At 39.4% G+C, this 141457-nt stretch overlaps 4 protein-coding genes across 7 annotated transcripts; 2 read left to right on the top strand and 2 right to left on the bottom strand.

Moving 5' to 3' along the window:
* Positions 1–3745: 3745 nt before the first annotated feature.
* marveld3 (MARVEL domain containing 3) lies at positions 3746–5871 on the bottom strand. The gene is made up of 4 exons (XM_068575982.1): positions 5801–5871; positions 5089–5331; positions 4834–4931; positions 3746–4482 (listed from the first exon to the last, which is right to left on the bottom strand). The coding sequence occupies exons 2-4, from the start codon at positions 5319–5321 to the stop codon at positions 3872–3874; spliced, it is 942 nt and encodes a 313-aa protein (XP_068432083.1). The 5' UTR covers positions 5322–5331; positions 5801–5871; the 3' UTR covers positions 3746–3871.
* Positions 5872–7534: 1663 nt separating this feature from the next.
* Positions 7535–31571, top strand: usp10 (ubiquitin specific peptidase 10). 4 transcript variants are annotated; one of them, XM_068571724.1, is made up of 15 exons: positions 7535–7791; positions 14691–14759; positions 15078–15123; positions 15538–15597; positions 18073–19305; positions 21212–21303; positions 21612–21721; positions 21806–21864; positions 21952–22055; positions 23019–23118; positions 23609–23789; positions 26471–26636; positions 27415–27559; positions 28681–28746; positions 29593–31571. In XM_068571724.1, exons 1-15 carry the CDS (start codon positions 7771–7773, stop codon positions 29778–29780), a joined length of 2640 nt encoding a protein of 879 aa, XP_068427825.1. In that variant the 5' UTR covers positions 7535–7770; the 3' UTR covers positions 29781–31571. The 4 variants fall into 4 exon arrangements, with proteins under 4 accessions (XP_068427825.1, XP_068427756.1, XP_068427979.1 ...); XM_068571655.1 differs by having other exon boundaries at positions 18070–19305; XM_068571878.1 differs by lacking the exon at positions 15538–15597.
* Positions 31572–37562: 5991 nt separating this feature from the next.
* crispld2 (cysteine-rich secretory protein LCCL domain containing 2) lies at positions 37563–51913 on the top strand. Its single transcript, XM_068572942.1, has 15 exons — positions 37563–37661; positions 39640–39987; positions 41223–41341; positions 42550–42682; positions 44478–44593; positions 45033–45133; positions 45221–45415; positions 45497–45557; positions 45652–45718; positions 45806–45936; positions 46090–46133; positions 46254–46326; positions 46552–46627; positions 47492–47622; positions 50451–51913. Exons 2-15 carry the CDS (start codon positions 39718–39720, stop codon positions 50500–50502), a joined length of 1569 nt encoding a protein of 522 aa, XP_068429043.1. The 5' UTR covers positions 37563–37661; positions 39640–39717; the 3' UTR covers positions 50503–51913.
* Positions 51914–66871: 14958 nt separating this feature from the next.
* On the bottom strand, positions 66872–125229 carry LOC137784692 (uncharacterized). Its single transcript, XM_068575555.1, is given in 6 exon segments — positions 66872–67008; positions 67511–67666; positions 68962–69056; positions 69058–69083; positions 71833–71981; positions 125115–125229. Coding segments are annotated over 6 exon segments (678 nt in total).
* Between the last annotated feature and the right edge of the window lie 16228 nt (positions 125230–141457).

The following is a 141457-nucleotide window of genomic DNA, read 5'->3' as shown; positions in this document are numbered from 1 at the left end:
CATAGCTGGACATTTCAGTGTTCCCTTTTAGCCTTAAAGTAAACACTTCTGAGTATTTTTTAAAGGAGAAGCCCTTTGTTTCATCCCACTCATGTTCTTGTTGTTACTGAGGTCTTCAGCTCCGGGTGTTGTTCATTAAAGCAGCTCCTCTGTCCTTTCTTTGCTCCACAGAATGAGTGATAATCAGTGATGAAGCCTTAATTGATGTGTGAGTCTGAATCCTTTCTTACATTTTGCAAGTTTTTGTCTCGTGGTTAAAAGCACTTGTACATATAAAGTAGTTATATTCAGAGTTATGTATATTTGAGTTTAATATATGAGATATTTTTCAACATAATGTGCTTTGATTATTGTGGCTTCCCTCAGTCCAACATATCACCTCTTGTCTTTGAATACATAGCCAACAGAAATTGTGCTTACTTAGAGTGACAAAATGACAATTCACATTCACTTAGTGGTTTGTTTTTAATCTGACAAACAATTCCTATTTTATGAAGAGAAAAAAAATGTTTGCTGAATGGTATTTACCTTTTTGACATCAGCACCACAAACAGCACTATACATGTTTTCAACTACTCTAACACTATCTGCCAACTCTACTCTTACTATCTATAAATATGAATTTGCACCCCCTCCTGGCAGAAAACAAGGCAATACAGTTATTATTGTTTTTTTTATTTATACCAAGTATCAATTTTTTTTGTTGAAATGCTGTACTAATTGAAACCTCTCAATAATAATTACATGTTGTGAAAACATTGGTCTAAGTCTTAGATAATAATTACCATAATCCACATCAAGAAGCCAATATTGTCCTTATTATGCTTATTTAGAGTTCAGACAACGATTCCAACGAAAGATTTTCAATTTTTCTTTTTCTAAAATGAAGAATGGGAAACCAAATTTTATTATGCGGCAAAGCATTTGTTTCCAGTCACTTTACTGATCAGACTGTGCAGCGTGTGAGATGCCAAACAGCCGACTGACTGACAGATGGCTCTGAAACACGGATGGACTCTACAGGTGCAGCAAGAAAAGCTGAAAGACAGAATATGATTGTGAAAAAAATTGGCACACATCTGAAACAAGTTGGAAGACTGAACTGTTAAGCATGTTCGGAGAGGAGAAATTTAACTTTCCATAAGGTTTGAAACTAAATGATGGGAATTGCTTATACAAATATGCAAAGTGTCAACTGTAAATATATATTCATGTATAGCAGAGCTTCATTTTCATCACCTAATACAACAAGAATCATTTTTCTCAAAATGTCTAAAAATGAATAATGACTGGTGTATATGTATGTATGATGTGTTTGGATTGTGTGTGCAAGTTCCATTGCTCTTTTTTATTTTCAGAGTATGTCCTTTGCTTTGGCTCATGTAACTGCATTGCACTAATACATTTAGTTTTTTAATATAGTTGTACATGAATTATGTTTGTCTTCTGGTTCACAACACATGTTCACCCATTGCCCTGTCCAATATATGTTTCCAACTTGAAGTATATAAGGATATTGCTCCATCAGTGTGCATGTACATATGCGGATTGTGTGCGACGGTACAGGAAGAGGGAGCACAGGGTACAGTGCATTGTCTCAAAAATATTCCCTTTAATTCTTTAGTGGACGGGGTCCGGTGATGAAATGCTCTTCATACCCGTTGTGCACCAAAATGGAGAGTATGTACATTCGAGTAAGCAACAGCATCAGTGTTTTTCAACTGCTGCTTCATTTCTCAACTGGAAGGGATCATTTTCTCTCTGCACAACTTGACAAGCTCCCTGTACAACTCCATTGCAAAATGTCTGTTTGTTTGTAAAATGAAACTTATGTGCACACGTTCAGTAAGTGAATGCATGCCTGTGTGAATAATCTGGATTGACTGTAATTCTGCGTGGGTGTGTTGAATGAAACAGATCTGAGATGTTGTTTAACATGTGACCAAAGTAGCCATTGTTTGATTTCACAGTTCCTTTCTGTACTGTACATTTTTTTCTAGAAATGCTTGAATATTTTTTCTTGATGCCAAGAATCTGGTGTTTATTTTTGTACTTCATTATTTCATGCAAATTTATATTTCCCTCTCCACTACAGAATTGGAAGTGATTGGGATTCTACGGAAAACTGTTTCTCATTATGGTATTTTTTTTAAGGTACTAATTAAAACTGAATTAAATGTTGAAAGCATGCCCTAAATATACACCCTAACATTAAAGCATAGAGTACATACAAAATCTGATTTATTTGTACAACATGAAGAATATCTAATATTTTGAGATTTGTATTCTATCATGCAGGTTACCGATTCATTTTATGTTTATTAATCAAAAGATGTATTATTAAGGAACAGGTCTAACAATGAGCACTTTTGCTGTGTATCAGACTAATTGTACTCCCCTTAAACTTTGAGGATGGAGGATGTTTTGTTTTTTTATTAATTAAAATGCTGCTATCATTAGTTTTAAGCAGACACACTGTTTTTAAATTAACTTCAAGCCAAGTAGCAATAAAACTTTTTACTGTGAATTTTTTTGTCCAGTGTCCATTTTGCTCACCGATTTTATGATGATTTCATGCTAATAAACATCATCAAAATGACTTTTCTTGGTTAGCATCAAATATATGTCTATAGTTTTATTGTATCATAATGTAATTGGATATGTTCACCATGGTTTCCATTGATTATTCTTTCTTCTACAATCCCATCCCATCTGTTGCTTCCAATATCCACACTACCACACTGTTGGGTATGCTAGAAATAATGTAGTATGGGGCCAATACATAGACTTCCAGAGGCAGTGTGCATAAAATACCAGCATGTCCTGCTGTATCCAGCCACATTGTTGCAGAGTGCAAGCCAGCATGCTTTCCTGGCTATACTGACCCACAATCCTCTACCCAGCAAATATGTGAGCAAGAGGGTTAAAGTTCAAGATGCAATGTTATGAAGGAGTAGTATTTCCCAATTGAATGCATACTGAATGCAACAGTATGTATTTTTGAAGGCAGCTGCAGTATGTAAATGTGTGTATAAGTAAAAGTATGCAATTTACAGCTTATATGTTGAAGTCATGGGTACATTCCTGATCACAGTAGATCTGCCATCGAGTGGTGAAGCTCAGAATGACACCGTAACGGTCGTAAAAGACAACGTCTTTACATCAGCAAAGAAAGCTTTGCTGCACTTTTCTCCTTTGATGCAGAAAAGACATTTGAAACTGTAATCTGGATATCCTCCCTTCAAGAGCTTTAGACATTTGGTTTTGAGAAATAGTTAATTCAGTTTATTACAACTTTCTGTATCAAGATCCAACTGTCAGGATTAATCATCAGCTGACTGAGCTTCACTCTGACGACCCTGAGATCTAAGGAATGCACAATGAGTTCCATCTGGAACATAAATTATTTTACCTAAAAAGAAAAGGGTCGAACTTATGTCTGATATTCTTTGTTGCAAATTCTGTTTGTTTGTTGCTACACAACTGAGTCATCGAAAATAAAATCAATGAATATTATCTGGGAGTATTTCTGGCAATCAAATTGTTTCTCTATCTGCCTATTGAATCTTAGGTGTGTTTATTATTATTTATGAAAAATAATTATTAACAAATACTTGATATTGGAGTAGTTTATTATAGCTACACATTTATAGAAGATGTAACAGACAGTACACAGGTATGTAAACTGGAAAAGTAGTAAAAATCAGATTCTTCTTCAAAGTCTGAAAATAAAAATTCATCACATTCTATCAAAGTAATTACAGAATAAAAAAAACATAACACTGTATATGATTAAAAACTTGTATTGTCTTGTCGCAGGGATTTGTCATTAATCCCCCATTTGTTCAAATGTGCCAGGAAAAAAAAAATCTTACAAATTGTTGTCCTCATTTGTCCTTTGCTTCTTCAACTCCCGCACTGACCTGAAAGCTTTGACAGCCAAAACTGCCCCAAAGCTGAAAAGAAACACCCCCAGCACCCCAAAGAGACCAACTGCAATATCTGCACCGTGAAACTGGCAATCAAAGCCCTTGTGCCCTTTGCTTTTGTACATCTGAGCTCTCTCCGTACAGATGGGACCATTGTAGGTTTCCTGCAGTTTAATAAAGTAGAAGGCCAGAGCAGGGATGTAGCCCAGGCCGATCAAGAGGTTCAGCAGAGCCTCCCCAAGCAGCACAGGGGGCCAGCGGTAAGGGACCCTGAAAATCCCCAGGGCCAGCATGGCACAAGCATAGATCATTAAAACCCCGCCGCAGGCCATGGTGAAGACATACGGAGGTCGCTTGAGCTGGTGGAACAGTTGGTCCAGCTCCTTCACCCTGGCTGCAGCGGCTCCAGTGAAGGCATTGGCTCCACCAAAGTGATAATAGTAGATTCCACCGAGGCTGGCCAGGTCACGGTAGCCCCCGTTGTTGCTGTATGGCACTCCGGCACAGATGACCACGAGCAGATTCAGAAACAGCTCCATCAGCTGGCAGAGACCTGCGAACCACGGGAGAAACCCAACACTGACATTAATGGATGGCAACACGGTGAGGTAGAGCTGAAACGATGAGTCAATGTGTTGATTGACAAAAATATGATCTTTTTTTATAGCAAAAATATGAAATGGCTGCTGGTCTCAATCAACATCCACTTTTTTAAATTTGCGCTTAAGGAAGCATGTTTAATGAGTAATCAAAAAATAGAATTTTATAAATAACCCAACCAAACATAACATTTAATATTGTCAAATGTATTTTGGGCCCATCCTAACAAATTCAAGAAATTGCTACTGAGCACTTTGATTGTCACCGACATCTCACAGAAGAACTCTAAAATACAGATACTTGCCTCTGCTGGTTAAGATGTATCTGAGATTGTAAAGAGCGTGTCTGTGTTGTGGCTCATAATACTCCTCTTCAGAGGGATGGACCGGAGTCTCTCTGGACCTACAAGGACAATACCAAAGAATTAATTACATCACGACAAAACACTTCATTTTACATACAAATGCAAATAATTAACGCTGCAACAGATGGTGAAAGTGTGTGTTGAAGACATGACTGAGTGTGGGGACTTGTGAATAGAAAGTATGCAGCGACTCACAGTCTTGAGAGTCCTTCATGGTGGTGGTCTCTGTAATCAGGCTCCTCATGAGAGGTAGTTGTCATGTCCCTCTGTCGGTTTTGTTTGACCCTCCTGTCATCAGCAGAGCCTCGTGCGTCCATGTCTTTTGGCTTTTGGTTGCGATCTCTGCCATCATATTGTTGGTGGTGTCCATTGTTTGAGTTCTCCTCATACACATCACTCCTCTGGTGGGGTCTTCCCCTCTCTGGCATTTTCCTCTGCCTGCAAAAGCAGATTATGGACATGCATCCTATTACAGACCCTCATAAACAAAGTGGATAGTTGGCTTGTATCTCTGTAACCGCCACTGTGGACATTTTAGCAGCACGAATGAGTATTGAATGAAGATTAATGCCTGAGCGAGGTGAGGGGCCGAAGACATAGAAAGGCTTCTTCATTCTACTTCGTAAAGTAGTCGGGAAAAGGTCGCGATGATTTTGTGGCCTTGTGAATTTAATCATATCTATGGAGTGCATTATATCAGCAAAGTAGATCAGACTAGTTTGTGATTACATCGGCCAATTTCTTAATTTTAACGTGGGAGGCCAAAGCACATTATGACATGCCAGCAATTTATAGAAGCGCTCAGGATGTCTTCCCTGTTGCGCAGTTCATCCGTGTTTCGAGTCCACGAAAGTAATTGAGGGTTTGCTCATGAATAAAACAAAGATAAAATATTTTTATTTCCTACCGTTGGGACTCCGTTCACAATGTGATTGAGTTTTCGTTTATGCCGAGAAAAACAACCGCCTAACTTTTTTTTTTAGCTTCCTGTGTTTGAGATTTCCTCCTCCGGCCTCTCACCTGTGCTGTGCCACGCCCACAACTCCAGGGCTGATTTGTGGTCAAAATAGTGAATTTCTTGCTCCTTATCTAATGTTTTATGCTTCTTTCCCACAAGTTATATATATATATATATATATATATATATATATATATATATATATATATATATATATATATATATATATATATATATATATATATATAATATTGTACTATATTGTAATAAAAACAATTATATTTAATTTCCTTGTCAGTTTGACCCAAATATTACAAAACACAAGCAGCTTCACTAGTGCTTAGTTAAAACCGGAAAGTGTGTCAAAATACTTCGATTTCAGTCGCTTAACTCACAAAAACTAAAATTGTGCGATTCATGCCCCAACCCGGACGTAAAGGCACACCGCGCATGCGGTCACACTCCAACCATGAAGCTCGTGGCAACGTTTCACGATGTAACTTTTAGCATGTCCGCTGAAGCACAGACACATTTCAAAATAAATGTAAATTGAGCAAGCGACATGTTCGTGTATATTCATACAGTTCTCTGATATTGACCATGAGAAGATTATGGATTTTATAGTTCAAGCAAAGAGGTAAATTCTAAGTCTAAGGACTTCAGAGGCCCAAACATACTTGGTCCAATTATAACATGTTGTTTCAGAATATAAACAATTTTGAATTTGGACTAACAAGATACAGAGTCAGGTGCTCTTTCTTACCTAATCTTGAAGCCATGTCTGTAGTGAAATTACCACATATAAGAAATGTGATCTTAAGATGTTATACACAAATCTTTGGGACTACATCTCTGAATTTCCTATTCCTATTATATCTATTAATGTGTTTACACACTCCTTGAATGAAGAACTGTGAGCACAGGAACCCTGTGCACATCGGAACGCACACCAGCGAGGGCCTCATCTGGTTTCATAACACACTGAAGAACATTAAAACGCATAGCAGCGACTGGATTTCCTAAGAAGGCTGAAGGAATTTGACATGCCGAGAGCATCCTTACCAGCTTAATCACAGTGTGGTATGGAAACTGCACTGCCCAGGACAGGAAGGCACTCCAGCATGTGATAAAAAATACTGCACAGTACATCTGAGAAGCAGCCTTTTCCTCTTTCCAAGACATGCACTTCACAAACAGTTTCTCTACCAGTTTCTCTAAGTTTACTGTAATTCTGTGTGTTAGGACGACCCAGTAAAATATGCTTTTCATTGTACAGAATAACTGCCTGTTATCTGTGCATATGACAACAAAAATATCTTGAATTCCTTGGACAGTCTTGCATATTTCTGCTGAAAACCATAACTTCTGAAAACTGTACAGCTCTTTTAATTTCTCGTATGTTCATGTTATCCTCCGAAGCAAACTATTGGTAATAAACCATATTCTGACTCAATGATTATTTTTAATTGTGTTCAGAAGACGATAGCTGTGTGGACGTTCTGATATCTATTGCTCCATAATTATATACCACATAGGTCATAGGCTCACAGTAAATCACTGGAGGATTACTGTATCTACCGTTTAAGACGATGACCTTTATTGTGAAATCCAGTGGCAAGCCATCACCGGAAGTGTTTGTTGCTACTCCTTACACTCATGCTGCCTCTACAACCGACCGCGCGCTGTGTTGGCTAGCAAGCGAGGAAGAGGCGAGACAGAAATGGCGGTGACGGCAAGGCGAGCAGCATGAAGTGCTGATGCATTACATGGATCAAAGCCTACGACTGCCAGGACACCGTTGGGAAAATGACAATGACGTCGAAGTAGGACACCTCGTGTAACGGTCATTACAAACCTGCAACACCTTCCCGGGAGAGTTTTCATCTTGTCAGCGGAGGAGAGAAAATCTCACCGGGAGCATGGCTTCTTACAGCAACCAGGTAGTTAAGCTAGCTGGCTAACGTTAGCCCGCTAAACAACTCCTGCTGCACGCCGTGCAGCGTTATTTATAGACTCGCGAACGCCCCTCAGTTGAACAACCGTCTGACCTAAATTAGTGTTGTACTGCAGCAGCGATTTAGTCAGATGCCAGTTGTAATTGGAAAAAAATCTGTCTTGTCGTGCGTGTCATTGAAAATGCAGGAGCCGAAAAGTGCTTGCTAATGCCCCCCTAAGCCTCATTGAAACACCACCAGCATGGCAACGGTGGCTAACAGGCCTCGGTCCCTCCATTCAAATGAGACAGCGCCGCCGTCTGCAGCCGTTTTTAAGGATATGACAGCCACGTTTCGCTAAATGACGCGGACACGTGCTTACTCTAATGTTGGTGACTCTTTAGTGTGGTATCGCATGAGTGACAAGTGTTGCTTTTCCAGGGGAAAAGCGACACAGAATAACTGCTGCGTGTATGCATGGCCCACCTGCTCAGTGCTGCGACAGGCCTTCACCGAGCGCACATTTTCACAATTGGTCGTTTTGCTTGAGGCAGTTAGAGAGCAAAATCACGTTTTTTCTTTGACCGTTCTGCGCATTTCTGAACAACTGTAACCCAGAAGACCAATGTCTTGCTGATACCGTGGCGCGTTTAGCAAGCTAACAGCTTTGCACAGATGGTGTGGTTACACTCTGCAGTCAGTCCGCTAGCGAGTTAGCTACATTCAAATGCGACAGTGTGGGCCCTCGCTGATAGCGAAGATTCATTTGATATGTAAACAATAAAAAGATTGAATGAAGCTCATTCACTGCGTAACTAACGGGCTGTTACATTGCGAGTCTCCGTATACTTTGGATTGCTAATAACTAGGCAAGTTTTGGTGACATTTCTGAGTAAGTGAACGTTAGCTATCACAGGGGAAGGCCCGTTTTGTAGTAGAGCTAAGCATGCAGACACGCCAGGTCTGAAGTTTCTAATAATGTACAATTAAACTTTAACTTGAGACGACATTTACACAATGAGATTAAAACCTAGACAAGTGATGCACGTTTCACTGGCTTTAAACGTTGACTGGCAAGAACCAGAACACAACTAACGAGCATAGAAAGATACACTTTCCCATGCTTTCACGCGTCTTCCTGCTCCTAACCGTGAAGTGTTTCTATTGGCTCACCAATCAGCAAAGCGAAAGCTTAAGGAGTAAACTTGTTTCAGCTTCTTTCAAGCACAGCTGCCAGCTCTTCCATGTTTCTTCCAGTGAAGTGAATCATCCTACATGTACCCATTGATATTGAGTCACGATGGTGAATGTATTATCATATGTAAAAACAAAATAAAGGCACAGAATGAATATCGTGCTATTATAATAAAGTAATTAGACTTGATTAAGTGTCAACCGTCAAGACTTCGCTTCAACAGTTGACATTTTCTTTGGGCAACCAGATTTGGACTTCTGTCAACTATTTTGTTTGGTCTCGTTGCCCTATTTGGAAACCATTTTCCAGTTTTATAAATACAATCTGTTGACCTCACCTCTGTGTAAAAAATTCTACGAAACAATTGCTGTCACATTCATTTCCTCTGAGAAACTAAAACCGACAAAAGTGAAAAATAAAAAATCCACTGCATTTGAATGAATATCAAGAAAAAACAAATTCAAGTGAAAGAAAAGTTGCTAAACGGATGGTGCAGCTGAATAATCACAGGCAGTTCAAGACACACCAGTAGGAAAAAGGGCATCGCTCTCATGAGTGTCAAAACAGGTAATTTTGGAAATACTTCTAAAAATTGGTTTGCATCTGGGGAAAAAAAACAGTAGTTGGCAACATTTTGCTTATGGTACTTGTATATTATATATTTTGTTTAATTTATAAAGCTTATCCACTAAGAGTTTACACTGAATTAATTAGTTTAGTGTTTTCTTTTCAGGCAATAGGTTGTAACACAAAATCAGTGTGATTAGTTTTAATAAGGTCTTGCAGAGTTGCAGTAATTTGTTTAGTCAACATATTTCCTGATGTTGAAGGCCATTGCAGGATTTAAAGAATACGATAAATATCAAAGCTATCCTTTAATACCGGAACGCTAATATTGCATTTAATTTTTTTTTGCTTTGGTTGTTTAGTTGTGACTGAGGTTTCAAAGGGGCGTAAAGTTTCCGGTAAATTTCCGGAAACTTTTCATGGGAATTTTGAGGGGAAAAAATGTGCCTACTTTTTTTTTTTTTTTTTTTTTGCAAAAGCAACAGGGAACTTAAATGTAGTTGAGAACAAGACTATGCACGTTTAGCTCAGCTGGACCCTGAATGCAGCTGGTTGGGAACATCGTCTGCCAGAAACATAAACGTAAACATAAAACATTCTGTTGTTTTTCAACGTCTTTGTCATCAGTGTTGCGTCTGAATGTTTTAGCCCGATGCCTGGCAAGTGTGAGAGCATTGAGTTGCCTGGAGGCCAAGAGCGGTATTGCAGACAGATAGAGATTTCAATTAGAGCTCGCAACATGTTGAAAAAAGTAACTGAACGAGTTCATTTTTTGGAGCTGTAAACTTAGTTCAAATTTTTTAATTATAAACTATGAACTGAAATAGTTCATGTAAGTCCTGGAAGACAGCATTTAGACCTGAAAGGATTTGGGGAAAAACACTAAAGAAAGACATTTATGTTGGGGGGGATCAAACGGAATACATCTTTTAATATTCAACTTTTATGTTTTTGTTGTTCGATTAAAGAATAAAGTTCTACTCACAAAATGTCAAAGGTCAAAAATGTAATTTTTAAAAGTTGTATTATCAATGTTTGCATGCATGTCTGCTTATAACAAGGTAAATACAGTTAAATTACACCAAAATTTCCAGTTTATTCCCGTTAATTCCCATGAAAAGTTTCCAACTTTGAATATTTCCGGAATTTTGCAACCCTAGTTGTGAAAATGAATTATGAAACATTTGTTTGTAATTTGTGAACAACCGTAAATGGTTTGGTTGTTAAGCCTTCCTAAAGTTGTCTTCACCAATAAAGGAGAAACTTACTGAAATGTCCTCTAACATTTAGACTTATTTGTTTATCTCTGGCATCTAGATGCTGTGGCAACCTGTTGTAGCTTATGTCTCAGAAATGGGTTGTCTTCCAAAAATAGTTTAAAATGCATAAAGGACCAATACATTGCATTCATGTAACATTTCTTTACAGCAACTGTAGTGAATTTATCTCAACCCAATGTTCCGCCAAAGCGTAACTCTGTGAGTGGGATAGTAGTCCTCACCAGTTTCTTTGGGGAAAACTACATGCTATTTACAAATAAATCAGACTACCATACAAGTTGCCAAACGTGTTTAGCTTCAGCAGATTTTGCACAGAATGGAAAGGATTAAATAATAAATCTAGTGACTAATTTAAAAGCAATATTCTTGTCATGCTACTTTTAGTCCGCATTGATCGATCTCAACAACTATGGATTGTATTGTCATTAAGTTATATCCATATCCTCATAGTATGAAACCTACTGGTCACATTTCCAACTTACTGGTCACATTTCCAACTTTCCCAACACACATTATCAACAAGATTCTTTTTAAATCCCTAATTCCCAGGAGCTTCAGCTGTAAATAGTAAATTAAGTGTATTTATATAGCACCATTCTACCTTTCTGAACAAAGTGCTTCACAATTTGACTTTCATTCGCCCATTCATACACCAATTATGGCTGTACTTTGAGATTAGCATGTACCAATAGATCACACTAACATGCTTAATGTTAACATTTTTTTTTCCACCAGTAGCACGCTAAAATGATAAATGCTAGCATGTTGTATATACAAAATCTTGCAGTACACAAAATAAGGTACACAACTATTGTTTAGAGATTAGTCTACTGATTAATTTATCAATGACTTGATCGGTCTACATAATATAAAAACATCTACAGTCCAAGGTCTGTTTTTAAAATGTATTGTTTTGTCTGATCAACTGTCCAAAACTCAAAAGTATTCAGTTGAGTAAAAAAATGGTTTACTCAGTCAGTTTAACTTGTATGATATAGTGCTAATAGTTCTCAGGATAATTAACAGCAAGGGGTGGCGGGTGGAAATTGTCATTCCAATATCATCACTCAAACATAGCTGGTATCGAATTTTCAAAATAACTTAATCAATACAGATGATTTAAATAGTGGCTTTATGCCTTATTGCTGCAATACATCAACACATGATGGTGTGACCACACTGTTGAACTGCTGAGCAGTTGCTTTTGTCTGATAGCACGTGTCATCAGATTAAATGACGAGGATTCCTTTCTTCCACTGTCACACTCGTCTCTATTTCATGCTTTGCAATCATGTCACCCTATTACTACATCACACTAATATGCAGCCGCAGGCCTGCTCGATAGATTCATTGAAAACTAGTCTGACCTTATTTGTAGTGGCTCTGCAGCATTTTCAAGCTAAGCCAAGTTGTCCATTAATAACTCTCCTTTTGATTCAAGAGAACAATTATGGTAGTGCTGGTTGTATCCCCCTGTTGTCACGGGGTATTATGGCGGGGTTATACTAATAACGAAGTGGTGTTATTACTGATTAATCGGTTTAATTTGATGGTATTAAAAATAATAATAAACGGGTGTCCTGTGACGGGTGTGATTGGGACGCAGATAAGAAGTTAAGTGCTTTTTGCATTAGGTGTTATGTAGGAGATTGATGAATTGGAATAATTGTCAAGATTTATGGTTTCATATTTAGCAATTTAACTTTTTAGTGTTCTTTGAGATAGTTTTGGTGGATTCTGTTTGACTGACTGATTTTGAGTGACTCGGCTCTCTAAATATTTGGTTAATATTTCGTTAATTTAAGTCTCTGGTCACCTGCTGTGCGTCGCTCTTAGGAAACTTGTCAGATATAGTATCACTAAAATTCATCAAGTGGTAGAAAAGCTTATTATCAATCGAGTGTGCGTGTGTGTCTAAACTGTTGAAATCATACAGATGGCTAATTTGTTGTAATCCTCAGTCCAAACGATCAGCAGGGGAAGCTTAGTATGGTACGTGTGGCACGCCTGCAGAAAGAAGCAAAGGGACATTCTTTCTGTTGTGATTGTATTAGCCATCCTGAGGCCGTTGGATTATGGCTGGCTGTTTGTCGCTTATAGTGCCATTTCAGCAATGTGGGCCCTCGCATTGAGCCTCGTTGGCTAACAGTTACATATGCTTGAGCTGCACTTTCTTTTCTATGTGCCTTTCACATCCCACTGTTGATTGCACTGAGAGGATTAACAACATGGCGAGTGAGTTCATTTAACCATTTCGTTGTTGCTTTCTGTTTTGAACATTTGGACACTTAGGATGCCACTGTGCAGTGTTTCCCCTGAAGGCGTAATGCCCAGGAAACATTGAACAAGGAAAGTACGGTGACTTTGCAGAGCTGCTGATATTTTACACACTTCTATCATAACTAATTACATTGACTGCATCAGAGCAGCCGGTAAATTGTGCTTTTGCACCACGGCTATTCGGATATAAAAATGTAATTAGGACAGTCTTATGTTATTTTTTAATGGGAGGTGTGTAAGCTTTCTGCACAAATTGATCATGATGTCTTTGTATTTTTTTAAATGAAATGACCAATTACAGGAAAAGATTTAAATTACTGACAATCTAATTTGCAGTTGGGTTTTGAGAGTTTCTGTTGGCATTCATTTTCCAGTTCCAGCTGGCTGATGCTTGGTAACTTTATCCATTAGCCTACTGTGGATGTTAAAAGAACACCAGCGTTTCTTTACAGGCGAGAGTCCCGCCCCTTTAGTTCAGACAACGTTGGGATGTGCTGGAAGCAATATTAAACTTTTACCATCATCATCTTAAACTTTTTTTTGCCGAGGCTTTTTTTCTGAATGGCCTGCGTGCATTCTGAATGTAACCTCTTCTTATTAGCTATTAGCTCTGTTATTTAGCCAAGTAAGACTGTGTTGCACACCGGTTAACAAAGTTCCTATGATAACCTTACGTGCATATAGGTCACCCCTCTCTTCTTACCAATCCATTGTTTTTTCTATGATACATACATGTAGTTAAAAGTGCTCCTAGAACTCAATGATTAAGCTTAAGTTAAACTTTAAAAGTAATTTTAAGATTTCTGTACTGCTGTGTATCTAGGTGGAAGTTAATTGTAGCCAGAAAGCATGTTAGCCTTACATAAATGTAATGTGGTTTACACAATATAGGACTAATAATAGTTAAGTAACATTTTGTGTAAATAAACAAATATCTGTTTGACAAATGCAGCAGTGTTCAAACAATCAGTCACCAATACTGTTAACTTAAGTGATTAATTGACAATTAAGTGACAGTTCAATGCTCCATATTTCCAGCTGACAAAATGACTAGTTAACAGGGACTTTTGTCTTTCTGGATTCATTTAGCCTAGTTTTTAAAGTCAAGGTTGAGGCATTGTTTATTTTATAATTACAAGAATAAGTACAAGAATTTACAAGCATACATACATTCTTTTGACAGCTCAAAAACCTACTTCACTAAATGCAAATTTTTGCTTTTTGTGTACATGTTTTATGCATAACAGTGCATGACTCGGCACTTCATGTTGTGCTTTACCTTTGCGCAAGCTAGCATTGCATTATTGACTGGGTGATGACTGACTAGTAACCGCCGTGTAGCCACATATCAAGTGAAGATGACCTTTGAATCCGTTCCAGTTAGTAAGTGAAAGACCTTGTCCTTCACCATGTATGCTATTTGACTTTCCCGCGTTCCTTTATATTGATGCATGCGCTCAAGTTTTTAACTTGTTGTATTGACTTTTCAGACAATTCAAGATCACAGCAGTAAAGATATATTTTTTTTAAAAGTGGATTTTCCTTTCTTTTAAACTAATGGTTATATTGATTCCTTCCCACAGTACATCTTCGGGGAATTCAGCCCTGATGAGATCAATCAGTTTTTTGTGACTCCACGATGTTATGTTGAGGTAAGGCGCTGGATTAGATTTGGTTTTACTTAATAAATACACATTCCGTGGGTGTCTTTAACCTTTTATAAGAATATGTAGTAGCCTGTAATGGTTAGTGGGATCCCCTTTGATAGAAAGCAACAAGGTTCATGGAAACTATAATTAATAATTTGACATACTAATCCTAACTATAGAACTGAGATTCTAGATAAGCCAAAACATATAATTTTAAAAGTACCACCATTATTTGTTTTGTAATACTGCATGTGATTTTTAGATATTTTTTAGGCTTATTTTTTGTTAACTTTTCTAATTATTTTTTTTGCCTCCACACAGCTTCCTCCGTTCAATGACAAAGTCCCGTGCGTGAGTCAGTCTTCTGGTATGTAAATTTCATATACACTTGATTGCTAGATCATTATTTATTTTTTCTTTTGAAAGTTTTTTTTAGCATCAAATGACTATTCTAATGCTCTTAGTTGACAGCACTGTTTTTCAAAGCAGGTCTAAAAATGTTTAAAATAAGATAAAAGCTTAAGCTGAAAAGACCTGACTAGTCTGGCAGGGAGATGCTTTTAATACATATTTCACCATATACTTTGACTATATTTATGAAACATCATATATTGATTAGAATGGATTACATATCCCATTAGATCTTTTATCATTTTAAGAGTCAGCCATTTTCATTCATTAAATTTCGAGCCCCCAATTGAAAATGTAAGAGCAGCCACCTGTCTTTGATACCCGTTTGCACATGACATTTGCCTTACCTTGATTTGTATTGATTATTTAGGAACATACTGCACTCCTGCTGTACCTTATATTATGGAGTCAATGGGACTGCAGGTTTGCGGTGAGTTGAGGAGTCTGACACCCCGTGGCTTGACTAGCTGTTGTACGTTTGCTGTAAAACTCAAAATCCAGGTTTCAAAAACTGGTGGCTTTCTAAACTTTGCGCCTGTATTCTTTCTCTTGCCTGTTGGTATAATCTGTAGAGCTTTGCATGCTCAAGATACTATTAAGTATCTTATCTTCTCTTGCATATTATGCATTTTCACCACTGCAGAGCTCCAAGTTGAATTATTATTGGTTTGAACGTTCATGAGTTAACAATCACAATTGATTTACTAAGGTTGATGGTTTATGTGATCTTTAACATGTGTGTACATATTGATCCTTGCATTATTCAGTTTTTTTTAATTGCTGAAAGCATTTTACAGTCTTGACGTGTGATTTCAGTAACACTAACAGAAGATCGTCTAATCCCAGTAGAGGAAGTAGCTGCTGTTTTCAAACCCTGTTAACTAGTGGTGCAACGGATCATAAAACTCGCAGTTCGAAAAGGAAATGAGAAAAAAGGAACACATTTAATTTATAGAGATCTTTGATTTAAAAAATAAAATAATTCCTGACGATACTAATTGCATGATTATTGCTAATGTTTGTTGTTTGATTATAGCAGCTGCCCTACAGGGCTGCAGACTATTTTATCAGTTCATAAACTTATTTCAACACTCTTAAGTCATTAAACCATCAAATTCTAAATGTACTTTTATATTTAGTTAGTCATCTATAGTGTTATCGATTCTTCAAAAACACACAATTCAAAGAAAAAAATCTTTTCATTGGTTGTTTTTATTATGTATCGTAAAATGCTATGAGCTTAGAATGCATCTCTAATGTTTAAAATGTGAAAACGTAACTTTACTTTTTAAAAAAATTATTCAAGTTTCTCATCAGTGTCTCAGAGCAGAGCCTGAACGCATCATAATTTAACTAAATGGAACCATTGTTGGCCGTTAGCGCCGCTGCCACGGTTGATTTAAACACAGATTGGTTTACAACGTAAGATTATCAGAGACTAGCAACTGGAAAAGCATGAACGCCGATATAACTTTATTGAATATAACAATATTCAGTCAAACTTTTTATTTCACACTGATGGTTCCCGTTAAACTGTAATTAATCCGCCGTTCTCGCGCATGTCGAACCATGAGGGGTGATCCGTACGAAACCACAATGGTCCGTTACACCACTACCGTTAACCCCTGCAAACCATCAGGGTTTACAGTTTGGGTCACAGCTGTGACATTACGAAAGCCATTTGGATGATTTTTCTGATTTGCACTAACAAATGTTTCCTGTGTGTTCACCTTTTTCCACTTTGCGCCTCTGCATAATAATTAACTATTTAAGCTGCCATGCAACACATTTTAACTTAACAAATAAGTTTTGTGATGATGATCTATATTTGTTTGTTTACATTGTCATCATACATTTCTTTGACGTTTGACACATAAAAAACAATATGGTAAAAAGTGCTATATTTAAGAAATTAAGCATATTGATATACATTTTTTGTGATGTAACTTAGTCGGGTTAATTGTCATTTCATCATAAAATATGTAATTGTCACTATCATGTTTGTATACCGTTAATACTATAATAATCCTCCAGAACTAGAAATGGCCATCTACTTTAAAAAAGATAAATTAGAATTTTGTTAATTGCTGCAAAATTTCATGGGAATTAATAATCTATAACAGAATATTGTATACACTTTAATTCATGTTTGAAGGTGGGTATTGCCATGTATAAATGCAAGATTAGCCAGTTAAATTCTAGTATTTTATACATTGTCCCACTTTAATCTATATTAATTACTTAATTTAATCTCTATAAACCTACCCTTTGTAGAGTTAAGTGGTATAATTTTGCCGTTATTGGGCAATATTCCATAATAACGGCTCGGCCTATTGTATTCCAAGTAATCTTTGAGAAAACTACACACCTGCTCCTTCACGTGGTAGTTTTCATATATTAAACTTGATATACTTTAACAGTATGGAGTTTACTGATCAGCGTATGATTTAATATAATATGACACAAAATATGCAAATATCCTTTACAAATGGGTTATAAAAATCACATTTTATGAATGTTATTCTTGTGTACTTTTTGTTAAACTATGAATGCTAATATATTTCCCCTCTTTTTTAAATGTACCTGTTTAACCACCCCGCTTCTGGACATGTTAGCAATGTTCCTGAGATCCACATAAGCCCAGAAGGAATGTGGTGTGTTTGAGAATAGACAACAATAGTTGTTGCAGCTGAAAATAGGCCCAGCAGGATTTGTTTATTTTTTATTGGTACGTCCGATCCTGTCGGAAAGCTCCCACGACCCCTTTTGGGTGATGGTGTAGTTATTTATAGATCAAGATTTATAACACTCTTTAGCAGATTAAAATACAACAGTGTGTTTTATATTTAGGCTGTAATTGATGACACTTTATGTTTCTAATTGACTTAAATGTTATCTGCAGCAGAAGACTATCAGCGCATTGAGTTTGGTGTTGACGAGGTGATGGATTCCAAGCCTGTCGGGTTGAACGATCCATTATTCAAGGTGTCAAGCACCCTCAACCCCCAGGCTCCAGAGTTCATCCTGGGCTGCCAGTCAGTCCAGAAGGCCCAACAGACTGCTCCTCCTGAAGATGATGTTCCTGAGGAAGCCCACTTCGACTCGCTGGATGGCCCTGACTCGGAGGCCTCAGCCCTGGACAATCAGGCCTGCCAGGACAGCCAAGACATGGATGGACTCCCTGGCAGCCTGGGACAGCGAGAAAGGAAAAAAAAGAAAAAGCGACCGCCAGGATATTACAACTACCTGGAACCGTCAACTGGCAACTACAGCAGCAGTGCAGCAGATGGGTCGCCAATGACTGCACTAGTGAACGGACATGCAACCGGTGGCCCACACCACAGTGCTGAAGATGTGGACGGTAAGGCATTGTCGGGGGCAGAACTTTCCGCCCCCGGACCTGTCTCCACGACAGCATCAGCTGCTGTTAAAGCAGCAAAGTTTGTCCCTACATCCACTGCCAATCAGAGGACTTGTGATAGCCCTGATGACTCTTCTTTGGACTTTAAAAGTGGAGCTGCCTCTTTATCAGATGGAAACAATGCAACTTCCTCCTCTTCATCCTCCTCTCAAAGCAGAGGGATGACAGAGGGACCAAGGACTGCAGATCAGCAGCCAGATATTTTGGCTCCACAGAGCCCCGAACTTTCAGATACTCCGCACAGCCCCCGCTCCAAATCCCCTCTTCCTCCTTCAGCTGCTGTGGCCAAGCCCTCTGTCGCCACATCCATTACTACTACTGAACTGGAGGCAAGGGAGTTAGCAGACAGTGGGGTGGCCAATGGGTTAGCAGAGCCTGATACTGCTGTCAATGCAGATGAACACAAAGAAGACTGTGAGAATGAGGTGCAGGCTCAGTCGGTCTCCCCAGACTCTGCTGCCCAGTCGATAGTGACAGAGCAGGCCCTTTTGCCCATTATTCCAACTGCACCTGCCGCCAACCCCCCCAAATCTTGGGCTAGTCTCTTCCACAACTCCAAGCCTCTGCCTGGGGGCCCTCAGGCCTTTGTTGAGGTAAAGAATGTTGTGGAAGTTGTGTCTCCATCCCTCGCTACGCCAGAGCAACCTGAGAAAGTTGGGGAATTCAAAGACGGCCCTGTCCACGTTTCAGAGGATCCTATGGCCCCTAAACTTGCAGGTATTATATGAAGATGTATTGTATTTCTTTAAAAAAAAAAAAAATAGACCCACGTACTGGTTTGATGTTTGGGTGCATTGCTGCTAAATTCTCTCCCCCTCCACTTGTTGAGACAATTGTACTGTTCCTTCACCTTGTGTTACAATGTGAGTTTATGGTTTTAAACATGTTATGTTTTAGGAGAGTGGACATGGTAAGTAATCACACTTATGCTGCTGATTGTCTTATATCTATATTTTAATGGTATGTTGCTCAATAACTCCTTAAAACAGGGATGTGTATGTAATATGTTGCTTGTGTTAAACAAGTTCAGGAAGTGAACACTAGATGGTAGCACTACATCGAGAATAGCTGTCATATATTAGGTCATAAGTCACATTTGTGTAACCAACACTATTACGATGCCCTGTAAAACTCAAAGCTTATGAACATAGGAATATTCTCCGCACAACTATAGAGCAGGAGGATTTTTTTTTAGAAGCATCTTTCTTTAGATACAACACCTTTTGTCTCCTTTAATGTTTTATTCAAAGGGGGGGGGATACACAGTATGTTTTCAAAGTAAATTTCAAGTTCTAGTAAAGTGATTGTTGAAGAATTTACATTTAGCTGCAATTTAAATATAATTTGGCCTTTCAGATGTTCAAGTCGAACTGAGTGAGACATCATACTCTGCTTCTATATTTTAGGAAGATATTAGCCTGACACAAACAACACATGCTGTTAAAAGAGAGTGAGTCTGCAGCTTTAACATTAAAGTGAAAACACAATTTAATTGATAATTAATAGTGGTTTAGCTTCATGTGGAGAAAGATCAGTTGAAGTGAACATACAAACAAGCACAGTTTAGTGTGATATTTCTTTCAGATGAAAGTTCATTTATTTAGGAACTTTAGAAATGGAAACAATATAATAAGTATTTTGCTGTGCTACTTAATTCTGACGTGTTTTATTTTTCTTCAATGCTCTGTGCAATATCTGAGATTTGCCTGTTTAGATTAACCCGGTTATACTGCATGCATTTACACATTTGTAGTTTTGTGTACAGTTCTTTCAGACGGACACAAATTAGATTTTCATAGCCTTCTATCTAAATTCCCCTTTCAGCACACTGTCTTTCTTCTGAGGTGGCCAGACCTTATGGCGTGTAATTTGATATACAACGTATTGTTTTCACTTTTAACGATTCCCTTTTAAGATCTACACTTTATTTCTGCATGCTTATGAACCAGAAAACAGTATAGCTGCTTTTTTTCTGCAGAATATGATTTTCTAATCTTGACGGCCATTGGTGTCAATTCCTTTTTTTTTTTTTTTATAAAGACTGCTGGAATTGAATATATTCAACTGAAACACTGGGTGACATTGACCATTTACACTCAACTTTTTTTTTTTCTGTGGGAGAGTGGTTCAACATAGTGAGGCTAAAGGAAACTGGTTCCTACTGTTTTGAATGTGCTGAATGACCTTTTAAGCACTTTTTATTTGAATGTGTTCATTTCATAAAGTTAAGTCTGCTCCAGTGTCGAGCATGAGGCTCGACACATGTTCTAAAACAAATGATTGGGATGGATGCACAAGTTTGAACACACTTATGATCATTGTCATAAATGTATATGTCGTTAGATGCATTATTTATGTATCAGTTCCGTTAAACTATGTCCACGTTTTCATGGGAGCTGTGTAACTGAATGACAGTCTCCCTTCCTAGGCGTGGTACAGCATGTTCTTGCTCTCATTCAGACTCTTGTACTGTTGTGTCAAGAGGCAAGAATAGAAGAAGAGACATTTATGTGAAAATGTTATGCACTACTTGTTTTCTCCGGAATGGTCAGCAATAATAACCATCATATTACTGTTTTCAGGGCTACCTGTTTAAGAACATTGTGTCTGTTTGAATCCCCAGAACTTATTGAGAATGTGAAGTTGATACATAAACCAGTGTCTTTGCAGCCGAGAGGACTGATCAACAAAGGAAACTGGTGCTATATCAACGCTGTATCCTTTCACTCTGCTTTCTGCTGCACTTGCAACTTTTATTTTTTTTAACCCCTCAACACTGATTACACATGTATACGTTTAGCTGGTGGTAACCTTCTGGTGGCAATCTTGTGTGCACCATTGTGAAATTAGGCGTCTTTGGGGGACACTTGCAGAGCAGTGCGTTTCAGCTGTTAAACTACAAAACGTCTATAGTTTCGTCAAATTAGAATTTAGTCAGCCAGTGGTATCAAAATAAAGATATTACAGCAGCCGTTTGTAATTTTTCAAACACACTGTTTTCTACCTTGACTCTGAACACTCAGACCCTACAGGCCCTGATAGCGTGCCCACCCATGTATCACCTGTTGAAGTCCATTCCTCTGCATAATGAAACACAGAGACAGTGTACCTCCACACCCATGATAGACAACTTGTAAGTAGCCTTTCTGCAAGCTGATATCAAATTGCTAAAATTAATTTTGCTCAGAATCCTCACTATTGTTTCCGTGTCTGACAGTGTTCGGCTGGTGAACGAGTTCAACAACATGCCTGTGCCATCAAAAGCCAAACAGCAAGGTAAGACTTTTTAAAGCACTTTCAGAGACATTTGGTATCATTTTCTGTCTGCATCACTCGTGTATGATTTTGTAATTGTGTCCACAGCTGTTGGTGATAAGACCACGAAAGACATTAGGCCTGGTGTTCCCTTTGAACCAAACTACATTTACAGACTCCTCACTCTCATCAAGTCAAGTCTTTCTGAGAAGGTAAACTGAGCTGCCTCTGGATCAAAGGCATATTTACTGCACTGTAATGCGTCATGGTGTCTTTTTTTTTAATGATCAGTCTTTGAATGAGCTTCCTCTGGAACATGCCGTGCTTGAAGGATATGTCCTTATTTTGTCTTTTTTAAAAAAAATATGTTTTCAGTCCAGAATTTGACAAGTTTCCTAAATGAAGGCAGTTCATGCGTTAAACATGCTGAGTCAATAATGATTCAGTTTTAATGAATGAAATTACATAAATACACTTAATGAGATGCTTATCTTTTGATATTTAATGAGGCTTACACTCATCCTGCCTCTTGTAAAACATGCTTATTTGTCTGTTTACTTCAATGAATGTTGATGTTTGCACATTCATGCTTGCACACCAGTGTTTTATTTTGACCGTAAGCATTCTTGGAGAGCGTTTTAATTCCTTCTGTTTTACTGGCGCTCTACTCGTACATGAGGATACAGAGGAGTATCTCGGCTTCTTAAGAAGTTGCATATGTTATTTTTTAGATTGGTTGTGCCAAACTATGTCCACGTTACCATGGGAGATGTGTTAATAAATCACAGTCTCCCTTCCTAGGCGTGGTACAGTAACTTCTCGCTTTTATTCAGACCGCCTCTTGTGCTGTTATCACAAGAGGGAAGAATAGAAGTAGAAACATGTGTGAAAATGAGAAATTTACTTCTCGCATTTATGAAGTTATTTTCTATAATATGAATTACTATACACAGTTTAAAATTTGACTTCATCAACATTTATATTGGCTTTTTAATATTTCCCGATTATGCAGTTCCTGAGGCTTACACTCATCCTGTCTCTCTTGTAAAACATGCTTATTTGTCTGTTTACCTCAGTGTTTACACGTTCATACTTGCGCACCTTTGTTTTATTTGATTGTAAGCATTCTTAGTCGTGTTTTAGTTGCTGCTGATTTCCTGCCGCTCCACTCGTAGGGTCGACAAGAAGATGCGGAGGAGTATCTTGGCTTCACTCTCAACGGACTGCATGAGGAGATGCTGGCTTTGAGAAAACTAATCTCACCTCCGGAAAAGAGTAAGCATCTTTTACCACTTTCGGATCACGCAAAAAAGATTATTAAAGATTTTATTTAATTGAATTCAATTTTGTACATCATTCTTCTTGTTTTAGTTAAAATATAAATATCATTACTTTATGCATGAATCAAAATATAACAAAGCAGATCAAACATTTAAGTTTTGCGAGCTACTAAAATAAAAATATCACGACCAGCTTGGTACTATGACTGCCAATGTGATATTCATTAAAATGATATAGATACTGGTGTAACCTGACCAATCCAACATTAAATTTGCACACCACCACATTTAAAATTCAACTTTAAGGTTTAAATTAAGCTTATATTTTCCCACGAGTCATATCAGTGAAAGTTTTATTGGATTTCCCGCAACTTGTGAACTGATAATTCATGGGAATTGTTTCTTCAACTTACTAAAAGGTTGTTTGACAAATTTTGCTTGTTTGACCTCTAAAGTGTAATTTTGTTTTTTATTTTTTCAACCAGAGGCTCCCACGCCCAACGGGCCAGAGTCTCAGTCAGGTGTGGTGGAAGATGTTGCAGATAAAGAGGAAGAAGGTAGTGAGGATGAGTGGGAGCAAGTTGGCCCCAGAAATAAGACTTCCATCACTCGCCAAGCTGACTTTGTCCGCACACCCATCACTGACATATTTGGTGGGCACATCAGGTACGTTTGCAAATCACCGTGAAGATGTTTCAGAAAGACATTTTCATGTGAAATGTAATTACTGAGCCCTGTGTAAATAAATGCATTCTGATGGCTGAGGAATTAGAGTATTAGAGTGAAGGGATGACGAAATCTTAAGACTCGTATGTCTATGGCCCAATCCCAATCTCCACCCTTACGGACTCACGGACTTTGAGGCGCGCTCCCGCGAAGTCCTTGAGGGTTTAGGGGTGTCCCAGTGTCAAATTGTGGAGTGCCTGAGGGCTCTGTGGCGGACATTTTGAGCCCTTTATGACCCTTTCCGTAAGTCAACATTAGATGCTGACTTTGCCTCAGGGAATTACCACTTGGGCATTTAGCCCGATAAACGGGTGGATTTATCAAAAACAACCTTTGAAACTGTCGTATTTGACAGAAAAGCATGACTCCATTGCGAAAATAACAAATTCATGAGAACCACAAGACCTAAATGTTTATGATGTTTAGAAATGAGTGTAATAGCGGTTCAGAAAGTGCCCACGTTTGCTGCATGGGAGAAAATTGCGGTCAGATTTACGTGGAGCTTAATGGAGGAGAGAGGTGGACGTCCTCTCACAATCAAGGGGATTAAAACAAATGTGTGAATCTGTGGATTCAATCGACACAAGTTTATGAAAAAAGACAAGATTTTCTACGTTTATATGTATAAATTATGCCTGAAGAGTAAAAATGGTAGAGTGAATGACAAAATGCAAATATTTTTCCGCAAGAGTTTGAAGCTCCTCCGTGCTCTCGTGATGACATCAGCACTCTAAACTTCGCCATACACACCCCCTATTGTAAACTCTGAAATGATACGGAAATTTTCCTAAACTCGAACAATAATTACATGAAAACGGTGCTAGCTAATAAAAAAAATGTACAAATTGGGCAAATAAACTCCAGACTTTTAACTTTTTAATCTTTAAATAATTTCTCTACATTAAAGTATGGTGAGTCCCTATGGGCACAAAGATGAGTGGAAGATGTGTAAGAGACACATTTTTTGTTTACGATAATATTCATGTGTTTTATCTCAAGACAAGATTAAATTTATGACTGTGCCAATGTGGCAACAATTTTGATCTGAAGCGGACAAAAGAGGTGAGCCAAACATAGACGAGGCAACGTGTAGACAGTCTTTCTATGTTCCACCTGTGAGTGGCTGCTGAGTCTGGTGAGACACCGAGTGGTAAGACTCCATGTACCAGTCCTGTCCTCTGATTTAATATCCAAACAGTTTGAACATTTTTACACTGACACAACCCTAAACTGTTTCACACACACATAGAGCACAGGCATAATACATAGCTAATGATTGATGGAGCTGCATACATTTTCAAAGGAGAAGTGGTTCCATTAATATCTTGGGTTGTTTCAGTGTTACGTGAGCTCAGTAATCCACCTGCCAGTGATCGGCTTTTATTTATTATTTTCAACTCAGTGCTTCGTAAATACACTGGGAAAGAACAAACTAATTTCTTAATTTGTATTGTCTTAAGTCTGTTGTGTCAAACTATGTCCACATTATCATGGGAGCTGTGTTAATAAATCAGTCTCTCTTTCTTGGTGTGGTACAGCAAGTTCTCGCTTTTATTCAGACCGCTTCGTGCGCTGTTGTCACAAGAGGCAAGAATAGAAGTAGAAACATTTGTTTTGTGGAAATTAGAATATTTCCTGTTGCAGTATTGATTAAAACGGTACATGTTAAGAAGTAAAGGGTGACCAAAGCCAGAGCAACTAATTGGCAAAGTCCATCACAATCTTAATGACTGAAAAGTGAAATACATATATGGGTTTTCATCATTTGTTCATATTTTCTTGGAAATGTCCAAAAAGCTTCATTGTGTTACTGTTTCTGGCTTCTGTTCCTAGTTAATACACAAACCTCAGGAATTTATCGTCCTCTTCATCTGTTCACCCTTTGCTTGTTACGCAGCTACTGACAAAAGGGTTTTTGACCCGTTCACGGTTGCATCACTAATCGTTGTGCTACCAGCCAGCTTTTGTCTCGGCTGCACCACACAGTCCTTCAGAATAACAGCCACTGTGGTCAGAAGTCTCGACAGCGAGACATGGGGCACACATTCAGAAACAAAGGTCTTAACTTTCAGACAAACTGGAAAGAACCCGTGCGTGTGTAGCCCGCCTAAATATGTTCTATGAGGTTCTGGTCTGGCATAGTCCTGGTCTACACTGGTTGTGCGGTGCCTTAAAGGATTATTTTCTCAGAAATGATTTCAACCAGGGAAACATGAAATACAGGAGTGTATGTTTACAGAGTGTGGTGTGTACTGAGCTTGGTCATTACAACCCTTGTATTTGGTTTCTGAATCACCGCTACAGTTTAAAAAAGTATGTTGTATAAGATTTAGAGTTTTATTTTTATTTTTCCTTTTTGAACCTTCAGGGTCAAATGTTGCAAATGGATATGCTTAAAGTAATGTATATAGATTCGTCATTTGAGGAGCTACCGATGCAATTATATTAATTTGTTAAAAGTGTTTATTCAAAAATGAAGGCTTGTAAAATTCAACATTTGTATCACACTTGTTCGCACTGAGCAATGCAAGTTATGGAAATAAGTGATTATTTTGGTATTTAATTCATTATTTTCTGTCCTTGAATATTCTAACCTGGTGTTTTATTTTCTCTTTCGTCAGATCGGTGGTGTATCAACAAAACTCTAAGGAGTCGGCCACTCTGCAGCCTTTCTTCACCCTTCAGCTGGACATCCAGTCAGAGAAGATCCGCACGGTCCAGGAGGCTTTAGAAACCTTGGTGGCACGAGAGACAGTCCAGGGCTACACCTCTAAAACCAAGCAGGAGGTATGACTAAAGATGTTTGTTAATTAGTATTGGATGCTATTAAAATGTAAGCAATACAATGCTATTTGTATACTAGTATTTTATATTATGTGTATTTCTGAGTTAGATTTTGGTGTGCAGAAATGTTTATATTGTTATACAACAGATTTTTTATTTACTGCCATACAAATCTTTCTGTTCTTGGCATGTGCACATATGTTATAACGTATAGATGAATAGTATTGTTGTACACATGGTAAAAAGCTTAATCAGAAATCAGAAACGTTTTATTGCTACGTAAGATAGTACAAACAAGGAATTTGTCCCGGCAGAAGGTGCATCATAACACAACAACGACAGCAGCAACAACAAAGAACATTTAACTATACAAGTAAATTGAAATTATGAATTTATTTCACAAATGTTAAATTATTTCCTTGAATCAGACTATACTACACATTCCATCTATTGAAGGAAACATTGTTCACTGAGTGAACATTAGTCACAGAGCTTCTGCTCTACAGCGGTATGATGGGCATCTTTGGTTTTTTGTTTTGCTTTTATAGTAGATAAACCTGTTTTGTCTACAGCCCAGCTTTTGTCTATTGTACTTTTAAAAGCCCCAAAATAAAATGATTCATGAGTCAATACTTTTAAGGGCCCAGCAATCTGTTGTGGTTCCAACAAAATGTTTCCACTTGTTCTGTACTTGTACTGTTTTGTTCTCCTAAATCTACACTTAGAAATGCACACGAGTGACTTTTTTAATAACCTCTGACTTTCTGTCTTTGTTTTTAAGATCGAGATCAGTCGCAGAGTGACTCTGGAAGAGCTGCCCCCTGTACTGGTGCTCCATCTCAAGAGATTTGTTTTTGAAAAGACAGGAGGCTGCCAGAAATTGACCAAGAACATTGATTATCCTGTTGACCTGGAAATCAGCAAAGGTATGTTCCCATACTCCTCTGAGCACACCATTTACCTTGACCTCTGGACTCTTGGTGCACACATTACACCGTTAAACACAAAGTTCATGAACAGTGTGGAGTGTTTTACATAGAAGTTGATGGTCCAATTTACCTGCTGACCAAAGACATAGAACCTGTTGGATCGCTATACTGTTTTGTCGTGTACATATTTTTGTAGTTGTCACCTAATCATGAAGCCCATTGCATGTACAATTTGAACTTCCAGTCATAAGAACATTGTGGGAGTGACCAATGAAAAGTTGTAAAAGACTATAATGGCTTTACGTTCTTCGAAGAATCCTATTCAGAATTAATCTAAAGTGATTTTTTTTTTTACAAAACGGTATTTTAAAAGAAATTGTTTTATTCTTTTAGCCCCATTATATAATTATGTTGTACATCGCACTTGCCTAGCACCAGAACATAGTGCAACAACATCTGTATCGCATAACTTAACCCTCTCAAATCGACCGCCGCGAAAACATAGTAAATAGTTAGTTTTTGCTTTAGTACATATTTTGACTAAATTATATAGTACATATTAAGTTTGAAAACAAACTGTTGTAATATTATTATTTTCATTTAAATACACCCAATGAAGCTCGGTCTGTAGTATGAAGTCATTCCTCAGTCCCATTGTATCTTAGTCCCTCTCTCATTTTGTTGAAAGTAGTGACAGACCACATTACTTCTCAAAAAACAATGTAACATTTGTTTTGTATCTACCGTTTTATTAATGTATTTCACTGCTTTTGTGAACCTAAGACCTTTAGTAAACCAATTTCAAGCACCAAAACCATTCGGCCACCTGAGTAAAGTTACGTTTTCACAAGAGATATATGAAGAATTTCAAAAATTGAGATTCCATTTTCCAGCTTTAGGGTCATATTTTCTCTTTACACTGCCTAATTATATAGAGAGCTGAGATTGTTGTGCAATTTTAGATGTAACTCAAGGGTATTTATCACATATGCAAGTGCCTTTTTTAAAAGGTGAATTTAAGAAATTATGTAAAATTGAGAAAATTACCTTTCGGGTCCAGAAGGGTAAGGAAGGCTTTCCAGATCTAATAAGTGGATTTCCCTCTTCTTTTTCCCCAGATCTTTTGTCTTCTGGAGTGCGGAGCAAAGTTGTGAAAGGCCAAAGAACTTACAGGCTCTTTGCAGGTGTGTTTGAGTTCTGTTGTTCATGTACTTTCAGTCACATTGTTACATTTACTCTAAGGGATGTTGTAATTTTTTTTAAACATCACTGGGAATTGTAAGCCCAACATGGTGTCCCAAAACAACGACACTGCCAAGGAGACTTAAAGGTCTCCTTTTAAATATTAATGTTCTTGTATAGCAAGTCTAAGTGCTATGTAAACGGTGTGTGAAAAGTAAAGTGTTTTTTTATTTTACATTAAATAATGTAAACATGTTCGAGTACATGCCAAAATCCCCTATAAAGTATGAACCTAAAAATGATCAGCCCCTTTCATTAAAGAATGGCCTTTTGACTTTAACCTGAATACATCTGTTCAACAGCCCCTTTATTTGACATCAGGACATACTTTGGGATCATAATCAATGATTCAATGTTTTGGGAAATGTCTTTGTTCTGTCCAACAAATGGTTCATCCATTTAGGGGAGTTATAATCCATCTGGAGTAAAATCCATTTATAATATATTCATTAATTGAATTAGTTCCCTCCTTTTTTAGTCTGATGATTGTCATGAAGTTTTAAAAACCTCCCTGATCTCAAAGTAAAAGCATGACAAACAAGTAAATGAGTGAAATCCCAGTTGGCACTTAAGTATGAAGAGGTTCATGGAAAGATTAAAATGTGTAGTGAGTGATAGTATACATTACTTAAGCTACATCCAGGGTAAACCTTCAAGATAAACCGCTCATAGTATAAAACTGCAGAGCCCAGCTTTGATTCACTGAATGAGTAATGATGCTTGAATAAAATGTTCCACATTTCTCATGTGTTTTTATATTACATTTTTTCCCCTTGTCTCTTAACCAGTTGTCTATCACCATGGAAACAGTGCGACAGGCGGTCATTACACCACGGATGTCTTCCACATTGGTCTTAACGGCTGGCTGCGCATTGACGACCAGACAGTGAAGGTCATCAACCAGTACCAGGTGATGAAGCAGACTGCAGAGCGCACTGCCTACCTGCTGTACTACCGCCGCGTCGACATGCTGTAGACGCACAGCTCACACACATCCCAACATACACGCAAGAAAACCCAAATATATTCACAAACGCACACGAAACATACATGCTCTAAATGCACTCGTTGACGGGACAGAACATCGACACATGACAAACACACGCACACACACACACACACACACACACACACACAACTAACGAACAGGAACACTGCCCAACTTGTTCTCTTGCAAGATTTTCCTCTTCCCTCCTGTCCCCGCTTTCCGGAGAACCAGCTTTTCCAACACCTTTTTCCCTTGTCAATTTTTTTCTTTTTGGAGGAAGAGAAACAAGCTGCATTCACAAAGATTTCCCTGTGACTGCGCTCTCTTCTCTGTGCACCACTGCTTTTTTTGTTTTTTGTCCGTTTTTGTTTTGTTTTAAAGCAGCGAGGAAAGGACTGTTTAATAGACATAGGTGGGTTGGGTATACAGGCTTGGACCTGAGACGCATCTCTGACTGAGCTCACGGCTCTACTCAGATGGCAAACAGTGGACTCACACGCAGGAAGGACTATCTACCACAGGCTGCAAGTGGACCGCCGGGTTATTTCTATTGTTGGAATTACCTTTTTTTAAGGATATGACCTAGAAATATCAGTGTTTTGCCTTTTTAGTGGAGGACTGTTGGCCTAATGAATTCACAGCAGTTTAAAAGCCTATTTGAATTTGCCCTTGTGCATTGAAAAGGCCCAGCACCAGCATTATCACAAGTCTGTCCTCCCAAGGCCAGAGCTTCTTCTTCGCCACCGACACAAACTCCTCCTCATCCATTTCCTCACTTTTACGATGCTTTTAAATCTAGGTACAACTTGAGCCATCAACAGGAAAAAAAGATAAGTGGTACATTGAGAAATGAACAGCTTCCTTGTTTGAGAGATCCGTGTTATGGTATGTGGGTTTAGATTTAGAAAGACTAAATATTATTGCGCTTTAGAATTTAATAACAAATAAGCTTCTGTGCACAGAGTATAAACTGATTGATTACAATATGACAGGCAAATTAATATTTTGCAAATATTTAGATTAAAATGTTTAAAAATAAAAAAATCTAACTGACGGAAAACTTGTTTAGGTTCACAAGGACCACGCTAGTTTTTAGACTCGGTTATTGCACTGTAGAGTTGACAACCAATCAAGACAGTTCATTGCAAAACCTGCCCTTGTTTACTTTGTACATTTCCTTCTATCAATTCTTTTTTGTCTTTTCTTGTCTAAAGGTTCCACCTGTGTATAGGTGGCTTATCACTGTAGTTTGAGCCACACCCCACCCCTCTTACCCCCAATCTCAGCAGAAAGCGGGGGCTGCCTTAGGTTCAATGTGGTGTTTTTCCACTCAGTGTACGAGTCTACCCCTCATCAGGCACCAACAGCAAGTCTAATGTCTGTGAAGAGTTAGGGGAATGTACCTGACATCTCTGTATTTACTCTTTTGTGGCCCAGCCTTTCCTCCTTGAGGGAATGTGAGTGTTGAGGGGAAGTGTGACTACATCTGTGCTAAGCTCTGAATAAAACCCCCAGACATGTGCACAAAGAGTTTGCTTTTGTTGAAGATTTTGATTTTTTTGGGGGGGGGAGGGGATCATTCATTGATTGTGATGATTTTTGTTTGAGTTACTAAACTGTTGTTTTTTTCTTTTTGTCATGCATCATTTATTGGATATCCCCATGCTCTTGCTCCTTTAAGAAAAATATGCTTGCATTTGAATTGGTGTTTGAAAAGAAATTACACAGGCTAAAACACAACAATTAATAAAATTGAACTAGTTCTTTGCTTGATATTTATTTCCTTTTTTGTCATTTTCTCTTTCCACAATTTTATGTATTTTTTCTGTTCAAGACCCATTTCATTCCAACCACCAGTGTCAGTATCTCAGTATGAACACTTTTCAAAAATATTATCAGCGCAAGTATTTCTAAAGGATTTAGGCCGGTGTACTTATCTGTAGAAGTCCTAATTTCTTTCTCAGTTTATAAAACTAGGCACACCAGTAAGAAGGTGCATGTCCCACATTTCTCGGCCTCAGATTGACGCGATGTGCAAAATATAAATCCTCTCCTTTTAAAATTAAGTTAATACTTGCCCTTTTTATTAGAGTTTTTTTTTTTTACAGTACTTGGTTGTAAGAACAAAGACTTAGGTTCAGTCTTTCAATATGAAATTATGTTTATGGCTGACATTTTCCAAATTTACTTAATTTAGCATAAAAGTTTTCTAGACTCTTATGTAATAGACAGTAACATTATGTAATGCATAGGCTCAATTTACTTTTTCTTGTTGGGTTTAAAGTCAGAAACCTTCCCCAAGTGAACCAAAGGACAGCATTAATATAGGCCCTAGTGCCTTTCCTTGAATATGTATTTAAACTTTATTTTGCCTTCTCCATCCGAGGTTTTGTTGCCATGTCCCTGACTCAGTCCACACAGGAAACGGAGGCATGTCGTTCAGGCGGTCAATGCATCGTCTCATTTTAATGATATTTCACTTGTGCTGCTGGCTTTGTAGTCATATCTGCACAAATTGTGACATTGTTGATTTGCATATTTTATTTCCCCTTTTGATGAATGTTTGGGAGTTGGGACTTTGAACGAACACCTTGAGCTTTCTGTTGTACAGTTTTATCTCAGTCTCTCGTGGCTGGTCAGGAAATGTGCTGGTGAAATGCTTCAATAATGTTTCTCTTTTCAGTATGTGCTCGTCTGCTGGGAATTGTTCGGATATTGACCTGAAAAAAAGTATCTATACCGTCTTTTCATTTTAAGCCTCCAGCATTCTATTTTGTTAATTGTTCAAATAAAGGATTGTGCAAAAAGCAATTTGCTAATGAAGTGCAGTCAGAAAACTACTTGGCTTTCTTATAATACAGTAAATACTGAAAACAGCTGCATTCTCTCCACTCTGGATTGGCCTACAGAACAATGTGCACAATAAACCAAAACAACAAAACGATCCACTGTGTCTTGGTCTACCACACACTGCTAATTGGTCTCTTGTTTCTGCATGTCAACGTATCCTATATGTAGTATTTGTAGTATGTTGTATCACTTGTGGTCTAGCTGGCTGCCTCCGTGTCCACTGCTCTCTGTAGGGCCGCGGCTGAGCTCGCCTCTTTGCTTTATTGGGAAGCAGAACCCATCATTGAAAAATGTGCTCTGTAAGGTTTTTCTGGTCTTTAGTATTTCTTACTATTTATTCCTTTTTATATAGCTCGGCCATCCACTGAAATGTGGCTTTTCCCTCAAACTTAGAATCAAATGTAGTATTTTCCTTGTTAATGTCAGAAGACAAGAGCTGTTTGTTTAGTTTTTTAAACAAGCCCACAGTCTGAAGGACAAAGTACATGTTTGGACACCCACAGATGGACCACCTATACACACAAGTGTCTCCTTCAGCCAAACTATAGGGATGACTGTGTGTGTGTGTGTGTTTTTACCTTCTCCCCACAGGCCTTTTTAAGACTTAGTGGTTTCTGAAAATCCATAGCACATATTTCTTTAACACGAGCCAGTAAATTGAATGCGAACAGTATTGCAGCATCCACAAGGGTATAGAACAAAGAGCCACATGAATATATGTTTTTGTAATGCTAGCATGTTTATGTGCCATTCGGTCATTAAAGTGATGGATCCAAACGATTACTAAGTGGAGACGACCAACCCAACAAAGTCAAAGCCTGTGCAGCAACAGACGAGGACAATGCGTCTTTGCCACTTCTCTTGTGTCTTTCTGCTCAACGACGAATGTATGACTGGTGTGTTTTAATTAACAACACCTGTAATTAACCAAGCAGCAACCACCATAGCGCCATGGAGACTGCTGAGCGCTGGTGCCTTGAGATCGAGTTAATGGCTCGTGCTGATTCATTTATTTTTGGTCGAATCAGTCTTACTTAATTGGAAGTTTTAGTGACAACCTTTCTTGATTTATGAAGGAAGATGCATCTGATTGGGCACAAGATGAATACTTAAGGTTGTTTGTTTTTTTTTATGAGGAAAAACTTGAAATATGAGTTAACATTTTCAGGTGTGTACATGTATTTAAAAGATATTGGAAGAAAAAGGCCTTCCTTTGTGGAACTGGATTGCTTTAGTTTCAGAGCTTGAAAGCGAAACAAGTCAGGAACCACTGTGTTAAGGGCATAAAAAGGCTAACAGTGTAACACGTTTCTCTAGATTTCCATCTGCATACTGTAAATAGCAGTTACTTTAGCCATGAATGTTGGCTCTGAAACTTCTGACCTTAAAGCTGGAATGCCAGGCATTTACTCAGTTGGGGCCAGTCCTCCATATAACATGTTACCAACCACTAAAGATACACTAAGTTTTCTTATCCAGCCTTCTCGCTTTGAGCAAACTGGTCTGACGTCCCGGCACCTCTTTATCCTCGTAGGACTGATCTTTGTGCATTTCCTCTGTTTTGTTTTTATTATCTTGTTCACCATAAAGTCTCTTCATTCAGACTCCCCCAGTTTTTCCTCTCTGAGTCTTATTTTCGTTTCTTGTTGAGAGGTCCATCAGCACTCCACAGTTTAAGGAAAGTAAACATGGCAAGGAGAGTTTCAAGGACCTCCATGAGCCCCCTGTCCAAATATCCCGGCTCTCGGTTTTGTAAACGGTTGGTTGATGGTTCTCTTTAAGCCTGACAAAAAGAAAAACTGGCTCAAGATTATATATTATCGAAAGGTAAACGGGTACCAATGTTTGAGTTGTGTAATCCTTCTGTTTTCTTCAACTGAGAAATATGCAGAGTTGTGAGTTTCCATTTAGCCTGGGATGAATAATGTATCTGTTTACGCAGCTGAGAAATGAATAACACTTCTGAGAAGAAAGCCATATCTCTTGGATAATTGATTGCAGTCAAGTGTGAGTAACACAATCACAAACATTTGTCACAAAGGGCTGCTCGGGATCAGGAAATGCAGATTGAGATTGTTAAAATAAATAAATCCACGTTATGTGCCATTGCCTGGTAATTGTATTAAAAGTTAAGTTTAATCAGAAATGTCATAGCACGCTGTAGACTAACTTATACCCTACAATAAAATCAAATATGTCTGTTAGGTAAAACAAACTTATAATATAATTAATGATGTTAAGATGATCAACACACTGAAATAAAGGCGCAGGGCATGAGTTGCATCGCCACAATTGTTTTCAATCATCAGTGATCAGGTGGAAAGTTTCTAGGTGAATGCAGTTCACAGAGCCATGAACCAAACTCAGCACAGAAGTAATTGCCTGAGATATTCAATAATCAAAGCCCAGATGCTCAGAAACCTGGATTCTGTCATGATAATGTAAACCGGGACTGAAATACCAGATTTTCATATTCCATGTGAACATCGTATCCCGGATATTATCAAAACTAAGTGTTGACGCACAAAAGGAAGAACTTTGTGTGAGTAGTGCAATTTTCACATCTGGATGGGTTCATGTTTGGATAATCGATCTTTAAAAGGAGCTGCAGCCAATTCAAATGTGTAATGACTGAGGGCAACGGAGAAAAGACACGTGCCTTATTGTTTTCAGATTGTTGGATGAAAATGCCCCAGGTTGGCCTCTGGAAGGATCTGTATATAATTGTCCACATCAAAATATCACCATTTATAGAATTTCTGGATTGGTAGGTCACAATCCCAACGATCCCATGAATACATTTATTTGACTGAAGTGAAGAATTGTCCATAGCCACTGTCGCGAGCATCTCTGCAGGACTTTTAAGAAAGAGAGCAGATGCGTGATGGGCCAGACTTCCTGTTCAACATGTATTTTGACTGAGGGCAGGGCCCAAACCAGCATTCCTTCTGAGTGGATGTGCTCTTGGTAATATCTGAGATATTTTTAAACAGAAATCAAGCTCATGATGGAATAAAATGTGAACGAGTTGGGTCATGACAGCCTTGAGACACGTGATTGTCCTTGTTTTCAAAGCATGAGCTCCTCATTTGCCTCTTTATCCTCTAACATACAGAATAAAGTCTTTTAATACTCTTTACCGACAACACTTTCATGCTGGTGATCTTTAGTTATCCACAGCAGGGCCTTTCAAATGGTGTATGCCATGTTCCCTCATCAAACTTTAATTCAACTATAGGATGATTGTACACATTTGTTTTAATTGCGGGATGTAAAATGTGTGAGACAAGCAAAAGCTGATATTACTTGATTACCATGCTTACAATCAGTGACATGTCTACAGGAGTTATTATAAGGTGTAAAATGATATCTTTCTCTCATTTACTACATTTTGATGTGTTTTTGTTTGGTAGCTGCAGCCAATTAAAAAACCCATCAGGATCTGATTGCGTATTGACTTACTGAATTGCTTGTAATGAAAACCTGGATATGACATACACATGTTGTAATGTCACACCAAAACATTTAGTCACACCCTTTGAACCAAATGGCTGCAGATGATCTGGAACAAAAACAGTTAACTCCCAATCGCACAACCGACTGATGACTACAGCTCTTATTAAGATGTTATCTGTGCGATATTCACAACATTAATGAAGCATCAAACGACTATTTGCCATGTAAAGATATAGTGAACAGAATATGAAGCTGCTCTCCCTCTGTGTTCACATGTGAGCGTGCCCGGCTGTCTGCAGCTGTGCTCTTGTGCGACATCAAGTGGTTCAAACATCACATTGCACCTTTAAGCCTGCTTGCTTTAACTACAGACCCAGCCGCTTTCTCACTCCCAACTCATCAAAATCCAATGTTTGGTCAGTACCCTTTGTCATCGGAAATCAGCGCATTGATGCCCTTTTTGGCTGCCGATGTACAATGATACCACAGAGGTGCAGCTATTTATAAACAAACGCAGATTTTTTTTTGTCAAACAAAAAAAGGTTACAATTAACGTTCATGAACTGACAACACGATGTGAGAGGGTCACACAGTCCTAAGATGACAACGCAGAACAACTCCCAGACCGGACCTGGCAGCGACCTGTCAATCACAAGGTGGCCACTCTCTCGCTAACACACAGCTGCTTTAGCTCTATTGTACTCCTGATGTGACCACCGTCTACTAAATAAACGTCCTGCTGTATTGAAGAATATTTTACTCGTAAGTGAGACCATAAACTTGTGTTTACAGTGTTTACTGAGGTAATACATCAAATGAGAAGAACGGTTATGTTCTCATAGACTTCTATTGAGTCACCCCTGATGGTTATTAGAAATAATTTAAGTCCAAGGCACTTCTACACGAGCTTCACTTTTCAGAGATCACTCACCTTTTTACCAAATGAAATGATGACGTCCAACCCTAAATAGTTTGTCCTTTAACTTTTAGTTAAAAACCAACATTTGTTCCAACTTATTTAGACCTTTATTTTTGTGTACATTAAAAAGTAGTGCCCATATTTTAGGAACACAATCTATTATGTTGTTTTGTTCTGCCTGCTGTCCTGTTTAGTCTGCTGTGATGTTTGAAGCCTGTCTGCAGCTGGTGTAGAAGATACATTTCTGGGAAATAACTGTCACCCAAACGTGATTCAGAGGTGATGATCTAACTGCCTGCCGCGGACTTGTCTGACAGCTCGCTGATTTAAGATATGTGTAGTTTTCTTCCTGACATTCTGGTGCTTGTCGGCGTGCGCGCACACTGCACTCCCTTTGCCAAGAACATAGCCGACTTCAGGGAGGCTGGCGCGTGGGGGAGTGAGGAGGGACAGCAATTTTTTCCTCTGGTCCTGAGGGGTCTCCTTCTCTATATAAGGCACTGTGAGCGGCCCAGGAGCTACACAGCCCCTCTGTGCGTCAGGATCACAGCCAACAAGCAGCAGCCCGGCGCTCTCACAAGGGAATAATACAGCTCTCCAGGAAACTGCGCCGGAATATCCAACTGGACACTTGAGAAAGATCGGTGAGCATTATGAGACTGTACTTGCAATGTGTTGCGGTCTCGATTTCAACAACGCTGAGGTATAGCAGGGGTTTTACTGGCGATAGGCACTGATTATTCTCATTTGACTTTTATCTGTATCGCAAAAAGAATATGACATGTGCAGATATCGCTCATTTGTGAATTAAGATAAACATGCTTCAATCAACAAATGCCAACGGGAGAGCAGGTAAATGAAACGCACGATGTCAAGTTATCAAGACAATAACAATCCAACTGTTCTAGGCCAGTTGTTATTTTAAAAAAACATTAACATATTCCCTTTAAAAGGGAATGAAAAAGTGAGGAAGCATCTCTGAAAATATATAAATCAGACCATTATATTGTGACATGGGTTGTGTTTACATTCAACCTTGTGGTAAGGCTGAGACGAGGTCAGTCCCTCTGCAGATCAGGCACTAGACAGCCAATGGCAGAGAGGGCTCAGTTCCCACAGACAAGATGTGGATGTGGACGTGTGTTCAAGTCCTCTGCTCTGTCTGTCACTCTGGTATAACATTCATGAGAGCCATGAGAAGGGCCCAGAGAGAGAAGCTGCTCGAGGTTCAGTGTGAAAAGGGGGGCACAAGGAGAGCAGAAGGGTGTGGTGCCTGATCTGCCCACTGGCTCACAGTGTTCAAAGCTGGCACAGTATGTTGACACAGAGCCGGTGCCAGACCTCAAGCCGCTTTTCAGCCAGATGGAAAGAGGTGAAGTGAATCAAGGATGAGAGCAACCAGTGCGAGCTAGAGCTTGGTTTATTTCTTGTTTCTTCTCTGATCCCACTGACTGACTGCTCTTCTCTCTTTATAAAACTTTGGGACTTTGTAGATAAGAGCTAAACCAAATATCACAATGTCATGCTTGCCTTCCAGAGGGAGGTCAGATGCACGGTCAGTTACAAAATAACACCCATAGATGGGTCAGGAATTCAGTGTTTTGCTCAGCCGCAGGTCTCCCTCATCAGTGTCTGGACCTACTGCTCAGTTTGATTAGAAAATAGTCTGAGTCAGGAGACGAGGAGAAGTTGGATTTCTCTCAGTGTAATTAAGATGCATCAAGTCCAAAGTCAGTCAGATTTACTGATCAAGCTTAAAAAGCTACTACCAAAGCCATACTATTACTATTATTCCGAAAGGCTCTTTAAAAATGACTTAAACATCGCAAATCAAACAGTAAAGGTTCAGAGTCCTGAATGATCACATTAATTTATCTTTTGTATACAGAAGCTAACAGGTTGCTTAATTGTGGTCCAGTTTATGCTATTTTTGTTCATGGTGAAATAATTTACGCTGTTAAAAATAAATTAGATTCATATTAAATGTTGTAACTAAACATTCAAATCTTGGGGTCAGGTCATTTTCAGAATGATAATGTAACAATATGATATAATGTCACAATATATTAACAGTAACCTTATGTAGTCAGTTCTGGGAGGTCCAATATCTTGCTGGACAATCATCTGTGGTGCACCACAGTATCTTGTAGAGGGAGCAAAACATAGCTCTTGAATTGCGATAGTAACTTATAATAACATCATTTTCAAATACAACATCACTCAGTCAACCTCAAAACGACCAGACACATGTACGTACATATACACTTATTGCATGGCTGTTGCATTGGATGGAATAATGTTCCTGATCAGAATTTATATGCCACAACCACACACACTGGCAAAAGGCTGAACTGACAGAAAGCAGAACATCTGAGAATACAAAGTTCAGGGAGGACTTTGAGTTCTCTTTGCCTCATCATCATGAGAGACTGTGTGCCAATAATCAAGATGCAACATGAAAGAATTAAGAATTAAACATTTCCACATCAATATTTTATCCCAGCCCCAATACTGCTACAACTTGTTTATAGAAAAAGACTCCCGCGTTAGTTTAGTAATGTTTAATCTGCTTTATGGACTCTCTCAGTAGGGAATGACTCATTAAATATTTCCTCTCTGCAGGTTGTGTCTGGGACTTTAAACACAATCTGCCTGTCTGCCGCAGTCTGAAAGTTCAACCCAGACAGCTGAAGTGTCAGAATGACCCGCGCTGCCGTGACCTGGATCCCTGTCCTCTCCCTCCTGCTGTTGTGCGTCAGTGACTCAGCTTCCCTCTTCCTGCCCGACTCCAATGAGCTCAGGCAGCTGCTGAGCCGCTACGAGGAGGCAGCGAACCAGAACAGCCCCAGCACCACATCTGGCAATCGGACCCGACGCGCCATCCGCTGGTCGGACCGTGAGGAGCTCCTCCAGCTACACAACAAGCTGAGAGGCTCTGTTTACCCCACTGCTTCAAACATGGAGTACATGGTGAGACAAGTCCCACTACCCTGATTACCTATTTCGCTATTATTCTGAACGATGATTCAAATTGATCAACTGTAATCTTTAGCTTTACTGTACAAAGGAATTCAATGTAATGTGTCAGCAACCTCTGAAATGAGACTGTGATTAGAGTTTAATGTGGAATCCGGCCTTGAAAAGCACTGTTGGTGTAATAAAAACAACCTTTTCTCCCTGCTGGAAACATGCAGTCATGATGGCAAGCTGTTGCCAGCCTGCTGTGCTGCTCTTTTACAAGGAGGATAATAAGCCTGACTCTGTCCGACCTGCAAGCAGCTCAGCGCTGTCAAAGGAAAACAGCGAGACTTTGGCTAGAAAGGGAAAATCCTGAGACAACGTGGCACATCAATGAGTGAAGTAGAAGAGGGATTATTGTTGAGACACACAGGAGGTTACAGAAAGCCAAGAGGTCCATGAAGTTGAGAGAAGCAGTGTCTCTGGAGTGTGGTTACAGCAGGAAAGGAAAGTGTCTGAAGATTTACTCTGCCCAACGCACTCTCAAATACCAGTGAACAGGCTGTGTGTGTTTGTGTTAGTGAACGGGTGTTTGGGGTTACAGTGGTGTCTGCGTGTGCATGTTTTAGCGACCACCAAAAGGCTGGAAATTTACTGAAGTTATGTGCTTTGAGGGGCGTGCTGTATGCACTACTCCCTTCACAGCACCCCATCCACTGAGAGAGTCAGGTGTCTTCTCCGCTTTCCACCCTGCTCTCTCCACCGCTGTAAAGAAACCCAATGTGGAAATGTGGATAATTCCGGTGTGATTGCTGGAGATTTGTAGTGGACCAGGGCCAGGCGTCAGCTGCCCCACTCAAATGTCACCGTCAAAGGTTAATGTTGTACTTGTATCCAGCTCAGTTTCAACTCACTGGGAAGGAAGGAAGTGCAGAAGTAGAAGCCTTTAACAATTTGTGGTTAGACATCTACAAGAGTGTCGCAAAGTATTCTTAAAAATTCAGTAAACAAGAGACTGGACCGGATGCTGTGTTTGCTGCAGCCGGCGATTTCAAAACAAGATTTCAACAATTTCAACCATCGCCACCTCAAGAGTGTCAGAGCAAAATAAGCTTTTCATTGTATAGATTAACTGTCGGTTATCTGTGCATATGACAGTAAAAACATATTGAATCTTAAATTGTTATTGCCGTCTTAAAGAAGTGAATTCCTTCTGACAAACTGTATGTTTTCCTTTTCGTGTCTAGGTTTGGGATGACGAATTGGAGCGGTCTGCCACTCATTGGGCAGAGCAGTGCCAGTGGGACCATGGCCCACAGGACCTGCTCATGTCTATTGGACAAAACCTGGCTGTTCACTGGGGAAGGTGAGACGCAGTGACACACAGTCAGCTGGGGTCTGTACCACTTTCTCATAAGACACCAACATAGGGTTTACAAATTCTATCTACAAGCTTTATTATTGGTTAATCATGTATTAATGTTTTGTACATAAGTTACACATTTATAAGACCCAAGTCCCCGTGACTGCTGTCTTTTCTTTTTTAGTTTGTTACTGCAGGAAAAAATATTGCAAAGTCATTAAAATATGTGTAATAAATTGCTAACTAATAGATTATTATCCAAGTCCTCTGTAGCCCTTTTGCAGAAGGGGATATTGGAACGGGGATCACACATTTTAGGGTTTTCAATAAATCTATGTTGACTTAACATTTAGCTCAAAGCACTGTTTTCCCTATGTACAGCTTTACGGAGGCGATGGCCTGACTGTGGATTCTTGTGGACTTTCTGTACTTTTAAGTTTTCTATTTAGTTAATTTACAGTTGTTACGTCACATAATCAACAGGTCAGATTTTCAACGTACTCCTTTTTTAAATTACCATCAGTATTGTCTGAGATTAATGAGTGCTGATCCGTGATGTTTGTGTGAGTGTGTGTCCGTTCGAGCAGACGCCAGGCACAGGGCACCTCTGTGCAGGCAGAGTATATCGCAGCAGGTGCCCTTGCAGGAATCTGCTCCCATTCTCATAGCCCTTTTTCTCCCTCGCTCTTCCCTTCTTTTCTTCCTGTGCAAGCAAACCCTGATGTGGAGTCTTTTTTTATCCTCTCCCCCTCCACTCTTTCATTTAGAAGCTCAACACTTTTCAATACCGTAAAAAGAGATGTTTATAACAAGAGCATGAACAGATTTGTTGGGCTGTGGAGCCGTGTTTACACTTTGCTTTGATTCTTTCTTTTTTTTTAAGCCGATTTGATTTCCCCTGTTAAGGAGGGGAAACAGACGTTGTTCTGTGTGCCAGGTCAAATTCAGATTCATCATTTTAGGCCTGAAGGGAGGAGGAGGAGGAGGAAGGGCAGCGAGGTTCATGCAGTGATTCTCAAGTCTAGCCAAAGCACCTGGCAGCTCCCTCAGATATTTCCCTTTTGCTGCTGGTACCTGGCCTGCTTGTGACTGAGCCTACTGTTTCTGTGTGTGTGTGTGTGTGTGTGTGTGTGTGTGTGTGTGTGTGTGTGTGTGTGTGTGTGTGTGTGTGTGTGTGTATGTGTGTGTGTGTGTGTACTTGGGTCCTACAGATACCGCTCTCCTGCCTACCATGTCCAGGCCTGGTACGATGAAGTGAAAGACTATACCTATCCCTACCCCCAGGAGTGCAATCCTTGGTGTCCAGAACGCTGCTCAGGGCCTATGTGCACTCATTACACCCAGGTGAGATGAATAAGAAAACAGAGCAGGGCTTCGATCAAAATCAACTCCTATAACTACGCACTTGGCAGTAGGGATGTCGTGAGAACCTCAAAAATCCTGGTCCGACTCCAACAGTGTTCCGTCATGATAGAAAAATGTCCCTGATATTGCTACATTGTGGACAACAAATTAGCATTGAAATTGGCAGAGGAGCTAACAATATTAGCCGTTAGCAGTCGATGGGCAGCACAGTCCAGTTTAGTTGAATAACAAAGCTCACGGCTAACGTTGACAGAGGTTACATTGAGTTACATGATGCGCTCGAGCTCTATTCAGTGAAAATGATTGTTCATCAAAGGTAAATAACATTATTTAGATTTGTTCAAATGTAATCTTAAAATAAAATTATGGTTTTGGCGAGAAACTTGAGCCAGATCACCAGGGATCTATTGATACATTTTCTAAAACTAGTATGCAAACGGTAAGTAATGAATGTTGAAATACATGCAATTTAGTGTTTAGTTTTTTTCTGGTATGACAATATCCCTACTTCAGTGAGATGTAAGTGTGTTCTGTGCTTTTTTAGGTTGAAATATATTTTTCAACTTCCTTTTGAAGCATACAGTGTAATGTCTCCAATATTTATGATCAAATCTGTTTAGTATCAGGTCATGTGCCTTCTTTTATCTGTAATATGGAGCATATGTCACTTGGCAGGTGTTGCTGGGATACAACATGTGGTGTGCACCCTGTATGATATGTATTGGCCCAGTTGTGGAAGAACAGAGATTACATAATGTGCACAGATAGAGACTTGTACACAGTAAAGGATAAAGTGAAGTGAAGATGCAAGTAATGGACAGAGACAAGAGTGGATGAGAACATGAAGAAATGAATCAAAAGGAAACAGAATTTGGTGAGCTGGCCACCTCTTCCCTTAGACTTTACTTTGTAGCTGCTGGGATGAGTGTACAGAAACATACAGAGTCCTCCCCTCTGCCTATGCCCTGAAACCGGATCACTGACATCTGTTAGTCATTTTCAGACGCACCAGACACCACTCATCACTTGACCTCAATTCTTTGGAAGATGCTGCAGATAGGAGACAATGCCACATCTAAGCATCATCACCTTTTCTATCCTTCATTTGCTGGAAGTGCTGATGTATCTGCAGTCCAGGCAACCATACTCCATAACTACCTCTGTGGGGAAATGCTGGACCCTCTGGAGTTAGGGAGTACAGATTGAGCTTAACTACCAGCACTCAGCACAAATCAGTCTGTGTGCTGACTCACTGCTTCCAGTGGCTTCCAACTGTACCAGGCAAACGATGAACATTCCTGAGCAGGGAGAGTGCATATGTTTCAAAGTTTGGAAAGAAAAGTAAGGAGGAGTTATGGAACAAGCTGTGTTGTATTCCCCATCGTATGGCACGTATTATTCATCTTAAAACACCCCTGCAGCAGCTTTCGATTAATTTGCTTTTCAATTGACCTTGGACTGTTTTGAACCTAGGCTCAACTGACTTCTGTTTCAACAAAGTTAAGATATTAAGAACAGCCGGTTTTATCCACTTTCATCAGTGTGATGAAAAAGATCCTGATTGTGTCACAGAGTTCAAACAGGGTTCATCCACCCAATGTCCATCCCACTGGGGCAGACCGGCAGACCAGGTCCCAGGGAACCCATTAATCGCGACTGTCAATCTGGAATGACTGATGGAACAATGCGCTGCAAGTTCAGTTCACTCTGCGGTGTCTGTTAATTACAACTGTTCATCCTAACTTTGACTATTCTTTCACCCCTCTCTTTACAGTTGGTCTGGGCAGCCACGAGTCGAGTGGGCTGTGCTGTGCACGTGTGTCCAATTATGAACGTGTGGGGAGAAACATGGGAGAACTCGGTTTACCTTGTGTGCAACTATTCCCCAAAGTAAGATCAGTTTTCCTCCACTGTTCATCAACACTTCTGCTCTTTTGTCTCCTGTTTTTACATTCTTCTTCCGAACAGTGTTGACAAATGCTCCGGCGCGTAACCCTAATAAAGCGGCTCTACAGATATGTACATGTTGTCCAATACATGTGTATGACACATTGGAGCCATTCAAATTCCTCCAGAATTCAGAATAGAAAAATAATAACGTAGCATGGGGAAAGGAAAATGAGAGCAGAGCAGATGCTTTTTCCAGACAACTCTCAGGATATAATTGCCTGAGAGACAACGGCTGTTTTCATTAGTTTGTGGGATTAAGACCATTAGCAGCGTTGACAATGAACAAAGAGCACTGAAGTAATTTCAAGGCCATGAGCCCAGTAACACTTGACTGATGATTCAGTTTCACCTTCAAGCTGTCCACTGTACACGTCTACAGAGGTAACTGGATCGGCGAGGCTCCATACCAGCATGGCCACCCTTGTTCCCACTGCCCTCCCAGCTATGGAGGAGGATGTAGGAATAACCAGTGCTACAAAGGTGAGCAAACCCACATGGTTTTCATTCAAAGATGTTAAACTGTTATGTTTTATCAACCTGAGCCCTGATCTCTTTGTACATCTAAAGACTCTCAGCGCTCAGAGACAGAGGACATGAATGAGGTGGAGAAGCCTCAGGTTCCACTGCCACCTCGTACCACTGCCAAACCTGCACCCAAACCTAGACCGTCTGCTCCCAAAAAACCAGCTTCCAAACCCTCCGCTCCAAAGCTCACCACACCAAGGACGCCATCTTCAAAGACTCCTAGCAACAACTTTCTTGGTAGCTGCAGGAATTATAGAAAATAACCATAAACATGTATGTTTTGTACATTTCTTCACTAATTTGACGGTATTCTTGCAGCTCAAAACATCAAGTGTGAGACTAGACTGCGAGATAAGTGTAGAGGTGCTACCTGCAACAGGTAAAGTTATTTCTTAGGATGTGCACAAAATATGTCTTATTTATTCTGATATATTATAAACTCACCGTTTTTTTCTCATTTTCTAACTTTGCAGATATACATGTCCTTCTAATTGCCTGAATAAGAAAGGGAAAGTTTGGGGAACTCTCTTTTATGATGTGGTGAGTATGTCCAACATGAAACAAACATCTTCCATCATTTATACTGCAAATTGATATTTGTTAATTTTTTGGGGGGTATTGTTTTAGCAATCAAGTATTTGCCGTGCAGCTATTCATTTTGGTGTCATTGACAACAACGGAGGAGTGGTCGACATTACAAGGATGGACAAGCTTCCATTCTTTGTCAGAGCCACTAAGAATGGCATTGAGTCCTCCAGGTACAGTAGATGTTGGGCCTGATTTTCCCAAATAGGCACATTTGTTTATATTTGCTCATTCACATTAGTCTGCCTTTATGATTCACATCTTGTGCAAGAGTATAATTTCATGGAAACGGTTTGCTTTCCTAACTTCTGTGATGTGTTTTACAGTAAATATAAACCTGGTAATGCCTTTGTGGTGGCCAAAGTGGAAGGTGAGTGAGTCACAGTTTTTAGGGAGTGCTTTCAGTCATAGTTCTGTTTATTTAGTTTAATTTATTGGGCCAACAGATATTGGGTGTATTAAATGTTTTTCTCTTCTCTCTGTGTGGCAGAAATGACTGCTGACTGTTACACCACAGTGGCTGAAATCTGCCCTTTCAAAAAGCCCTACTCACACTGTCCAAGGTGCCTCTTCATGTCCACCATTGTATCGTTCTCTAAAGCATATGATTAGCCAATCAAAGGTTCTGCTTTACAATTACTCCTCCTGGGGGCCCCATAAGTGAAATCCGTATATCTACAACAGTAATAAACAAAGTAAAAAGTTGTAGGGCTTATAAATGCTAAATAGAAAGTAATGTGATCCTTCTGTTGCTGCAAATTTATACTTATATCCAATTTGTTTCTCAGGATCTTTTGTCCGGCCAACTGCAAGACTCAGCCTTCTTATTGGTCGCCTGTAATTGGAAACAATATCTACACAGATGTAAGTTAAACACTGTTCAGGATCTGCATGTTCTGAAAGACCTTGATCGTAAATCATAAATGCATTTTTATGTATTAAGGTGTTATTAGTTCTGCCAGAATTAAATATAAATCTGGATCTGCAGCAGGGTTAAAGTTTATGGAAATGCACATCACTCTTGTGGACTATTTTGAAGTTGCCAGTTTGCACGGTTGTATTTCAATCAGAAGAGATTTTCTTTGTGATGAGTATTTACTGTTTGTTATGCCAGATGATGCATCATGGGTTACACAGAATTTATTTGGCGCTTGAACTCCACGAGGAGATTGAGATCGCGCCTTGTCTTTCTGTCTGAACTTACGCTGGAGCTTCATTTGGTCAATATAGTCTTACATGGTGAATTATCTTGGAAACCAACCATGGACGGTGGCCGGCTAAACACAAATCACAGCTTCCCTGAGACTGTGAACCTCTTGCAGCGGTCGCAGAATAAGGCAGTAGTTTGGCTCATAGCAGATGTGCCCAGGAAAAGTTACAATCTCACGCACACATGTGTTTCTTCAGTGGTGTAGAAGCTGGATGTTGGTTAGAAATGAGACGTAAACCCTCTGGTGAGAAGTATTGTAGGGGTGTATGGACAATGTGATTTGTGTTTGGACTAGAAATGAATGATTCTGCTTCAGATGGTTGTTGATAAGAGCTTACAGTCTGTTGTGCTGGCTCCGACTGTGAAACAAATGTCTGCTTTTGCATGCTTGCCTGCGTGTGTGAATTGTTGCAATATATTTTGTGCTGCATTTCATAATAAAGAAATTTAAAAGATATTAATGTCTTGTAAAAGGATGTAAAAATGTTTTTCCTCTTTGCTACACGTTATTCCCACAGAGCTCCAGTATCTGTAAATCAGCCATCCATGCAGGGATAATCAAACCAGATGGCGGTTTTGTGGATGTTCTACCACTGGACAAGAGAAAGGACTATGCTGGAGTCCTGAAAAATGGCATCCAGTCTGAGAGGTACTACTGATTTTAACTGTACCCCAGATGAGGTTTGTTGCACAATAACAAAAAAGGCACAAAGAAATGACCATAGTAACATTAGAGAGAGTCTGTGCCATTTGCCTATTCAAGAGGTGCTATTTTTTTTTTAATCTAAAAAACGAGAATAAGCATTAATGTTTGGACATGGCATGCGGCAGCTTTTATCAACAAACAACCATTTGACAGCTGTGACACTGCAAAGCCCCTTTAGCTGTGTCGAAAACTATCGCATAGCTTGGGGAAGTGTGGGAATTTGTTATCGCTAGTAACTCATGTCCAAACATCTTATAGATCTGCCACTGTGGAGGAGGAGTGTAACGTCTGCTAAAGTCTCATAGGTGTCAGTAGTTTGTTTATTTTGGTAATTAGGATTCCGGAATAATGGCATATTTTCCCAAACCGCAAGAAAGGTCTCTCAAACTGAATTATACTTAGATTTATGCTAGGAGAGAGAGAGAGAGAGAGAGAGAGAGAGAGAGAGAGAGAGAGAGAGAGAGAGAGAGAGATACTGCAGTTGTTCTGTTCGTGTCTGTGCGTGCGTGTGTGTTTGTGTGTGTGATACATATCAAAAAGCGGAGTCATGCGGTAATAGCTGAATGTTTTGTCAACATTTTAAACTTGAAATGGTGTCTCTAGCTGAAAGGATGGTGGACTTTTAAGCTTTTGGAGTTGAAGAAGTTTAAGCGGATTTGAATATGTTCTTAAATGGAAACCATTACTTTTCATAAAAAAGCTTAATAATTTGAATATTTGGAAAAATATAAAATTATAAAATAGCTGAACGGTTACTGTAGCTGCATATATGAAGGAGTTATTAAGGTCCAAAATACACACGGAAGAAATGGAATCCGTTTAAGAAAGATTTGAAGAACATTAGTTGGGATGCTGAAGCAGCCTAACTAATTATACAAGGGCCCACCCGCACAGGTGAGTCAAGTCTGCACATGACCACAGAGTCCTAAGAAGATGTCCAATTAGGCAAGATTGAGAGCACTTGTTTGGGTGGCGAGCTGGCATGTAGGGGCTATGATCTGCCTTTGATGGAAACAACACAAACCTATCAAAGTAATAAACAAATTGTAGACGTGGCAAATCTGAACGGTCCAGACCCAGATCTCCAGGTTTGACTGTGGTAACAATAATCATGCATGTGGGGTAAGTGCTAAAGGTGTTTTAAGAATATCTAATTAAATTCAGTTTAAAACTGAATGGTGTGTTTGAGGTTATATAAATATCTGTAGATAATATTTATCTGAGCTCAGATCAGTCTTTAATATTTGACCCACCTGAGTGTGATAAAGAAAACCTTGAGATACAAATGAAATCATGGAGCTTATTGTAAAATTAGACACATAAATTTGACAAAAGTATCTATAGTATGCCTGAGAAGGTGCTTTTATTCGATACACAATACCTTGATTCTCGAGTTCCCTGCTCGCACACCATGTTTCTCACATCACTCTTATGGCTGTAGCCGGCTGCAGCGGACTACACTGAGGCAAGGAAGTCCATGTGGGAAGTCCTGCTGGCATGTGGGGTTGTAAGAGTAATGGTGTGGTTTGGTGTGTGGATGGCCCACACATGGGATCTTTGCTTACTTTACTCAGGCATTTCAATGGAGTGTGCAAAGTGCTTCGTGGCCAAAATAATCCAAGACTGACTACTATGAAATCCAATGCATAACTGCAAAGGCCCGGGATAAGAGGTCAATAAACGGCTGAGAGAGTCCGTGCCATGTGCCAACATCATGGCAGGGTGGCCAGCTTGGATGGGAATCTGTTGCTGGGGAAGTAATCACAGCCTATCTGATTACTCGAGGATGGAAATGCTGTCAGCCACTTAGTCCGTGATTTCCTATACAGACAATTATCCGTGATCTGATACCAATCGCACTGGCCCATCATGATTATTGATCATGGCAGAGCTTCAAGGTCTCTCCACCAGTGAAGTAATTATGAAGTCATCAAGTTTAACACACGTGGTTGCTTAAAAAAGGTTAGACTCTTATATACGGCAACTATGAGTCATACTGCCAACATGACATCTACAAAGATGCTGTGAACACTTGATTGTTGAAAGTTATATAATGTTGTCTTTAGTTTTAGAGGGAGATTTCCAAAGTTTGAGAGTTGTAAACTGTAATTGTCAAAGCGCCCTAAAATGTTTGTCAAAGCGTAAAATGCACGCCTAACTGAGCTGCCAAGGAAATGGCGTCTCGATGCCCCCGTGCTCTGTAAATTCAGTTATATGCAAAATGTGCCCCTTTCTATGCAAATTAGCCTTATTGCAATAACAGTCCAATTCACAAAGATCAGCGCTATTAGCCTCACGCAGCTACAGTCAAATTATTAGCATCTTCAGTGAGTTGGTGGCAACATAGTTTAACCCAGACCTCCTTCAATTTGAAGGTGTGATAACACCAACAGCACGAACAGACTGGGACATTAAATCCAAAATTTGCTTTCTTCCTGTCTTGTTTTGTTAATCGGACCGAGAGACGGGGAAAAGCCAGCAGTTGCAATTGATGTGCAACTCCAGGTGCTAGAAGCAGCTGTACAACTTTAGTTAACCCTGGTGATGTCGTCAGAGTCTAATCATCATGCATTCAGGATCCAGTGTAAAACTGGGGATTGGATTCAGGATAACTCTGCTTTTGCCGCTTCAATTTGGATAATTCCTCCAATCCATTGCTCACATTTCCTCGCTTTTATGGAGATTATGTACAAACTTGCTGGAGTGCCTGTCGTTACATGTGTATTTTTTATGACCAAATGTAACACGTTTTCTGTATTGCCTGTTTGCAGCAAGAGCAACTCAGAGGGAGGCTCTTTCCGAGTCTTGGCTGTGAGAGAGTGAGACTTCGGATCAGAATGTGAGAGACCAACAGAGTCAGCTGAGCTGCTCTTGAAGAGCAGGAAGTGCCCACAGGTTGGATACCATGGCTGTTCATCTGTCTCTGTGCCTTTAGTGGAAACAGAAAGTCCCAGCAGATTCATAAACAATAGCCACTCAGTAAAAATTGTTCAATATGTTGGTGGAACTTTCTTTTAGTCCAGATATAGATATTTCTACATACTTAATCTGTGAATACAGAATGTTTTTACATATTATGATGCTTTGAACAGCTGGTGCTGGAAGTTTGGATTTAGACATGTTTTGTGTTTACATTGATGTTCCTATTACAAATTCAGATTGGTTTTCTTACACAGAAATGTATACTGATCACACTGTATTTAATCATTGTGTACAGAATTATATGATATTTTGTTTGTTTTAAAAATGGAGTACCATATATTAACATTATGATTTGGATTTTAGGTTTAATTTCTTAGCTTTCTTCTGCCCACCTGGGTAGTCTTTGCTTTTTACTCTTGAAGATTTGGCTTGTGAAACCAAATGTCTAAATTGTATTTATAAATGAAGTGTTGGTGTGTTAGCTGGGTAAGCCAGAACTTGTCAAGCAGATCCAAAAAGGGGAAGAAATAATGAGGTAATCGGAAGTGTATACAGGCAGCAGCAGGCTGTACATAGATTACGTTTCCTCAAGAAGACTGGTGTCACGTCCGGTGCCAGACATGTGCAGGTGATTTAGTGGAGGGGTTACATTACTAGGTTCAATAAGTAGTATATGGTAGCTGCAGATGGCGCCTCAGAATGGTGGCAATATTGTACATGTATTAAATAACAATCGCAGACCGCAGACTGCAGTGTAGGTGTGTTACCGACACCTGTAATGTCTATCATTATACTGGCCATTACTTCAGGACTGATGTTAATACTTTTCTCAATAATTAGAAAAAACTATACTTACACTTGTCTTGACATAGATCTTTACAATATTTCTGCTGCATCTCTTCAATGCACAGAAAGTAAATACATTTTAGGATAGTAAACATCTGCCACGTAAACCAATTAAACAGATTGACAGTCCAATTTGTACTTCAGGACCATTGTACTGATACGTATTGTCACTATCTGATTGTTTCACAGAGTGGTTCAAAGTACAAAACAAGGCTGTAAATATATCACAAATACCTGGCCAAGTAAAAACAAAAATCTCTTTCTTTATTCTACCTCAGTCCTAAGCTCGCATTTAAGTCTTTTTTTATATGAGAATTTTTATGGGAAAAGTTAAAGGTTTTGTAAAGTTATGGGAAATGTAAATACCATGTTTTTCCTGTTGAATAATCCTTAAGTAAGGTATAATTAAAATGTTTAAATGTATTTTACTTGTCTTGTTTTTATACAGCTGTAGGATGGGTTCTATATTTTTTGCACAACTTGAAAATAAAGTTTGACATACAAATGCTACAACACCCGTGTCTGTTTCAGTAGAAGATGTGTCCAGTAGATACATGATTTTGTGCATTTTGCACATCCTTTGGGCTACAGTGGCATTTTGAGATAATCAACTGATTATTGTTAATGAGGTTTGGTAACAGTGTTTGATGGTTCTATGATACTTCCGTTATGTTAAGCCAATTGACAGTAGGTGAAGAGGGTACTGCCTTGGTACGTTTAGCATACCCTAATCAAACAAATGAAGTCACCAGGATTGATTAAAAGTTAAAGAGTCATTTGTAATTGTCGCCCACAGAAACAAACTTAAAGCTAAAACATCCCACGTGGATGACTGTGTCCTCGGTAGTGAGTGACATTATGATAACTACTATGTAACTGTTATAGGATCTCACAACTTTATTAAACCTACTTTGACCAGCGCATCAAGCCTACTCTGTATGTCATGCTTTATGAATGACATTTTGACCCAGGCCAACCAAGATGTATCTGTTATCTTTGGAAGAACATCTCTAACCATGTTCATAACTGGGCTCTGCTTCATGCAGAGTGAAGTGAAACAATACATTTAAGCAATCGCTTTTACACAAGGACCACATCCATAATCCGACAATACAGCTTGAGTTTGTGGTGGAATTATTTCAGAAGAAAGAAAGAAACTAATTTCCCATTCCACATTGTTGTTCTCATTTGTAACTTTACAGATGTTTGGGAAAAACTCACTGAGATGATTAGATCACGGTCGTCATGCCATTAATAAATGCCTCATTTACTCAAACCTTGAGAACGGGGCAGAGACATTGGAAGAGGAAAGGAGAGAGAGAAGACCAGAGACACTTTGTAAAAACTAATAATTCTTCATACTTCCAGGTCTTTTGAGGCAGATGTTCAGTTTCAGTTAAGCCCTGGTTGGACAAGCTCCTGGCCACTCTACTGGTAAACAACTGCCACTGGCTTGTGTGAAGACTATTTAACTCCCACTGTCCATGAAGCTAAAGCTTTGTACGGACTCTAATAATCCCCAGACTCTTCAGACAACCAACTCATTCCAACTTTCTTGTCCCTAATGTGATTTGTGCAACACATTGTATTGGTTGTACAAAAACTGCATTTCATAGGAGTCAAAGGGTAGCAGTAAAGTTTTATTTGTTTTTCGTTATTGTCGTTAACGTCTATTAAATGTCAAAACTCTTTTGGCTGCACTGTTGATAAATCCATTATTATTGCAGGTCTGTCAGAATAATAGATTGACACATGTTTCCAACTATCTACAAAACTCTATAGGCATGGAAATATATTTATTTAGTGTTCTGGGCTCTGAGGATCCAAGACATTTGAGAGCCACACTACAGCTTCATTGACCACCTGCCATGTGTAAAGAGTCTTGAGTTCAAAGGGAAGGATGGTACAGCTTTGGTGAGCGAGCATTGCTTGAGCATTTCTGCAAATTTTCATTTTGGGTTTAAATTTAGTGTGACATCTTATTATTATTATTATCCTAAGTGATAAGAAGTAATAGTTCATTGGGAAAGCTCAGACTTACCCTTCTGTCCTTTGTGTCACATCCCAGTCCCCTGTGTAGGATATCTTTTCTTATTTTTTCCAGTATCTGTCACATTTTCTGTTATATTTTGGGCACTTACCTGTTGTCTCTCATTTTGGGTCTTTACTTCCTGCCCTTCTGTTTACCACCTGTGTGACTACCTGCCCCGCCTTGATTAGTTTCACCTGGTCCTGATTACCCATACTCCCTTGTGTGAATACTCTTTGTCCTTCCCTTTGTCTGTACCTTTTTATCTATACTGCTTGTGGTTAATGTTCGAGCATTTATGTTCTCTCTGTCCCAGTTTCTAGTCTCTCGTCTCTCTTTGACCTGTTATGGGATTTTTGGTCTCTGCCTTTTGATTTTGTTTTCTCGCCTATCCTGACTGATCACCTGTACACTGAACCTTGTTTGAATAAAGTGTTTTCTTTTTGCCTTTGAGTCATTTGTTGTATACTGTATTCATGAGTATATTTGTCTATCTTTGCCATCATGCAGTTGACATTTCTGTTTTTTCGGGAATTATCTTGACAACTGTGGGAGTGATTACAATATAAGGATATTTTAAAAAATTGCCTTATTGCACAGCACATCTTTTATAGAAATCTAGTTGTCCAGTTTGTGATTTTAGATTAAGAGACATTGGAATTAGAGGCAGCATCTTCCAAAACTGGCGAAGCGGGGATGTGGCTGATGTTGTTATGACAGGACTTTGTCTGGCCTGCTTGAGCGTCAAAAGAATGTAGTAAGATTTGTAGTCATAAAAGAAGGATAGAGGCTTTACTAAAGCCATAAATCTAAAGGGGGAATTCAAAATATATTTGGAGTTTATTAAAATGTCTTCCAACAAAAATTCACTCCATTTGTATTTGTGGTCTAAAGGTTGTGGTGCAGAGTGCAGTTACAGGTTAGGTTCCTGACATGGGAGCATTTCCTGGAAAAGAAAAAAAGAACAATATGTCACAACAGAAGCACCTGATTTGTCTCAACTTTCCAAGCTTAATATCATAACCCATACTCTTGTTTATTTAATATTATGACTGCATAAAGTGGGTGAGGAGAATCAGCTCATATAGAACACATACTGTATATAGTAATACAAAATCATGATTCCATTCATTAAACTTTTGTATTACTTTGCAATGCCATAAAACACAGAATTATAAGTGATAACATCCTGCGCTAGTCCCGCCAAACGACTGGTTGATGCAATGATGCTTTTCTAAGTAATGTATCCTCATCACTGTTTTATTTGGTTTGATCTTCTTGGCATTAGAGTCATAGCAGTGAATCCCTGGCTGGTTCCCTTGGGACTCGGTGTGCACTCTGGCCCACAGGGAGGCGACCCCAAGCGTGAGAACAAAGGCTGTTTGTCAGAGAGATGAAGAATCTGTGGTGATGGTATCTAGTCAAACAATGTATACTGGAGCATTTAAACCTCACTAAGCGCTATGGTAGATCTATAGGCTCCACGCATTAGCCTGAAACAATAAGACCTGAGTGGTAGTTTTTCTTTCCCCCTCGTGACGCACATCCATTCTGGGAAAAGTGTGCTGACGATTCTCTGCCCAATGATCAAACACAAGAGTGTCAGCCAGCGTTTTGCGGTTTAAACCATAATTCATGATGGTTTGAGGACATACGTTTGTCTCTATTTCAGGATGAATATATTTATATGAATGACGAGATAAGTGTTCGCCTTAAGTACGACTCCCTTCCAACAGAAGGTCCGCATTAAGAATCTTTGGGCACACGTTGTGCTTACTGCAAATTTTTTGCCATAAGATAACTGATGCTGGGACCAACATTGATCTGAGGGCCTGTTCAGTTTTACTTTTGTATTTTGAATTTTGTATGAACTGATTTTTAGTTAAAAAGAAAAGACTGGGTCTCATCAATCAGCCAGTGTTTTGAAATGTATCCACTGAGGACGACGAATGACCACGAATTTCATGGCAACCAATAGCTGTTGAGATATTTCAATTCGGCCCAAAGGTTTATCTGTATATAAAAATGTAGTTGTAAGGCCTAAAACTGCCTGTGAAGTCCATATTTAGCTATGCCTATTTTGTTACTTGAACATAAACACAAAACTGAAGCCTTTAGAAATATCAAAATATTTATTGTGGACAAAATAAGTTTTGGAAGCATGCATTTCTTAATGACAGTGTACTAAATCATGGGGTTTCATTCTCTCTTACACATGACATTCCTCAAGATTCCCATTAGTCCAATATTTGGCTAATGACGGGTGCAAGAAAAACTTTCATGAACACACTGAGTAAAGCAGTCCAAATATACAGACCTTCGTTATGGACAATACAACACAGAGCACACTCACAGACCAGTTTTGTTTTCCAGCATCACACACTGGTGCCGATATATAATCACATGCTGATAATGGTTGGCTGCTTCTTTCGTACGTCCTCTGCCAGTTATTGTCCTGCTTGGTGAACATATGATTCAAAGACAAACAGAAGAGTTGTCACCACTTTTCTCTGATAGAAGTGGTGGGACGACAAGTGGAAAGTTAAGCTGAAGTAAACAAGACTTGAGGGCCGGTGTTATTGTCTGTTTAAATAGCTCTATCCTCAGAGGGTTTGTGCGTCCTCAAAACCAGTGAACCGCAGAAGAAGAAGAAATAAGACACTTCTGCTAAGTTTGTTGAAGTTTTCTTTCTGTGAGAGGCTCTGAGAGTTCGGATGAAACTGACCCTGGCCTTCTATGGGCTCTTAGTGTGTTCATTCAGTTGGATGTCCTGAAAACAAAGATCAAAACAACGTGTAGACATCAGCGAGTATAAAAGTGAGTGAATTTAGAAGGACATGCGGAAAAGTAGTGTGTAATGCAGAATCTTAGTTTTAACAAAGTGAAATATTTAACACAGAAATGGATTCCCTACCTCTAAATGCTAACCTCGATGTAATGCTGTAGCCATTTATTGTAGGGTAGAGCATACAGCACAGATGTGATTCACTCATCACACTTGCAGAAGAAGACTCTAAAGGATGAAGTTTGGGCAGGATATATAACAGACATTGCCTACAATACATTTTTCTAACCATACAGATCAGTTTAGTTGGCACATCTGGTCTGGTCATGAATTCAGAACAAGTTTCCACTCCAGATATGGCTTAAACTGGGGTGGGGTGGATGAACTGGTTCGACTCAGAAGGAAGGAGTACTGGACTTGAGTTGCGACTCAGCTGCCAATTATGTCAAGGAAATTATTTTAAATATATTTATTTGCATTCATTAGATAGTGATTTTGTCATCTCTGTGTGTCAACGTTTGACACACAGAGATGACAGTGAAAGATCTAACACAAATAAACATGATTATGTTCTTTTTTTCTTCCTCTCTTTCAGGAAAGTACCTAAAAAGTCAGGCACAACCTGCTTCATGTTGTAGGACGTGTAATGTATTTTATGTCGTAGAACGTACAGGTAGCTGCAACATTTGATCATGGGATCAGTGATGTAAAGAGATTATATATTACACAAATACTCTGCAGCTGCAACTTTGTAAATAATGTGCATTGCCATTTCTAATGTCAGTAATGTTGGTTCTCAAAGAGCCAAATTGAATCAGCAACTCAATGAATGCCCTGAGGTCACTTTTCCCATGTCACTGATGTCAGTGGGCTATCTGCACTAGAGTTGGCACTGTCTGCGTATGCCAAGAAAAATGTCAGCCTGGGCCTCCTTGCCAAGTGCCAGCTTGTAGTCGTGAGTTCACAGACCTTGGAAATCCCTTGCAAGTTGCCTATTGCGAAGCAGCAACTCAGGGGCTCTGGGAACGCTTTGGTTCCCATACAGAAAATGCAACATTTAGTGGGAGACAGGTTTTGTAGACTTGTTGGGGACCTTTTCCCTGCAGAGTTCAACAGCTTTACCGCTTTACGTTTATTTAACAATTCCCACATTTGATCTCATTTTACAAACACTGTGAAACTCTCAAGAGTGTGGGTCATTGTCGAATAATTCAGTGTTCCTATTGAAGACTGAGAGCGACTTGCATTTAGGTTTACACATAAGGTCCAGACAGCAATGATGAATGTATGTTACATTTGCTTTTGTCTATGTAACGAACAGCTTTCACTCTAAAGGAATGTTTCTCTAGCTGTATGTGGACTCGATTTGGCTTATACTGTTTCTCGTTAAGATAGCCATCCAGCATGTTATCATGGTATAAAACATAAACCAGAAGTGTTTATTTTTTCCCATTCTGCTATTTATAGTCACTAACTATGAAAGTTAGTGGATGGCTGCAGTTATATTTAAAATCTGGTCCAGACAACCAGTCTGAAGGGGAATATTGTTTCTGTTTCTTTAAGAACCATAAATTATGTTTTTTGAAGTGGTGGTTAGACTTTGACGTCTGAGCAAACCAACTTACTCGTTGTGGCATTGTCTCTTTGCAGTGACTAGTAAGCGGTGACAGGAGATCAGACTGCTGACACAAGTGTGAAACCATCACGACAACCCCGCTGACGCACATCAACTTCAGCCAAGATATTTCGCTGGAACTCATTAGATGTGTCTGACTGACAAATAGGCTTCAAAATATTGCAGTCACAGTGAAGGGAAAATCGTGTTCCTCAGCAAATGTCTTTGTGACAGATTGATTCAGTCAAGGAGAAACAACTTAGCATAGACACAAATCAAACAGCGTTAACAGTTTCTGATGCGCAAATACTTTTCAGGGATGAAAAGGTTGAGGGGTTGACATGAGCTGTGACAAAGCTGTGACAGAGGAATTGCTGATAGAAATGAGAAACTATCGGAGCCCCATCTTTACAGCATGTTACAGTTAAACATGCTCTTCCCATAACTTAGGAAAGACTCACAATCTACACAAACTTGAATTTATTGAGTATGAACCTGACGACTTTGACCACAGCAAACAGGAAAGCGTCGTTAGAAAGACCAGCTTTTAGGCCATAGCACATACAGAGAGATAAACTAAACGTGCTTCCCTGTTTTATCTACTAAACATACATTTAGTGTAGATTGGTGGATGCATTAGAATGTATTGCAGATATTGCTGATAAAAAAAAAGAAACCAAACACGGAGATCAGGGTGACATGGCCAAAAGCTTCTGTCCCTCCTAACAAACACTTAACAATTAACACTTCAGACTCCAGCTGTGGAAGCAGGGAAATAAACAAAACCTGGTTTAAAAGCCCCTTTAAATATATTTATTTCTGACTCACTGCAATAAAACACACAAAAAACTAACCAATAATATCACAAAGAGCAAAATAACCAGGTTTATGACATAGGACATGTGCAGGGACTGCGTCGTGAGCTGGTACTTTAAGAAGACCAAGCTGAAGTCTTTCTAGAAGATCAAGAGAACACAAAACACTCAAGAGGATCATACTGGAGATGATGTTTGTAACCAAATTGTTTTTCTAGTTTAAAAGCTATTTTTAAAGCAATAAAAAGCTAAATCATCAGATGATAGCCAGTGGGTTTTGCGATTGCATTTCGCCCAATGGCCTCTCTACACGGATCACATGAATGTGATTGGTGGTGAATACTGCTTTGACTATAAATAGAAAAAACAGGAACGCTTTTGATGCCAACATCTTGTCCCATTGCCTAAATAATCTCAATATGAATGCATTATCAGTTTCGAGAGATTACCTACTGGAGGTCTTTAAACCAGCCTGCTCGGCTCTTCTCTGGTTTACCATCAGGTTTATATAGAGTTTGGTTTCTATGTTAGCCCAATTCTCGTAATATTCCATATTGGGTACATTAGTTTGGATATGAAAATGCACCTGCTTTCTTATTCCTAATGTTTGTGTAAAATAAGCTTCTGTTAATTCACATTTCCACTAGAACACCCTAACTTTATAATTGCACCTATGCTTCGGACACTAAATGTTGTGGGAAGAAATCTTAAGCTCTAAAATACAGTTTTTGAAAGGGCACGCAGTTCCTTGCGACATACTTTGATACAATTATGATGAAAACATTTCTCTCAATCTTTTCAACATCTGTCATCGTCTTCCTGCACTTGTCTTTCTGTTGCTCCACATCTGTAAGTTCTTTCCAGGAAAAAGAAACAACTCTTATTTTCTGGAAACTCTGGTAGTTTTGTGGATTATGCTGTCTTGGATGTGCTCTGTCACAATACCGCATATCATCACCTTCCTTTTTAAAAAATAATTGAGTGTCTGTAAAGTGAATTTGTAAAACAGAAACATATCAAAGTTAGTAAACTTTTTGCCCTCCAGATAAGTGACTTGATTTCCCTCAAAGGTGATTTCCCAAGTTTTTGTGTTTTCTGTGCTGTGTAAACAACCACTACCACCCCTACTGCTGATTTTTTTTCTTACTATTATAGATATTCTGCTGTTGCCACTGCAATTTCAGAATTTAATTACCAGTTTAAACAATAAAAATGCACCACAGGATCAGAAACACAGTAAAAAGGCTGACATACATACAAAAATACAATTATAAAGTAATAATATTCCAATTCAATGACAGTAGTCATAAAACAAACAGTGTCATCACATAAATATGGTTTTAAAATATGTTTGAAGATGAGACTGAGACGATGACTCACTCTGACAGCCTAAGCTCCTGGATGGTCCCAGTCCTTGAGGCCCACATGGAAAAAGCTCTGACAATTAATATTGGGCTTCTTGGAAAACTTTGTTTCACACAAGAGACAAGTTCAAGTCAAGTTCTGTGTGAGACGACTTGAGAAAGATGGTCCTGCTCATCTATAGTGCCATCTCGACTATGTTTTTAATTCTTGCTAACTTACCTGTTTCACTTAAGTAGTCTGATAATCTTAATACTACCACAAAAAGATGTCCTCCTAATAAAGAATGTCTCTTGTGCTAGTTGTATGATTTAGAAAGCTCACACTCTTGGTCAAACACATGTTTACAGATTGGAATCAAATGTAAGTTAATAAAAAACTGCCAGACAGGTTGGTGAAGTGGGCTGTAGCTAATAAAATCTTGCTTTTCTTGTTGAGTGTCCAAGAATCATGGGTAGCATCTGGCATTGCTAGGTGTTGAAAGGAGTTGGTAGTCAAATCCGGTTGTACACTGAGCATTTCAGAGGTGAGCCAGATCCAAGGGCACTGTATGCCATCATGTTATTTGTTGAGGCAGAACAAAGTTTACAGAAACTTTGTCGTGGCCAAATCGGTAAAGATTTGTTTATTTAACTGTTACTTACCTGTTTAACACTTATTACAAACTTTTATGTTTTATAACTTATCAACACTCAGATTGCAGAAGAACAAACATAAGAAAATAACCATAAATGAAACCTTAGAGGACGACTACTAGAACGTAATTCATGTCTTTATCACTCCATACACTTTATAATGCTCATCAGTGTAACAAAAAGACCAACAACTTCACTGTCAGTTCGACGCCACGTCTGTTCTCCAGCTGTATCCCAGATGAGCCCAGACCGCAACGTTTTTTTTCTTCATATTTGACTTTCAAGACACCAATTGCCAGTGACCAGATTGGAAGCTCTCTAAAACCATCATATAAATTGACATGACGTGTTTATTTGGGGAAACTAATGCACACGTTGGAAGACTTTACACACCAAAATGCACATGCACATCTTGTGAAGAAAATATGATCTGTACCTTCCTCAAATTCACCATTTATTGTGCAAAACCAGTGCTTTTCCCAGTCCGCTTCTCAGCAGTGGAAAAACACAAACTGCAAGGGGTTGTGTTGAGATTTGGTCCCACTGGAGTGTTCCTGAGTAAGCAAGTGCTCTCAGGGCTCCTCTGTGGCCAAAACCCTCTAAAAGTCTCCACTTGTTGAACTGCACACGACTGCACCGCTTTCTTTTTGTTCGTGTTCAACTCATTCACAAGTGAGGCAACACGTCTGGCTTAAATTCAGCATTGTTGCATTCTTGGAGGGTATACAAGGAAGAAACGAAACATGCAGCTTTTCCTTGTCCTATATAACACAGCTGTTCTTGCGTCCCCACGCCACCCCTCTCGGTCTAAAGTCTCTTGCCCAGAAGTCCCTTGGCCAAACATATCATGCAGGTCAACACAGCAGCAGCGGCCAGTTTATGCTCAACTGTGCTGAACAACTATTGGTTTAGAGCTCAAAGGCTAGTCTGTTGAGCACTGACTTCTTTGAGATCTGTGCCTCACATGCTTTGTCAGGGATATCAGCATTGTGTCATCTAATTCACTGCCTATAAACACCCTTCTGTGAGGATGCACTAGTAGGGATTTTACAATGCAATGAGGTCAGATGGAATTTTTTTCTTCCGCCATGACTATAACTGTTTACACATGTGGTTGTTTATGGCTGTGTTTATTGATGCTTGTTTTTGATGATATAACATATAGAGTGAGTTGCTCTGATAAATGGAGTTTTATTGCATTATTTGTAAGACTTTCTTAAAGTGTATAGGATTTAGCATCATCTAGTAGTCAAGTTGCAGATTGCAAGCAACGGAAACCTCTCCTGTCTGCCAAGCGTGTTGAACTATGGCGGCTGATATGAAAACGCATAAGGCTCTATCTCGAGCTAATGCTCGGCTGTCCGTTCTGGGCCACTGTAGAAACATGGCAGCTGTGAAGAGGACTCGCTCTGTAGATATGAAGGCCTCATTTTAAGGGAACAAAAACACAGATTGTTGTTATTGTTATTGTTTGTTATTGCTTCTTATTTTCTACAGACATGTTTCCAGTCCCATCTCATGGTCTTTGTTTCTCTAACTTTACAAAGTACTTATTTTATCACAAACTACAATCTTCCTCTTAAACCTAACCAAACATAAACCAGTGGCTTTACAGATAAAACAATTCTTTTTAACTTACAAGTCACAGAAAAATGTAGTTGACCGTGCAATGGGGGTATCCTTTTATTCATGACATAATAAACTTTGGATACATTTTTACTTTTACCAGTGTAGCTATTTAAGTTTTATCATATCAGTACTTCAGTTTTCAGAGGGTATCTAAAATGATCTCTAATAAATGTCGGTTCATCACAGCAACATAGATCTTAGCACTACACTATCATTAAACTTGTCTTCTCTCTTCAAACCAGTAGTGTTGTTGTTACTGTATATACCGTATGTATAATGTGGCCTGGAAGGCCTTTTTACAGTTTTAAGAGCCTCGTTAAACTTTATACACCTAAAACAGAGACCCGGACGTCTCATACAAATGTGCTTTAAAGTTTGCTTGTATATTGAAGATGGCTTTGAGGCCACAGGGCTTGTGTAGCTTTAGTAAGAATCACTTCATAGTTTAACTTTATAGTTCACTGATTTATGCATGGAATACTGAGAAGCCTGACGTTGCACTGGCCTCCCAGTTTGTGTCTCTTCTTTGCTTAAGTGGTCCAACATTTATTGGCCAGTACATCTATGTTCTGATGTTTGTTTTACTCTCAGGTAAGTCTGCAAACAATTCAAAGTATTCATTCCAGGGTTTAATGGAGTTGAAAAAGCAACGTCTCAAGAGTTTTCTTCCTGAAATGATTTGCCAACATTTTAACATTCAGGTTCAAACTTGAAGCGCTACCTCACAGGCTCCATGATTGAAATTCAGAGCACAATGAAAGCTGCTCTCTACACAGCTTTATTTGGTTCCAGTCATAAATCCAAAACACAAAGAAGACCACTGTCTGTCTTTACTACCTGAAAGAGCAGCGTAAACATCTGGATGGTGAACTTCACTGACCTGACGAGGCAGAAAGACACATACTGTCTTTTCTTACTGACATATTTGTTATGAAGGTGTCGGCCATTAGCGGCTGCCTTAATATGAGGAATATATAATGAGTTGGAAAGATGGAAAAAAATCCCGATTGAACTGAACTGGACCTCTGTGTCAGTGCTTCATCAGATCTCATGTAAGCCATGTTTCCTCCTTTTCTGGGCTTTGGAGAAGAGCAGTGACAGCAGTGGACTCATCTCTCTTTTGAAGCTGTACCATGTTAGTTATTGAGACATTTCTTAATTAGTTGTCTCTTGTCCCTTTTTAAAGTGTGGTACATTTGACTGCCTTTTCTGAAAACCAATTGGTTGATAGAAACCCAGTTCAGCTCAAATACGTAATGCTTGGAATACTTTGCTTAGCCTGCTGCCCCCGCGACCTGGCCATGAAAAAATGGATGGTAGGAAAAAAGCAAATAATGTTCTACTTGAACACATTTTTAAGTTCTACCTTAACTCTACAGGTCATATAAGTAATATCTTTCTTGAAGAGAGAAATCAGCCATGAGATGGAAAGTGAGTTTTACAACCTCATTGTTTAAAGTTTTGAAGCAAAAGAGCAACAAGGTGTACTCAGCTCCTGTCTGTGAAATACTTTCCGTTGTTATTGTGAGCTGTGGGAGTCAGACTGAACAAAACTGCTTATTCTATTCTTGATATATTTAGAAAGATGTTTTTCAAATAATCTATACTGTTAGCCATTCATTTCGTCCATCTGGTGCACAAAGTTCAGAAGTTCTTTCTGTCTAAATGTAAGATTACAAAACTTGGAGGGATGCAAATTTAAATTTAACACCCTCTGATTTGATGATGTCAGTGTTTCCCCCGCTCTTTTCACAAGAGTGTAATACAATACAAATGTGGTTTGTTGCAGCAGTTGGAGATTGTGTAATAATTATTCTTAAGCAGATATCCGAGGAGTTTCAAGCCGTTTGGCAGTGTTTCAAATGGTGACAATCAATGAAACCTGAGTATGACCAGGCACCCCATTTACTTTCTCATGTTCCTGTTTGAAGAGCCAAATAAATTGTTTGTGTAGTGGGAAATTGCTCTGCTCTGTCACCTGAGGGACAGTTAGTAAGCATGAAATTAATGACACATTTGATACTAAAACTTGATTTACAGCAACCTTTGTTCCAAAACAAACCTTAATAAACAATAAACAGTCCAAGGTCAATTATTGGAAAATTTAAATAGATATAATGAGCACGTAGTCCCTCACCTGCCTCCTTTAATAATGTGTAAATATACAGTTTGTTTTCATGTTTGTTGTAATAAATATTTTTTTTGATGGGTTTGGCTTTTAATGTCACGTCATATGCTTTGTGTTTTTTTGCGACAAAAAAGACAGATAATTCCTGAATCATAAATTTGTGTACAGAAGGAATAGTCATCATACACATGCTTTTAGTTTTTGTTTCCAGGTTTTACCACTAGGAGAAAGTAATAAAGAGATGTTACCTCTTCATCCTCCGTCTCTCCTGTCAACAAAGGCATCTTCACTTACAGAGCGGTGATGTTATAGCACATGGGTCAAGCAGGTTAAAGACAACACGTGAAGCAAGTTACAGCTCTGATGTCTTTTTGACTGTTAAAACACAACTTTCCTTCTGTCGTGGTTGATATGCGTAAACAATGCATATCAACATATTATATTATTTTATTTTGTGTGTATAGTTTATTCGATTTGGTCTCTGTAGAGTGTGTGACGCTGCAACTATAACAACAAATTTCCCCTTAGGGATTAATAAAGTACATATCTATCTATCTATCTATCTATCTATCTATCTATCTATCTATCTATCTATCTATCTATCTATCTATCTATCTATCTATCAACCATGATGGGATATATGCCTTTTTGTAAAGACCTCAGGTACAGCACAGATGTACGTATGTCTGATCTTCTGGCTCATGACAGACAGCATGGCGCCTATATCAGCACGCAAGCACTGATAGTAGGACAGGTCATAGGTCAAGATGAAAGCTAACACAGACTGATGGACATTCTCACATATGAATCTGTTATTAGACAATGATCCGTGGGCGCAGTTCACCTGCTGCGGGTCACTCACGGTCCTTTCAGCAACATATTGAAGTTAAGTGGAAGAAGTTAAAAACTACCCCTGAAGTATTGCATTTTGTTGATGCTGTATTTAAAAGGAGGCTGTCTCGATTCCTCTCCAAAGTTTCCTGCCACAGTATGTTCACACTACAGTATTTGTAGAATGAATAGCAGTGGCAATGTACTGCACAAAACGTAAATCCAGTGGTGCGAGGTATATCATAGCTGTACGACTCATCTCGATCACGCTGTGATTTACAGTGTCCACAGCAGTATGTCTTTCTTCTGATGAGTGGAAACAGGCTGGCCTATGTGAGCTAATGTTCTGTATGCGGTTGACAAGAGAGCCAAGCACATAAAGTACAGTGTATGTCAGTCAGTGAAATGTAAACTTCATTCTGCACCCATAACATCAAACCACTTAGTTTTATGGGATTATATCATGTTATACAACTTCTTTCAACATCAGAGCGTCCTCCTAATTAGGCTAAATGTCCAAAACCTCGTGCCATCTCATGTGGAAAGAGAACTACTGAGCTATACTTTCTGTGATGCCCGGGGTATTTTTTAAGAGGGCGTAAATGCTCAATCTTCAGAAGAGTGGGATTAACAACCTATATATTGTTTAGATTATACCCAGTTTGGGATATGGTTGCCATTGGCTTCAGTGGAGAATAAAGGATTAGGTTATTTCTCTTTCATTTTAAGGATTCAGTCATGAAGATATGAGAACAGAGTAGCTTCAAGGAAATGGTTTTATTATGCAGAACCCACTTTTGTCCTCCGGTAACGTTGAGTCACCGCAGCCTCCCTGAGCTTCTGTGATGTTGAGGACCCTCAACCCTTATCACATCGCTGTGACGTCTTGCTTGACCCCTTTCTGGTCTTCGAGAGCGCTACATCCAGTGTGCTTGTATTAAGGTTTCACTGTTAGGATGGCTTCACCGAGAGGTCCAAAGAGGATAGGAGGTTGTGTAACGACTGATGCCACTCAGTGTTCCTTAAATCAAAAATAGTTATTTTCTTTACATAAATCTTCACTATAGTGAAGTGACCCTTGAATGATCAGCCAAACTTGGTCATGTTACTTGAAGTATAACAAGAGTGAAGGTTTTTATTTGCAAAATAAAGCTTGCCTCACATCGGCCTAAACATGTTTCTGAGCAGGCTTTGTGCGCCCTCTGCTGACAGTTTATGGGCCGTTCACTTTAGCTTTGTGTGCAAGTCAAACACACTACAGATGAAATCAAAGTGAGAGATTTATGTTTATTTTTAACTTCAGTTGCAGCTTTTATGCCTTGTTTATCAAATTGCCTTTTGTGACATGCTGAATGTTATTAATGATGTGTTTCTCATGTTTCTGTCGAAAATGAATTACATTTTTGTTTTAATGTCCCATTTCAGACGAAAGAAACAATATTTGATACAAAGATGCATTTTTAAATTAAGAATGATTATAGCTTCACTCTTGTGGGTCCAAAACACGTTTTTTTCCGCAGTAGTTGGTAACATGTAACATGTGTAGCTGTTTGTGTTTATGTTACTCTCTTTTGTCTCAAGCTCATAATGCTCCTTCACTCCTTGGTTAAGTGGTTGTTGTATGCTGGAGGCACATTGGCAGCGTCACTATGAGTGTACACCTCAGTGCCAGTCCGTGGTGGCAGCGAGCAAGCCACTTGAATAGACCTGTGTGATACACAGACATCAGTGTCTGGCGGCAATACGTTTACATTTCATGGAAACAGGGGAGACCCACTAAAAACTGAACTGAACCGATTTATTATTTTGATGGTATGACAGAGTTGGACTATTCTAATGCAGGCTCAAAACCATATAGATAGTTTTGTGAGTGCTCACATGTTAACATGTCTGAGGGGGAGTTTATTGGTGAAGCTCTTTGCTCAATTTGCTGGTCTTGAGTTCAGGCCATCGCCTGAACGAGGAGGAGAAGCTGCAGCAGACCATGATGAGCACAAGAGGTGAATAACAAACTAAACTTATTGTCAATGCTATAGAGCTCAATGTGAATGTGGAACTTCATAATGTCTTGATTATGACACTACAAGTGCAGTGCAGTTCAAAAGTTTGACACACTTATTTTAAGATAGATCATTCAGCAAGTATTTTCTTGCTAGTGTAAACTGCAGCAGTGGCTCCTACTGGACATAGTCCCTGTCCTGTTTTCCTCCCTCTCCTAGCAGTGTTCCTCGCACCGTCCAACATCTGCCAGGCCACACTTCACAGGGGGAGGCAGGATCAGCAGGAGCTCCCAAACCTCCCCCGCTGCTCACAGGTTGCTTTTTCTGGCAGCAGATGGACCTGTAGACACAGATGTCGAACCATCTTAGGACTCTTCAAACCTGGATAGTCTGCGAGACAGAAGTAAGAGGACACATTTAGGAAGAAAGCATACAATTCAATGAAAAGGCTGTGCACTTATGAAAAGTGTTATCTGGGAATTGTTGGCATTAACAATGACTGTAAGAAAGGCAAGACTTGAATGAGATTCAGTGATGAGGTTTAATTGTACTCTACTATGCTGTACTATACTCTTTATGTGCTCAAGATTTCCCGAAGAATGTAAATTGTTATTTTTAAATAAAGAAATAATTTATTTTCAACCCAAACCAATAATTTGTATTGAAAAGGGAAAAATGAAGATCCAGGCTCTTTTCTGACAAACTTTTGGAAAAAAGTTCAGGGTAATTTTAGCTTTAGTTAATAAAATCTGGTGAAATCAGTTGTATGGATAACCGGTGAAAAATAGTTCTTTGGTTACCCTGATAAGAATTAAATAAAATTACATTGAATGCAAAACCAAGATTGGAAATCCCAGAATTTTCTGAGATAGATTTGTTTGTGTACTTTTATGTAATGGAAAATCTTTCGCAGCATTGACACTCAGAATAGGTAAGTGTCCTTGTCTCCCTATAGGTGCTGTGGTATTTTTATTCTTTTTTGACAGTAAAGGAAAAGTAAAATTGTGGCGGTTGAAAAGATGTTTGAATAAAAGATTATGATGGCTATCTTTCCAGAGCTGTGGGGCAGAGTTGAATAAATTCGGGCCTCCAGCCTGCCTCTTCTGTTGCTGCCTCAGGTAAATGGGCCATTAAGATCAGCTGCCTGCCAAAGACCTCATCACATCCTGTTATTATTACAGAATTCTCTCTGAAGTCTGACCACTCAGACTAAACTACAGACGAAAAAGGTCAAGAAAATAAACTAATACAGGACAGAACACCAGAAGAAAGAAATGATTTGTCTGGTGCAATGGAGGATGGCAAGTGGGCAGAACATAAATTACAATCCACAGTCACCGTTTCACAGACTGACTGGATTGATGGGAACAAGAAGAATATGGTTTTGAAGGCAAGCTTAACAAATAGTTCATAGTAATATAAAGTTACATTGGGAAACACAAAAGGCCACAACTCACTATTTGTTCTACCAAGGACGATACGTTAGACTGTAACAAGAGATAAAGAGCGTCTTGCCGCGCTGCCCCACATACATGGCGTTTTAAACAACGCATCAACATGAACTAACACATGTGAAACCCTGTGTCGGTTGCTATAATATTATCCTGCAATGACAGAATAAAAAGTTCTTTATGTATTTGGTCTCCAAAGTATCCTGTCATCGATCTAAAAACTGCAACACTCACAGTCACAGATGTGTTGTGTGCATTCCACCAGCAGGAGGAGTTGCTGCTTCATGGACTCAAACACGTCTCCCACACAGTCTTCTTTGTGTTGTCTGACTCCGAGGTGAGACCAGAGCTGGGAACTGAGAGCAACAAAGCATTATGGGAGTTCACGGTGCATACTGCAAGGTGGGATTGAACCTTTGTGACGGTGTGTGAGTGTGTATGTGTGGAGGGAGATTAATGGGGGGGTGAGAAAGGTGATCATGCTGATAGGTGTGTGAGTGCATTGGCACTCAGAAAGCTGTGAAGGTTGACGCAAGACAAGGCAGGAGGTTTTGTGCATGGATTAGTGTTGAAAAAGACAGGATGGAGATCAGATGATGACCAGCTTGAAAAAAAGAAAACACCAAAGGACCATGCTGTAGTGGCTCATATGCCAATTGTCAAATGTATTTCTATGCATGTCTTTTACATATAAAAGCATGTATCTGGTTGCTATTATGCATTTGAAGGTAATTGAACATTGGCACACAATCCCAGACGTAGTGGTGCAATTAAATGGGCTATGATTAGATAGAGTCCCTTGGCAATTTTGTCATTTCTAAGAAGTAACTGAATCCAGCCTACAGCTAGCACCTCCACAGATTTTAATGACTGCCTGACCGAAATATACCCTACATCTCTGTCTCTGGCCCTCATCTACATGATTTCCAGAAATAGTAAAGAGATCCTTTGGCTGATATGTATGGGAAATATGTCTATAAAGTGTCAGTTTCTTTCACAGAACTTGCATCTGAGATGAAAAACAAGGGCATGTTATTTATTGCACACTGGCCACAGCAGAGTCCACTGTCTGTCCCTTGACTCTGTGACTGTTGTTGCAGTCTCTCTCATTCAGAACAGCTGGAGATTAAAGAGAGGAAACAACCATCAGAGAAAGTTCTTCTTCAGACTTCACCAGACTTCAGACACAGAAGTGTCAGTTAAAGCCAACATCAGCCACTCCAAATGTTGACTGTACTTCGTGAATACGGTAGACAATTAGAGACAAGATGTCATACCTTTTTCATGCTCCTTCAGGTTGGAGATTCAAGTGAAGGTTGGTGGTCATATGGTGTCATTAAATAGCGCTTCTCTTTAATGTGAAATGATTGTGGAGCTTATGCAATGAGATATGATGTTTAAGAAAAGTATACTTAAAAAAAGCACTTAAACTTAAAGAAATCACAATTTAATCTGTGTTTTATTCTGTATATTGCGCATACAGATACTGGGACAAGAGAGAAACACATTTTGACCAGAAATTGTATTTACTTTTGATTGAATTAAAAGCTTTTCTGATGCACCCTTCAATGTTTGACGTACATCAAAACAAAGTTGTAGAAAGTGATGTTTTAATCCTGTTGTCTGGACCTATCTCTAATTAATTGATCTTGATTTGATATTCTGATGTGTACAGCAGTTTCTTACATGTGCCGCTGACAATATACATGTGGGTGTGGATGCTTGACGGTGTGGCTTATGTTTAGTAAAAACGATGTCATCACGTGTTGATAACCCCTCTGTGAGAGTCATTAGAAACAGAGCAATCTGAATGACCTCCGTCTGATTCCAATATGGTTCTACAAAGTCAGACCAGGACTGAGTGTCAGAGTAATCAGTCATCAGAGCTGTCCTCTCAGCAACCAATCAGGGCCGTATTAATCAAACGAGAGGAGGAGCAGGAGGCTCCCTCTGTGCTTCAGTGACATGGCCTGCATGACAATGCCACAAATACATCTTCTGTGGAACATCAGGAGCAACCATTTTAAGGGAGCGTGCTCTTAGTCTTGTTTCATGCTTTACTTTTGTGTTTCTGCCACAGCTGTTCTCCTGCCTTAACTTGAAAGTGATATTTCTGCATATAATGCAAACCAGGCAAAAATAATCAAGTAAACATTTAAACTAGTAGCCCTGGCCTTCACTTCAGATGTGCAACATCTTTCGTAAAACTGCAGGGCAAATATTTGTGTATGCTCAGCCATGTTAATAATGTATGTGTTGAGACTGTCCATGGCTTGTCTGATTACATCTCTTTCTCCTTGTTTATGTGGGCGAGTCAATGGTAGATATGGTCTTCGGGGAACAAACTGCACATAAACACACGCACACACACAGTAATGAATACTGGCACACTCATTGTTGCTATGAAAGACACCTCTTAAACCACTCTTGATCACCTTGTTTCTTTTAAATCCAAATTGGAAATTGAAACAATTGATCCAGGTTCTTGTGGTTTAATTACATTTTGAAAATGTAGCACTGAAGTGCGTCGTGTTCAAACAAGAAAATAAATCTGCATAATGTGCAGACTCACATACATATAGCTTTGAAATCATATTAACAGAGTACTGCTTATACAAATGCGTTGGTTGCCCATAAGACTTGTTGAGGCGCGAAATTGCTGGAATTACCCTTTTAATATTTGTCAGAAGAAGAAAATGATATATGTTGCATATTGTGTACTTAAGGAGGTCTTCATATTGACCACTCACTCTGCACTCTTCAACGCAAGTTTCGTCCAGACAGGGTCTGCCGTCTGGAACGCATGGCTCAATCAACTACTCACATGGGAAAGTCTGACCCTACAATAACGCCTCACCATTGGTCCTCTGGGTCCTCTGTCATTATGTTATTTTTTACAGGGCCATCAGGTTGCTTTTCCACCGCTCTAGAGGAAGTTTCTTCTAAGATATGTCTCACAATGTGTGATGACTTACAACTTGAACAAACACCTTTAAAAAAATAAAATAAATCTCAACATCATGTTCTGTATGGTCAGTCACAAAGACGTTGTTGCAATATGTTGGTGGATATTAACAATGAATGCAACTTAGCTGAAAATGGAACGCTCCTTCTGAAGAAACCCTTGCAAGAAGCCCTTGCAGCCATCACAGCACGACAATGTTTACCTGTGGATTTGTCTGAACCTGTGGAACACTGAGTTCTACCTCCATCAGGCCGTGACAGTGATGAGGTGAGTGCTGACACTGGCTGCTCTGTCAATTAAAAGATACTAGACACTAAAAAAGATAGTGAAAATGCCTGTGGAAAAAGTTTGTGTAGGAGACAAGTAATAAACATTAACATTAACATTAAGGGAGTGGGATTCTCTATGACCTTTAAGACATGGGTACCTTTTATTTGGTTGCTAATGAATAAGTAAATACCTCTGAGTCTAATCTAATAAGGCCCAAACACATCTGAGACAGATCACATAGCGGAGAGAACATCAGCTTTGTTAGGAGCAGACAGGCACCTTGACAGAGACAATCATTCATGATCCCTTTCATCAACGAAGGCACATAATGAATAGTATTCCACCTCTGCGGACTGAAATAACCTTGTATATGAACAGAACTTTGCAGCATAGTGTTGATTTGAATTTACGTCTGTTCAGGAATCAGCTGGGCAGTGATTCATAGATCTGACAGGAGCAGTGGTGATGATAATAAAAGCAGGGTTATAGGTAGAGATATCACTGCTCCATGTGGCTGCCAATGCCATGGGCCACGGAGGAGCACGGCTATATTACTCAAGGGAAAGAGGAAACTCCCCATTTAATTAAAGCAGTTAGAGGTCAGCAGCAAGCCAAAGTCCACTACTCTCCTCTGGCTAATTTTTCATTGGGCACTCATTGGGAATTCATTTTCCTTCCATGTTGCTCTAAATTGCAACCTACCAGTGTTTGATTGCTGCAGGATTGTCTCTTAAAAGCACTGACCGTCAAATACACATTCATGGCGGAGCATCAGTGTTCCTACGCTGATGCTCACACTGTACAGACCCCGGGCTATAATGTATGTAAATTGCATATTTAGTTTGGGGAGATGAAGCAGCTAGGGATTACAACTTAACAAGGAAAAAGCTTTCTGTGGTCAAAGATCAGTTAGATTGAATTAAGAGATTAGAATACATTTGCCTTCCAGTTATCTGGATTTGAAGAGCAGCCTGTTGGTAAAGCTTCTTCATTTAAAGTGACAAGAAAAGGGGCCTGATTCAACTTAACTGAGCCTGAGTTATAATGATGACAGAGGATAAGATTATGAGGGAAATTTGATCAGAATTGAATGCAGCCAGCTAAAATTATTTATTATTGGAATTATTTCTTAAGCATGAAGTTCAGAGACAGGTATACAAAACTCTGTGTGAAGACCAAAAATAACGTTAACAAAGACATGCGATTTACATACACAATATATTTATGACGAGTTCATTTCATGAGGGAGATAAATATCATCAACAAAAGTTTGAGACATCCAAAGGCTGCATGCTGGGATGTCTTATTTATTTTTATGCTATAAATTCTTACCCTCGACGATCAATATGACACAGAAGATCAATATAGCACTAACAAGCACAGTAGACTTTTGATAAGAGTACGGACGATGCCTGTTTAACATTAACTTTAGTTTTAAGGAAAGTAATATTGTACAATGTGATATTTGCCAACATGCTGTTTTTTTGTTTTTTTTACAGTCTCCGATGTGCTGATGAAGAGTATGTTACTTTCATGATGGAGAGGAACTTTTGACCTTTGCTCATAAGTAGCATATCATTGTGTCTTTAGTATTCTTGATCCTTGAGTCCTACAGTGGTATACCTCTTTGAGTCAGATAACACAATTTAAAGGAGTTCAATCACTCCTTTAACTCCAGGAAAATCATTATGGCTAAGCAAAACTGGGCTGCATTATTTAATGTGCCATGTTACATTTCAGAAATGCCAGACATAAAACATAGATAACTCACCACGGTGCATTCATTATTATTATTATTATTATTATTGAGTAAGTTGTTATTCATTGTCTTTGGTGAATAGAGCACGTTGTGTTAAGATTCAAGAAACATATGTGATGGTTCATTTCATGATGCAAGTTTACATGTTTACTTTCTGTGTAATAATCTTGTGTTAAACTTTTATCAATACATCTATTTCAATCAATCTTTTTTTTTTCACATTTTGCTTATTAAAATGACCAACTCAATACGTCAGAGGCCATTATGACTTTGAATAGGAAGACATGACAGAAATACATTGTGTTCTAGGTCTTAGGAATATGAGATATTGGGACAGAGTTTTGAAAAAGTGAAAGACAGGGATAAAGGTGATCGTGGTCTTACATTTTTTTTTTTTTACAAATTATAACAAATTATATGTCAGACCACATATGAGCTTTCGCAGCTCTGATATCCATCATACTTTGGTGTAATAGGATTTCCTGGGTGAGTAGCACTCCTTCCCTGAATGTCACGCTAGGCCGCAGGTCAGATCTCCCCTGGCAGTGGCTCGCGCACTCAAGCTTTGTTTAGGTGATTGATGGATCATCAAAACCTCAAAGAGGCATAGTGACTGCAGAATGGGCTTCTGTGCTCTGTGAAATATCAGGAAAGGGTTAAAAATTAACCATGAATATCGATTGTCTGGCTTGTGAATCACTGTATAGTACTGAACTGTATAGTTTATGGCACACAAGTGAAACTCCTTTTAAATTCTTAACAATTTGTTTTAATTGAATATTATATAAACCAATTACAAAAAACCCTGTTAATTCCATCCATTTATTTTAATCGATTCCCTGGATCAGGAAACAAGTCATACAGATGAACGTCATTCAGGACAAATAACGAGACAGGATTTCATTTGTCCGCTAGGGGGAGAGAGAGTACAACATATCTGGTCAAACCAGCCTTACTTTGAATCTGTGCAAGAGACAAAGCTGAATAAAGCACTGCAACAATAATGTAGTTGCAAATGTAGTAAAACACTTTCACAGGTGTTATCTACTTGATATTTATTTGTGTGTTCAGCATGGGCTTTTTGCCTGTATACTAAACTTCAAACCAAAAGTATCAGCATCCATACATCTTTTTGTTTTAAATGAATGTAAACCTTTACGTAATATTTATTGATGCATTTTGAACTAATCAAACATATTACAGATGTGTTGCCACAATCATAATTATTGGTACGAAAATTAAACATTGTCAATGTATTACAATCCATAGCCCTACATTTGGCTAAAACACCTGCCTTTTGATTTATTTGATTCAAGTTATATAACCCACTTGTATTAACTATACTTTTCTTATTGAAAAATCAAACATTGCAGTGTGTGTGAGCAGCAATGTTAGCTTTCTTGCATTCATCACATAATGTGGGTTTAGAAGATAGAAGTAGGTACACAAAATGACGAGGACATTCATAAACTGAACAAAATCTATTGTCTAGTAATTTATCACACGAAAAAAATGTAATTCAGTTTTTTCTCAGGGTGTTTCCTCTGCCTTGACATATTGTCTGCCTGGCAAACTGAGCTCTGACCAGTTCCAAGTGTGACCCACACTCACATAAATTATTTATGCTTTTCCAGAATTACAATGGAAATGAAAAACAGTAGTGCTGCATGACAGATGCAGGTTAGAAAACATTAAATTAATGGAAATATCTGCTCTTTTAATAAGAGCATTTTCTGTGGCACATCTCTCCAGTCCAAACAAGGTCTGACACATTTGTCTCAGGGAATGTGATTAATAAAGTTAAATCTAAAATCTTCACCTGAATACCTATGCAATGATAAACCCTCAAAGATTGATGCCATGTACAGTACAAAAAAGTGAAGCCTTTGGAGTTTTATTCAAAAAGGGAGGGATAGTAAAACAAAGCAGCAAAAATTGGTCATAAAAGCATGGTAAGCGCATGATTTAGTGGGGCGATAAAGAGTGGAAAGGTGGCCATTCATCATGGAGGCTAGATCACCAGGAGAGGGCCTGTCATGGAAGGTCTGGGAGGCATTTTGAGAGAGAGAGAGAGACAGAGAGAGAGAGAGAGAGAGAGAGAGAGAGAGAGAGAGAGAGAGAGAAGAGAGAGAGAGAGAGAGAGAGAGAGAGAGAGAGCTGTTTATTCCAATGTCTTTTCCAGATGGGCACATACAGTACAGACCTCAGATATGTAACGAGTGCTTTGTCTTTGCCGCTTTGCAACTCTATTGTCACAGCAGCGATGTTGTTAACTGCAAAGTAGGAATCAAGAAGGCTTAGAGCTGCAGAACCATGATGGCAATGGAAGAGGCTTCATTGCACATTTTTATTGCCTCTCAAAGAGCTTCCACCATCGCAACGGCTGGGCCGGCTGTTTTCAGCTTGTGGTGCTAACGCCGCTAACAGAGCAAACTACACTAAAGTGCTGAAAGAGCTAACAGTGTTTACCTCAAGACGACATTAACAGCTATAACTGCTTCATGAGGTCAGTGCAGACTTAGTCAGTGAAGCACGCTCACATGCACAAACATACTCCAAAAGCATGCACAACCTACTTGGAAATGTCAACAAAGCAGGCAGAGGCTTGGATTACACTTGGAACACACAGAAGAAGAGTGGCTTCATAAAAAAGTTGTTTGCTGCTGTATTGATATAGCATGTAAAACTCCATGAAGTATTAATATTGCTTGTCAACACCTGTGTTGCCTTACTAAAAGTGTTTATATGAATATTTTGCGGGTTGCATTTTTTTTTTCTAAATTCTTCTCTTAAATGCACTTTTAAAAAAAATTATTCTATCAGATCATTTAAGATATAAATTTATTCAGAGCATTCAATTCCAATATATTTTTTATAGCCATGTTCAACAACATCCTTATTGTTAACTTTCTAAAGAAAAGCAAAACCTCACTTCCGGCTGTCATCTTTGGCTTAATTGAAACTCCAGCAAATTTGCAAAGAAGTTCAACATCTGCATTATTGAGCAGCTGACCTAACACCTCTTTATGCTGTAACGTAAGCCTTTGGGGAATCTGAAAATGGCTTCAAAACAGTGGTAAGCATTGTCAAATGTCCCATTTTTTTTTTCTTCACAGTTTTGCTTTCAACAACATTTTCAGAAAATGGATGCGTGACGTGAACTAGCTAATGCCAACACTTGTTATATGTCTTAATGTAATTGGTCGGAAGTAAAAATAACACGTTGTTTTTAAGAGATTGAAGGCCACAAATAGAAGCCATGCTACAACAGAGCATGATGCTAATAGCCTACTAGGTAAACCCCAACAGGTGGAGCAGGTATGACGCAATTAAGCTAGCAGCTAACCTCCGGGTGAGACCTCCAAATTTGTCTGAAGAGGTAGAAAACCTCATCACAGGTGGTCATAAACACAACACCAGTTAGATGACACTTCCTGTTGTATTTTAATAAATTAGGCAATTTAATTTGAAAACACTCAGTACTCTGTAGAGCTATATTCAGTCAATTATGTCCAGTCAGTGTGCTGCGTGGAAGGAGTCAATGTTTTCAGAAACCTTTGAAGGACACCTAAAGATCAGTTTGGAAGAGCATGATACAGGCAACAGATGAGGTGGATGCTTGCTGTGCGCCTCCATAACTAAACAACTGCTCCATCATATTCATCACACAAGATAACTGTACATCAATGTAAAGCATGTCCTAACATATTGTTTGCATATACATATATTCATTGACTACTGTGTTAATATGGCCAACTAGTACCTGGAGTGGAGTAGGGGTTGCTGCTTTGACTATATAAGCAGTGAGATAATAAACAATTGTGGACCACGTAAGTATTGTCATGAATGAGAGGATTGCCAGACAAACAACTAGTGATTTCAGAAAGTCACTGAGCCTGTCCATGAAATAGTCCAACAACATAACCCCTTGTAAAGTCACATAATTTACACACTTCAGTTTCAGTATGGATTAAACAAAATAAAAAAGATAGGATGTTAGGAAAAGTCACACTAGCCACTTCCCCCTTTTAACTGGCTGTTGGCTGTGGCTTTATTACAGATATTGGAGTAATATTGATCTTCTCAGTGAATTCTCTTCAAGAAACCGAATCCGCATATTCCCCGAAATGACAAACTATTCCTTTAACTGATGCCCCCATAACACACAGAATAGCTGTGTGTAGCCTTGCTGAAAGATTGTTTCTTTAAAATTGTGTATTTATAGTTTTAGGGTGTTGTAGATCATCGTATCATTATAAGTAATATATAGCACAAGTGCAGCTTGTTATGAATACAAATCTCACAAGCTTTTTGACACTTTTTAAATTGTGATGAAACAAGCTGGTGACATTAAAGCACAGTGTTTTAGTCTTGTAGCGCTCAAAATCAGAGCTGTTACAGTGATTATGCCCTCACATATTATCCTTTAAAGTCTCAAGGTCATGGTGTCACAATGACCTTGAGTGCTGTCGATTTAAATAAGTTGAGATGTGTGGGTTATACAAAGCACTGCTCACATAATTTAAAGAAGGACTCAAGTGGAGAACCCCTAATGCCGGTTTCTCTTGTCAGAATTAATAAAGCAAATCTTTGTATGGCCTTCTCAAGATGCCTCCATATGCCACCCATCTGTTTAAAGGACCTTTTTTGGTTATGTAAACAGGATACCCAACATCCTAAAAAGTACTGAGGCTTTGTGTGTCAGGGTTAATAATAGTTTGAAGCTGTATCTTCACATGTTTGCTGTTTGTAATTTGTCAGCGGAGAAAATGTGATTTGATTATTGAACTTTGAATAAATCTTTCATTTTCTTCCTGCTTATATATATGTTTTCTTCCATTTAAGGTCTGAGTGTGTCAACACAACAAATAACAAAAAATATTTAAGACAATGTTAAGAAAAACTCCTTTTTCCCAAGGTACTCTGTGAGGTTTTTTAATTAAAACCACTTGTTCCCAAACATGTGCTTAATGTTTCCCATTACTCACGTTTGAAGGATTGCAGACGGCACCAATGAAAGTCAAAGATTAAATGGAAACTGCAGATGTGCAAACAATGTGGCTCGTTTTATACCTATCACAGCTCTTTTATTGATATTGAGAAAATAACTGGCATTGACAAGTTTCCTTAAGTCCACTTACAATTAAACATGACATTCTTCGGCTGAAGAAAAATCTGGAAGCGGTTTCTTGGTTGTGTGTCAGCAGGGGAGCTCTTCAAGGAAGATTTAAGAGTTTCTGATTCTTTTCAATAACATTATCAGCACTGTCCAATAAAACTTGAAACCGGCTTTTACTTATCTATGTATTTCATGTATAGTTTTGTATTTTTTTGTATTATAATGGGATTTGACAGCATTTTCCATTGTTACCATTTGAAAGATTTTAAGTTGAAACTAAATGTACACAAAATGAGTCACCACGATCATACAGGCAGGTGGTTACTACACAGCATCTTTATATCCTCTGGCCCGTAAATAACTTTCATATGTGATGCCACCACTCTAATAATCAGGTTTATTGTGTTGTATCTTGTGTGCATACATAGTGGATTGTTGGTAACCCTCGATCCAGGGTTAGTACCACGGACACCTGAGCCTTGTAGTTTCCTCCTCTAATATCTCAGGACCGAAATAGGCAGACTGAATAGCCTCTGCCTCTTGTTCCTCTACTACTTGTGCCCTCTCATCAAATATCATATCCACACTTGCAGTGTAGGTGTTCTTGAAAAGTGTGCTGTGATAAGGTGTTGCATGTCTTCAGATATGTGGTCCTCTATTGATCTTTTAGGGATGTTTCTTTTTTTAAACCTACCACCAACAGTATGATTCCACATTTAAAATACAGTGAAGAATATTATTCAACTAAAGCTGGAAATAAAACAATCTTTTGTATGGTTGTGTTTTGTTGAGGGACTGTAAAAGAAGTGAGGGATAAAAGAGCAGTTAATTTTTATCCTGCATCTAACTCCAGAGTAGGGGAAGGCCATGATCAGTAATGAGTTTGGCCGTTGGCCCAGTATGATTATTAAGAATTGCTACTGATAATAACACACTGTATGAATTATATCATGGCATTTGTAATCACATCTTCGCTTTCCCGGCTCTCTTTCTGTTTGTGAATTAGCACCCTGTCAGCTCTCCTGCAGATCTTCAGAGAGGGAAGGAAAGAGAGAGAAAAAAGAAGAGAAATGACTGTGCAAAGGTTTCAAAACTAGGTATGCAAGTAATTCTTTTTTTGCTTTTCAAGATTCTGGCATATTTATGGGGCATTACTGTTGGAGCGGGCCATGTAATGGTATTTGCAGAAAGCACACATTGTTCACATCAAGCTTACAAAAGCTGAGGGCACAGCCATGTGATTGTGACCTCGTAGCTAAAGGGCCATGCTGTGTGAGGCAAATGGGATCCAACATTTGTGAGAGCTCCACACAATTATTAATAGATCCACATTATGAAAATAAAAAATAAAATGTAGGAACATTACTTGTCCTAAAGCTTTGTGTTGAGCAGCCGAATGCACCCACACAAAGCTTTACTGAAGAGGCATGATATGAAGCATTTGCTTAGTCTATCAAAACACTTGCTCAGTAAGAGCAGAAGGAGAATCGACCTTAGTTAGTTGTGTCTAAGAATGATCAAAAATGTAACTGTGATCCCTGCTGGGCTCCCTGAAGATGTTTTACACACGGCTGTGAATATGGCATACTGCCTGCATCATCACATTATCTTGAATCTTATTATCCTCAGTACTCAGTCAATAGTGTTGTAGTGTTTTTCTTCCTGCAGGATTCAAGCACATTAATACTGAGGATCAAATATTTGATCTTGGCAAAAAAACAATACCATTTTAAATATCGAAATCTTAAATATTGTTTAAAGAAATAAATAAGTGTCACATTGGAATTACTATCTGTTCAAATGATCCCATGCGATGTGTGTGAATGCTCAGATGGAAGGCTAGGGGCCTGTATTGTCCTGCTGACTATAGAAGTGTAACCTAACCACTGCCTCTTGGGGCTTAGTCAGACGACTATATGGTGTGCTTTTACTCCGCTCGGCCAAATGTGAAATAAATAAAAAGAAATGAAAATGGCTGCTCTCTTGGCTGTACCCTTGGTCCCTTGCTCTTTGTTAAAACTATATCTCTGCTGCTCCATTGCCCCCAGCTACATTAAATCCCATTAAATTCACCTTCATTAAAGCAGTCCTCTCTACTCCTTGCAGCAGCCCTGGTGTGGGCCTCTCAAGGACAGAGCAGTAATGAGGGTGGACTGGATTTAACCTTGAAGAGTACAGGTTTTCATTTCCAAATCAATAACTTATGCTTCAAAACTGCCACTAGATCCAGCCCATAATTTTCAAGCATTAATTGTGTGGATTATGTCTCGCCAGCAGTGAGAAGGTATTTAACTTTAAGCTGCAGTGTAGATATTGCATTCATCATTATTTTGTTTCCCTTTTTTTCTAATAGGAATTGACAGCTTGCACATTTTCTGTATTAGGGACTTTGTGTGCCTGTAAACACTTTGCTGCACAGATGGGATGACTTAGGGAGATTGTATTTCAAAGATTTTGTCTTATAGAGTATAAGTAATTAGGCTGTACAGTGAAACCAAGCAGAGGGCAGATGGCTGGAATTTCTACTTCTCCTAAATTTAGTATTGAAGCACATTGGCATCTTTGTAGTCGAAAAATGTCTTACCTTCTCCACGTTTTAGGGGGACGTTATCTGGGGTGGGGTTCGCCGTAATTGTCATATGATTGTATGGAAAGCATTAACTTGTCCTGCGGTGATAATTTCTGCCCGACATGTTCGTAATATGAAATATTGGATCTTTTCATAAAATGGGGAGGGCTGAGGCTGTGGTGATCACTGGAGCTTAATTTTTTAATCAACTTCTCTCTTAAATGAAGCTTTATTAAATTACAAAGCTCACACAGTGGGAGTAGGACACATGCAAAGATGGCCCAGTGTAAAAAAAAAGAGCTTTGTGGGATAATTAAATAAAATTAATAAAAAAAATCCTTCGCAAGCACCGGAGAGAATGGGAAGGAGAGGAGACCCGGTAGCCATTTTCATGCTCTGCTTTTCTTTAATTTTTCTCATTAGGGTCTCAGGAAATTTACCACGTGAAATTATGAAAAGAAGAAAGGGATACAATGTCTACAAGATATTGATGGATAGTAAATGGAGACACAATTACATTTTTTCACGTTCAAACTCATAGTAATGAAATGTCTCATTGTTGGTGCTCTGCCAACAGAAAGGTGGTCTGATTACATAAGCCTTGGCAGATTATTTTGAGTTCAAAGGTCCACAGCTGACTCAAACCAACAGCACAGTATTTTATAATCGTCTGGTTATAGTGCAGTTGAGAGTAGTGTGCAACCTCATGCAGCAACGTGTTAAATACTCATTTATCCCGGTTAGCTGTAAATGACATTTTCAAGAGTCTTATAATTATTAATAGTTTCTAAAGAAGTCCCACATCCTGCCATGGGCTATCCAATAATATGTTGTCTGTATTGAGATTGAGGGGAAAATATATTCAGTCTCCTTTTTTTAAGAGGCAGATATACCTTATAATTGTCCTTAAAGTAGTTTATATACTGATAAAACACCTGAAAGTACTCTTAGCTAGCCTTTTTAATGCACCTTTTTGAGCTGTATCTTCCTACGAGTTCCTTCTTTATCTGTGTGGAGTTTGGCCATGACTCTCTAAATTTGAAGAGGTGATATATTTCCTTCAACACTGTAACAACATCTTCAGACTTGCACTCACTGGAGTATATTTTCCAACTGTGTTGAGTGATGATTTGTTGGATACATCTTGTGTACGTCTCGTGCTGCAATGCATGCTTGGCTAGACTTGAGCCCTTTCTACCCAGTGTATAGAAATATGGAGTTAACAACACACTTATATTGGCAAGAATGCATCCAAAATGAATGGAATTTTTATGAATAAAAGAGTGTAGTATCCGCAGCCGATTTCCAACAGACACTCAACTTGTTTTTTAAAGCTTTTACCTTCCGCATAAAGTTGTCACGTTGTGCATTTCACTATTGGTTTTCAACTGTGCATTTAATCCAAAATGTCAAAACTGGTATGTGGCCAGGAAACCCAGTGAACTTAGCAATGCTTTTAAAGAAAACACAAAAACACTTTTGGTGCACACAGTGCACCCAGTTCACTCATCCTTCCATAACATGATATCTGATGTCAGTTACAAAATCTCCTGCTGGACTTCAAAGCTGAAAATACGGTAAACTCATATTTCAGCACCTAATATTGGGCTCATACTTGCCGTAGAGCGTGTAGTTGGGCTAATTCAGTTAGCCCAAACCTCTTCCAGCTAAGGCTCTGAAGTTTTACACTCATACTCGGTATGTTGTGAAATTACAAACACTTTTATGTCTGTCTGTCTATCAAACTTTATAATGCTCTGATTTCTACCCCACTGGCAGTGTCTTTTAATTAGATTATACTGGAGGAATAACCAGAGTTCAGAATGCCAATTTGTGTCCCAGACGGTGTAAAATTTGCTGTTACACTGCCGCCAAACAGAGCCGGTGAGAGCAGACGAGGTCCTCAGGCAAAGAGCAGCTGACTGCTCCTGAAGAGTTTCTCTCTTTCCCTCTCTTTTACCTATCTCCTCTCTCTTTCCAGTCAGAAATTAGAGGCACAAAAGGATAAATAAACATATTATTCAACTGTCCAACAATCAAAGTAAAACAGCAAAGTTTTCATAAATGCAAAGTCTCCATCTCCAGGGTAAGACTTAGAGAAGTGTGATGTTGGCAAGCAATGAAAGCATGTGTAGTGTATGTGCTGTGTATTGAAACGGACATTGTGTGTTCGCTTGGTCGTTATACTGATTTATGACCGAGCAAGAGGTCAACCAAGTGTCTTCAGCGGAGCTTATTCCACCCAATATTTTTTGGGGATGATATACTTTTAAAAAAAAGTAATATGCTTTTAACAATCAGGCCTTTTTATACATTGTGTTTGTAATATATAATGTAGATTGAAAATACTTACCCTATGTTTTAAAGAACATAGCCAGTGAACAGCTGCAGGTAATTAGAGCTGGCCCAGGAATGTCCAGGGAGTCAAAGTAAACATGGACGGTTTCCACAATCAACAACATTTACAAATGCTGAAGAAGGAAGCTACTGAATTTGTGAAAAATGTGCAGTGGGAATGGAAAGCATAGAAGCATGAAGTCAGCAGATGTTGAAAATTAAATACATGCGGCATGTGGCTAACAGGGCTGTGGGCTTATTCTTCTGATGGTAGACCCAGGAGTTCTCGTGGGCTGGAGGACAGCTGTTTCTGATTAATACTTACAGGTTTACATTCAGCCAGCCATAGCTAAGATTTTTTTGATGGATTTCCTTCAGGGGAAACTGACTTTAGTTTTGTTGCATATCTATGGGATGTTATTATTTGCAACAGTACACATATCAAATCGTATTCCTTTAAATTGCCAGGATTCATGAGTTTGCAATAGAGTACAATCGGGTGATTGACTTTAAATGGTTGGATGAAACCAAACTCTTTAAGACTTGTGGCCCCAGAGAGCTTGTGTAGTTTCAGGCAAAGCCCTGAAACATTTTAGTCTAAGTGCGAACTGCTTCTGCTTGAAATGGATGAAACGACTTCTAGATGATCGGCAGGAATAACTCAGCTGGCTCTGAGGTCATACACAAAAACAGCACTATGTCGATTTCTTCCTCTTCTGTGGAGTAAACAAACCAACAAGTTATGGAACAGTCCTTAAGAGGTCAGCCTTGAGAAAGGTGTTGCTCCAGAATAAGTAACTGATCAATATTTCACAATACAACTTGGTCCTTTCTATGGCCCGCAGACATATAATGGATTTGCATTTGTAGGATCAAAGAACTTGACATGGAATAATTTTGTTCTTTGGCAGTTTGTTTGGTGAAATCTGACAGTAGTTTTCTATCTTTACTTTGCCATAGTGCAAGACATTGACTAGACTTTCCTCTTTTCTATTTTAGCCTCTTAAAATTCAACTTATTCTATTTATATTTCTGGGCTTTCGACCAAGTACAGCAATGGCGTCGCTAAGAGTTGGAGTTACCAAATGAAATTCATTGCATTGTGTTAAGTCTGTCTCTGTGTGGGATCCATTAACTCAATATTAGCACACTGGCAGGGCAGACGAGTGGGGCTCTTCCCTCACCAGCTTCCTTTAAAACAACCATACTCTGTTTATTTGAAATAGCTGCCTGACATTTTACAGTCAGGCACTCTGCCTCTCATGGCTCTTTGGCTGTTGCAACAGAAACATGTCAGTAGTGTTTGAACTGTAGTGTCATAAATGATTTTCACTAATCCGTATAGATATTCATTCTTACTCATGAAGCAATTTGTGACTTTTGGCTGGAGAGTATAAGTTTTATTATTCAAAGCCAGTCACAACTTTACAGAAAAGAAGTTTAACGTTTGCTTTTTGTTTAGCCCCACAGCTTGGAGAAAGAAAAGAGGGTTCTTTCACAAGGAGAGAAAGCATTTTATTAACAAAAAACACACAGCAAAACACATTTCACTGTCAATTTCTCAAATTGTCACTAACGTGCATGGGTTATGCTTTACAGAATTTTGTTTTTCTCTCATAAGAACTATTTATGTGACATGTTCCTGGAACTAATCAAAGAAAATAGTCTTTATGTGTCAGCAGGGAAAAAAATGTGAGAATAAATTAAATCTGAACCATGTATACCATTAGTACTGTTTGCACTATTTAATTAGAATTTTTTAAATGACTAGTCTTTGTATTTTCTGATTTTGAAGTTGCATGTGCCAATAAGTGGAAGTGATTAAATACTTGCATGTATGTTTCAGGCTTCTGTCCTTCACCCATTCTAGTTTATTATTACCTAATCGCCACCGTCAGCTCCCATCAGGGTTTAAAATGAATGTTGCCAGCTGTTTACCCACTCTCATTAATTCTCTCCTATTCTGACTTCTTCTTTTTCTCTCATTTCCACATCCAGTGGCCTCATGGTGGTGGTCAAGCTCCTTGAGTGGTGAGTTTTTTAAAGGAGACCCAAAATGTGAACTCAGCCAACAAGTTCTTGAAATTCTCTAAAATTGTGGTAAAAAAGTCCAGCACACTACAGCACCAGATGAAGGGGAGAAATTTGTGTAGTGTCTTATTTGATAGAGTTATAGCATAGATTTTACTTTGCAAAGACAGGGCTAGATGTGTCAGATAAGATAGTGCATATTCACCACAACTGCTCCCCTGTGGATTTAGTCACGGGGAAATATACATTATGTATCTCATGTTGAATCCTGTATAATGCGGTATGGTTGGGGAAATGGTCAAATCTCAATTTAAAGAAGTTATGTTTTTTTGTGGCTAGGGGGGTGTTGGACAAAGTTGAAGCCCTCCTTCTCCCCAGAGGTGGACTAGAATCATTAGTTTTAGTTTTTGAAGTGTTTGGCCTTTTGATGTTCCTATGTTCTCTTTAGGCAGCCCGGCCTGAAGGGTATTTAATATCACCCCTACAAATTTCCAGTTAGGAATAATTTGAACTGAGCATCTGTCAAAGAAACAGCCATTTAAATACATTGGTCATGGTTAAAGAGGCATAAAATGAGGCTAGATTAGACAGAGCACCTTTTTCTGAAGGCTGTGCCTGGTCGAGTCGGGGCCAACCTGGGGCACAGGGACCCAGGAAAAATGCTCCTGCTTCCAATTCATTAAGTATAACCATCTAACGCGGCTAGGATTCAAACTCTCCCCTGGCTGCCCTCCTCATGGCCAGCCATGCTTGAATCTGCCACTGTAGCATAGCGGGGATTGTCTTAGGGTCTCAGTTACTTGATATTTTATTTATGAATGTTCAGGGGAGGTGGGACTAGATTATATTTCTCTCTGTTTCTGATGCTCTGAGTATCAGGGGACTGCTATATCCCCAGTGTCCTCACTTCAAACATTCCTCTTCTGTTTCCACTTGGGTGTGCAGGAGAACCTTTATCAGTGTATGCAATCTTAGATTATGTCTTCTAACCAAAAGAATCTTGAAAGAGCATGCATTAAGTCCTATGAAAGAAGCTGTCTGTGCCTAAAGCAACTGACTGGGCTGTCTCAAAAAATGTTCAGCTTTTCTTCTCTCCATCAACTAAAACAAAGGCGCACACTCTGAACTGCAGAAAAATGCATTACGAGAGAGAACAACTAAAGATTATTAAATTATTGTTAATGATTTTATTTTTTCGGTGACAAGGTGTCTGAAACATCCTTTCGTAGCCTCTCCCACCTCTCCTGTGACAAATACAGCTTGCGTGAGCAGAACACATCAGACACTATCTTTACGAATGGAAATAAACAACGCATTAGTTCCACATTGACTTTGAACAGAAACAGAGGGAGGAAGAGGAGAGGTTAGAGGAAGTGCACGGCAGGAGGGCAGGAGCAGTCATGCTCTCTCTCTCTTTCTGTCATCCAAAGTTGTGCTGTCTGGCCATGTGATATAGATTAACTGCATCTCTTTTTCTTACCATTTCGTGGTAATTTTTGATATCTACAAAGACTAGCTAATTATTATGTTTCAATGTGAGACAAGTATTTCAGCTCTTGTGGTGATGTTATAGAAAAACAAGTCAACATGACCTGACATTGAGACAGGCCTTATGCCTTAGACTAACATTGTGATCCATGCAGTTGTTTCCTAAAAAATGGATATGCTGTAGTAGTTATGGCCCTGCATCGACCTACATTTCGAGCATTACAATAAAGTTAATATAACGATGTAATTTGGGAAGGAAAAATAGTTTTTATATCAACTTTTTTTGACATCATGACAATGATTTGTAAAATGACATCCTCCCATTTGGGGCGTTGGTTCAGAAAATGCTTGCAGATGTAGTTGTAGACATGAACAAACAACATATCTTGTCATTTAATTTGGAGCATTTATTGGCTAATTCATCATTTCGTTCCACTACCCCAACTCCAGATTCACTTGTGTTTTTGCGCCTCCTTGAAATGGTTGCCCTTATTCTATCACACAATAGCACCAATGCAATTAACCCTAAGAATGTAAGCCTTAAGTGTTAATTGTCTAAAAATAGTTATCTCGATGGTGCCGTAAATAGATCACCTTAGGTCTGTAATCACTAATGAATAGTGTGTGGAAATTCCAATCTGTAAAAATACGGTGATCATTTACATTGCACAAGATAAGTTCGTCACTGTTCTAATCCTTAGTTTAACACCCAAACTCTGGGTTTAGTAAAGATCTGGTGCTTTTTTTGATGGTTTTTCTGTATAACTCACTATGTCAAGCTGAGAGAGGGCAAGATTAAAAAATAGTTTTCGAACAATTTCATAACATCATGAGACATTCTATGTAATGTGAATCAGTCAAGTCTGCCTCATCAAACAATAATCAAAGATCGGCCATGACGCAAATTCAAACTACTTGATCAGATCAGTGCATCACTCCTTACAGTCAAAAGAGAAAATACTTATTAGCAATTGATTGAAGTTCACCCTTTGTTACACTGTTCTGTGTAGTAGGTGTTTAAGGACTAATGCTCTACTGGATTGGTAACATGTGGCTTATAGCCTTCATTAAGTTTACAAAGTTAACTGTTGCTGATGTTGTATTTCAATCAAGATGACTCGTCTTGTAGTATTGCATTTAAATTAATGTTAGGTGAAGATTTTCATTTGCGTCTTGCAAAACTTATTTAATCGTGCAAAATGAGGAACCTGTCAGTGTGTTTGATGTAGGAAGGACCGGCTGCCACTGCATTCCAGGTTCGATCGGTTGTTAAATAAGTAGATAACTGGGAGTAGTTAATCGGTGGGAAGTTGTAACTTTGTCCTCTCTACCGTGGCTTGTCCTGGTAGTGGGAGGAGACGGTGTCGGAGGTGAATGTGCTGTAAGTGTGGAACGGCTGTGGAATAGGCTGTCGGGGTTCATTAGCCCAAGCCATCTCTATCTCAGGAGGAATGTGGCCAGTGGTTTAAAACCAATTTCCATTACCTGCCTTCATTTTATTAACTTCCGTACCATTACCAGGGAGCTTCCCTTTGACAGTTGTTCCTCCTCACTGTCTTGTACTTGTAAGAGAGCCCTGCGGGAGCAAGGTTGTAAAACCTCACTTATCCTGTACTCTGTGTTCCCTTTAATCGCCAAGCACTGTGCCTTGTGCCAAAAGTGTGTCAGTCTCAGATTTTAGATGTGAAGACCCTGCATGAAGGTCCATGACATACAAACTTACAGATAGGAGGTGACACAAGTATCCGGCAAAAACTATAGTTTACCCTCTGTGGATCTCAAGCTGTACAGGGAGATTTTGTGGTTACATGAGTAAGGTCGTCTTAAAAGTTCAAAACAGGTGCCTGAGCATAGTTTGAACTGTCGCTGGCTGCTGACTTTTGAGTCAGACATATTTTGTTGGGATAATCCTGTGGGAGCCAGGGATGTGTGGTAAATAGTAACTGTGATATCTGTCGACGCCATGACCCCGCTCTACCAACGCTGATTAGATCTGTTGGGAGCGTTTGTCCATGAATACGATAGGCTTTTCTTGCAGCCTGAGTGAAGAAAAAGTGCATGGAGCTTGCGAGACACCCCTCTTCGTGACTGTCACTTGGGAGCATGGGGAAATGGAGGAGGAGGTGAAAGGCCAGGTGTCTGCCACAGAATTTAATTAGAAAGACTGGATGCTTTGTCCTCTGTAAAGTTGCTTCAGGCTTTCTTTAATTGCCCCATTCCCAATTTCTTCCAGCAGTTCCATCTTTAAAGTTCATTAGTATTCATTGTGCATGAGCATTTGAATGTTGATTTCAAGGATATTTTACTTTACTGTACCTCAAACTCTTTTTTAAACTATTAGCCAAATGTTATTACAGCCTCCATGTAGACTGGATACGTTTCTAACAGCTTCCTTGAAAAACATGTCCTCCTATTGCAAATGTTGCAGTTGAAGCCACTTTAGCATACCTCATGAGATCAGTAATTGACTGGGCTGATTAACTAGCGACAGGGTTACAGGATTAATAGGGACTCGGGAGACCTAGACCTGATCTTACATGACGATAAAGTTGAGCGCACAATGGAATCTTTTTCTCTCCCTTTGGTATTGAGTAAAAACATAAAAATAAATCAAGCTCAAGCTCAGGCCCTAGTTCTGTACTGGTTGTTTATTTACTGATAGTTTTGAGCTAGTGACTTAACAAGAATTTAGCGATCAATCATGGATTGATTTACCATTTAATGAAATCCACCACGGGAATTCAAGCTGAAGTTTTGATGAATCAGAGTATGTTCTAGGCAATTAATTGTTACATTTTTATGATTCATATGATGGTTTTGCACAATATGTTAATAATAATAATGTAAAAACACTTTTAAAAGAAAGCAATTTGCTTATTTGAGGTTTTCTCAGCCTGCGCCTTGAGCTTTATCAGCAGTGTTTAACCCAGTTACCAGCATTTAAGAAAAGAAAGCTGAGATTAACCCTAGCAATAACACTGACCATCATTCATTAAAACTGTAATCATGCGTAAAATGAGATTGATAGACATTTTTCTAAAAGGTTTAGAAAATGCAATAAAAAAGGAATTATATATCCTGATACAGGATTTAATAGACAGAAAGTTAATTCAGCTACTTTTAAAATATGGTAAGGCGAAAAAATCCTCCTGGGCAAATTATAGACCTTTCCACCATCATCTCCACATTTCTAACGGGAGACAGGGGTTATGCCCCCTCTAGCGCGTACATGTACACACACACCTTACCTGCTCTGCAAACTGCATACACACATACATCACCACATATTCCGCTCTGCAATAAAATATCTGGTTTATCTAGTTGCTGGGAATAGTTAAATCCTTCATGGGGGAAGCACTCTGTTTGTAGGATTACCGTGGTATACACCAGCCATTTCTCTCCTTGTTATCACATTTTTTTCTCAACAGGCAAGTTTAAGGCCAGTGTTTTAATGTTCAGCTCCATTCAATCCCTAGCTTTTACACTGGATAAGATATTTATTTTAGTTAATCACTTAAGTGTCACGCTGAGCTAAATATCTTCAGTAGTTGGTAACAGGATTATGTGTATGATGGGTGAAAGTCAGGGCATAAACATACATTTTATATATACAGCATTAAAGTTTACAAAGTCATTTTTCACCTTAAAATACCCTTGGCTGACAGCTGTAGTCAGTCCATTTCACCAGCTCTGTCTGGCATACATTTGGAATACATCTTTTGCACCGAAAATTGCACCGGAAATGTGCTTGCCTTTTTCATCTCTTTTTAAAAAAAGGCCTCACTGATTATGGATAGACACATAACGATTAATGTCATATATTGTTGCTATGGCTGTTTTTCCTGTGCCTGTATTTCTTTATTCCACAGCTTTGGTCCCCCCTGCATAGTTCTCTAAAGAATGCACTCTGTACCTGCTGTTTTAAAGGTTCATTTTGAACTTACAACCTGGCTGACACCTGTGGAACCCTGCTTTTGATTGATTGCTGAGACCATTGATCTAATTCTGCAACCTTTGAATTTCTCCTCTGCATCCTTCCTTTTCTTGTATGGTGTGGAGTAAACCTAATTTCCGTGTGCCTCATGCAGAGTTTTGCTCTGCAAGGTGGGAAAACCGAGTGGATAAATAAATGAAGTAACCAAAGAAACAGGTCTTTCACAGCGGCACAGAGATTTTTATAGACTGGATCAATTAGATTTGTCTTATTTGGAATGATAGGGCTCTGTAACTCAATAAGAGGTAATGTGGTTGAAAAGATCTCTTACTGTGCGGCCATTAGGTGTGTGGCCATTAGGTGAGAGAATGTTACCATGGGAGTATTAACATTACAGAGGCATACGACTAGTCTGAGCCAATTAGAATCGAGTGCTGCCGAGAAAGCAGGGAAGTGGGTGGGCATCCTGGGCTACCAAGTCTTGCTGCGAGAGATGGAGAGGACATCACAGCCAGGGCTTGATGGAAACAAGTAGTGCCTCAGAAAGGACCGAAGAGAGGCTGGCTTTTAGTTTTAGGAGAGCAGAGCCACAAGTACTGATTCAAATACCACGCCTGCCATCAATTGTTTTCTCTTATTGCATTGATACTATAAAATTATGCTTAAATTGGTAAAAGATACATTTCTACTAAAAATAATATCTATCTAAATCTAAAAAGAAATATAATGACAGAAAGCCCAACAGAAGCGCGACAAAAAGACAAAATCACATTAAGGCTAGTCTAAATTACAAGAATGACCGAAAAGAGACCACAAATCCTTCGAGCCTCATCTCCTCAGGCAGGTCGTTTCAAAGCTGAGGGGTCTGGATGGCAAAAGCACGGCCACCTTCACTTTTAAGCCTCGACTGTGGAACACCCACAAGGGCCCCACCTCAGGGTGTAAGGCTGCGAGCTGACTAATACGTGGTCAACCTTTCTGTTGTATAGCTTTGGGCCAGACATGCCTCAAAAGTGATCATTAAAATCGTAAATCTTTTTCCATGTCAGCGTGTAGGAGGATTGTTTTGATTTTGGGAATGTTTTTTATTTGAAGAAAGATTTGTGTTTTGTGGTTTCAGACAAGTAGTACTGTTTTTTTTATTTTCTTACTTTTGGTAGTGGACTTTATATTGGCAAATAAAAGACCAATAGCACTGATCGGGTTTGATGGACTGAATAATATTCTTTCTTATTTTGAATTATTGAGTCAAAGACAATTCTGGGCCATTCAACAGTTGAAAGCTTGTAATAATTGGTGAAAGACTGGGCCCAACTGTATCAAAAAATCTCCTTTTTAAGAAAGTTTGTGGCAATAAAATCAAGGCTGCACGTGGTTAATTTAATTAATATGACATCAGATAAAACAAAAGTAAATAACTATGTCCCTACTGGCATGGGAAACATTGTCAGGGGCGAGGGTCACTTGTTTCCTTTTAGCGTTGAATCTCTTTGTAAAACATCTCTTGTGAAGTATCAGTAAATTGAAGTAGGGACGTTGACTACTGGGTTTCGATTGGTATGCATCCCTGGCTGCAAGGTGGAACTAGCACTGTCGCCTCCACGGCACATAAGGCCAGAGTTTAATACTTGGCTCAACGGCCCTTCTGTGTGTAGTTTGCATGTTCTCCCCGTGGCAGCATGGGTTTTACTTTCACAGACTAAAGACATGCATCTCAGTTTAATGGATGGTTTTAAATTGTCCGTAGGTGTGAATGTGAGTGTGAATGGTGATCTCTTATATGCCCCGCAAGTTTCTGCGTAAACACTTAATAAATGTAGGCTTATTTCCCGGCTGTTGGCTGAATTTCCTCCGCTAAATGTCCTCCGCTAAATGTCCTCTTCACCAAATAGCCAAACAGTCCATCGTTTTGTGTGTGTGACAAAGAGGGAGAGGCATTTCCTTATCTGAACTCAGATGTGTCACTTGCTATGTCGGTAGAAACACAGAGTGCCGCAGGACATTGTAACAAAGTCCCTTGTGCCACCAGCCCCCCTGACACAATTACCCACTCATGTCTAATTGGCATTTGAGGCTGCTCTGCTTGATCGACCATGGCCACATCAGCATGAAGTGGCAGGGCAGCGTTTTCAAAGCTGTGACTTAACTGGTATCACGCTTTGTTACTCTTCTAGCTGCTTACATAATTTGCTGATGTAAATTTACTCTGCCTAATTAACATCGTCAGCCTCTCATTTAATCTGAACAGACATGGGATGCATCCGGTCCCTGGTGCTACTGTCCGTTTTGCTGACTTCTGAGTGGCAGTGCGTAGGCCTGGCTGTTGACTGCAGCGCTGGAGTCGATGCGACTTGGTTGAATAAATCCATTAGTCAGTACATACACAACTCGGCCTTTGCGTGTTGAGTTGACAATTGGGTTGGGCATGAAACTAACTTTCCAGAACTGTCCTGAATTAAAAAATTAAGTTCATCTCAGTTGTTGGTTGATTGAAGATGAGCACCTAACTTGAGAATGGTTTAGACAATGGTGCATGGACTCCGATCTGACTGACGGGCCTCGCTGTGGAGAAGAGCTGTGTGATATTTGAGGTGACAGCACTATAGACAAATAATCATATCCAACTCCCAATTAGAGTCCCTCTTTCTACTTTATAGTCCTTGCAATGCCTAATGGCCTGTTCCACAGAACCATCTCTGAATGCCTACACAGTCATCATTATCCAACCAGATCTCCCGTGTTAATAAATGACAAGCGTCTGGAATATTGATTTGTCACCCTTCAAAGAGACGCCATAGAATGCAGACGACAGAATTATTTGAATTAACAAATGTAGGAGAATATTCTCTGAGAGTGGCGTGTGTGCCGTTGTATTTGTCCACATGTAAGGATCGATCCGAAGTTGTAAGTTGCGATTTTGAACTGCTTTTATTGTTATTTCAAAGCTTGTTAGGGAAGAGACATCAACGTCTAACAACTTGCAGTTTTGTGATTCTGTGCTGGATGATATGTATCAAGTCACCCCTCATTCAGCCAGGCAGGATATTAGATCAGACTGGTGGTTTTGTGATGGTGGCAGGGTCAGTGAGCATCTCACTCGCCTACCCCCCACCTCGCTCCCTCCCATTGCTGCTCTCCCATTTGCTTCTCTGCCGCACTGCAGGGTAATCAGGGCAGTGACACTTTATGAGAGAGGGGACGACAAAAGGATTTACACACAAAGCCTGGCAGAGGAATATATCTCATTTGCCTCCAGAGTTTGAACCTGAGTGCATAAGCACTAAAGTTTAGTTTAGCCCAATTGTTTTTGTTCATTTCCATCGGATGATTCAGACGCTGACTCACTCATAATTAATTTTTGTCATATTTTTTTTATTTTGCTGTCGTAAGCATTGAGGTGAAATATCGTAGCTTCTTAATAATGCCTACATTCTTGGATTTGAAATAATAGTGACGAGTACAATTGTCCTACTGCGCTAACTCTGCTAATTCATAGCAATGATTCAGCTGGAAATACCAGTACTGTCTTAAGCCAGTCAGCCACAAAGAGAGGATAAAAAGTAAAACTACTGTGTGCAAGGAAGTCTGCATTTCATCTCTAAATATGTTGAATCTAGTTTGTGCTTATGCAATCTGCTAATTGCGAAATAACAAAGGTTAAGAATGTGTATTAGGACATTGGTGGCAATCTGGGAGTGTGTCTGAAATTAGAGTTGAAAATATTAAATATTGATAACTCCTCTCTGTGTCCATTGCTAGCCCATTTATAATTCATTCTACCTTGAAGGTAGAATGCGAGATGACCGCTTTTCTTTCAGGCCTCTGCTTGCTAACTCCTGCTCTCATAAGTTGTGATTCCATGTAGCTCCGCTTACATTTTGCTCGAGTTGAATTTTTACTCTTTTCCTGTGTATTTCAAATAAGATTTCATTCTGTAAACTCGTATTGTGTGTCTCTGTCCCCTCGATACTGTTCAAATATGTGTCGATAATCTTGGCGTGCCCAATGTTGAGCGCCAAAGAGTTCAATATACTGTATTTTTGAATGAGAACAGGGTTTTATTCAATAACAAATCAAATTGAAAAAGATTCAATGAGTGTAATGTGTTAAACAGTGATTTAAATTGGCTGAGCTTTGTTTAAAGAAAAAGAGAAAGATAATCCATAGGAGTAGATCAAGCATACATTGACTTCGTTGACTTATCCATACACACAGGCATATTTTAGATATCCAGCAACTCTTCCAAATGATTCATATTTCATATGGAGCATATTTGCCAGTGCTTCTTTGAAGATCTGTGCAGAGCTTCGGCTCAGACTTTGGTCAGTAATAAATAGGAATTCCCCCGAGGGAAAGGCTCATAGGTGCTGTTTATGTTGACCAATGGAACCACAGCCTGCAAACCGGAGGAGTAGCGCTGTTGGGATTGAAGCAGGTGGGTTCTGGGCTTCAAAGACCAAAAGATAATCTGCCAAAAAAATGTAAAGCCAGGCTCTGAAATGTGCTGAACATCTACGAGCTTCTGCTCACAAAGACACGAGACTCATCATGTGGTTCGAGCCAACCCAGGAATGCTTTGATGCTGCTGATCCCCTAACTTTTGTTAGTTTATTTGACTGAGTTTTTATGTATAATATGTATTCCAAATGCTAGCTGCTCTTTAAAGAACTTAAAGGAAATCTTGAAGAAATAACCTTGGAGTTGAGGGCTTGTGGTAAAGCATCAGCTGATTCAAAGGCTCAACTGCAAAGTCTTCCATAACACAGAGGAAAAAGTGCCAGGTCAATCGCTGGATACATTGTAGCAAAAGAAATAGTACCACATAAGCACGGGAGATCTTTTTTTTCAGGCTTATATCTTTTTAATTTTCTGAGCAGAATGATAATGTAGAAATATTGATCGGCTTATTTTGTTACCTTTCTAGAATAATTTGATATCATGCAGTTTTGGTGAAGTTTTACTCTTAAACAACTTTTTAAACAATTCTTTTATTCTGACTTAAGGACTGCTTGCTTTCTTTAAAACTGAAAATAATACAAAATGAGGATTATGTTATGTGCTTTACAATTGCTGACTTGAAGTTACAATTAACCAATATATTTACTTATCATTTAGACTGATGATGAAACATGACTGAATGAATTGCTTTCATTAAAGAGGTAAAAAGCACCAGAGGTTCTCATGAAACTAAAATGTATCCTGAGACAAAGAAAGCAAGTTAACCATCAAGATCCACTCTTCTTCACCCACCATGTCTTACCTGTTCCACTTTAACAGAAAGCAGATGAACACATGCTGCATTTCTCAAGCCCATTTGAATTCGTGCTGTTGACGTCCAATTTTTGTCACCAACAAGGTGACGATTCTGAGAGGGCCTCAAAATATGGAAGTACATTTACGGTCAGTTCCAGTATATTCACATCCATGCGGAGTGATATAATAATAAAGCACAGCAAATTTAGTCTTCTGAATAACATTTTGTTCATATGTAAGCCATTCAATTAAGTTGTATTAATTTGCATGCTGGGTTAAAAATGTCGAATACATCTTTTCTAGGGCAATACAAAGAGGAGAGGGCACTGGTTGTATAGATGATTTCAACTGGAAATTGCTCTGCTCAAGTGATGAATGGATCGAACGAAGGCAAAACCAGAGAACTTAAAGTGATTTTATGTTCCCCTTGCTATTCAGCAATATTTTAGAAGTAGGCTTACCTCTTATGTAACCACTGTGGGCTGAGGTTTGCTGCATATGTATTACACTTGTCCTGTACAGTCTACTCCCCTTGATGATATGAATTATTGCCTTTCTTTTTTTTATTTAGGCAACATCTATTATTTTTTTGTGTGGACTATCTTAAGTACTCTTCAAATGAAAACAGCATAACAGGAAATAGATGAAAAGTAATGAAGGAAATGGCCTCCAAGGCTCCATCTTAGTTTATAAACAGGTTTTTGTGAAAAGTGATTGTTTTCTCTTTGCCTGCAGAGGGGGATGTTGCCCTGGACATGAGCTCATGTCCTGTGTTTAAGCAAGCAGTACACTCACTACCTGCACTTTTCCCCTCACATCTGCTTAACGTTTTTGTTTGCAGGTTTCAAGCATTTTATTATATTCTGAAAACCAGCATATCTTTCTAAACTGCTTTCTCTCTCTCTCTCTTTACACATTCAGCAGCATTCTAACACGCTGTGGATCTATAAGTTGTCTCTTTTTGTTTACTTAATTCATACTTAATTCAATTGTTCTTGATGGAGTAGGTACACAATCTGCACATCTTGCAAAGTAGTAATTTACCAGAACATTAAACCGAGCCTTAAAAGAATACGACATTTAACAGATTTCATGTGGTCTGAAAATGTGCAGGTAAAACGCCACTCAACGGAGTGTTCTGTAAAACCAGTCTGTAAATATGAGAAATAGTTGAGGTTAAAGAATGGCTACGAGGGTGGGAGATGAGATAGCAGTGGTTGAGATGGCCCCCCTCCTCGTGCCGGCCGTCAGAAGGAACGAAGTAGCCATTTTGTGGTGAGTGCGGTGGTGCGGTAGAGATGAGATGGTTAACACCCTTCTGCAGTACAGCCACCCTCATCTCTCTCTCTCTCTCTCTCTCTCTCTCTCTCTCTCTCTCTCTCTCTCTCTCTCTCTCTCTCTCGCTCGTTCGCTCAGTCGACTATGAAGACACTTCATCTTTCCTGACAGTATGACCACTGCTGCAGGTTCTGATGCGTTCAGCATACCTTCATTGCATCATAAATAAATCAGAGAAATTACTTTTTCTTTCTCTTTCTCTCACATGTTCCTTTATCTCTCCCTCTTCTACGCCTGTTATCTTGAGGAGTCGCTGAAAAACGGGAAATGGTGTGCTGGTGGATTTCCTGTGTGCTCCCCCTCTTCCGCTGTTCTTACTGCATGTGCGCGATCATCACCCTCTCCCCTTTTACATTATCTCAAAGGAAAGAAATTATTTTTGCTGCATAATGATATTCAGTTCTTGTCATGACATTATCTGCTTTAATTTTAATTTAAATGTCATGGAAGTAAGGAATTTTCTTAATTAATGTGCACAGGGGGAGGCAAAATACACACTTGTATAATAGAAACAAAGAAGTGTAAATTTTCCATTTTTGAAAGGGGGTTTGGGGGTTTCATTGTGACATAGAGGCTACACAAATAAACTTGACAAGCATTGTTATTCGTGCTGGAACCAAAAAAAACACACACACCAACTCACAAGCACACATGTACATTTGTGGGGCTGTAGATTACATGAGGACGTGGGGTAGGGATGGGTGGATGGAGAAAAAGGGGGATGTGGAAAAAGATTCCCCCCACTCCCGATTCCAGTTGCCCAGTCCCTCCACCCCTTCCTGTAATCTCCACTCCTCCACGGGTAGTCTCAAACCTTGTGTTCGTCCACCACCAACCAATTACCTGGCAACCCTGCCCTTATCCCCAGCACAGGCGTGATGCTGCTGCATGATGGGGTTTTTGTATATTGAATTCCATCTCCTGGTGAGATAAAGGGTGTAGGAACAGGGCTCTGCCGCTGTGCTAGATAAGTGTTTCTCACAAACCGTTCCTCGCCGCTTCTTCTGACACTGATTGTGGAGAAAAGAGACATTGGGGATGGCAGGAAGTGAGACGGTGTGGGGGTGGAGGGTTGCTGCAGCGAGATGGGACCCAATTTCAGTATTATTTTCCTCTTGTTTTTAATTTGTTATAAAGCAGCTCACAGAGAGAAGATGTATTCCACTCCTAAACGCTTTCTTGTTCCATGTTTGTAAAGTCCTCGTGTCACAATTGAGATCAATATTCAAATAACAAGAGAATATTTTCCCTGGCATCACTCCTTCTCATTGTAGACTTACCAAACACCAGATATTACTCTGTGGATCGATAGTTTATCTTCATTTAGGGTGGCTGTTCAATCTGTGGAGGTGACAGTTATGGGTTGAGCAGCTCTGTGGAGTATCAGCTTTTATTCAGCTTCATCCCTTCCCTCTCAGTCCTATTTGTAAGCTGTCCTGAGAAGTGTCCCTTGGTACCTGTGGCCTGAGCCAGGCCCATCTATCTGTCTTTGTCTGGCCCACTGCAGGGAACCACACACTCATTGGTTGTCCTGGGGAACAATGTAAGTGATGGACCACTGTTCATACATCAAACCAGCAAGGCATTTGACAGTGCAGGACAGAAACATTGAAAATAATGACCACGGCAATATGTATCACAGGTTAAAAATAGAGTGCTGCAAAGAAGTGCTGGAAAAGTTGAAGATGAGAGCTCTTCTGTGTGACCCACCCAACCCTGGCCCTCCCACCGTTTTTGAGGTTAATGGAAGCTGCCTCGAACGCAGAAGAAAAGATGTTTCCAGTTAGCTAGAATGAGTGATATTCAACTACTTGGACACTAATATGCTCCAATTGAATTTCTCCCTTTGTCAGAGGGGAGTCTGTCCTGCTGTGGACCCTCCCTCACAGCTGTGGCCTTGCCTCCCTTCGCTCAACCAGCACTGAGCCAAGCCTCAAAGGTCAAGTGTGAGGGGTCAAGTTTAACCTGAAACCAGACAGAGCGAGAGGGAGCGGGGGAGGGGTTGGGGTCACTTCTGTGCAGCATATTGCTGAGCACCAGTCTGCACGTTTGTATTTATCAATGTTTGGCTTAATCGGTTCTGTATGTATGTGGTTGAATGTGTCCAGTTGTCCATCGAGGACATACTTGGACCTGGTTGCTCAAAACCACATCATGAGGTTGTCAGAAATGTGCACTAAAACAATTGTAAGCATTGTATTTTCAATTAAAACATTTGCATTGAGGGACCACAAAGTCAACTCTATATTGTGTGACACATTTCTAGTTGATGTGCCTATGCCAAATAAGTCTTGAAAATATGTTACATTTTGTGTTTGAGGTGATGAGCCTACTAAAGTCCTCTTGCCTAGCAAACAGCAATGTGTTTTATAGTTTCACAGATTAAATCAAATGAGAGGCAAGCAGGAAACTAAATCTGATCAGAAGTCAACAAAGACGCATCCTAATGCTTTGTGTAAACTATAATCAGTCTCAACTGTATATAGATGTACACACACGCACGCACGCCCACACACACACACACACACACACACACACACACACACACACACACACGCACGCACGCACGCACACACACACACACTCTCTCTCTCTCTATCTGGATAGATGATACTCAATACGAGCAGGGCCAATGTAAAAAGCCTTGCGATTGCTTTCATATGATGGAAATTTACAGTACATGTGTATTGCTGTCCTGTTTTACTTTGGTAAATTGCTTGAATATGATCATGTGCACAAACATCTGTGGGTCTCTCTTACTCACAGTCACACACACGCACTCACACGCACACACACGAACACACACACACACACACACACACACACACACACGCACACACACACACACACAAACACACAGCGTGAGTCAGCCAACACCTGGAACAGATAAAGGGTCTTTCATGTTTGCAGGGCTATCCTGAGGTCAGTGAGTGCCGGTGTTGAGAGCTAGTTTTACTAGGAGTGAGTGGAGCTGGAGAATAAATGAAAAGAAACCATATATATCCTGTTGTTTCAGAGTTAAGGAAGTTTTATTAGTCCACAATTCCTTCCTTGATTTTATCCCCCCACCACTTTAGAGATACCCCTTTGTCCATCTACTGCACAAGTTGTCTTTCTAGCTAGAAGATGGATAATAGTCGTCTTTTTGCCTTTTGAATTATCAACAGTATGGTACATAGATAAAAGTCTATGCTTTTGTCAAGCTTCTGTTTCTATTTTGTTTCCCCCATTTATGTCTGTTTAAAAAAAAATCCTTCACCAAGTAGCAACTTCTTATATATTAACCTCCATCCTCAAGGTTTTTGCCTGCCAGTAACTTTGATATGATACAACCCATCCTAAATTATGTTTCTGAGCTACAAATTCTCTCGCACCTGTAACAAATACACACAGATAAACAATGAACAAAATATGCTCAACAGGCATTTGTAGAAAGCAAGACTCACTGCTTTAACATCACATATTTTAAATGTATTTGTACAGATACCTATCATAAACATATTGATAAATAGAATTATTGTAAACCCCGCATAAGTTTTAATGTGATCATCAATGTGTAATCTTAGTCCATTTTCATGATATTTCTTTTGAAATTCTCTTGGGCCATCAGTCCTGACCCTGTGTTTGTATATTTTCTGTTGCAATTCATTAAAAAAAATTCAATAGAAGTTTAAAATAAAACAATTCCAGAGGAGCAGCAATCTGTAGCACAGTTTCTGAAAAGTCCTTGTTTTTAAATCCATCTGGGGACATATGTCACATGTCCACCTCTTATTTCTTTTACAGTTTCAGTCCAATACAGTAAAAATGCCACACAAACGATCTTGGAAAAGTCTCTACTCAAGCGGCTTTCCCTTGAATGTCACAGCGGTAGGTATATACATTTCTTTTGTGCTGGGGTTTATGTAAGTACATGCTATAATGTGTGTGATTGAAAGGATTGAATAGAGCTCCCGATGGCCAGTATCTAGAAGTAGCGATTGCAGGAGTGGTTAGTGACAGAGGCATCCCTGTAAAGTTTCCGGTGCAGGTGTAATTACCTATAAAATGCCCTATAATTTACTTCCCTTTGGGAGCACACCGTCTCAGGGTGTGAAAATCAATAGGGTGGTTGAGAAGGATCGCGCACAGTGTCTATGCTCAGTCATACTATGGCAGCAGTTAGGGTAATTCTGTAATGGCAGGGGTTGAGGTCCAACCTATCTAACTCTCTATCTGAAGCAGATAAATGTTTTACAACACCATCGTTTAACCCTTTCTACCCAATCCGCCCCCAATGTGTCTGAATGCTCAAACATGGTAGTGTGTCAGTATTTGCGGTTTGTGTTTGTGAATGTGTGTGCGTGTTGGGTCGGTCCCTGGGTGAGCATTCCCACTCTTAATGCTTTATAACCTTGTAAAGATAGCCTCTGGCATTTTAGCATATAGGCGATCTTCAAACCCCCCAAGTTGTTTCAGAGGGAAGCGATGCGGAAAACATGCATTGAATCTAATATGATTCTGCATGTATAATTTAGCATATGGCATATCATATAGGCCATTGGATATTATAACCCTAATTCAGCACACCTCTAAGCATGCAGAGTGATACATTTTTCGATTTTAAACCAGTAAGATTGATTAGGATGATCTTAGAAAACATGTGCTAACGAGTAAGCAGTGGGATGATGTAGGATAGCTCCCAGAATCAATCAGAATATTGTGCACTATGTCTTTGCGTTGTTTCTAATAAAGGGAAAAGTGATGCCTTTGTGTGAATGAGAGAGCCAGAGATAGTGATGGTGAAGAAATGGCTGAAGAGGGAAATCCCACGCAGACTTGCAGCCCAGTCGGCATGACGTGTCTCAGCTTTAGCAGGGACATGCAATTCACTCTGTCAGAACGGAGCAGAGAGATCTCATTGTGCCTGCCTGGATTGGCACCAACAGCAATCACTTGTTTCTGATTTATTAGATAGCCAAGGAAATTAATTTTGTTCCAAAATGCATGGTCGGAAATTAGATGGTGAAATTGTGTGAAAGAATCAGTGATTGTTTTCCCCCCCGCTATCCCTCCGGAGCTACTGATAACTGCTGATCTCTGTGACACCATTAATGAAAAACGTATTCAGATTGAGGAAAAAATGGTCTTCAGCAACGTTGTAATTAACTTGGCTATCTCGGCAGCTCTTAACATGATTTGAACCACCTATTAACTTCTCCCCAAAAAGCTGGCCACTAGCACTCGGGTCATGGATGGTTATGGACCTGAGAATGTTCTGCTCGCCACTTTACTTCCTGTTCACATGTCTGGAGATCCGTTCCTCCATAGAGGCAAAAGTGATTCGCAAAGCTGGATCAGCTCTTTTGAGTGTTTTCATCATTTCATTCATACTATCACATTCACTAGTAACATATATATATATATATATATATATATATATATATATATATATATATATATATATATATATATATATATATATATATTTATATATATATATATATATATTGCGGTTTGTATATATATATATATATATATATATGTATTTGTCAGTAATAGTTTCACATTATTTGCACACATTTGGTCACACTTAATCATTTATATGACCATGGATGGTCACAGTCATTATCTGCCACAGTGTGTTGTATCAATAGCTAATAGCTGATGCAATCTCAGTGGGAAACGATTGACTGTGGAGAATACCTGTCTCACATTTTTACCGTCATCGTTTTTATTTTTTTTATTTTTTCATTCCATGAATCTTTGCCACGTGTGTAAAATGAGCCATGTTTAAACTAAAGTTATTAAAGGAACCGTCAGTTAAAAATGTCTATTTTTTCCTTGTGCATTTGTATGTTTTCGCTATGATACCTTTCAGGTTGCATATTCAAAGCCACAGCCCTCTCAGGACTTTACATGCTTTACTAATTTTACACATAGTGTGAGTATTCATTCTGTCTGTTTATTTGTTCAACAGCATACCATTTGTGATAATGTGTTTCTGTTTCTCTACCCTATGGGTAAAAGTTTGCCTGTAGTATTCCTATTCTTGTTATCTTAAAGGCAATGAAAGCAGAAAACAAACCACTATCTGTCCACCTACATTTCAGCCAGCTGAGCATGCCACTATATTTACATTGGTTCCTGTCTACTTTAGTACTTTGAAAGATATCTGAATATAAATTAAACAAACTAAACGCAGAGCCAAGCTTCTTTATCTTGACCACTTATCCATAAAAACAAAAACATAACATAACAACAAGAACGTAACATATGCATTTATACAAAACTTACTTAATCCCACTACTATATATTCACATAAATCTCAGCTGGATATTTGATGATTCACGGTCATTTCCTTGTGCTTCTTCCTGATGCTCTACCCCAAGTGTTTTCTCCTTCACCAAGGCTGTTCCACCATTTTCTCAGAATTGAATGCAAATTGGTTAAAACACTGATCAGAACTTATTACAAAATGGAGCCTTGCTCAGAGAAAGAAATGGTGCATCACTATGAGAGCGAGGATGGAAGGGGCTGGGGAGCCTGAATGTGGGCTGGGAGCGGTGGTGGGTGGGGCTACTGGGGGGGTGCTTGTGTATGTGTGTGTGCTTGTGTGTGTGTATGTGTGTGTGTGTGTGTGTGGAGGGAGGCTTTCTGTGGCAGGGATGGGAAAATTAGATTTATTTTTTTCATGGGGTGAAGAGTGGGAGGATGGAAGGGGGGTAGCAGGGTTCAGTAATGGCACCTCACCGTATTTCTTATATATGTACAGATTGAAGAAAATGAAAATATTTTCTGAATTTCTCTATTAATTTTCTTTCTGTTCTCATGTGTGTGTGTGTGTGTGTGTGTGTGTGTGTGTGTGTGTGTGTGTGTGTGTGTGTGTGTGTGTGTTCTGTCTGCACCTCTCTGTCTGTCTGCATTTAACCCACCCGGATCCACCCCTCCTCCTGCTCCCCTTTTTCGCTGGCAGTTCCCCAAGGTTATGGCATGTCTGGACATCTAATCAGGCCAAGTCTTGATGCCGAATATGCTGTGCCCCTCATCCTTACACTATCCTGTTTATCCTACACCTGCCATTATATATTCAAGCCTTTGTCCAGTCTCAACTGCACACCCAGCTGTGATAAATGAACATGACCTTGGAAAAAAAAGGTTGAAGAACAATGATTCCACTTTTTATTAATTCATTCTCTCATATGTAGTAGCTGGTGTTCAGCAAGCAGGAAAAGTGTCTCTCTCTCTCTGGCCCATGTCTGACAAAGGTATGTATTTGAGCATTTAAAAAATGTATTGTCTCAAAACTGAGGCACATGCAGGCTACATATGTGAGCCATTATGGGTAATTTAGGCAGTTATGTCTCTTGTCCCTTTGACCCAAAGGGATAATTTTTTGCGCCTTGTCAGTAGTAATAAAAAAGGAACAGCTATCTTTTGAATGCCGTCTCTTCGTGTTTTTTTTCTGAATAGTTACATTTTTAGTCATTTTGCATGCGGGCACCCGTAAGCATCTTTTGTATATTCTCTGGCAAACTGCAGTGGAAGAGCCAAATAATAGATTTTTTTGGTGAATTCGTCGAAAGACATGACAAGGGAAGTCATTTGAATCTGTCAAAGGTTCATGATTGTAATATTTCTGAAGATGTGGACAGTTACTCACTGAAAGCAGTTTTAACAGCAGACAGAGAATATGTTGTTGACCTTTTAGTGAGGGGAGCGCTCTCTCAAACCCCTTCCCTCACAGCAGACTGCAGTACCTCTGCTCAGCCAGTAGATGGTGGGCCTTGTTTACGTTTTCTCGTTTTCCACTCAGCGAGCCTTGCTTGCTCACCCGTGACTTGTGAAAGCGCTCTTGGGTAGGCCTCCCCAACCCATCATCCCACACCCCCCTCAAAACTCCTCTGCGCACCCCTTCCATCTCTGCCATCTCCCCAGCTGCCCCCCTCCCTCTCCATCCAGGGGGCAGAGTCACCGAGGTGGCAGTTCTAACAAGCTGCCGGGGACCGCACTGTTCAAATGAGCCAAATCAAAGAGAAAAGGGGGAGTTGGATAGGTAGCGCCATGAACCCCCTGCAGAGAACAACCATTCTGATGAATATGAAATGAATTTGTATTGCTTGACATGATAAGCTCAAGGATAACCTTGTGCTCAGTCGACATCTTTACCCTGACATCCGTCAGACATTAAAAGAAGCACAAGAAACGACAAAAAAAATAATACTATAGCAACAACTGACCAACTAGCTGTGAGTTTCTTGAGACCAAATTCTTTTTTATTTTTTTTAAACTAAAACATTAGAGATTCAGTGAATTGCAAATTAACAGGATTTAGACGTCTGTTTTGTTGTGGACAAGGTGAAGTGTTAATCTAGCCTTTGAGTGTGTGTTCATGTCCTTCTCTCTGAAAAGGACATGGGACAGGTGGATGACTTCGACTCCGCAGTTTTTTCAGACTGACTGGTGGACTGGCATTAATAAGAGAGCACTCCTGTACCATCCTGTCTCCCTCCCCCAGTCTTCATTCTTTATTCTCTCTGCACCTCTCTGATTTCTCATTTCATTTTGTGGTGCAGTTGCTGTCCCTCTACATCTTGCATCTCCCTTGGGCTGTCTTCTCGGGGTCCGTGATGAAATGGCGTCAGGTCACTCCAACAAAAAATATACACGATCATGGAAAAGAAACACCACATCGTGTCCTCCCCCTTCATGCAGCTTTAGTCTGTCACTTCTTCAGCACACATTCAAACATGTGTGAGTGAGCATGCACGTGCACACACGCATGCACGGAAGTAGATGGGCACATACACTCATGGAGTTGTGGCACACTTCATTTAACACACACAGATGCAGGGCTTTATGGTTTTCCTAAAGCCAGAAAACAAGGAAGTGCACATTGATTGTAAAAGCCTGCGTTAGCATTTATGTTCACAAATGCTCCTGGCATGGAAGAAGAGCCATTGAAATTGCTCATCCAAGAGAAGGGAATAGGAAACGTTGTGTATAATAACGTGAATGGTAATGCTTCCATTTTATACCCCGAGTTCGTCTGTATATCTGTGTGCACTCTCAGAGCCCTGACCCTAGATTTCGCAATGATTTCACAATTTACCAAATGTACTGTAATGCATACAGGAATGACCACATCTGTAATGTTTTCTCTCTGTCCTTTTCTTCCTCTTGGTGTTTTTTCTTTCATTTAGCTTTCTGTAAGTTTAAAGAATTACAAAGTGAATATGGCTTCCCCTGCAGAACTCAGACCTTTATCTTCTGCCAGACGTACTTTTAATAAATTTAAGACAGAGAGAACCTGCACTGTTACCTACAAGAAATGGACCCTGCTCCTGATGATACTTAGCCGTCAATTTCTCTTTGCGCTTTTACGGTTATTCAGTCACGTTAACGTTCTTTTAGTTTCAAAGATGTAAAAGGTAAAGGTAATATCAGTGTTTATGTATGGAAATATATGTGTTGGATGTACAATAGTTACATGTTGTGGTTGAATGCTGAAAACAGTTTTTGAGACAAACTGTCGATATAGTAGGATTTGTTTCATAATGATTTATGTCTCAGATTGATATAGCAGCCAGTAAATGTCCATCAGCTGACATTATAACTATACACACACATGGCAAAACTGTCCATAAACAACCCTCATTAGTGTTAATGGAACTAATGATTTTAAAATCTTTAACTACATAATTGTGTTTTTCCTTGTCTCTGTTCACAGAGCAATCATGTTTAAGTTTGAAACTATGAATAAGTATCTCACTGGTACTTGCAGCTTGTCTTATTGGCCTTGGGAAGGCACTATTGGGACCGCTCTCCACACAGCAGGTCAGGAAGCAGGAAGGCACTGAAGGGTACTGCGTAGTTTACTGAGGTGCACCTTTACTATGTGACGTCTGGCCCAGACTATGCATCCATTAGTCTCCAGATCAGAGCCGGGAGCTTGTGCTTTCCTCTGCGCCCTCTTTCGAAGACTTCTCTAACCACAGATGTTTAGTTTGTAGGCTGTCAGATTTACCTCTGTGGTCTTCCATCTAGAAATTGTTTGGAGAGTTGCATCACACATTGAGAACGTTTTTCTTTGGAGCAACATGTGGTAAGGTATGTATTAACGGTAAGATGCCATTAAGAACAACGGGGAAAAACTGCAGCACATTGTTGATGCGTTGATCCTGGTTGGTAACTCATTTCCTCGATGCTTTTGTGAGCATTGTCTTCAGACTGAATGCTGGAGGTGTTTTTACGTTTGGTTTTCCTGAGTGGACACAATAAAAGCAATTTCTCTTTAAAGCCACTCAAACATGGAGTCAACAGACAAAAGGGATTGGAGAAAATCTAGGCCACAGCAGAATCCAGCCTTCCCCTCTGCTAACCTCCTCTCAAACAAACACAGCAGCCATTTCCTCCCTCTGTCCCTGGAGCCCCTCGCCCCTTGCTGAAGCCGGCTGCAGCATAGGTGTTGTGACTTGTGCCATTTCTTTCCTATTTTACATTTGTAGTTAGCAGCATGTTATCTCAAGTTATCTCAAGCATGTATAAAACATTAAGATTAAGTGCATTCAGAAAAGATTTGGGATGTATGGTGGCGTCTACATGTTCAATATTTTATTATTTTATATAACAAAATGTATTTTGAATCAAACATTTCTAGAGTGTATTATAAAATAAATCATAATAGAGAAATCTCAGTAACAATTTACAACAAATTTGTTTTGTTTAACAACAAAATTCACCTGATGTTTATGTAAGAAATATATATAATATATATGTTGAATTGTGACATTTTAGTTTACTTTTTATTTAAACCTAACTAGGAGATTTTCCCTGGTGTGGGTCTAGTGATGTATTTTATGTACAGATGCATCTGGTAGGAATCAGTTGACCCCTCTGAGGGAGCTGAAAGTGAAAGAGGCTGTTCTGCTTTAGCACCGGCCGGTCTGCCAAAGTCACAGCCTGATCAGACTGAATCCCATGGCGTGTCCGCAAAATCAAGCGTGATTCCATCACGCTTGATTTTGCAGTACAGTGAAAACCGCACGAATGTAATCCCTCAAAGAGAGAAAATATTCTAGTGTTGTCCCTTGGATGATTTATGTCATGTCCAAAAAAATACTGGTTCCTATTTTCTATTTGACGTACATTTAAATTTTCTTTGAAATGCATAAATCACATAGAAACTATTTGCATTATCTTATTTACCTTCGTTGTCCCTTTTATTAATTTAGCCTGAACAGAACATTTAAATTATAAATACAGTAATTCCAGAAATCATGAATTCATAATTTCATTTTTCATTTTTCATTATTCTGCATATTTAAAGGCAATTTATTTGAATCTATTTTATTTTTTTGCGATGGTCTTGATGTCCAAGAGAAATGGTAATTTATTTTTGTTCTTATTTTCCCCTTGACATGGGTGGGGTATTCAGGGTTTAGGGGCAGAAGGAGGGGCCGGTGAGTTTATTTTTGTATTTACTCTGTGTCTAGTGACATATCTGTATTCCTCAACTTCTGTGTTCTCCTTGAATATAAAGAATAAAAAAAGAAAGAAGGGTTAATTTTTGTGAATCCTCCTCTCACTTTACCATTTTCATCAGCTGCTCTGATAGCCATGAATCTTGTCACTCATGTTTTTCATCAACTCATGTCTGCGGAGCGTGTGGCGAGTCCCGGAGATTCCCGCTGAAGCGAAAGCAATGGTCAGAAATAGAGTCACACAACTGAGCCAAAGAATAACACGACACCGGCAATATCACGGTCTCCATAAGATCACGCTGGAAATGTGTACCAACATGAAAAAGCAACAGAAACCGAGTCCTAAAATACAACATGCTGGTAAAATGTCTTCTTCTTCTGTGAATACAAATATTTTAGAGGCATTGACTGAAACAGACAAAAAACGGGAATAGTGTGTACACTTGACAAAAACACACCTTTGCATGGACTTCAGTTTTTCTTTTTTTCCCCTTTCTTTTACTTGCAAAATGTTTTAGATAGATTGGTGGGAAAGCCATGTTTTCTTGTGAACGCTGGCAAAGAGGGCAGAAAACAAGAGAGCAGAGTACGTTCTGTAATGTTTCCTTCTGGTTGGATTCTCAAAAGGCAGGATTCAGTTACGATCACTGGTGTTCCTCTGCATCGGGGTTCTGCCGCTTGTCATCTCAGCTGTAGTTGTTTTCATATGTGAGCCGTGTTCCTTTTGGTGCAATTTTTTCTGCCTTCTGGATACTTTGTTCTTTCAACCTGAACTTGATATGGTTTTTCCTGCTTATGTTCAAGGCTGTAATGATTGGCTGTGACAAAAGGAGCATCTCCTTCCATCTTCTGAAACGAGTGATGGCCTCCAGACAGCTGTCATTTACCATTAGATTTTTCCATTTGCCTCAACTAATTCTGATTTTTTTTATTGCTTTTAGTGATGTCATAAATGTTTTTTCCTCCTCTTTTACAGCTAATGTAAAGCTTACATCATATTTCCCCTAAACCCATAAATGTCTCTGTGAATTAAATAATCACTTAATCTTTAGGTGTTAATTGGAATTTAATTGCCCTAATTACTTTATTATCTCATACATGATTAAGATAATTAGCTTAGTGTTAAATACTCGGCTTTTCTCCCCCCTATAAGACAGGAAGGATTCCCCTTAATTAGTTAATGAGATTAATTATACTCAGTGATACATCAGGTATTAATTGTGAAAGTTCTCACCTTTGATTCCACTTTCATACCATTAATGAATGATCGCTGTAGATGAAGACATACATGTGTCTTTATCAAGTAATTAATTAAAAACAATAGCTCACAGTTTAAATGTGAAATGTAGATAATTTATGTACGTTACGTGCATGCTATTGAACTGAAGAAAGATGCTGTGCGGGGTTCTTTCAGAATGAGGTTAATCAGAGTTAACATTTCTCTGGCTAAGGATTTGAAATGAAGAAGATTCTTTGAACAAATATATCTTTTCAGCATCAAAAGTTTTTCGGACATCTTTGCTTGAATTGGACTTTGCATCTCTTAAATTGTAATTGCTTGTTAAGCATGGGCGAAGTTTAAAAGTGACCTAATATCTGCTTCTCTGATGAGTTTGAATTAGATATTAGGCCCATTTCACAGAAACTGTAGCTTGAATGAAGTCAGCATGTGTTGAATCAAGCTGAATCAATCAGCGTGGTTAGACTTTAGTGGAATTTAACCAATGAGAACATGATAGCCTAAGTTTAATATCCGATGCAGCTGGAAAATCTAGCAGTGCGCCGAAAATCTGAAGATGGCTGGCAGCCTCGTCTGTCTATGTCTGTGTTTCTGTATCTTTCCCTTCTCCACACTCTTTTTCTTTTTCTCTCTGCGTGTCTGCAGTCAGAGGGTAGAGTCAGTTTTACTGTCACTACCTGTGAAATTGTATTCCACGAAGATGGATGCTTTCTCTTATATTCATGACATCCAGTGAAGCACAGTCACCTCCAAAACTGTTTAATATGGATGCCGTGGAGGCGGACACATATACACACGTTCATACACGCAAACACAGTACATGCGCATGCACACAAACACAAGGACATAAATGTACTGCTTGCGCGCCTGCACACTTAGAAACACACACTTTTTCTTTTTGCCCCAAAGACAATGCATGGCTGGTGTTTGCTCCGGCTGATGATGAAGAGTGGTAGTGACAGTGCCGCTCTCAGTAGGGTTGATGCATTACAACACAGTGCTGCCATGTTGCGTAAATTCTCTGTCTCTCCTCATTGAGAACATGGAGGCTTCTCATCTAGCATGGTACACCAGTGCACTTTAACTCTTCTACTCCTCTTTTGTTTCATCTCTGGAGTTTCGTAATGACATTCACTCAATGTAGGCTAGTCATCCATTTTGATGGTATTGTGGCATTGTCTGTTGTCTTTAGAGCGCATGCATTTCTTTTTTTTTTCCGGCTGAGTGGCAGTCCAGGGTCGTGTTATGCTCAGAGGTGTTCGCCATGGAACCCTGTGCAGCCACTGAAGAGTACATGTGCTCTGCAGGTGTAGCCCACCTTCCTCCCCTCAGAGGGGGAAAGCATGCGGCGTAATCTCCTCAGGTTGGACTGGAAGAGAAGGAGCCAGATTAAACTAGTGGGCTCTGTGTGTGGAAGACTTGCGTGCGCATGTGCGGTTGGGTGTATGTTTATTTGCCCTGACAGAGAGGACGAAGGTGGAGGGGTGTGGTCTGTGGGTCAAGGCGGCAGAGGAGAATCACAGTTGAGGGGTTTGTGGGCTGCAGCTGCGGAAATACACAAGATTAATAAAACAACACTGCACACAGGATAGGACTCTGAGGGTACCAACCTCTCTCCCCTCCCTTTTTACTCTAACTCTCCCTTCTCTCTTCCACCACCACCTTAATATAAGTAAGAGATGGATCCCCACGAGTCCTTGGGGGGGCATCGTTATGTTTCATTTGGGCTGTGTTTTCCCTCTCAGCGCAGTGCTACAGTACTTAGCCAGCACCTTGCTCCTGTCTACATGAGGCCAGTAGGGCCTCTTAAGTGTACAAGGTTCAGCTGGTCTGCAGTATGTGCTGTCTGGACCTTCAAGTAGCTCCTCCTGACATCCTGATACAACAGGGAAGTCAGACAGAGAGCTCTTTGCACATACAGGAATACTCAAATATAGAATGCACGTGTACTCTTCATGTATATCTCCATGGAGAGATTCCTTGAACAGTTGCAATGTTGCTGTATTTCATTCTCTGTGTGCCTGTTTGGTTGAGCTCTATTGTAGAACTAAACTAAGGCACCATGCCCTAGCTGCAGGTTGCATGGAGTTTCTACATCTCGTTCTTTGGTGAGGAGGAGAAGAGGAATCACAGAGTCTGTAGAAATGGGGGTTCTGTTCAGAGGTTCAGAAGAGAGGTTTTGTGTAATCCTATGCTAAATTCAGCATCAGATCTTTTGGGGAGCTGTGTAAAACCAGTATGTTTTTCTTGTCTTTACTTTTCCTGCACACCTCAAAAATGATGATAGCACATGGCTTTTCAGCTATCTCACCCTCAAGGCAAAATGTACAAGGCTGCTAGGCGGCGTTACCTCTTCCTCTTCCTAGAGACAGCTAACCCCCTCAAAGGATGCTGATGTCTGGAGAGGGAATGCCTATGAGCAGAAAAAAGCAGGAAGAAGGAGGGAGGTTTGGGATGGGGTGGGGGTAACATAGAGGTTGGGGGGTAGGGAGAGGGGGGCATTGAATACAATGAAAAGAGGTGGGAGGGAGGGAGTATGTTTGATTCAAAGAAGAAAAAAAAGTCAATTCGGTCCCCCTGTTCTTTGTAGAACATTTAGCTTTGACCCTCCCTTGCTTTCTCTACTCCCTCCCCCCCCCCATGCACACACAGACACACAGGGTCCAGCAGATCTGCAGGATATCACACCAGAGAGCCTTTTCTATCTCCTGCACAGAGATGCATGCTTCTTAATATATCTTCACTGTATGGTGTCTAGATGTCCACACTGTTCCAACAGGCAGACACTGAGGGAGGAGAGAGGGAAATGGGGAGAGAGAGTGACAGGAAGGGAGAGAGTGAGGAAGAGAGAGAGAGGTAGAGTGAGAGTCAGACTGAAATAGGAAAAGGGAGGGGGAGAGCTTTATATGTTGGTTACATGTTTATGATGCAGGGAAAAATATCAATTTAGATAAAAAAAAACAACAAAAAAAACAACAACAACACCAAAAAAAGGCTTGAGGATAGAATCTTGAGTTTTTCCTCACATTTCTGGTGAACTAGTCCACATAGCAGCAGCCAAAGCCCTGACCAGACCTCTACTTGTGCTGAGCAGACTGGAGGCGACCCAGGGTAAGTTATGGGCTTTTTTTTCTTTCTCTCCCTCTCTACGCTGCTGATTACGATGCTGCTGATTGATTGGTTAGAGGCTGTGGATTATCACGGGCCGCTCGTCACCAGGTACCTGATGATGAGAGGAGAGAGAGACGAGAGGAGAGGAGGAGGAGGGGAGAGAGGGGAGGGAAGGCGGGGTGGAAATTAGATGAGCATGGCCAGTGCTCACATCACCAGATCTCACTCACTCTCTATCTGATTTCTCTGTTTACTCTGCCATTGCACATTTGTATACCGCATGTGCAAAAATTGATTTTGTGCATTTGTGTGTATTTGTGCATCATCTGGAGGTGCGTGTGTGGTCCCAGCCGGCACACGTTGCCCGCCCGCCTGCCTTTCCTTAGTCAACCCGGCGTGTGCTGATGAGGCGGTGGGGAGGGGTTTGCTGATGAGGGAAAGCCAGAGGGGCCTTTTTGTGAATATGCAGATGAGGGGCATGTGTAAATGGGAGGGGTCTCGACGTGAGTGTGCGCCACACGCTTTATTGTTTATATGTTCTCCATAGGGAGCCTGATCCTCAACAGATTGCAGGCGTTTGGTGTGATCTTGCCGTTGCTTTGTTTGGGGCATTCACTGACAAAGATACAGAAAGAGAACAGGAGAGTGTGTGTGTGTGTGTGTGTGTGTGTGTGTGTGTGTGTGTGTGTGTGTGTGTGTGTGTGTGTGTATGTGTGTGTGTGGGGGGGGGGAGGAGGAAGAGGGTGGGAGGCAGATAGAAAAATACAGTTAAAGAGAAGGGAGAAAAAAAATGGTAGAGCGGCTTCAGGGCATATTTTCACCCCATTGACAAGACGTGATGATTGCTGTTTTGCCCCCTCCCTCCCCCCCGTACCTCCCCAGACGTTTTTCTAAACCATTTGCATGTCAAAGTAGTGGAGGCCACTGCGCAGATTAGTATGATATGACATAATGATGAATGAATTAAATGCTCCTGTTTAAGCGCTGCACTTTGCTTTAGTGGGAGGCAGAGACAGGGGCGTAAGGGGCAAATAAGAGAGGAACAAGTAGGCACTGTCATGCTTTTCTTAAGTTTTTTGTTACAGTCATTTTAGAAAACGTTGATTGAAATAACCTTTTCCGCTTGATTTGATTACAACACATATTTTGTTTGAGTCTTTAGTGAGCTTAATCATTTTTACATATTTCTGCAGCATGTATATTTTTTAACTGTTAACATCTTTACTGATTACAACCTGGACTACAAATCCACTTTAACATGACATTATATTGCATTATATTATTTTATGTTTTAAATGTTGGTGCAGGTTTTTAATTGCTGTTGTGTTTGGGATATATTTTTCTTCCACATAACTTTTTAAAATCAAAGAGAAGCTTTTGCTCATCTTGCAAAAAAAAAAAAAAAACTGACCCTTACTAGCAGCACCTTGCTTTTTTAGTGAGGTTTCCGTTTGAAGAGTTGTGTAAAGACCGTCTTTAAAAAAAAAAAGAAAGAAAAAAAGGGAAATCTTTTCACATTTGGTTCACTCAAGATAGGGGTTAGCGGATCACACAGGGATGATTACTGTACCTTCATCTCCTTTCTTTCTCATTTTTTCCCCCCTCATTCCTACTTTTCTTTTTATCATGGTCTGGCAACACATTGTCTATTTACATTTTTGTGTCTCCTGCTGGATTTGAGGGATATTTTGTGCTTAAGATAAAAACTAAATAAATGTGGTATGGTTTTATGTTCCTTTGATCTAAATTGTCATGGCCTTTAACATTAAAAGTGACCATGTGTGGCAGCAGTAAAACGTGGTATATCATCGATTGATGCACTGGCTAATGCAGTGTTTTTATGAAGCCGAAAAGATCCGACACACGACACCTGGGTCTCTATGGAGAAACACCTACTGTGTGACAGGAGCTGGAGTGTGTCACTCTTGTCATCCCTCCTACACACAGACACACATACAAACGCCGACACACACCTCAGTTACCTGTAACAACGAGGATAGTTGCCTCCATTGGAGAAGGGCAGTGTGGAGCTTGTTGAGGAGGTGGCTACATCCCTCATCTCACTAAACTTTGTGTTATTCACACTACCGTACTTCTCTCTGCTCTTATCGATTAGAGATGTACTACACAGATTCAGCTTTGCTTGCCTGATGGTTGTGTCTTCTATTTGGTCATGACTTGGTTCTTCCCGGGGTGCAAGAATTGACTTGATTGACACCAAAATCAATAGTTAATGAAGACATCATGATGGATCAATGGAATATTTATGGAATTTAGAGATTTATCTATAGAAAGTCTATATTAAGTCATTATTGAAATGATACAAGCTAGATCAAAACATTTCATGGACAAAACATGTATTTAGAGTTGTTCTTAGAATCACATTTTCAGTTATAAAAATACTGGTGAATTCAGAAAGAGAGCAGACAATTTGTAAATGTATTTTTCTAGTTTGGGATTTCTAGCCGTCCCCCAGTGTGGCCCCGGAGCAGTGTCAACGCGGGTGTGGCCGCGTGGAGTCAGCTGGCTGGTGCAGGGGGGTAATGAGTATGCACTGTGACAGCTGGGATAAAGTGTATGGATGTATTTGGTGGGAGTAATCAGCTGCCGACCACGGGGTGCACAAGGTTGATGTGAGGCTTTATGACTGCAGAGCTTAAACACACACGCGCACACACACACACACACACACACACACACACACACACACACACACACACACACACACACACACACACACAAACGCACGCACGTGCACATAGAGGTCCATTGGGACTGCATGCTTCACCTCACCCTCAACATAGCCTGAGCTTCACAGCTAGCTTCTCCCTTCTGCCTTGAGTAAAAATATATTTTCAGAATTTGCTTCCAATGCAATGAAAATTAAGATTTAGATTTTAAATCACACATGATCAAATGTAATTTCATTATGTGTGGTTGAACGTACAAATCCTAATCTTCATTTTTTATACATCCTAAGAAATACTTTTGTTCTTGGTTGTAATGTCTATAAGGCTGTATTTTGTAAATCAGGATTTTTTGTTTACGGTAATTTACAGCAACATATTACATCTACATGTAATGTTGTCACTGAGCATATTTGCTTTGTTACAAACCATATCTCAATGGCAGTTTTTGAAGCCTGTGAAGTGCTTTACAATAATTGAAATATAATAGGCCCCAGTGGCCAGTGAAATTAAACACACTAATACTGTAAATACATAAATGGAAAATGCATATTGATCACTCATAGTATAACTTTGATTTGATAGTTTGAGGTATGTTGTCGTTTGTGAGTGTTGGTGGTGGTTAGGGGATGCATTTATTTGACCTTCTGGGTGTTTGCCTCTCTACAAATGTGTAGCAGTAATCTGCAGCTGGGATTGTCTTGTCTGTTAGACTCTGTTTTAGTTTTTGACTGCACTTCTGTGCGTTAGTGTGTGGAAAGTGAAAGTTTGTGTGCATGTGTGAGAATTGGAGCCCTTACCTTGAACTCCTGGCCCTGTCACTCTGGACTGCAGTTTTCCTCAGCTTTTCCAGGTTCTCAATAGTCAATGAGGAGGATAGGCGGGAAAGAGGATTATTGGTATTGATCTACCCAGGGGGATCATTAGGCATCACTATCAATTCACAGCTCCTAGCACACAGCACCGGCCTGCACAGACATTGCCAATTTGTCCCTATTAGAGAACCCAGTTTCTAGGTGTCTGCTGTAAGAGGCTGCTCAGGCCCCACTGGAGAGCAGCCAGCGAGTGCCTGGCTTACAGTAGGCCTGATCGCAGGGCTTGGCTGCATTGGCTGGGGTGATGAAACACCTGCTGGCTGTGATCACCTGCTTGGTACCATGAGGCAGATATTATTGAATATGCAGTAAAAAAAAGAATTGAGGAAAACCCCCCACCAAAAACAAACATGTCCTATGGTTTGCCTGCAAATGTCTGGGAGTTTACATTTTATTTAGGGAAACAAGAAAATAAGATTTTTTTTAGACTCCCTGTACACACTCCACTTCCTGTCAGCAGCTTCCTCTACATTCCCATATTATTTACCAAGGGGTAATTGGCACTGTAATAGAATACTTTAGTGTGGCTTATCCAGGCTGGCCCACTTATCTGTGTAAGCTGGCTGTTCTGGGGACTAAAGCTGCTAGATCCGTTGTCGCTGACTTTAACCCTCTGCCAGAGTCAGGTATGCAGGGAGCTGCACTACTGACTGCCACTGCATGCCATGATGGGCAGTAGATGCCAGTAGATACCCCTCACTCCATTTTGAGATGCCATGAGTTCACTGGTGTCGCTAAAAATATATATAAATATAGGAAATGTATGCGTCATGTATACCACTTTTTGCCTATTGTTTCTTGTATTTTTGCATTATTGTTTATATCAAATAACACCCCTTTTTTACTTCACTGCATTTAAATGTTGGTAATAATAATAATAACTAGGATAATAATTTTGGGTGAAAATGGCATTTGCTGTGTTGGCCCTTTTATCAAACATTATTTATATTATTTTACCACATCAAATGTCTATAGACTGCTGGCATTATAACTATTGTTTACTGAACACTAACCACACTTTATATCTGGTCACTATCATAATAGTTTATTATCTCTGAGAACAGAGATCCGTGTTGGCATGAGCAACATTTTGTTGAACTGATTACTTTTAGAAGCCTTTTCTTGTGTTGATGATGACTTCTGATTCTGACAAAAAAAAGTCACTGATATGGTAGAGACACACACACGCACACGGGGTGAGCGAGTCAGACAAACCTTGCAGTTGACCAATAATGTGAACAGCGATGATGATGATGGTGATTTTTCTCTCACGCCTCTTGACCCTTCTCCTGGCATCTTTAACTGCAACCTAACAAAAATCTTAACCATGCAGAAAGCAGATACCTCCCAGACGGATTGTACTCTCACACGCATAAACTATACTTAAATTATATTTGGGAATATACTGTATAAATGGGAAAGAAAATCTCCTCAACTGTGGTGGTTAGTGAAGACAGTGTCATTTCATGCTGGGGTCTATTAGAGGGTGAGCAGGGTGTGAAGGACATCCTACACATCTTTTAAGTGCTCTAATAAATCATCTTCAGCACATTCAAAATTCATCAGTGCTAGCACTTTGCCCCTTTTCTCTCCGAATCAGTTCTTTCGTGGTTGGACAGCCATACATACACGAACACAGCAGTAGAAACCATATAGTCTCGGCGAGCAAAACATTGGTCTTCAACCTGAGGTTTTTGCATGTGGAAATCAAAGGCCCGCTGGTAATGACTTCAATCTGGGCTATGTGTGGAGGTCCTTTGGAGCTGCTATTCCCAAGTCACAGCACTGCTTTCACACATCCTCTTTCACTGGCTGTTCATAGGGCGCTGAGCGCCGCTCTATCGTGCTCGGTCAACGACCACACGAATGACATATGGAGCCCCGCTCAGTTTTAACCAGCTCATTCAGTCGGTCTCACTTCATCAAGTATACAAGCAAAGGTAATCTGTGTGTGAATCATAAGGACGTAGCGTGCACTAGTCTATAGGATTATATGGGATTTTTTTTGTGTTAAATTGCATAAAAGATGATAGAAAACAATCCAATTTATGATCTAATTTAGTCTTTTGCAGCATTTCAGTAGAGCCACCAAGAGAGGGCAGTGTGGCCTGCCCGAGAGCATGGCTGGCAGCTGCAATTCATGGTTGGAACATTGTGATCACCTGACATACGCACGCACGCACACACCCACACACCCACACACACCTACACATCTACACACACACACACACACACACACACACACACACACACACACACACACACACACACACACACACACACACACACACACACAGCCTGTCCCTCGCTTGGTTGTTATATACATAGATGATATACAGACATGGCTGTCTTTCTTTATTCATGGTGGTGTGGAGAAACCCTCTGATCTTCTTTCTGACATGCATGCCTTTCTCATAGGTTCTGGTTAATTTCCTCTTCGTTCATCTTTAATTGATGTTTGTCCAAACAGAATGAATATAAGCCAACCCATTCACCACATCTTATAAATAATAATATCCTCCGAACTGTGCCAATATTAATGCAGAAATTAAAGTAATAGGAAATGAATGAAATATAAGCAAAAGCAGAGGGACATTTGTTAAATTAAAAGAACTACATGGTTGTGAGCCATTTTGTTGCTATCCTTTGTGTTTTTATGAGGCAGTGGAGGCAGACTGTCTGGGAGTAATCAGATAAAAACAGGAATCATTCATGATCCTCAAAAATGTACAAATGAAAAATAAACAGATCGCACAGAGCCAGTGGGAGTGATGTGTGCTTCCGCTTCTGTAGATTTTACCCAGAGGACCAGTCATCGGCGGATCTTTCTGGTAAAAATCCAACAACATCTCAAAATGCATTTGTGACGTCTTGTATGTTTTGTTATCTGAGAATGTAAAAATGTGTGTGTGTGTGTGTTTTCTTGGGAGGAGGGAGAAGCTAAATCTGTGAGCGAAGGGAAAAAAAGGAGAGAAATGGAAGGGAGAGATGGATGAGGGCAGTTCAGGGGCCCTGGGTGTTTTAATTATCCACTGCTCTGTCGTTGGGTCAGAGCTCGCTATCTCTCCCTGGCTTTATCCCTGTCTCATGATTTGAGCAGTACCTTTATCCCTAAGCCTTCAGCTCCTCTGGCCAAACAAAGAAAAAAGGGAGGGCAAAGAAGGGGTTTTATAGCAGTAACTATGCCACATTTACCATTAATATCCCTCAATCTCCTCTTTTTTATGTAGTGCAGAGCAGAGTAACCTCAATAAAGTGACCCCCAGTGAGGCCTGGTAGTGTATGAATATGGCTGTCGGGATGGAGGATCCTCTTGCACGAGGGCAGAGCTGGTCTAGTTCTGCTAAAAAGCTGAAGCAACGAGCTGGCTGCCTCCTAAACAAGTAGAGTGAAGGAGCACATTTAAGAAAAAAAAAATCTTCTTTGTCGTTTTACTCTTTCTTTATGCTTTTTTTTTAAAAACAAGATCATCAAAATGCCAAACGTCCCAGGGACGCTGTTTGTCTTCTAACACTATAGTCTGAAGAATGGCCGGTGTGTGGATGGTGGACACTTGACCTCACGGTGGAACTTCTTTCAAGCAGAAGCCTCCGTGTTTGCATTTCACCGTTTTTGTATATCCTGATATAATGGTACCCAAGGTTGAATGAAGACATCATTTTCATGAATACCAAAAATTGCCATTGCTTGCTGCAAAACAAAACAACTAAGAACATAATCGATTAAAAAAATCGTTGAATAATATATTTTTAAAATATCGTGCAGCCTGTTCTGTGTAAATCATAAACATGGTAGATTTTGTTTCAATATAACATAAATTCTGAACACAACGCTTTGAAATAAAAATGAATAAAACGTATGTGTTCGAACAAATTTGCATTAAAAAAATAAGATGAATGTTTTTTTGCCTGTTAGGCCCAAAAAATATTTTGGTAAAATTGGTCACAGTTTTTATATATCCATTGAAATATATTTTCAGAGTGTGGAGAAAAAATAAATCGGTGCAGGGAGACAAAAGCCTTTTTCTCAGCTGTACGCTATATATGTATTGTTTGCCTAAAAAAAAAAAAAAAAGGCAACAAAGCAAATATATTTATCAGGGTGTGCATAAAAGCTTTTGTGTGTGTGTGTGTGTGTGTGTGTGTGTGTGTGTGTGTGTGTGTGTGTGTGTGTGTGTGTGTGTGTGTGGATATTGTATATCCTGAGTGCCGATGTGTTAGTCTGTAATTTCTGGACCATACTGTATCTCCATGACAACATGGTTTTTGATGTGGGTTCCGTTCCTGACATTTCCCCATTTGGGGAGGCTTGTGAATTGCCTCGCCTCTCCTTCAGTCAGCATGTCACATGAAAAAAAAGGTGTTTGGGGTGGGGTGCATAGGGGGGCAGTATGAGGTATCTAATGGGCGTCTGGTCTGATTGTCCTCAGTCGTGGCAGTAGAGACAAAGCAGATGAATTGTGCAATGGATTCGAAGAGATTGGAGACAAGTGCATGTCAGCAGCCCCTCCATCTCCCCCCCCCCATCCTCCAGGATCCCTCCCTCTCCATCTCTCCTCTCTTTTTGTCTGACATCCTGAAAAAAGCAGGCATGACAGCAGTGCTCTGCTTGAGCAAAACATTAAAAACAAAATGCAATCCTTACCCGTTTTTCTTTTATAATAGATATTCAGGCAGACGTTCAGTGTGTTGCACCCATATTAATTGTGAAACACTGCATGACGAATATTCACAATATTAATCACGAAGCAAACATCAAGGACATTTTGATTCATGCTGTCTGAAATGCTATAGAAATAAAATGACAGCATTTATAGGAAACACATTTACAGAGTAAGGGACTTTTCTAATTGAGTCGCACTGGGCTGAAATCTGATAGACTTTTCCCCTGACTGTTTTTGTCTCTTTCCCTCATAATACTGTAAAATAATTGATTCAACTCTCTATATCAAGTAAATGATTCTGGCTGGTATTTATCCTTTCCACTGTGCGCTAGCCTCTACAGGTAAATGTTGGTACGCAGCTTCAAACACCCACTGCTTCTGTCCTGGAGCTGGACGTGGAACAGCGATTCTTTGTGCTTCCACATGTTCATCTCTGAACCCTGGATGATAAATCACAAACATCCCTATTTTTGTGACACTGTCTTTGTCATATCAGGCTCTGGTGAGCATCTTAGCGTAGACGAATGATTATGATTTGAAGTAACAGTGTAGCCCAGGACTGTAAGTTTGGGGATCTCCTACACTAAATGTGTTTCAGACAGCTACTTTGGCTTTGAACTTTCAAAGAGGAAATACACTCAGGGCTCCGAGAGGTATTGTGTTACTTTCACAAAACATGGTGAATTATGTTGCTGTATTTAAAATTGTGCATATATATATATATATTTTAATCATTGTCGTAAATCGTTTAACAACAGCCATCAAAGTGAGACAGATTTAATAAATTACATCTATCTGTAGATTGCTAAAATAAAGAGAATGGTTTTGAATACAAGCAAAAGCAATATTATGAATAATTAGAACAAGCCTAATTGTTTTAATTTGTTGTCTTAAACGCACACTAAGATGAATAGACACAATACATTTTCATTTATATCAAGTGGCCACCTTGGCAGCACTGGTCTGCCAGCTTTTGTTTAGTGTTGACTGCATTTATTATTCATCTTTTTATCAGTCTGTATTTTAATATGAATAATGGAGGAGGTATCAGAGGAGGAAGAGGCATGTGAGAGAGGGGTGCCACACAGCATGTGTCCTTGACTGTTCTCTGCTCCTGCACTCCTCAGAGTGGAGCAGGTGGGGGGCGGCCTGGAAGAAGAGGAGGGCTGTCGGACCGCGAGTCTCGCTGTGCCTGTGCAGTGCGAGGACTCTGGCTCCTGCTCTCTCTCCTCTCTACCTTCTGCTTACCTGGCTAGCTCTCTTGTCGGATTTAATAACAGTATATAAATCAAAAGCCTTCTGTCAGCCACACAGCCTTCATTAAATTCAGATAGGGAACGGGTCTCTTTGGATCCAATTTTAATAAAACCAGGTAATCAAATATGGGCTTAAAAATGGGTCATCACTTCACAGCCCCACAGATGTCTGGTCTCCATCGGTGTCTTGTGTACACATTTAACATTTCATGGAAGAAGACCCCACTTATACACATAGTGTATGCATTCTTTGCAGGCGTTCCAATATATTGTTTCCTTATGCAGACACAGTGACGGTTTGCAAACACATTTGTTCTATTCTGTCAAAGAAGTTCAATAGCTACACATTTTCCCTTTCTGTGCACGATTTTACAATTGCAATTTGTTTATTTCTCACATGAGCAGAATATACATTTTGGAGAGTCATTTACATTCGGTTAAAATAACCGATTAATTATAAATGGGATTGTTATTGTGTCCTATCAGATAATTAAAATCTATTTGTGTTTTTCAGTGTTTATAGTTTCTGAGTTAAAGGGCCTTATATGTGTGCATGTAAAGAAAATTATGTTATGCGCAAACTCATTCTTTACATCCAACCGTATTTTGTAGCTTTATAATCCATAGTCATTGCTATACTGTAGATTTGGAAGGCATATAAGCTAACTCACTGAATATCTATGAGTTTATGTTTATAAATCAGTAGACAGACAGACAGCACAGATTTTCATTCATACATGCCAGCAGGTTTTGCCTGTTGTTACTCAGCTGGGGTCGGTGTTGCATCTTGACTGAGCCAAAGCTCAGGGTTTCCAGGGTTCAGATGTGATTGTGATGATTGAGTCACCTTTCTTTTTTATTGTTGCTGATTTTGGAGCCAGACATCACGATTTTCGGACTTAAAAATATACCAGCTCTCGGAGCGATTTTTGATCCTGGTTGTGGTTTTATCCTGTTTTGTACCTGACCTGCATGCCATGCGTGTGTAAGCACTGGCTCAAGGTAGACGATCCTTTAATGGTGACGATCCTAGTTTATTTAGTACCTGTTTGCTGTGTCTTGAAATCATTATTTTGGGATCGTGATGGAGAGGATGTTTGAGGTTTGTGCATTAAATAGACATACACATGTTTAAGAAACTCCTCATTAATTATGCATTGAAATAAGGGTATGCATTTTCATTTAGTATGCAGAAATTGGAAGAGCGAAGCAGGAATTGTATCATTTGCATTACACTTGTATTTATTTAGATGATCAAAACCAAGAGAAACAATTTGTATCATACAGCCAGCGAGCAGAAGAGGGCACTATGAGTCGCTGGTGCACATTCTCCTGTACCTCTCTTTCTTTCTCTGTATCTCATTCCTCTAGCTGTCCTCTCTCATTGCACTTGCCTGCTTTGCTTTACCATGTTTTTTGTAACAATTTGTATTTCAGAGCCATAATCAACATTATTTTATCTCATTAGTGGAGGACAGCATATATTTCATCATATTCAGAACACATGTAAAACACAGGTGGAAATTTAAAAGATATACAATAGATCAAATGATATTCACATATTATCATGGTATCAGCAAATAAAAGTTGAATGCATCCTGATTTTCCAGCCACTCGTTTATCTGGCCTGTTCAAGCTTTCACCCAAATGCTACAGTATTATCCACCAGCACTTATCATCTGTGTAATTTGGCCTTTGAGTGATTATTGCTGCTGGTTTGTAGGAGAAAATGTATACTTATGATTTCATAAGTGTCAGAAATATCTAATCTTTTGTAGATTTACCTGTAGTGTTTTGTGATTTTTGCATTTTATGTATACACTGATGGTGGTATAGCCACACCCTCTTTCTTCCTGAACAATTTAGAAAGTATCTTTACTTTCTAAATTTTTCATATGAATTCCCCCCTCAACTCCACCTTTTAGTTATCTTGGTAAACCTGCCCATCCTTTTGTGAGGGAGGATACTGTGCCAGCCGTCCCATGATTATTTGTCCTCCTCAACAGCCTGATAATGACGGTCAACTCTACCTGAGCATTGTGTCCTCCACAGGCAGGTCAGAGGAGTTCCCATCACCCCCTGGTGTGTCTCCCTCCTGCCTCTGTTCTTCCTGCCTCCTTTCCTGTTGCCATCGTGGCCTGCCATGTTAGTGCAGGCTCCCGCTGCTCAGCCCTCTCCTTCAATAAATCTTCATATGTGTTGGAGGGAAGGTGGAGGGTACAGACAACAATAACCACCGGTACTCTCCATCAAAGGGTTATCTGCCTTTCACAGGCACACTGACAGACTGCTCTCTGACACGGAGCAGAGGCCGAGTGCTGTGTCTCTGACAGGGAAGAGGCCTGGCTTTGGAGACAGGAAAGGGATTAATTTATAGGAACTGAAACAATCTTCAAAAAATCCAGACATTGAGATGAAAGATCCAAACAATCAAATGAGTGAGAGATGTGATGAAGTCCAAAAAAATGGATGTTTGAATGATTGAATCGCCAGAGATTCATGATCCTTAATTACACATTGTGCCTATAGTTTATACCTCTCTCTACAGTGTCATTTTTTTGTTGACATTAATGTTGAAACAAACAATATATTTGCAGTTTGCTGTCAGTTTGATTATGCTAATTCCCTTGATGTTCAACAAATAACCTAAATGCCTTTGTGATTAGGATTGCTGAGTTTTAATGGAAAACGATTTAGTTGTGAGACAGATATTTTCCCGTGTTGAGTTGCAGGGGCCTATTCCTCAGTGCTGTCTCAGTGTGTCAGCGAGGACTGCTGTTATAAATTACCAGCACCAAATTTTGCAACTTAAAAAGTGGGAATGAGAGTAAACCTTTTGTTTATGTCACCTATCATCTTGAAATATTTACCATTCTGCACCTCTCAGCTCCTTGTCTCCCTCCAGTGTGATAAAAGGTTGCTGGCTCCCGGTCTTAACCCCTTCCTGCTTCGTCCCATCTCCTGTTCATCTCTGCTAGGAACAGACATCATATACACCTCTTCTTTCTGCTCAAATCCTGCTATCTATAGTTCATTTCTCTCCTGCAGGAAGTAGTTTATCCAGGGTGGTTCCTCTGGGAATCATATGAGCATTTGACCAGGTGTCTGCGACACTTTTCAATATTTTATTCCAGAGCGTGTTTGTGTGTTTAGTGTGTGTATTTGAGTTGTTCTATTTGACTTCTCAGTTTGAAGGGAAACAATACATGCATGCACTTTTGCACTCGTGTATGTCTGTGTGGTGTGAAGTAAGGGTGTGTGCACTCTGTATTTAAAAAAGGAAAAATGAAGGGGAAAGGAAATAAAATTCAGCGCTGAATGAATTATGGAGTGTATTGTTATCTACTGTGTGTAGCTCAGCTTGCGTGAGTGAATGGAACGCATGTGCAAAAGGTGCAGAAATAAAACCGGAGAAACCTACAGTGTGTTTTAGGCATTGTGTCAGGTACGGTATGAATTGCCTGCGGTTGCCTTGCAGGACTGATACCTCTAAAATCAACCATTTCTCTCTGTTTGCTTTCAACAAAAACATGTCCCCCAGCTAAGGTGCACTTTTACCATTTTTACCACCACTTTTTCAAGAGAAAACAAAACTGTGAGTAGCAGCATGATACTGGGTTTTGTAATGTGCATACTGGTGCTGTCTGGAGTGAATTGGCATTGTGCTAGAGTCCCATTCCATACATCTCTTTCCCAGTATGAGGAGCTCGCTACTGAGATAAAAAATTACTGCTATTGTCTCACTTTGTCAAGTAAAATGATAATCCCCCATCAAATGCACTAGTTGTGTGTGTTTCAAGGACATTCTTATGAAAAGTAGAATACACTTCAGATTTTATAATGTTATTGACATAAAAATGTGTCTTATAATAGGCAAGTATACTTCAATTACAGCGTCTAGTGTTTACTATGTTTTATCTTTTTATTTGTACATTTTTTCTTGCATTTTTTCCCGTTAGGTAATTGGAAGCAGGAAGGGAAAAAAAGAACTATGGACACTTATCTTTTGAAAAAGAGAAAAAAGTCCTTGAAAGTAGTACAGCATATGGTGATCTTTTTTTTTCTATTTGCCTCATCAGTATTGCATCCTTAATGGTTATTCTTCCTCTCTGCACAATGTCTTTTTCTCCATCCTGGTCTTCTTCTTTGTCTTTGTCTTCTACATCTTCCGCTTGCTCTTCCTCTTTGACCTCATCTTACTTCCCCTTTCAGTGTGGATGATTCTCAAATATTCTCTATGTTGCATTGAGCAGTGGACATTTCTGGTTTCTTCTATCGGGGTGGTGGTAAGCCTGATGGGGGGGGGCGGGGGGGTTATGTCAGGAGGGGTGATCATAAATATTAGGAGCTGCAGGGAGACAAAGGGGCTAAAATGGAAAGGCTTGGCTGGATGAGGGGACCTGGCCATGTCATGTACCTCAGTCATTTTTCTTGTGCGCTTAGAACTCAGTCAGGGGTTTAATTGGAATCCAGACTTCAAAGAAACCCTGGACCCATCCAGCATCCCCCATCCCAACTCCACCCCTGCACTAACTCCCCTGACTGGATCCGCTTGTGTCCACAGCACACAGCACACACACACACACACACACACACACACACACACACACACACATAGACCGTGACCACTACAATATCACAGAGAGCATCACCATGCACGACCCCATCTGAAATTGACTTTGCTCATATTTGCACAAGATATTTAGGTGTGGTGTACGTTCATATGTGTGGCTCTGTGTGGTCGTTGTTTGTGTTTGAATTTGCACAGCCCAATTATTCTTACACTTAATAAAAGTCACTTTCTTTTAAAGTGCATGCATATTAATAGTACACAACATCTGTTCATGTGTTTGGGCTTGATTACTCACAGATGAAATCTAGAAATAAACAAAAAGTGTATTTTGTGTAAATATTTACTCTCATAATATTATGTTAGTCAAAATATATTGTTGTTGCTCCAAATGTAAAACAGACTTTTCTGTACTTTGTTCGAGTTGGTTACCAGATAGATACACGAGGCATCCCCACATCCTGAATAAGAACAACTGGTGACTGTAATTCTGTATGTGGCCCACAAGAAGTTGTACATGTGAGAGTGCCTTTTTAATTGGAGTCCTCTGATTGGACAAATAGGAAAGTAGAAATGGAACCTGTGCATGCTGATTTATTTCTACTTTGCAGTGTCTGGTATTTATTCCATAATTGGAGCAAATATGCTATATATGTCCCAGAATTAAAGTGAAACAAAGTTAACTTTGTAATAATCCAAACCAGAAGAAAATGGGTGAAAGAAAATGTCTGTTTTGCAGTATAATTAATATTGGAGCAGCAGGGGTTGATATGTAGCAATATATGTAGTTTTAGCGGGCCTTGTTAGCACTGTGCGGAAGACACTTTTAAAGCCATGCCTGTGAGATAATATGTTTCAAAGCTATAATTATATAGGGAAAGAGGACCTATTTTCAGAACTCTAACAAATCACTTTTTCCATTACATCTGGTAAAGGTGTTAATGACTCCTTGTCTTTTTGATTTTTCCCATTTGAATTATGAAACAGCTGTATCATTTGAACTACAGTTATTAGGTGAATTTCACGTAGCCATACATAGAAAAAAAAGTTTAGCCAATTTAATTAATTTTCACCAAGAAAGACCATATACGCATATTTTTCCCTAACTTAAACAGAAATGGGGTTAAGGAGGTCAGTTGATCATTAGACAATTAAAGTTTAACTGCATGAAGAAAAAGGTGAATCCCAGAGTAAAACAGTTGCTTTGATTATTAATAGTGCTTTAGACAACCTTCATGTTTCCACTTTCTAGAGGTGAGAATTGCCAGATGCAGTATAATTTGTAATATTTCAGGACTGAATATTTTTATTTATTCACTAACTCAAGATTGGAAACGGGTGTCGAGGAGTTCATGTATTTTCCTGACCTGCTATATTTTAACAACTACCAAGGAAGGACATTGTCTCAGTCATTAAGACGTGTAAGGAATACAGTTGTCTTTTCAGGATACCTTTTCAGTTTTGATCCGCCATATCATAGCAGCTCACATCCTGCTCTGTAAATGTATTCAGGCAGATGAGTTTAATGCAGGAACCTTACAAACAGCTGGTGGTGATGATGATGACAGATTATTGTTTAAAAGAAAACAAAGAGGTATTTTCTACTATCCTGCTGTCTTGTTAAAAAAATGTATGGCTGTCTTGAAGAGAAGCGTGGGCCCTGAATGACTAATAGGGCTGCTCATACAGAATGGTTTGTAATGGAGGTGTTAATGACCATGTTGCTTAAAGGTTACCTTCTGAGTGGTGTTTTCTTTCTCCCTCACGTCAACACCTTTATTCTCCTACCAACGTGTTCACTTTGTTTCCCATTATCTTCCCTTTTTCCAGCACAACCTTGAATGCAACTGCAGCGACCGACAGATCAAGGGATGACAGAATCAGTGAGAATAAAAAAGATAATGAAGGAGAAAGAGAGATAAAGGGCTACAAGGGGAGGAAAAAGGTACTTTATCAGTGAGGTTTCAGCCTAGCAGCATTTTGACTTTAAGGGACTTGGGTGTTTCACATGGGCCTTTGCAGGATTAAAGTAAAAACATGTTGCTTATTACACAGAACACAAACACACACATAGACACCCACACACACTTACATTCACTTTTATCAGATACATTAAGCTTTGAGGAATCCTTTGGAGAGGTAGATGGCGGTCAGAGGTGGGGTGGACATTGAACGGTCATCCCATAGTCATCCTATAGTCAGTCAACTATTATCATATCCAGTGGAGCAGAGAGCTCTGCTACACTTTCATCTTTATTGGGCTCTGGAGACAGCTGAATGTTTGGTCAAATAGATATCCTTGTTTTGGTGACCACAGTATTTGGTATAAGGAAACATACTTGGATGATAGGGAACGTGAAGACTCATACAGCTGCTCTACATGTGCAGCTGTCACCTTGGTTGTAGATTGAAGGCAATAATATGATGCATGTCATCTTATTGATAATCATAGATGGCTGTTGTTAAGATAATCACATATGAGGAGTACATATTTGTAAAAATCCTATTCATTCCAAGATTTATTTGAAAGAGGATTTTAAATTATTACCTAAACTGTCTGTTGGAAACATTCATCACGTTTTACAAACCACTATAGGTTTTGCGTTGACACACAAAAAAATAATCTGCGGTATTGAAGAGAGCATCACCTGAGTATCAGTTCTGAAGGTCAGCCATGAAATTAGCACTTCAGTCATTGATACTTCATCCCAGCAGCAACAACACTAAAAGAGGATAAAGGATGTCTCGGCAGCTTGGAGATGGTACTGTAATAATGTAATGGACCATTGTGAGTTCCCAAAATTGAACTCATCATTGTTTTTAGGGGTGTCACAGTCCTCCAAATGCACAATTAAATTTGACTTTTGATTTTCAAATCACAATTTAGTTTAAAGAAGAAAATGATTCTTTAGAGAGATACGCTGCACGGTATCATGTGCAAAATAACCGCTATATTCTTTCTATAATGCTTCACACACTAAGGCCATGTGGTCAAATTTCAATAATTTATACAATGGTATTGTGATGTATTTAATTAAATGTAATACAAATATCTTATTTCACCAGTCATTTGAGAACAAACTGTTAAACACAAAAACAATTGTTGAGGCAAGCTGCAATCGCGGACTCAAGGCCCTTCACACTCAACAGAGGGAAGCCACACAATTGTCCAAATCAAAGCAGCTGTGAGTCGGTTTGGGGCTTCAACAAGCTGAGCAAAGTCACTCCAGCTGGTTTCGTTAGTCTAAAGAAAGAGTGAGACCTATCACACGTGTATCATCATGGAAATGTATGCAGTCGTTCATTAATTACACACTTTTAATCCCGCCAGTCATATTTCTAGCAAGCCACCTTAGGGACATGTTTGAACAGCCTAATTAATAATAGTTACTAAGTTTGGTGATGATTGGACAAACTTGTAAGCAGGAGGATTTTCCACTTCTCTTGTTTCTCCGTAATCTCCGCAGTGGCAATGATGTGCAGCTGGAGGCTACCGGAAAACTACGTTGTGTGTTGTTGTTTTTTTTAAGAGCAAAAAAATCACTTGGAGAATTGTTGATCCTGCTTTTGATTTAGAAAGCACATTTTGATCGATTGTTATGTTAGAAACAAAGTTGTGACATCCCTGATTAGTAAGTAGCTAGTCTGACTCACCGGATGAAGACTGTGGGTAAAGACACATTTAAATAGAAAGGACAATGATCAAACAAGAAACAGAAACACGCCTCAAACAGCGATAAGCTGGAGGCTGAAGTGACTGAATGTGAATTTCTCATGAACTGAGAAACTGTTTTAACAATTGTTGTGCACCATTAGATTTCTCGATAGATGCAAATGTTGGCTACCTTCAATCCAAATATTTCCTTTGTGTTGTGGAGAGATTTCAGTGGGAGAATTGTTTTGGACAGAGGAGGTCTGATAGATCATAGGCTGAGAGAGTAAAAGAAAACAGCAGTGTTAAGGTACTGTGATCTGTTACATGAATACCTTGGGTCTTCTGAAAACACAGATCCAGCCTGGAGTTAAACCCAAAGACACACACACACACACACACACACACACACACACACACACACACACACACACACACACACACACACACACACTGGTGTATCTTCCTACATCATCTGGGCTGATAACAGACCATAGTGCAGAGGGAGGAGATGGAACAATACATCCACACTTATCACCTTGCAGGCGCAGACACAGAGAAAGTCCACTAAAGAGCATACAGTGTCTTCACCTCTTCATGCCCTCCTGCTTTATCACACATACAAACATATATATATATATATATATATATATATATATATATATATATATATATATATATATATATCTAAGCCTCAAGTTTGGGCCGAGCTCATATAAATTCTGTCGTTTATAAATGTCAAGAAGAATATTCCACAGCACAGAATCTTCAAACCACAAATCTTTCCCGATCACACCTATAGTGGTATTTAAACAAAATGTCTAGACTGGCTACGAGCACCACAATGGAATTATATTTGTTTGGCCTTTTCCTAGGGTTTTGAAAGGGTATGGTATTACAGCCACTGCAGAGAATTATGTGGTACATATTTTTAAATGGCATATTGTTTTAAATATAACCTAAATGAATATTTTACATCAGACAACAGCCTCGTAAATATGAAGGAAAGGCATAAATCATGCAGTAATAGATCATTGTTAAAAGCTGCAAACTGGAATTGTAAACAAAATTGTCACCCTATAATTTATGTAAAAGTGAAGGACTTGACAGCAATTTGTGAATCCCATATGTGATCAGGTAACAAAAGCAATTTGGTGAAGGTTAGGGAACCATTGTGGATTATGGCTTTGAGTCTCTTTTGAATTGTTTATTGTTTAGCCAAAACAACAATATTTCCTTAACCCTTTTAGAATAGGTTTACAACTTTTTTAATCCATTTTAGAACATAGGTTTTGAATTGCATTTCTCCATTAAGAGATACCTTCCTGATGTGCTCTTAATGTGAATTACAGAATCCACTGTCCCCATCTTGTAGAACTATGTATTTGAAAGTTCATCTGAAGTTAAAGACGTATAATTAACCTATAGTTTAATCAAGTGCCTTAGTGCGTAAATATATTAATTAAAAATGTCATCATGCTTGAGCTGCTACGAGTAGATATTGGTTTGCAAATATTGAAGGAAAAGGAAAAAGATATGTTTGCAACTTGTCAGATTAATTTATTACAAATATTTCAATACGTTGATTAAAAAACAATATGAATTGAGGTGGAATTGTATTTCTCTGAAAATGTATTTGCTGCTGCAAATTAATTATTTATAGAAGGCACGTTGAAAGACAGACAAAAACATAATTACAGCCTAGATGTAGTGCACACCATGCATGTTCAAGATGAGTTGATAATTAAAAATTTATATCAGGAGTAGAAGTGCAAAAATACTTGTAATATTATAGCGCATGATGTCAAACCATGAGGCAGCCTTCATGTACACTCTGCTGCAACCCAGACTGAGTCAGCCTGTGACAGACTCACTGGACCTGCTCTTTCTGTGAGTCTGTGTGGTAACAGGCCCCATGTTTCAGGCCTTTACCAGGGATGAAACCCACTAGTGGGCAGAAGCAGACAGGAGGCCTCTGTGGTTAATATGGAAGGGATCCGCTAAAATGGTGACTATTGAGGGTTGGCTTTCTTGGCTTCCAAAACACAACGCTACACAAAGTAGTTTACACTACTTATGCCTAGTTTCTAAGTACTTCCGTCGGCTTTATTTTCACTTTTATAGAGCAACAGAGATTCTCCAAAGTCCGCCGATTGTACAACTATGAATCGTTCTGTCGTACACTTAAATCAGCTTGCAGTGTTCGGCGTCTTTAGAAGGTTGTCTTCTGTTCTATACATCTAACTTAGTTTTTTGAATGGCACAATTAAGTTTAGAAAGAAAGTGTTTGTTTAGTGCCAAACCCTTAAACACAGAGAGACTAGTGCAGAGTGTGGTGCCAGACTTTCTGAAGCAAAGACCTCAAGTTCCATAAAACCCTTAATTGGTCTGTTAAACATCAGACTGTAATCACATGTGGTGAGCCTGGAGAGATCTGTAAACACCCTGTATGTGGTGTTTCTCTCCTTTGCGTCTTTTCTCCTTCCATCACACCAAAACAGAACCACGTGTTGATTTCAAAGCCAGAGGTTGTTCGTTTTTCTTTTGTTTTTTCTCTCTACTGTTTAGAAATCCTGTCAATAAATTAGATACATTTTTGGTGCCTACATTTGCAGCACTGTTAGTGTTTAGACACTGAGCACAGTGGACAAAATATTAAATGTATACGTGTGTAACAGTGGCTGTCTGTTCTTTTTTCCAAAGCCATTTCAAGACTCACACCTGATTAAGCTTGTCACGGTTCATGGTGCTAGTATCCAGTCCGATGTATTGTTGTGGAAAAGGCAAGTTAATTAGTTTCTTGCTGCATGAAGGACAAGGTCATTTGAAGGGCAAAATTTAGTAGGCGGGAAAGAAAAAAACTGCCGTAGCAGGTGAAAGCTGTCCTCGTCCGGGTCAATCAGTGTTCTTCTTCTCAAACCCATCCCCCTACTCACTCAATAACTCTGCCTTTCTTTTTCCGTGGAGCACTGGTGTCGGTCACCAAGCTGAGGTGGGAATTATAAATGATGTTGAATAAATGTATTTTATTTCTTTTTACTTTTTTCCTGACAAATATATGTACTCAAAAACACACGCACACATGCACAAACACAAAAGTGCACACACAAGTTAAATTAACATAACACATGACAACTCACAACATTGTTCTCCTATTCCCTGAAAACATTTTAACTGGCCTGTATTTACTGTTTTGTCGGACTGATCGCTAAAGTTTTATTCCAGAGAGAAGACGATCACAGAATAAACTCAAGTTATATATTAGATTTGTTTTCTGATTCACCATCTGGTCCAAATATGTTCAGTGTTGGTCTGAACAACAAAAGGACCACAAACAACTTCATCCATTTATAAACAGATTTGATCTGTTGTTTCCCTCAATCATTTTTATGATGTATGTAATTAAAATCAGAGCGAGCTGGAGAGAGGAAACACTTTTTACAACATGTGATGAAGATACACCATAATTATATTGTGGGTTATTTTATAATCATGTACCAATCAGGAAAACATACCAATGTAAATAATTAATAAATAAGACGCATTCCGTCGGTAGAAATTGATCCTACGCTTATAAGCAGGACACTTGATTCAGCATAAATATACTCAATGCAGTCACTACAGAGAAAACATATCCACTCTGACAGTGATAACTTTATTAATATAATTAGCAGTTTAGCATTTAATCAATGTAAAACATCCGATAATTTTTTATCAATATTAAAAATGCATTTTTATTGGAATGTTTGCTAAAAACGGTCCGGACCAGAACACTGATCACGTTTACAGACAAAAACTCTGTTTAACAGACGATAAGATGTGATCAGATGTGATCAGCTGTCAGTTGGCTGCAGTCATCAGAAATCAACGTCGCTTCACGTGACGCTTCACGTGCCGCTTCAGAGGAAAAAGACGTCTTATGTCCGTTAAAACATGTTTCCTCATGTCTTCTCTCCTCTTTTAGTTTCATTGCGTCTCTCCATGCATCCCTGGATGGAGGGACTAAGAAGCAAGGAAAAGACCCAAGTGAGGGAAATGGGGATGCAATTAAGAGACTTGGGATACACCCCTTGTCTCTGTGAGGAATCAGACGTACAGAACCCTTTGAGCAGACCTCGCCATGCATTTTTAGCCCCTGTCTATTCTATAGAGACCAGATGTGATTGGATGAGCGGTCTTATTCCTTAACCAGCGGCTGGGCCAGCAGCCTGGAAGCAGCAGGCTGAAGCAGAGCAACAGAGGAAGACAGGAGTTGTGCAATGAGAAAAAAAGCTAAGAGAAAAAATAATTAGAATACATGTAGTCTATTTGTGAAAAACAATTAAATGATACAATAGCTATAACTTTTAATATAAAAACTTTTTTTTAAATATTTTTTTAATTAGAAAATAGCTATTACTTTGTGATTCTGTTTAGGCCAGCAGAGATGGCCCGCCACTGGTGTACATCTAGTTTACAATATCTCTACGTAAAAAAGCAACTGTATCCTCTTTTAACTCACCTAAAATCAATCTCCAATGGTTGGTTGAACATAGCTCTTCGGCCAAAATGACCAATGCAAGGATTTAAAACAGCAGTCCACAAACCATTGGACGACGCCGTGGTGACTACGTCCACTTCCTATACACAGTCTATGGCTCACACATACACCATGAAATGTATATTGGCCGGCAAAAACGCAAAAACGCTTTACAAGGATGGTAATTTATTCACTTGCCATTCTCGCTCCTTTTACAGGCAAGTCAGACATAAGAATCAACTCCCTTGGAGCCGGTAGAGATCTAGTGCTGATCAACCACACAGTCTGAACTGAGATGTTGCAGTTGAAGGGTAGTCTTCCAACTCACTGCTCCTCTCAGCAGTCTTCCTACTTCATATTTTACTTGGGAGATTGGGAGATTTGAGTGTGATCTTCTGATGTGTATAGCACATCTTCATGTCTCTTTAGTGAGGTGAAATCTCCCTTATGTCTTTACCACTGTATCAAATATAATTTACTGTGAAATTTTAATGAAAAGACTGCAATAATATGGATTGTATGTAATAACAAAGCTGGAACGCTGATATATTTTTCTGTATTATTGCTTTTGAGGGTTTTCTCCTGATGCAGGTGTGGTGGTGTTCTATTCTGTTATTACACCCATGGAGCTAATAGCCAATGTAGTTACACGCTGATAGAAGAGGTTTATCACAACACAGCACAGCTGCATTGATGCTGCACTCTCCCAGAGGGTAGAGGTGCTTATTATGCATCCCATAAGAAGGCACAGTGTTTGCTCATAAAAGCCCAGTCTGGATAACGATGCTTGAATACTCGCTCTCATTTGATTTCATTTGAAGATTAATGATGACTTTGCCTTCTAACTTCATTTCTTCTAAACATTACAGTGCAGCTGTATTTTTCTCAGTGATGAAGTGTTCTAAAAATGTGGACAAAGTGTCTGAGTTATATTTGTGAAATGAGGCATCACAAGTCCAGTTTTTCCAGGAGATGGAAATACTTCTTTAAAGTGAGCTATTGAGTGTAATGCAGAGTGGCTGCATCTTTTTGTGTCCCTGCTTTTGTTCTTTCACTTCCTGTATTTAGTAAGCCCACGCAGACATGGTGCTGCTTGTGCCAGCACGAGTTCTCTGTTACCACCTGGGCCATGATGTTATGCAGCCTTTCAGGCTCCATTGTCCACTAATGGTACATTTACAAATACTGAAAATGTAGGAAATAGAGACTTTTATTCTGCATAATAAATTAGCCATGAAAAAACACTTGTTTCTAAGTTCTGCTTTGTGTTTGCCTTAATAAAGCGTCATTTCACATATTTTGATTAAGTAATCTTTAAAGGCGTTGACTATTAAACAGTTTGTGACATTCAAAACACTTTTCTGACGAACCTCAAGTTTAACACAGCAAAGGCATTGTTGATATGAATGTGTAAAAAACAGTCAAATGTAGATGGACTGAAGAATACTTTAAAATCCGACGATACAACAAACAAATCACTCTCATATGACATAACTTTCAAGTGTTGTTATTCTTTTTTTTAATTGAAGTGGCCCTAATTCAACTGACAGTTTTTAGTTTTTTATATCTCCATGAAAGGGATAGTTCAAGGCCCAAATATTGTCTGTCAGTATGGATATCTAGTTATACTTTGAAACAGAGGTATCATCAACCTTATTTAAATCTCACCACTAACAGCTTTAGTCTTCTTGGCCTCGTTTGATACATGTGTGCAGTATAATGTTTGCTTGTACAAGTCTGTGTCACAGGAAAGGCCTGCTATGCATTACATATGGCCAAGTGGAAGCAGCATTCTCCTCTCAGCCATAAAAGTGTTCGGTAAGACATCCACTCTGAAATGCACAAATGCACACTTTCCCTTCATACTTAAATATTGTATTCTTTATGCTTTTGGGTCTTTTTGACCAGTTTGTGAGCAATACTCTGGGACACCAGCGATCAATATATCTGTATGATACTGGAACACCGCAGTCAAACACACAGTACTTTGTCTTTGTCAAAATGCTTCAGTGAGTTTTAGAAGCTGTACTGTATTGTCTTTACTACTCAGCTATAAAGTTGTTTGAAATTTGTTGATGCGAAGTACCATTATCACTCTGCAAGTACAGCTGATGACAGCTGCTCCTTCAATGGATTTTATTATGTTATATTGTTAATCAAATCAAGTTTGTATATTCAGTTGTACAGTTGTATTTTCTCCTTTGCGTCTGTTCAGTTCTATTTTCTGTCTTTGTATGCATTTGGAAATATTTATCATGATGTGTAAATAATTCATCATGTGTTTACAGACAGAGATATGCAGTATTAAATGCATCATGAACTATGTAATGTTATAAAGATAAGGCAATGTATAAATATTCGAGAGAGAGAGAGAGCAGATCAAAGTACTAACTGTGGATGTGGTGAGGTGTGTTACACTTGCTATAATGCTATGGTAAAAAAGTAAAAAGCACCTAGCCATGAAATCTGTGTTGATCACATGCTTTCCTGTAGTTCCCTAAAGTGGAACAACTGTTTTCACCGCAGCTTGTAACCACCGTTCCATAAACATTGACCTTATGCCTGAAAAATCAATTGACTCTCATTGGCCTGCTGTGGATGAATTGTAAAATCCTGAAATTTACTTATTTATTATATGTTTTACCTTGGGCTTACACATGTTAATAATAAACAATCAATTCTTCCATTAGTCCAATTATTACGACGAAGGTGTTTCTTCAAAAGGTTATTTTAAAGATGATCAGTTTGGAGTTTAAAAAGAAATATCAAAGGATTTGCTTTATCAATTTTTGATGCAATTTCTTTTATGTGTTATCTGTTTTTTCATGGACACTCCAGACGAGGAGAGACGTGACTTCAAGTTTTTATAAGTAACAGCTTTTTTAAAGGTCTCCTAGTTTTCCCACGGTGCATATTTGAAATAAGGTATATTTATATGTAAAGTACACAAATACTGCGCAGAAGCTATGGAGTCACAAACACAACCAGCATAACTGGAGACTGTTTGTTTGCTCAGGCAGTGAGGGGCAGCCGGCCAGCTGAAGCTTGCTGGACTCCAGTGAGTGGATCTAATGCCTCTTCCCGCTCTTCTGCACTGTCCTTCCTTTGAGCCGCGATTGAATTTAATATTCCATGAAATAAGGCAGCCCATCAGGCTACTGTAATCACTTCAGGTTAATAGAAGAAGTAAAATTACTCATACTTACTTCTTTTTCTCCAGCGCACCCTTTTTTCCTCAATCATAGTATATAGTTTTTTTCTCCTTGAAATTATTTTGTTCTTCCTCCAAAGCGTTTCTGATTATTATTATTATGATTCATCCTGAATGGCTGATGCAGATCCTTTTGAGAGTGAGACAACCTAATAGGATGTTCATTTTTGTGGGAAATACATTTGTACCCTCATTATGTATTCACTTCTTTTTTTTACACAAGCATGTTCTCTTTTCATTTAATGCTCTGCTGTTTTTCACTCGCAAGCTTGCTAACCCACACTTACACCCTCCCACCCATGCACAAACATGGCCGCAGACTGTGGGTGTCAGCCTGTCAGGGTTCTAGATGTCATGTAATTGTATGTATCACCTGCAGCATAACTTCAGTGTAAAAGCATTCTCCTGCAGCACTGAGGCCTGCTGTTCCATAGTGATACGGCATTGCCATACATGTGACACCCACGCATGCTCCCTGTGGATCACTCTTTATTACTCCCATCTCACCTCCATCAAAGCCTGGTCTGCTGCCATTATGACACCTAAGGAGAGAAGGAGGGAAGGGAAAAGAAGGAGAACAGTCACACTCAAGGCAGTACAAGTCTGACAGACTCGGGACAAAGAGAGTTTCCAGGCAGCCAGCTCGCTAAGTAGGATTTCTCCTCTTTTATAGTCCACCTTTTCACAATAAAGACTGTCTCTAAGGCTGCAATTCAGAGTTTGCTGACTTAAGTCACACATAGTTCTTCAGATAAGTCAAGGAGATGCATGGTGAAAGATATTCATATTCAGGCTTGGGCTTTGGGTGTGCTTAATTTTGATTTTGTGTGAGGTCTCAAAACTGTCGAAATGAGCTGTCTGCAGCATTCAAATTGTACAGAAATGTCTCAGTACATTTTGTGTGTGTGTGTGTGTGTGTGTGTGTGTGTGTGTGTCTGTGTGTGTGTGTGTGTGTGTGTGTGTGTGTGTGTACGCATGTGCGTAAGAGTGTTTTATAAGACCTCCATGAAAGAGCTTTTGCTTTTAGTGACAAGAAACTGGTTTTAGCCAGTTAGCTTAAATTGATCTTTTTTCCTCTTAACTAGTGTCATGTTAAATCACCCAGGTCACCTTAGATAATGACTTGAGGATTTGATAAATTATGAAGGCATCACATAGAGGTCAAATATTTGACAAAGGCTGCTGGACTGACATGGATTCTTAAAAAATGTCCTGGTTTACATATTCTTTTTGATCCTTGTTTTTAGATTTGCATTTGTGAAGCTATCCTTTAGTATGCTATCATGACCAAAACACCCAACACAGGGAACACACGCTTAGAAATCGAAAAAAATCATTAAACCCAACCTGCAGTGTGTCCCTTTCTCTAAAATGACAATTCACAGGAGAAGTGACTCTGTCATATTTGGAATAGAAAATAATACGGCAGGAAGAAGGGTGAAAAGAAACTGACAGGAGTGGAGGCATTATGCCTTCTCTAAAACCTTTCAAAAATGAAACAAAGGAAATAGAAAACCATTATTTATACTTTTTTTTCACCAAGGAAGGTGGGTTTGGAATCCATGTTTGGCTGCAAGTAATGCTTTTCATCGACTTGCAGCTAAAGCACATGTTGACGTTGTGGGCTCTATTTTTAGCTAAGTGGAACTTGTGTCAGGCGTGTACAGACCTTTTTCTTGCACATGCCCATTTGGTATTGTAGTAATTCGCCATGAACTTCACTGTGCAGAAGTGTGTTTGAAGCAATCAAGTGACACGGTACAATTTTGGTGTCAACCATCACCGGGATTAGCGCTTTCATCACATGGAACAGTAGTGTCACTGTTATATTTTAAACTTAAATTCTTTGGGGTAATCTCTGTCTTCACCGAACACAGAGCAACAGTCATACCATCCATTTGGTCATAGTTTCAGATTTACCTATTTAAATTATTGCTGCAGTCAAAGAAGCCATAATGGATCTAAATGGTGTACGATTGCTTTTTTGCGGACTGATTACATATGCTTCCGGTTCTTAGACTTAGTTTTACAATTTTTCTACATATTTTCAATACATTTCTGAGTATATTTTCTTTATTATTTTTGACAAATTTAATACAAATGTCTTGATACAGATTAAGAAAACAAAAAACTGTCAATTACATGGTAATTCCATGTCTTGTTTTATTTTACAGGGTTTTATTGTTAGACTTTTAACATGTAATATTGCACCTTTAGTAAAGAAAGGAGCTTTTGAGAAAAAGTAGCGATAGGGTTAGATGGTGTATGCTGATTTATAGCAAGGCCAGAGAGCAAAGCCCTGAAGCAGCAAATGCAGTGCTTCAAATAGAGATTGCTGGTGGCCTTTGCTGTGATCGGTGACCCAAGGTGAGGCACTTAGTGATTTATATCTCACATATCCCCTCATCTCTCTTGCTCTAT

This window comes from Clinocottus analis, unplaced genomic scaffold, assembly GCF_023055335.1.
Source record: "Clinocottus analis isolate CAN_PGR_092001 unplaced genomic scaffold, fCliAna1.0.p SCAF_1, whole genome shotgun sequence".
Classification (NCBI taxonomy): Eukaryota; Metazoa; Chordata; class Actinopteri; order Perciformes; family Cottidae; genus Clinocottus; species Clinocottus analis.
The sequence above is the reverse complement of the archived record's forward strand: the minus strand, read 5'-3'. Positions and strand labels throughout refer to the sequence as shown.

Coding starts and splice junctions, on each gene's coding strand:
- crispld2 (XM_068572942.1), top strand. CDS start 39,718: ATGACCCGCGCTGCCGTGACCTGGATCCCTGTCCTCTCCCTCCTGCTG. Junction 44,594..45,032: donor GTGTGCAACTATTCCCCAAA/GTAAGATCAGTT, acceptor ACACGTCTACAG/AGGTAACTGGATCGGCGAGG. Junction 46,327..46,551: donor CCCTACTCACACTGTCCAAG/GTGCCTCTTCAT, acceptor TTTGTTTCTCAG/GATCTTTTGTCCGGCCAACT.
- marveld3 (XM_068575982.1), bottom strand. CDS start 5,321: ATGCCAGAGAGGGGAAGACCCCACCAGAGGAGTGATGTGTATGAGGAG. Junction 4,932..5,088: donor CATGAAGGACTCTCAAGACT/GTGAGTCGCTGC, acceptor TTGTCCTTGTAG/GTCCAGAGAGACTCCGGTCC. Junction 4,483..4,833: donor ATACATCTTAACCAGCAGAG/GCAAGTATCTGT, acceptor CGTGGTTCGCAG/GTCTCTGCCAGCTGATGGAG.
- usp10 (XM_068571655.1), top strand. CDS start 7,771: ATGGCTTCTTACAGCAACCAG. Junction 14,760..15,077: donor CTCCACGATGTTATGTTGAG/GTAAGGCGCTGG, acceptor GCCTCCACACAG/CTTCCTCCGTTCAATGACAA. Junction 26,637..27,414: donor CCTCTAAAACCAAGCAGGAG/GTATGACTAAAG, acceptor TTTGTTTTTAAG/ATCGAGATCAGTCGCAGAGT.